The 112,354-nt window shown below is 44.1% G+C and overlaps 1 protein-coding gene across 1 annotated transcript; it reads right to left on the bottom strand.

Annotated features, from left to right (window-relative positions):
- Positions 1-38,251: 38,251 nt before the first annotated feature.
- NT5C1A (5'-nucleotidase, cytosolic IA) lies at positions 38,252-109,301 on the bottom strand. The gene is made up of 6 exons (XM_088481030.1): positions 108,720-109,301; positions 79,679-79,846; positions 66,436-66,565; positions 62,167-62,289; positions 56,679-56,863; positions 38,252-39,701 (listed from the first exon to the last, which is right to left on the bottom strand). Exons 1-6 carry the CDS (start codon positions 108,858-108,860, stop codon positions 39,348-39,350), a joined length of 1,101 nt encoding a protein of 366 aa, XP_088337156.1. The 5' UTR covers positions 108,861-109,301; the 3' UTR covers positions 38,252-39,347.
- Between the last annotated feature and the right edge of the window lie 3,053 nt (positions 109,302-112,354).

The following is a 112,354-nucleotide window of genomic DNA, read 5'->3' as shown; positions in this document are numbered from 1 at the left end:
CCGGGGTCTGCTAGGGCTTTTGTGAGTGCATCCTGGTTTCTGGGGTGCTGGGCATGGGTGCAGCCATTCTGGTCCACATCACCTGACTAGTCTCTCCCAATGGTAGTCCTGTGGTTATTCAGCTAATCCTCTGATCCAATGACCAGCTACCTTGGGGTATTTTAGTGTTGACTCCAGGAACAGGAAACTGCTGTTCAACTTCGCTGTTCCAGTGACTGTGACTCTCACCAGTGTTGCTCTGTGTTATTCCCTGCAGAGTGTTGCTTCAGCCTATTCACAGTTTTCCAGGGTTACCTGTATTAGCTTCCATTCTAATTCTTAGTCTGAGACTTTAGTTCTCTCTCAGAAACTCCAGTGTTTTATGTTATTTTTCCTGTGTGTCTTAAACTCCAGTGTTTTATGTTATTTTTCCTGTGTGTCTTGTAGTGTGCTGCTAGCTCTGCTGCAGCTTCCCTGTGTTACTGAGGTGTCAGGTTTCCTGCTAATTTCTAGTTAGCTCTCAGGTGGATGTATAGCAATCCCTAGTACATGCCTGTGTCCACTTCTCACTGTGTCTCTCTGTGCAAATCAGCACCTGAATCTGTTGCAGTTCCCAGTACATTTCCCTGTGTTCTCAAGCAAGCCTACTACTAGGATCTCTACATTCTCAAGTTAATTTCCAGTGTTCAAGTATTCCGTTCATCACCAGTGTTCAAGTATTCCTTCATCACCAGTGTTCAAGTATTCCATTCATTACCATTGTTCAAGTATTTAGTTCATCACCAGTGTTCAAGTATTTAGTTCATCACCAGTGTTCAAGTATTTAGTTCATATCCAGTGTTCAAGTGTTCAGCACATCTCCAGTGTCCCAGTATTTAGTTCATCTCCAATATTCAAGTATCCAGCTCATCTTCAATATTCCAGAATTAGTTTATATAGTATTCATTTAATCTATTTATGGTCTTTCTGCCATTCCCAGGTACCTGGCTAGAGGGCCACGACCTGCCCACTTGGTGCAGCGAAACCCAAATCCTGATTGGAGGGGTCACTGGTGAAGACCACCAAGTGGGCAGGTCTAGCCAAACCTGGGTTTTGCCCCAATAGGGAGACCTAGCTGTTACTCACCTTCTTGTTCCCTAGTCACCCTACCCCCTGGCTTCTTCTCTACGGTTCATGATAGTCTGAAGCCACAGCGAATGTACTTAGTACATCATCCAAGTACAATCTTCTAGTGCCATTCTCCTGTGTCAGCCTTGCATCTGGATCAACAGAGTGTGTACTCATTACATTACCACAGTACAAACTTCCAGTATCTGTTTCCTTTGCTTTCCCTTTGATAAGTGTTCTTCCATCTGCGACTTGTGCTGGACCAAAGGGCTGCAACCTGCTTGCTGGGTGCAGCTTAAGCTCAAATCCCGCTTGGAGGGGTCACTGGTGAAGAACTCTCTGTAAGTTAGACTCTGCGCATTTGGTCAGGTCTAGCCAATATTTGGTACTAGTGGATGAGGAAGTAATTGATCCAGGCACCTCACCTCCTGATCCTTCCCCAACCTGGGTCCACATCTTCCAATACTTTGGCAAGGGTCAGCATAGCCTGAGCGTGACAGAGAGGGATGCTGGGTTTAAGGTGGAGCAAGCAGCACTGCTAGGGGGCACCAGTCAAAATCTTGCCTAGGGCATCAAATTGGTTAGGGCCAGCTCTGGCCACACACAGTAGAGTATTGCGATGAGGAAAGTGGGCATGCAATGGGCCTGTGCGTAGTGGGTGCATACTACAAGTCCAGACTGTGGGCTTTTCATGGGTAGAACATGGACATGTGCACGGGGCAATGCTTCACTGCATGTGGCACACACACTGTCACATCCCAGCATCTGAGGTAATTCACTGTACCTATGTGAGGGCTGGTGCAAAGCATAATACTAATGATGATGGATTGTACAATCCTTTGATAATCGGATTTCAGCAAACTCCATCTGTGTTAGGTGAAATTATTCCTAATGCTATTATTAGCTTACAGGTTTTCAAACTCGGTCCTCAGTGCATGTTTTCCATTTCTCCTCACAGAATCACAAATTAAATAATTAGCTCCACTTGTGGATCTTATAAAATGTGTCAGTGAGTAATAAATACACCTCTGCATCTGCTGGGTAACCAGGAAAACATGAACTGAGTGGGGTCCTGAGGACCGGGTTTGAGAACCACTGTATTAGCTCATTTATATGTTAGCCCAGAGGTTTCCAAACTCCACCCCTAAAGTCCAGGTTTTAAGACTATCCATGCTTGAGAAGAGGTGACTTAAATAGTACCTCAGTCAATTTGATTTAACCATCTGGGTTGAAGCATGAATATCCTTAAGCCTGGACTGTAAAGGCGGAGCCTCTGTGTTAGCCTGATATATTGCATTTCTAACCTACCCCCTGGCATGGTGCTATCGGTCCCTCATCTTCTACTTCAGCCTGTGCTTGAAATCTTCCCACCTGAAATGTAACAAATATGGATAATTAAAGTTTAATGATCAAGGTTATTAGTTAAAAAAAAACAACTAATTTTCATACTTTTTTAACTTTAAAAATACAGCAGTTATCCTTACCTAAACAAATATTTTTTGGTTATATGGATTTTGACATGTACTTTTTAAATTGTATTTATATTCATATGTTAAATTAAATTAAACAGTGTTGTTGTTTTTTTTAAAACATGGCAGTACAGGTTGAGTCTCCCATATCCAAATATTCCGAAACACAGAATATTCCAAAATACAGAATTTTTTTAAAATGACTGAGATAGTGAAACCTTTGCTTTCTGATGGTTCGATATACACAAACTTTGTTTAAAGCACAAAATTATTAAAGATATTGTATAGAATTACCTGCAGGCTGTGTGTATAAGGTGTATATAAAATGTAAATGCATTCTGTATTTAGATTTGGGTCCCATTCCCAATATATTTAATTATGGTACAGTGGCGTAACTATAAAGTTTGCTCCCCCCTGCCAAAAATGTTTCTGTCGCCCCCCCTCCCACGGCATTTTGGTAAAATTAATACAGGGCCATTTATACGTAACTTGGCTCCCAGTGCAAAAGTAAAAAATGTGCTCCCACCCCCCCTAAACAGTTTACAGTATTGTTCCTCCTTGTAGTAATGCCCCTTACACATTATGCCACACACCGTAATGCCCCTTACACATTATTCCACACACCATAATGCCCATTACACATTATGCCATACACTGTAATGCCTATTACCAAAGTGCTACTTACATATTTGCCCCCTGAAACCATTTTATGCCCCACAGTAATTACTTTTAAATTATCTGCTCGTCAGGGGTCTCATGCTTATTGTCAGGGGGTTTATGCTCATTACCAAGTTTTTCATGCTAGATGCACGGGGTCTCTGGCTTTCATGCTTGTTGCCAGGGGTTTCATGCTTGTTGTTAGGTGTTCCATACCCATTGGCTGGGGCTCCATGCTCATTGCCAGGGGTATAATATATATATGTATATATATATGTATATGGGAGTGTATGTAAATGGGGGCACTGGTGCTACTTTGAATTCACAGTGCATCCCTGCTAGTCACAGAGCACCGCTCCTAGTCACAGGGCATCCCTTCTAATTCACAGCACATCCCTGCTAGTCACAGGGCATCCCTCCCAGTCGTACAAAGTATCCTATACTGCCAGCATCCCTCATACTGCATTTATATGTACAGTACACCATGTATCACAGAGCACCAATCATCATCACCATAACAAGCATCCTGCACAGATCATCACTCCCGTACACAGACAGAGCACAAAAGCAGAGCATTGCTCCAGTACACAGAGACAGAGCATTGCAGCCTGCACACAGCAGCATCTGGTACAAATCCAGCATCCTGAGTGGCCTGGGTGTGGGGGGCATCAGGTTGTGGCCACTGCAGACCCATCGGCTCCTCTCACCAGTGTCTGATAGCCCTGAGGAAGAGGAGAGAGAGCCAGTATAAGTACCTGTCAGACAGCAGGAAGCGTCTATACTCCTCCATCTCTTCGGCACAGTACAGCACGTGCGGGAGCCCCTGGGTGCAGGGAGCGGTGCAAGGTTTCTTGGCACCCTAGGCATTTCTTCAACCTTGCACCCCCCCCCTCGGATAGATACACAAGCCCTTATGCAGTGCTCCTTATACAGTGCCCCCAGTAGTGGTCCCCCTATGCAATGCCCCTTATATAATGTCCCCAGTAGTAGTCCCCTTTATGTAGTGATCCCAGTACTAACCCCCCAGCAGTGCCCCCAGTAATAGTCCCATCAGCAGTGCCTCCAGTAGTAGTCTTCCCCCAGCAATGCCCCCAGTAGTAGTCCCCCATCTATGCAGTGCCACCAGCAGTAATCCCCACCTATGCAGTCCCCCCATTAGTGGTCCCTCCAGTGCCTCCAGAAAGTAGTTCTCCCAGCAGTGCTCCCAGTAGTATTCCTCCCCCACCAATGCCCACAGTAGTAGTCCCCCACCTATTCAGTGCCCTCAGTAGTGGTCCCACCAGTGCAGTGCCTCCAGTAGTAGTCCCCCCAGCAGTTCCCCCAGTAGTAGTCCTCCCAGCAATGCCCTCGGTAGTAATCCCCCCCAGCAGTGCCCCCAGTAGTAGTCCCCCCAGCAGTACCCCCAAAAGTAGTCCCCCCCAGCAGTGCCCCCAGTAGTAGTCCCCCCAGCAATGCCCCCAGTAGTAGCCACCCCCCAGCAGTGCCCCCAGTAGTAGTCTCCCCAGCAGTACCCCCAGTAGTAGTCCCCCCAGCAGTGCCCCCCAGTGGTAGTCCACCTCCAGCAGTGCCCCCAGTAGTAGTCCTCCCAGCAGTGCCCCCCAGTAGTAGTCTCCCCAGCAGTGCCCCCAGTGGTAGTACCCCCCCAGCAGTGCCCCCAGTGGTACTCCCCCCCCAGCAGTGCCCCCAGTAGTAGTCCCCTCAGCAATCCCCCAGTAGTAGGCTCCAGTAGTAGTGTCCCCCCCGCGCCAGACAGACACACACACACAAAAAAAAATCCACCTACCTTGATCCACGCTCCGGCATCTGCTCCTCCGTCTGGCGTCCTCCCGGGCTGGCCCGCTCTGCATGATGGGAGAGACGTCATGATGTCTATCCCATCACCCACTGCGGAAGCCGGAAGAGCCCGACTCCGGCAGTGGGCGCAAGGCAAGCAGCCAATGAGAGTCTATCTGACTCTCATCGGCTGCTAAAACAAACACACAGCTGCCGGCGCCGGCAGCTGTGTGTTTGTTATACCAGTAGAGTAGTGCGGACTGCACTTGTGTGCAGTCCACACTACCGCCCTGCCTGGATGCTAAAGGATCTCTAGCATATGTCTCCTCCTAAGCAGCGGCCATTTTTGGAAAGCCGCTTTAAGCAGATTTCATGCGGACGGCTTGTCCGCATGGAATCTGCAGCCCCCCGCCACCACGCCCCACAAGCCTCCATGCCCCCAAGCCACTGCAGGGGCGGTAGTTACGCCACTGTTATGGTATGCAAATATTCCAAAATACGGTAAAATCCAAAATACCCTTGGTCCCAAGCATTTTGGAAATGGGAGACTCAGCCTGTATAACCATTCCAGCAGTCTAGTGTGGTAATTTATTGCTTATAGTTTGGGTAGTATTAGAAGACGCTCCTTAGCATAATTAGGCTGTAGCAAGTGTACATCTACAATAATATTCACATTTGTGTTCTTATAGGTATGTTAAATATGTCGGTGACTGTTGATTACTTGAGTGCCGCATCATTGGACAAATATATATATATATATATATATATATATATATATATAAATAAATATATATATATATATATACATACTGTATACATAAATATATATATATATATATATATGCAGAAAAACATCACCCCTGAATAGATTCAAACACCAGAGTGTTTATTAAAAATCTATACAATGTACACCGTACAGCTACGTTTCGGGCAGCTGTGTGACCGAAACGTCGCTGTACACTGTATAGATTTTTAATAAACACTCTGGTGTTCGAATCTATCCAGGAGTGACGTTTTTCTGCATTTATATTTTTGTATCCTGGCACCCTAATCTAAATGGTGGTCCTTGGAGTGCCCATTTCTCTCAATATATATATATCTATATATATATAGATATATATATATATGAAAATGGACAAGAGGGTAATAAAACGTTTTAATTTATAAAAAGGTATTCATCATACATAAAATACAATATATTACTGCTCGTACCTAAATAAAAACAGTGTGGGCTGGTTACCCCATGGCTTAGTCAGACCCCATTAGGCATACACCGCTGCCACTCTACTCCTCTGCCGGATTCAAGCCCTCGCCATCTGCCGCCAATGGAAGCTTTCTTGAGTAGAACCAGCCACGGATGCAACGCCGGTAACACCAGGGGATACACACTTTACGAAGCCCCGCTCTAACGCATTTCGTCAGAGACTTAGTCAGAGGGCTGGCTCTCGTGATGTGCAGGTGATTATAAAGGTTTCATCCACCAATCATATTTAAAACATAAAAAATGGTTTTGCTCCAATCGCTGTCATTACTGCATAATCATTAAACACACATTTTACAAAGTATTCTGTCTATTGTTTAATTTAGACCGCTACTGCAGTAAATTATACATAATCATTACCTGCCCAAGCGATTACACACATCTATAGTCCATTATTGAAGACAGCTCTACATTTCTCAGATTGGAAACATTTGTATCCAGCCTGCTTCTACTTCCAGACTTCGTTACTTACAGTCTCTTTATACAATTCTCTTTTGCTATTTCAACTCACATGTACCCCAGTTAGTATTCATTAAATTTACTTGAACTGTCCTCAAATGCTATCCTTCCATAATCGAAAAAACTGATAAACTCTACAAAACTTCAATATGGGTTTTGATCGCAAATAACGTTGGACAGCAGAATTACATATGATAATGCTATATATTCAGACCATTATACCATTTCATATCTTGATTGACCTGGCTTGCTCGCAGGTACAGTTCTATTTTTATTGAAATATACAGTAATACAACTCACAATATTTTTACATTGTCTATTAGTTAAGTATTATTACAGTAGCCTTTTACAAACTAGGGCATATTTATTCAGAATAATACTTAATAATGTTCCCGATAGCAATTCTTACAGTATCATGAAAGTGAGTACATATTACTATTCACAATGGCAATTTTTAAAAGTTTTATCACAGAGGAGATGTTATCAGTACATAATATTCCTCCATTTATCACATTCCCCTATAGAACTAGTTGCCTTCTACTGTTTATTATAACTACAATGTATCCAACATGAATATCTTCAGACCTATAAAAGCCCATAGATTATTATCTAGACACTACCGTTCATTTTAAAAAGGTGTAATTTCAACTCCTTCATTTAACCCATCAGGGGTTAATGTTCGCAAACTAAGAATCCAGAATGTCTCTCTTATTTATCCCTATCTCCCCCTCTGCTGTTTATATCTACTTTAATGCACATACCTGTTGGATTACTATTGTGACATTCACTAAAATGTCTTGGCAGGCTATAATTAATAACTCTATTTTTCACATTTCTCATATGCCCCCCGTTTGGTGGTGGCCCCGCTGATAGTGGGTGAGCTTCCAGCTCTATTAGAGCCAAAAGCTCACTGGGGCTTGCGGGAACGAGACCCTACCACAAGGGTCTCGTCGCAAGCCCTGATGGTCGCGATGGTTGTGACCATCGCGACCATCACCTGGCCACTCGCTAAAGCTGTGGGTGGTCACCCACAGCTTAGCGAGCGGCCAGGAGGCTGTCATTAAAATAAAAACAGGGATGCCCTTATTCAGAGCGAGCCCTCTCAAAGAGCGTCCAGCTCTGAATCAGGCCCTTAGTACATTCATCAAGTACTACCTTGTGATACCTTTCTCCTGTGCCAGCGCTGCGTCTGGGTCCACAGCGTGTGTACTTCATATACCATCTTCTAAGTACTACTTCAAAGTGCTATTCTACTGTGCCAGTGCTGTACCCTCGAGTGGGAATCCAGGATATTTCTCCAGAGCTATTACCAAGTTACATTCTCCTGGGCCTCACCTGTGATTGTGTTCCTCCATTTCCCACTTGTATCGGATAACTGACTAAAGGGCCACGACCTGCTTGCTGGGTGCAGCTAAAACCCAAATCTCAATTGGAGGGGTCACTGGTGAACACCTTCCGCCAAGTTAGACTCCGCACCTTTGGTCAGGGCTCACCAACATCTGGTACCTGTGGATGAGGAGGACATATATCCAGGCCCCTCGCCTCTGGTTCTTTCCCCAACCTGGGACCTTGACTTCCAGCTCCTCAGAGATCTCCCGAACACAAACATGGCAGTTTGTACAGGCCCCATGAAAGCCACAGGATCTCAGGGTGCAGGGGTGTTGCAAGATCTCGCCTCTCGCATGAAGAAACAGGAGGCAGCAAAACCTCAGATGGCTCAATACCTCCAGGAACTCTCCGGTCAATTACTTTCCATCCAGTCGACCCTGGCCACTCTCCTTCCTCCCCCCACTGTGTCTGTTCCTGGCGATCCTTCAGGAACAGTAAATCAGAAGCCTTGATATAAACCCTAGATGCTGCTGGGGTTTCATCAATCAGTGCGAGATTCAATTTGAGCGTCTGCCACAGAACTTCCCCTCATCTAGGTCGAAGGTGGCTTACATCATTTCGTTAATGGCTGGAAAAGCCTTGGATTTGGTCTCCCCATTATGGTAACGAGCAGATCCTCTAGTTTCTAATTATTAAAATGTTATTTGTTCCTTCAAAAGGATTTTGATGAGCCGGGCCGGACTGCTTTGGCCTCCTCTGATCTCCTTCGAGTCCGACAAGGGACATGTACTGTGGGCCAGTACGTGGCCCAATTCCAAACGATTGCTTCTGAGTTAAAATGGAATGAGGAGGCACTCAAGGCCACCTTTTTACATGGATTATCTGAAGGGATGAAAGATGAGTTAACCTCTTTGGATGTGCCGGAATCTTTTTGCGAAGTAATCTCTTTTTGTATTAAAATTGACATACGCCACAGAGAGCGACTGGCTAGTAGAGTGCGAGAGGATTATTTCAAGGATCGTTTTTTGCCAAGTACATGCTCTTCCTCTCCGGCAAAAAATAAGTCGAACCTATGCAGGTCAATAAATCTCATTTAACTCCGGCTGAGTGAACCCGCCGGTTTCAGAACAAGCTCTGCCTTTACTGTGCAGCCCCTGACCATATTCTTAAAAGCTGTCCTCTTCTCTCGGGAAACGATAGACCCTAACTGGTTCTGGGAGCGTCTGGTTGGGGGTGTTCATCAAGCCTTCCCATTTAACGGATAGTCTTCTACCGGTGTCTATTCTTTACAAGACTAGAACCAAAAATTTTAAAGCCTTGACACTTGAACTCGGAATACAGGTTACTCCTTTCCTAAGCAAGCTGGCTCTTTCGGGAGTAGATGGCAATGTCATCCTAGGAGAAGCTATTTCTTCAGTTACTCACCCTGTTATGCTCCGAGTAGGATGCCTTCATAAAGAGGAGTTAGAAGTCTTAGTTCTACCTAAAACTTCCTATGATCTAGTCTTGGGTCTGCCTTGGCTTAAAAAACACAACCACACATTGAATTGGTCTACATTGCATATCCTAACTTGGGGTTGTAACTGTTTTCATCGATGTCTGCCCCATGTGCTTCCTATACAAACCCAAGAAGTCTCAACCGGATCCTCTCTTAAGTCTCTTACATATGATCAATTGAAAGTTAAACCAGACCCCCGTTTGCCAAACCATATCAAGATTTGGCTGATGTCTTTAATGAACAGTATGGATTCCTACCTATCTATACACTCTAAAATTGTCGCTGTTTAGCGTTATGAGTCGCACAAGAAATAATTGCTTTCAGACTTTGATTGGTGTTCCAAAGCACAAAAAGTTATTATTCACCATAAAAACAGATAGTTACACGATGTGATCTAAATAAAATTAGCGCAAACAAATTATACAGACACAAGGTACAGTCGTTGCATACGCACGCACTCTGGGTCCAGATCCCGGCATCAAAGATGAAACCTCCGTCAACAGCAAAGCAAGAAGACTAGCATCTAGTTTCAGAGAGCCTGCATATATACTCTTACAGGGATAGGCAATACAATAGAACAGTTTGGCATGGTTCCATTGGTGGTTCTTCCTGGTTCTTCTGTTACAGTACAGTTCATAGGTCAATTCGTATGGTCACATTCCAGCCTCCAACAGCTCTTTGTGTCCATTTTCCCGCTGCATAACAAATTAGACTGGCTGCATTACAGGATACATTTCAATGCCTAACTCTATGATCCATAACTTGCAGACACATGTTGCGATTTCTTCCCTGATGGAACTGGAAATCTGCAAAGACACAGTAGTTTAGAATGACACCAAACACGGTCTGCTTATCATGCACTAAACCTTAGATATCAAATAACATGTATTTCACAACATTACTGATAATGAATAAAACCTTAAATATTAACCTTAATGCTAGGGAACCTTTTTATGTAAGTGTGCAGTGTGTAAGTATTGGGGTATTGAGAAAAGACGCTAGTTAGCGTTGTGCGACTACGTGTTTTGAGGAGTACACCGTGGTATGTGTTTTTCAGGGTTGTTCATATTATATGTTTTAGTAACTGTCTGCATTTATATAATGAGGACTTTTAACATCTTTCTATTGCATGGGAATCGAACGATGCTACATAATAGCATCGCCATATGTACTTATAATGTGTGAGATTCGCTAAAATGGCGCTGGGTGACCAGTCGTAAAATGGCGTTTTGTTGCCTTTCACAAAATGGCGTTGTGCAGATTTAATTTTAAACAGATTCTGTCTCAGCCAATTATCTGGCTTCGACAGTCCACCCTTTGATAGCAAACAATATGCTATCACACTCTGATTTTAAAATTAATTTAGGCTTACACTATGACATATTATCTAATGTTATATTATGGGATGGCACAAGGTAGTTCTTAAACCATCAATAATGTGTCTCTGGGAAGGACATAAAACTACCCTTATACGCACACCGCGGATCTTGGGAGATCATGGGAAAGATGTGGGGATGCACCAATCCAATAAAGGAAGTCTTGAAGGGGAATAGGGACTTGGCTAAATGTGTACATCATCTGATGGTACACTCTATTTCAGGGTTGTAATGCAGTCCTACATTTACCTCAGTATTCACATTGCTACTTCTAACCACCATCAAAATTTCATTCTTTCGGTTTACCTTATCTTTACATTTTCCATATTTCAGCACAGTAGGGACCCACCTGACACACAAGCCAATTACTATGATGATAACCAATATGAGGATCAGGAGGTTACCTATACTAGCAACCATTTCTTGAACCCACTCTCCTAGACCGGAGAACCATTTCACTGGGTTCAACCATGAAACCCATTCCTCTACCTTCTTCTCTACTTCAGCCACTGAAGCATTATGGTTCTTCCGGAATTCCCATTTCAGCTGCAGAATTTCCGGTCTATCACCTCCTTGGGGTCACTAGTGTTATTTGTAATATATGTGCAATACTTTACACCAAATTGGGTGGCCAAAGTTACGCAATACCCTCCAGTGACAGCTGTTAAATAATTTAACACTAGTCTATGTTGCACGAGTTCTTTCTTGTAAGCTTGCAACTCCCGTGTCATCATACATCTCGGTGATATTATCTATTAATTTAGCAAGATCTTGGATATATCTAAAATTTAGTGTACCCCGAGCGATCCTGGTGGGATCCGATGCTACCAAAACTTGAAAGCCAGTTGTTTCACTAAGTAACTGTGTGGCTTTATGTACGTCACCAGGTATCATATTTCTTTTGTCTCTGTTCATACTGTGTGTGAAGATTTGGTGATGGTGTGTTTTTATGAATACCAAGCATTTCACCATGTGTAAGAGTCATAACCTCTGGGACTACTCTTCCCAGATAACACAAACCTTCGGAACTCGGAGAGAGCCACTTATACTCTTTTCTACCACATATAAAATATCATCGGGGAGAACATAAGGAATAGTAAACATCATTATCGTCACACACATTTCCCTAGCAAGTGATCCTATTTTAGGTTCTCCCATTTGACTCATGCAAGTTTCTGGTTGTAATATCTTGGCACAATACCCTTCTGATACCCTACCAACCATTTCTTTGGTGGAACTTAGTGTATATTTATACTGGAAGTGTCTTCCACCCAACCTAATTGTGTGTAACAGTCCATAATTCATAGGTTTATGATCAGATCTTAGTGAAAAGGTCATCGTCTGGTTATTCCCCGTCACCTCCCAACTTCCTGGGTCATTGGAGTTGGTGATGTTTAAACATAAAAGTGATTTATCTACTTGGTACTGGTGGAGTTTAAAATGAGGTGGTTTGGACTTAAGGAATTTTCCATCCAGTGCATGCCCTCTTTGTAATTCTAAAATCTCAGATACATTTAATGGAAATGGCACTAACCCTATATTATGCTGTCTTTGAGGCATGTGAGAGCACACCCAACAGTTGGTTTGGTTTAAAACTTTGCCCACCATAGTATGATAATCCTCTAAAGGATACCCACCCCAATACTGGTTATACTTAGGTTGGCACTGTTGGATGCATCTCTCATCGACTACGGACCCACAGAACTCACACATACAATAATCCTCAGACGATAGACCTTCACACTGTCTCCGAGTGTCCAGAATAGCAGATCTCTTAACAATTACTGTACTGGGTTTGGTCAGATACTCCCCCGGTTGGTTTAGCACTCCTTCTCCCGACTCTATTCCATTGATATCACCATCAGCTCCCCTCTCCGTCCTCTGTCCTCCATCACAGAAACCAGAGATCCCGAAACAACCCAAGATAAAGATAACCACAGCAGACCAATCCATTGCTGAAAACAAGGATCTACAAATTTATTTAGCTCAGGTATCTCACTGTAACCTTTAACCCTCCTGGAACAGGCTTGCAATTGACAGGTCTACTTTATCTGCCTCGATTCCGCCTTGTCTCTCCACCGGTTGGTTGACCTTCTTACAGTGAGTGGAATGGACCCAAGTATCTCTCTCCGCCACCTTCAATGACGTTGTACCCGTCAGTAACACCTGATATGGACCTTCCCACCGATCTGTCAAACAACCTGAATCCAAGAAATTTCTGATCATAACAAATTCTCCAGGTTCAACATCATGACAGTTTGTTTCAGGCATATCATGTGACAACAATTTCAGATTCTGCTGTTGCCGTTTTAACTGTTTACTCATTGGTATAAGATACCTTACAGTTACCTTGTTGTTACTTTTCAAATCTTCCTTACTTTTCAAATCTTCCCAAATGAGGTTGTCTACCAAACAGTATTTCAAAGGGGGACAGATTGAGAGGGGGTCTAGGAGTTGTCCTGATACTATGAAGTGGTAGTGCTTCTGGCCAACACAGTCCAGTTTCCGCCATGATTTTACTTAATTTATTTTTAATAGTACTGTTCATCCTCTCCCCCTTTGCACTGGCTTGCGGTCGGTAGGGGGTGTGAAGTCTACTATTAATACCCATCAACTTACACATGTTTTGGAAGACATCACCTGTGAAATGAGTACCCCTATCACTTTCAATAATTCTAGGGATATTGTATCTGCATACAAACTCCTGAACAATTTTCTTAGCAGTAAACGCAGCAGTATTTAGTGGCAGCTGGGTATGTCTCAATCCAATTAGAAAACACATCAGTGCACACTAATACATACTTGAGATTCCTGCAGGGTACAAATTGATTTCATCCAATTAATATTACCTGAAAAGGTCCGTCAGTCGGAGGAATGTGGGATGGTTCGGTAGGGATCGTTTTCCCAATGTTTTTCCTCAAGCAGGTCAGACAGGACATTGCTCTCTTTTCCACTTGAGAAGAAAAACACTGTGCACACCAGTATGCTCTCAGAAACTCTGTCGCTCCGGAGCTCGTTACCAAAGGGGCAGCTGTCGATGTTGATCGACAGCTGCCCCCGTTTGGTAGGCAGGCTGGGGGGGTGGCTTCCAAAATGGAGGCGTTCCTTTACGAATGCTTGCCGTTTTGTGGGCGGCCGCACTAACATCATCAGTGATGTCAGTGGGGAGCTTCCTGCTCCATCAGAGCAGAAAGCTCCCTGGGGCTTACGAGTGCCCCAATGGTCGCGATGGTGATCACCATCGTGACCATCAACCTGGTCGGTCATTAAGCTGTGGGTGGTAACCCACAGCTTAATGATCGACAAGGAGGCGGCCATTCAGGATGCAAGCGGCCGCCCTGATTTTGTGCGACCGCTTGCATCTAACGACCGCCTCTGAATGAGGTCCTAAGTCCTGTAATGGCAAGGCCAAAATAGAAAAACCTGGGATCCACATTCTGCAGTATCCACATATTCCCAAGAAGGTATGGATTTGCTGCTGGGTCTGTGGCAGTGTCATGGTCTGTATGGCTTGGATTCTGTCATTTGTCACATGTAGTAACTACTGGGTTAGGCAATGTCCCAAGTATTTAACCCTGGACTGGCATGGCTGTAGTTTGTCCTTAGCAACCTTGTGTCCTGTTTGCGAGAGATGAAGCAATAAAAGTTTAGTATCATTTAAACATGACATAAACGAATCAGAACATAACAATAAATCGTCCACATATTGTATTAGAACAGATCCATTGGCAGGTTGAAAAGATTGTAAACAGTCGTGTAAGGCCTGGGAGAAAATACTGGGGCTGTCTATGAAGCCCTGGGGCAATCGTGTGCATGTGTATTGTACACCCCTGTATGTAAAAGCGAATAGGTACTGACAGTCAGAATGAAGAGGTACAGAGAAGAAAGCAGAACAGAGGTCAATGACAGTGAAATGGGTTGCATTTGGTGGGATCTGCATAAGAATGACAGCTGGATTTGGCACTATGGGAAATTGGCTCTCTACTACCTTATTAACCCCTCTAAGGTCTTGTACCAGCCTATAACCCCTCCCATCACTCTTTTTCACAGGAAAGATGGGACTGTTGGCTACACTTGCTGTACGGACTAAAATTCCCTGTTGTAATAACCGCTCAATTATGGGATAAACCCCTATCTCTACCTCCTGTTTTAATGGGTACTGGGGAATTTTTGGAGCTTGCCTACCGCTTTTTAGATTTATCATTACGGGAGCTAAAATTTGCCATTAATCCAGTGTCCTGTCCATCCTTGGTCCAAAGTGAATCTGGTATTTGGGATAACATTTGATCTACCTGGGATGGATTTTTACCCGAACCGGTAGAGTGATACATTAACCTTTGGGGAGTGTCCAACATATCTCTCACCTCATGCGCAACTCTCTCTGGGATATCTAGAAATATACCATCAGGGGTACAATATATGACACATCCCATCTTACATAACAAATCCCTTCCCAGTAGGTTAGTAGGAGCTGCTGCTGCCAGGAGAAAAGAACTTCTGTGGATTTGGTTAGAGGATAATGTTGCACTTTACCCGTTACACCCATTGCTGGTACTGTCTCGCTGGTCACCTGTAAATTCGCTGGAGATTTTATCACTGATCTGGTTGCCCCTGTGTCTACAAGAAAAGGATATTTAGTACCAGCTACATCAACCATCACCACCAGTTCTTCCCTAGTACTTCCCGTTAACCTGACTATCTGTAGACTACAGGTATGACCTGACCCCTAGCGTTGACTCTCACTCTCCAATACAGCATTTAAGGCCACAATTGGAGCTGGTGACTGTTGGAAATTTCCTGCACTCTGTGTATATCCCTTATGTGGATATCCAGGTACTCCCTGGTTAGGGGGTCCTACCTTTTTCACCTTACAGTTCCTACCTGGTCCCACTTGGTTGCAGTTAAAGCACCTTCGTGAGTGGAGTGGGTGAAAAGGTTGCTGTGTGGGTTGAGTGGTAGAGAAAGATTGTGGATGTGGATAAGGATTTTGAGGGTAATATGGTGGCTGTGGATAGTATGGGTTTTGTGGCTGTGTGTGATAAGTGGGGTAGGGCTGTGTTTGTGGCGGTGCAGGATTGGTGAGGGCGTGTAGCTGTGCATGTGTGTCTGGTGGCTGTGTTGTTAGCATTCAAGCTCTAGAAGGAATGAATGTAACAGCCATTAGCTTCTCGCTCTGGGTCTCTCTCTTCTTTATCATGCTCAATAGCGGACTCCCTAAGTGTGTCTACAGTAACTCCTCTCCAGCCAGGTAGCGAGGTCTGGACTTGGGTTTTTAGATTGTCTTTAAGACCATCCATAAGCACAGTGATGACCCTATGGTGAGTGCTATCTTTAATATCTTCTATCCCAGTGTACTGGGTGATAGCCTGCAGAGCTCGGGTACAGTAATCCTCTGCAGATTCACTCTCCTTTTGTTTTATGGTAAAAATTTTACTCCAGTTAACTACTACTGGAAAATATACACCCAATTGAGTTATTATGCGGGTAATGTTACCTTGGTTACCCTCGTCTGTTAAGGGACCATCTCAATCCAATACGCAATCCATGATAAACTTTTTCACGTCGGTATTGTGTGGAAGACAAGCCCTTAACACCACTCGCCAATCCTTATTGGTTGGCTCGTGAGCATCACCCAAATTTTTCAAAAATTTTGCTAATTCCCTTTTAGGGTCATGGAAGTCATTCATTATGGAATGTAGCTCCACACTTGTCCAAGGACAATGCATTGCTACCTCTCTTGTGAGCACTACACCAGTCGCATCCGGATTCCCATTGGGAACAGTTATTGTCCGGATGGGATGGAGACCACCCACACTGTTACCTTTGAACTTGTTACCTGGCTGGGGATTTAGTCTATTACTGCTACATATAGGGTTAACAAATTCCTCTATGGGTGCAGTGGATGTTAACACTTCCTGTACTACCACTGATGAAGATGGGGCCACCACTCGTGCTTGTTGTGATGGAGCATCTAACATGTGTACAGCATGGGAAATGGCAGACATAACAACAGGTTCATCATCCGCATCTTAAACATTTTCCTTGTGATTACTCAAGAGAGGGTACAAGTTACCTGTTACATTTTTATGAGTTTTTACATTGACTGTACCTCCACCCCCATCTGCATAGGGCAGTGGTGGTGCATGTGAACCACTGGCAATACCTTCCACAACGCTACCTTGCTGTGCGTGCGCGCTATTTTGTGGCACGCATGCACCGCTGTTTAGCGCTGCGTGCGTACTCCCCTGCATCATGCACGCGATGCTGGTTTGCGTTGCATGCACACCCTTAAGCCACATATCCCCCTCCTGCTGCCATAGTTTTAAACAATCGTTATACTTTATCTTTTTCATTCGAGAGTGCACCATACAGATGCTATCTCGGACTTTGTTCAATACCTCCTTATCAAAGCTGCCAATTCTGGGAAACGGTTTTACACTCTCCCTCATCTTTTAAACCATACATCACAGTACCTAGTTGCTAAGCACCGTACCTAGTATGCATAATATGCCGTGCCGACCCAAGCGGTGCTTCCAACAGCAGCACATCATCTAACATCTCTACCGTTTGTTTGGCTCCCATCTTTGGGAAAGTAACGCCAAACTTTTCAATAGAGATTTAGACCGGTGAAAGAACGTCAAGGCTACTTTCACTTACCTGTGGACGATATTAACAGGATGCGCCCACACACCTATGGAAGAATAACCAGGCTGCTTCCACGCACCTAATCCCTTTTTGACTACCTTTCACTGCTAGCATTTAGGCATTCCAATAACACCTACCCTTTTCAGTGATTTTGCCCACCCTCTGCTCAGTTCACAATCACAATTTGCCACAACTGTGCGGTTCAATTACAATGCTCAAATAACCCTAACTGATCACTGAATGCTGCAATCACACTGAGAGCCGAAACCTACAACAAAGAGAACAACTACACCTGCTTATGTGTATAGACTGCGTTATCTACTACCGAGCCACTAGGCCGACACCAGGCACCTAGCACTTAAGGGTCCTACGATGTTACCCCTACCAACACACATTCACTGTTACACACTCTTTTCCTGCGCAGAAAAATAAACGTTTTCTCAGATTATGGCAACACTGACTAAGATATGTAACCCCCCTTCAGTGTGCGGTGTGGTACATAGGTGCATTTGGAGTGATACACCTCCTATTGCCTCAGGCTAGCTCTCCAGGGTGTGGGCAATACCTGAGAAGGGGGTCCCTGGCCATGCAGGCTTTATAACAGTCACACATATAGATACAGGTATAGATAGACACATGCAGCAACAGTTCTTTTGAATAACTTGGGCGCCAGACCTTCTCTTATAAAAATAAACCATTTTATTTCTCTCCTCCTGCACATGACTTTACAGGACAAGAATATGGTTACAGCAGCTTCTCCTCTCCCTCCAGCTCAGATACTTGGCATGTCAGATGGTGTATGACAATCTTATGGATATGGTTACATTACATCACACTCTTCTTCACCAGCACAGTCTTTAAGCACAGTCACAATGAATGTTTTGCATTTTACACACAGGTCCACCTGGCCCTTTGCTGGCTGGTGCCTGTAGTTCTCCACTTCATACATGCAGGTCCACCTGGCCCTATGCTGGCTGGTGCCTGTAGTTCTCCACTTCATACATGCAGGTCCACCTAGCCCTTCACTGGTTGGTGCCTGTAGTTCTCCACTTCATACATGCAGGTCCACCTGGCCCTATGCTGGCTGGTGCCTGTAGTTCTCCACTTCATACATGCAGGTCCACTTAGCCCTTCGCTGGCTGGGGCCTGTAGTTCTCCACTTTATACGTGCAGGTCCACCTAGCCCTATGCTGGCTGGTGCCTGTAGTTCTCCACTTTATACGTGCAGGTCCACCTAGCCCTATGCTGGCTGGTGCCTGTAGTTCCACAGCTTCACACACATCTCACATAACTTCTTTTGCACTCTGCCTCTCCTTTGTCTCTTCTAAGACAATATACAGAGTGTCTCATACCCAGTCTGCCTCTCTCTGCTCCCCTTCTCTTTCACATGGGACAGCAATCTACAGACTTTTCTATTGCAACTATCAGACTCTCAGCTGCCGCCCATCCCTATCCTACAGGAATGGCTCCTATAGCCACACTGCTACCACAGTGACCCCCCCCTTTAATGGCTGCTGGGGGGCTTTTATGCATAAGGGACTCCTCTGGTACCTTAACAGTAAAAGCTCCTGGGAAATTCATCTTCCCCATCTCTTCAACACATACTTGTGTCTCTTACCCCTCTCATAGGTGCTGAATACTTCACTGAGCGGCTCACACTGCAACCTTCCAGCTCATTCTCTGGTCTCTCACAGACTTTATCTCAGTGGTCTCACTCCAGACCTATTTCTCCTTTGGCGTTAGATGGGCATCGTGGCAGTCACCACGGCCCCGCCAATCTCCCCCTGCCAGGGGAGCACAAGGGCTACATTTCTGCTTCCAGCTCTGAAGCTTCCCAAAGATGTCTGCGCTCTCCCAAATTCTTCTTCCCAACCCCCTTTGTTCTCTCCCCCTCCTCCCTCTGCTCTGCCAGCTACACACCCAGTCTTCCCACCCATGCGTGTCTATCTCTCCAGCCCCTCCTTTACCTGAAAACTGATCCCAGGGTCTCAGGCATGTAATATCTACAACAGGAAGCAAGCTCTAACACTGAGAGGGGTGTATTTACAAATACCATCCCTTAGAGGGTGTTACAGATATTTACAACAATGCTATCACTCTATCAATATCACAATGCAATCTCAACGGCTTTGTTTAAAACACGTGGCAGCAATACAGGAAATACGCATACGCTATTGTGCGACTAGTTGCATACACAATAATGCGACTGCTACACAAAACGTATTATTACCCTTACGCTATTGTGCGACTTCCCCTTTTATCATGAAATTCTATCAACAAAGGAAACAAACTTTTTTCCTCCCTTGTCCCTGAATTCTAATCAGTGCTCCTTGAACTCACACAATATACAGATAGCGGTCTCTCAGCAACAAAGTGGTAGCAGGTTTTCGAAGGCAAAGCGTTCTTTCCTGCTTATGGTGCCTTTCCACCCTTTTGGTGAGAGATCGCTAACCGCGTGTCTATCGTGTAAGTAGTAGCGTGATCTCACTCGACAAAGCCCCCAACTATGGATTCCTACCTATCTGTACACTCTAAAATTGTCGCTGTTTAGTGTTATGAGTCGCACAAGAAATAATTGCTTTCAGACTTTGATTGTGGTTCCAAAGCACAAAAAGTTATTATTCACCATAAAAACAGATAGTTACACGATGTGATCTAAATACAATTAGTGCATACAAATTATACAGACACAAGGTACAGTCGTTACATGTGCCCGCGCTCTGGGTCCAGATCCCGGCATCAAAGATGAAACCTCCGTCAACAGCAAAGCAAGAAGACTAGCATTTAGATTCAGAGATCCTGCATATATACTCTTACAGGGATAGGCAATACAATAGAACAGTTTGGCATGGTTCCATTGGTTCTTCTTCCTGGTTCTTCTGTTACAGTACAGTTCATAGGTCAATTCGTATGGTCACATTCCAGCCTCCAACAGCTCTTTGTGTCCATTTTCCCACTGCATAACAAATTAGACTGGCTGCATTACAGGATACCTTACATTACATTACAGGATTTCAATGCCTAACTCTCTATGATCCATAACTTGCAGACATGTTGCGATTTCTTCCCCGATGGAACCGGAAATCTGCAAAGACACAGTAGTTTAGAATGACACCAAACATGGTCTGCTTATCATGCACTAAACCTTAGATATCAAATAACTGTTATGGAAAAGTGTCTCACCAGATAAGGCAGGAAAACTTGGTTTGTAGAGTAGCCTGCGAGGAGGGCAGGATAACTTGGTTAGATGAGTTGCCTGCCAGGAGGGCAGGATTTCTTGGCTAGATGAGTTGCCTGCCAGGAGTGCAGGATTTCTTGGTTAGATGAGTTGCCTGCCAGGAGGGCAGGATTTCTTGGCTAGATGAGTTGCCTGCCAGGAGGGCAGGATTTCTTGGCTAGATGAGTTGCCTGCCAGGAGGGCAGGATTTCTTGGTTAGATGAGTTGCCTGCCAGGAGGGCAGGATTTCTTGGCTAGATGAGTTGCCTGCCAGGAGGGCAGGATTTCTTGGCTAGATGAGTTGCCTGCCAGGAGGGCAGGATTTCTTGGCTAGATGAGTTGCCTGCCCGGAGGGCAGGATTTCTTGGCTAGATGAGTTGCCTGCCAGAAGGGCAGGATTTCTTGGCTAGATGAGTTGCCTGCCCGGAGGGCAGGATTTCTTGGCTAGATGAGTTGCCTGCCAGGAGGGCAGGATTTCTTGGCTAGATGAGTTGCCTGCCCAAAGGCTTGGTCCTGCATACACTGAGCACAGCATGTGGATGGTGAATAGTTCAGGTGTAAATGTACAGTTTGATTATACACAGTAGGGCTGAGAAAGCTGTAGCTGCTGATTATACAGAGGAAGCACGGACCCAAAGGCTTGGGCCTGCATACACTGAGCACAGTATGTGGATGGTGAAAACAGACAGCAAGCTAACAGCATTCAGAGCAGAGTGGAACAACAGTCTTGAATAATTAAGCTACCTGCTGAAGCCTGGAAGGCAGCGTGGAGGGAGACGCAGAGTGGTAAATAGAAGCAGCGGCTGAAGTGTAGACAATCACGGAGGATAGCTGGAACAACCAGACCGAGCTGTAGGAGGAAACTCTATAACCGGCGAGGGGGAATGAATCTGGAAGCTACAAATAGGAGGAGCAGCCAATCAGCAGCATATGGAGTATGAGTCACTCTCTGCAGCATCCCTGGTGCTTGGTAATCAGCGGAACCGGATTCTGAGTCAGTGTAGGTCCCGAGCCGGTGGGAAACAAGCCGTTGCCATGGCTTGTGACAATAACATGTATTTCACAACATTATTGATAATGAATAAAACCTTAAATATTAACCTTAATGCTAGGGAACCTTTTTATGTAAGTGTGCAGTGTGTAAGTATTGGGGTTTTGAGAAAAGACGCTAGTTAGCGTTGTGCGACTACGTGTTTTGTGGAGTACACCGTGGTATGTGTTTTGCAGGGTTGTTCATATTATATGTTTTAGTAACTGTTTGTATTTATATAATGAGGACTTTTAACATCTTTCTATTGCGTGGGAATCGCACGACGCTAAAAAATAGCATCGCCGTATGTACTTATAATGTGTGAGATTCGCTAAAATGGCGCTGGGCGGCCAGTCGCAAAATGGCGTTTTGTTGCCATTCGCAAAATGGCGTCGTGCAGATTTAATTTTAAACAGATTCTGTCTCAGCCAATTATCAGGCTTCGACAACAGGTTGCCGACAAATTGCCTTCCCTTCGACCTTGGGACTGTAGCATCGATCTCATTCCCAGAAAAATGCCACCCCGTGGCCGTATTTACTCTCTTTTGGTTCATGAAACAGCTGATATGTCTGATTACATAAAAGAGAATCTGGCCAAGGAATTTATAAGACCATCTTCTTCTCCTGCAGGGGACAGATTCTTTTTTGTCTAGAAAAATATGGGGGTCTTAGACCTTGTATAGATTATCGTGGACTCAATCAAATAACCATTAAAAACAGATATCCCCTGCCACTTATCTCAGAACTCTTTAACAAGGTTTGTGGGGCATTCTTTTTCACAAAATTAGACCTCCGTGCGGCCTACAATTTGATCCGTATCAAGGCGGGGGATGAGTGGAAAACTGCGTTCAACACTCAGGACGGCCATTATGAGTATTTGGTGATGCCTTTTGGGTTATGTAATGCGCCAGCTGTGTTCCAGGGTTATATCAACGAGATTTTCAGAGATGTCCTCTACAAATATGTTGTGGTCTATCTATATGACATTTTAATTTTATCCGAGAACTTACAGTCCCATCGACTTCATGTCAGAGAGGTCCTGTCCCATCTTTGTGACCACTGTCTGGGCCTGATTCAGACCCGGTCGCAAGCGCTGAGCGCTCGCATCCGGGTCGATGGTGGCCCACAGCTAATGCGTGCGATGGACCCGGCTAGCGACGGGCACTCCGTCGCTCCGGGTCTCGCACCAAAGGGGGCGAGCTGTCGATGTTGAGTGACAGCTCGCCCCGTTTGGTGGGCGGGCCGGGGGGGTGGCTGCCCAAACAGAGGCGTTCCCATGAGAACGCCTGCCGTTTGGGGGTGGTCCCACTAACATCACAAGTGATGTCAGTGGAGAGCTTCCGGCTCTGTTAGAGCAGAAAGCTCTCTGGGGCTTGCGATGGGCGAGACCCTACCACAAGGGTCTCGTCGCAAGCCCGATGGTCGCGATGGTCTTGACCATCGCGACCATCATCCTGGCCACTCGCAATAGCGGTGGGTGGTCACCCACAGCTATGCAAGTGGCCAAGAGGCCGCTCCAAAAAAAGAAAAAAACCCGGCCCTGATTCAGAGCGAGCGCTCTGTCAGAGCGAGCGGCTCTGAATCAGGCCCTCTGTACGGGAAAATCTCCAAATGTCTTTTTGAACATTACTCCATGCCATTCCTGGGACACATCATTTCAGGAAATTCTCTGCAGATGGACCCGGACAAATTGAGTGCCACCTGGGACTGGCCCCAACCAAACTCCTTGAAGGCCATCCAATGATTTTCTGGGCTTCTCCAATTATTATCGAAGATTTATTGAGAATTTCTCTACACTGGTTGCCCCTATCACAGCTCACAAAAAAAGGAACTAACCTATCTTGTTGGCCTCCTGCAGTGGTAGCTGCTTTTCAAAATCTCAAAGCAGCATTCTCCACAGCTCCAATCCTTCACCAACCACTGATTGAGAAACCTTTTATTTTAGAAGTTGATGCCTCTTTGGTAGGAGTGGTAACTGTACTATCTCCTTTTCTCGCAAATTTTCTCCGGCCGAGAAGAATTATGTCATTAGGGACCAAGATTTGTTGGCTTTGCGATTGGCACTAGAAGAGTGGAGACAACTTTTTGGAAGGCACTAAATTCCCTGTCACTATCATCACGGATCATAAGAATTTTGTATACCCCTAAACAGCTCATCGGTTAAATACCAGACAAGCTCGCTGGTCCCTTTTCTTTTCCAGGTTTGACTTCAAGCTTCAATTTTGTCCTGTAGCCCAGAAAAAAAGCTGATGCTCTTTCCCATTCCTTTCTGCCTCCACAGGAAGAGGAAGGTCAACCTCAAGTTCACCCAATTCTGGATCCTCTCATCTTTGCTCCCACTCAACTCCTGTGTCCTCCCCCTGGCAGAATTTTTGTGGCACCTCAGCTGTTTAAAACTTATTGACATGGGCCCATGCCTCTATATTTGCTGGCCATTCGGGCATTCTCAAAACTCTAAAATTTGTACAGCGATCCTACTGGTGGCCCCCTATGAAGGAAGATGTTCGATTTCTTTGTGTCTTGTGCCAAGTGTGCCCAACATAAAAACACCCATAATAAAGTTGTTGGCCCGTTGCATCCTCTGCCTGTTCCAGGTGCACCTAGGACCCATCTGTCAATGGATTTTATTTCTGAAGTACCACCTTCTAAGGGACATAGGGCCCGAATCAGACCTGCTCGCTAGGCTGTGTTCGCATGCAGCCAGCCAATTTTTCATTCTGCACATGTGTACGTATTGCAGTGCGCATGCGCGAACCAGTGCGAGCGATCAGGAAGCATTCGCTCGCTGCGCTTAGACAGCCTGGCTGATTGAGTGACAGGAGAAGCTGTTTGTGGGTGGTGACAGGGGTTGACTGCTAGAAGCGGGGGAGTGGAGGTGCGAATGCAGGTGTGCCTGAGCATTCTAACGCCATTTCAGAGGTGTGCATAATGAAGAGGCAGCATCATAGTACTCGTCACATGGTTGAAAATCACACTGAATCACTCGCAGTGCTTGCGGTAGGGTATGGTCAGCCACAAGCGCTGCGATCGCTTCCGATGGTACTCGATGTTACCGATGCTTGCATACACTTCCTGGAGATGACATCTTAAGACAAGCTGGTGGGTGTCTGCATACACAGAGCAATCGCACGCTAAGACATAGTGGGCATGCTAATGCCTTGTCGTGCGATCGCCTGCCTTTGCCAGATTTGCATACGCTGGGTGCAGGGGCATTTCTAGAGAGGAGGGGGCCCGTGTGCAGTCTCTTACATGGGCCCCCTCCACTCAGCCTGGTGGCCGGCAACGCACTGAGGTGTGCGCGGCCAGCACCGGAGTTATAGACTCTGGGCACTAGAGTGTGCCCAGAGTCTATAATGTATGCCCAGGTCACCGGGAAAATTGCCGTGGCGGGCATTTTCCCTGTACTGCGCATGCGCGCACGATGGAAAAATGGCTGCCGCCATTTTCCAGCAGTTTTACAGCGCCGGACACCCATGCCGACGTGGGTCTCCGGAGAGGTAAGTAATATTATAGGTGCAGGGTGTGCGGTGTGAGACCCCCTGGACCCAGCGGCCCATGTTCCCCGCACACCCTGCACCCATTATAGATACGCCCCTGGCTGCGTGAGTGCGAACGCATCTTGTGGGCAGGTCTGAATCGAGCCCATAGTACCATCTGGGTGGCAGTAGATCAATTTTCGAAGATGGTCCACTTTATTCCCCTAGTTGGTCTCCCTTCTGCACCACAATTGGCCAAAGTATTCATCCGTGACATCTTCCGACTTCATATTTTGCCCAAGGAGATAGTGTCTGATCGGGGTGTACAATTTGTGGCAAAGTTTTGGAGGACTCTGCGTGCCTTTTGCAGAATTAATTTAAAATTTTCATCCACCTATTACCCTCAAACTAATGGCCAAACCGAAAGGGTGAATCAGGAGCTGGAGATGTTTATCAGACTCTTCGTGTCCTCGTCTCAAGATGACTGAATCGATTTACTGCCCACAATTACAGATATCATTCTTCTTCGAATTCTACTCAATTTCTTGCAGTGTATAGTAAACATCCACGGGTCCCGGATTTTCAAGAATTATCTGCCATTGAAGTTCCTGCTATTACTAATCTTTTAGGTTCATTATCAGAAATATGGAAAAATATTCACTGCTCTCTGAAAAAAGCTTCCAGTAACTACAAAAGAAAACTTTGGTCCATACCGCATTCTTAAAGTTATTAATCTGGTGGTATATAAATTGGAACTCCCTCCTCAGTCAAAAATCTCCAAGACATTTCATGTTTCTTTGTTATGACCATTAATTCTTAATCAAGTTCAAACTCAACTAGGGGTTGATTTGAGTTTGAGAAAATCCATGACTCTCGGCATCAGTTGAATCATCTTCAATATATTATTGATTGGAAGGGGAACGGACCTAAAGAACGGGCATTATTATTATTATTATTATTATTATTATTATTATTATTATCATCATTTATTTATATGGTGCCACAAGTGTTCTGCAGCGCCTTACAAAGTACATAAACAAATTGTTGACCAGTGACTTACAGAACAATACAATACAGGACCAGGACATGGATATTATACATTGCTACATTAGCGACCATAACACCCATATAAGCAACAGAGCATAAGCAACCGTGTTAGGTGCCCTAGTGGTGAGTAAGAAGTAGATTAAACTAAAGTAGGGAGAAGCACAAGAGAGTACAGGGCCCTGCTTGTAAGAGCTTACATTCTAAAAGGGAGGGGCAGATAAACAGGTTTGACACAGATGGGGTAGACGGGGAGAAAGGAGCATGTAGCAGCGAGTTAGGATGATAGCTGGAAGGTTTTGATGAAGTAGTGGGTCTTGAGAGCCCGTTTGAAGGATTGCAAAGTGGTAGAGAGTCTGATGGAGAGTGGGAGAGAGTTCCAAAGGTGGGGAGCAGTGCAGGCAAAATCTTGGAGGCGGGAGTGGGAGGAAGTAATCAAGTTGGCATGAAAGGAGGCGTGCATTAGTTGAACGAAGAGAGCGGACAGGAGAGTGAAGAGAGATGATATCAGAGATGTAAATGGGAGAAGATTGGGTGAGGGCTTTGTAAGCGAGCGTGAGAACCTTAATTTGGGATCTGAAAGGGAAGGAGAGTCAGTGGAGGGCTTGTAGGAGAGGAGAGGCAGATGTAGAGCGTTTGGAGAGGAAGATAAGCCATGCAACAGCATTAAGGACAGACTGGACAGGAGAGAGATGGGATTTGGGGAGGCCAGATAGGAGGAGGTTACAGTAGTCCAATCTGGAGATGACCAGTGAGTGTATGAGGATTTTAATAGCATCCTAGGTGAGATAGGGTCTGATCTTGGAAATATTTTTGAGATAGAGATGACAGGACTGCGAAAGGTTCTGTATATGTGGTTTGAAGGAGAGGGTTGAGTCCAGGATAACTCAAAGACAGCGCACTTTGGAGCTAGATGAGATAGTTATGCCATCAATTGATAAAGAAATAGAGGGAAGTGAGGTTATGTGGGAGGGTGGGAAGACGATTAGCTCTGTCTTAGACATATTAAGTTTAAGAAATCGCTGGGACATCCAGGAAGAGATAGCAGAGAGACAGTTGGAGATATGAGTCAGAAGAGAGGGGGAGAGATCAGGGGAGGAAATGTAGATTTGAGTATCATCAGCATAGAGATGATAATAGAGGTCAAAAGAGCTGATGAGTTCACCTAGAGAGGAAGTATAGAGGGAGAATAGGAGAGGTCCAAGAACAGAACCTTGGGAAACACCTACTGTAAGAGGCTGTGGGGGAGGAGAGGAGTCATGAGAGGAAACCGAGAAAGATCGGTCAGAGAGGTAGGAGGACTGCCAGGAGAGGGCAGTGTCACGTAGACCAAGGGAGTGAAGGATATGCAGCAATAGAGGGTGGTCCACAGTGTCAAAAGCAGCAGAGAGATCAAGGAGAATGAGCAGAGAGTAGTGGCCTTTGGATTTGGTAGCAAGGATGTCGCTGCTGACTTTCGTGAGGGCAGTTTCAGTGGAGTGGAGAGAATGGAAGCCAGACTGAAAAGGGTCAAGGAGGGAGTGGGAGGAAAGAAAAGTGGTAAGGCGGTTGTAGACAATCCGCTCAAGGAGTTTGAAGGCAAAAGGGAGGAGAGAGATGGGTCGGTAGTTAGAGAGAAGGTTAGGCTCAAGGGTAGGTTTTTTAAGAATGGGGGAGACAAGGGCATGCTGGAATGCAGAAGGATTTGTGCCTGATGAGAGGGAGAGGTTAATGAGGTGGGCAAGATAGGAGCAGGCAGAAGGAGAGAGGTAGCGGAGGAGGCGGGAGGGGATAGGATCAAGGGGGGAGGTGAAATTGGGGAGGACCGGATGAGGGCCATGACTTCCTCTCCAGATACAGGGGAGAAGGATGTTTGTTGGTAAAGTTGATGGGTGGGGTGATCTGGGAAAGGAGGAGGTGGAGAGCTGGGGGACTGTTGGATATGATGTCCTGACGTATGGAATCAATTTTAAATGTAAAGTAGGTAGCAAAGTCAAGGGTAGAGAGCAAGGAGGGGAGACAAGGAGGGGGTGGGCGAAGGAGGGAGATCAAGCATGGATCAAGGCCTCTGATGTCCATGCTCAAATTTCATAATAAGCCTTGTGGGTGTCCAGAGTCCACCCTGAATGGGGGGGTACTGTCAGGTTGTGGCCTAGGATCGGCCGTTACTCACCCCAGCTCCGGCTTCCGTTGACTTCTCAAGCGGACAGATGCCAGGTGCGACGACGAGTGACGCGCTGAGGATTATGCCTAGGGACTGCGTGGAATTCCATGCGTTGCTCTGTGACTTGTTTCCTGTGGGTGCCATCATGGGCACAGCCATGACAGTCTTCATCACCTGACATGCCCTTTACCCAATGGTAGCTTGGTTGTTGTTAGCTGACACTGTCCTCCAATGGACCACTACTTTAGGGTATTTAGCTGGGCTCTGGACAACAGGAAGTTGCCTGTACAACATCGTTACTTCCAGTGTATACTTGCCATTACAACGTTCCAGGTTCCTTGCACCTCTCTTTTCAAGAGTTATATCTAGTGTTCATCCAAAGTGTGTGTACTCCATACACTATCTGAGTACAAATCCGAATGCCAATCTTCTGTGACAGTGCTGTGTCTAAAGCCACAGCGTGCGTACTTAGTACATTCATCAAGTACCATCTCGTGATATCATTCTTCCGAGGCAGTGCTGCGTCTAAAGCCACAGCGTGTGTACTTTGTACATTCATCAAGTACTACCTTGTGATACCTTTCTCCTGTGACAGCGCTGCATCTGGGTCCCCAGCGTGTGTACTCCATATACCATCTAAGTACTACTTGAAAGTGCTATTCTACTGTGCCAGTGCTGTACCCTCGAGTGTGAATCCAAGATATCTTCCCTGAGCCATTCCCAAGTTACATTCTCCTGGGCCTCACCTGTGATTGTGTTCCTCTATTTCACACTTGTACCGGATACCTGACCAAAGGGCCGTGACCTGCTTGCTGGGTGCAGCTAAAACCCAAATCCCAATTGGAGGGGTCCCTGGTGAACACCTCCCAGCAAGTTAGACTCCGCATCCTTGGTCAGGTCTCGCCAACATCCGGTACCTGTGGATGAGGAGGACATATATCCAGACCCCTCGCCTCAGGTTCTTTCCCCAACCTGGGACCTTGACTTCCAGCTTCTCAGTCGGAGATCTCCCGAACACAAACGTGACAATAACCTTTAATAATATACCTTTAATATCTGCTATGAATTATTGATTTGTCACAGCAGGTTACTGAGTTCATACAGGAGATCATTCTTATACGTATTTAAATTTTAGGTTTGCGTGTTGTATGTCCAACCATTTAAAGGTATATTATTAAAGAATATATTTTAATACTTTAAATAATTCCAATTAAGAAGTGCCCCGAAAAAAAGAGTCTTCTTTTTCTTTCAAATTCATATAAAGGGACATAACGGGTGTTAGGGGTAGGAATTAGGAGGACAATACTCACTGGAACGCCGCTCAGTCACATGTCTGAACCGGAACTTTTGGTCACATGACCACCGGGACCCAGACGATGCTGCTGGAGACTCCACTGGTGCCGAGACCAGGTAAGTGACAGGGACATTAGGTCAACATTCTATCATGTCGACATGCCATTCTTGGGGACATGATGAATGTTGACATGGTCACTGTCATGCTGCATGACAACATTTTGACCATATCATCATTCTCATGTTGACATTATGCACGTCGACACAAAAACTGTCAGTCTAAAATACCACACCTGTTCTTGGGCGGTGACTGGGAGGTGGCGAAACAGACGCAAGGAAAGGGTCCATCTTATGGGCGTGTTATGGGAGTATCGCAGACATATCACTGAAGTGTTTGCCATACTCAAATGGAAAATCTGCACCTGCCATAGGGCTGCTGCAAATTTCAATGGTGAGACTGTTGGTGGCGTCTGAGGACACACCAGGCAGATTACAGCATCTATAAACGCTGAAGAGGGCATCCCTTGAAGTCCTTGCACATTCATGTGCACGGATATACACCAGGGAATGTAGCACCATCTGCATAAATTGTTGCAGACAGACGATCGCCAAAATACACAGCCGCAGCTGCATTCATCTCTGAATCAGCCCCATATATGTGCAAGTATGATAAGGCGCAACGGAAATGACTTGAGCACTCCGTTTTATATCTGTTGCCAAATTGCACAGCCCTGCTCATTACACACTCTTGTCAAATCATCAGATTCTATTAATGCAGTTAACCAAAGACAGCGCATATGGAACATGCACTTACCTATGTCCTTATCAGATGTTATACTAATACTCAGTGCTGTCACATAATCATTTACTTGTGACCCTAGTACAGTCTAAGCATTTTTTATGTGTGTCCTAAATGACAAACACCTTTACATTGACTTTAATGTTTATGTAATAGAGACTGAAGCAAATGAAAAAAACTAAAAGACATGTGTGTTAACAGGTGAATTTCTCAATAAGGGGCCTATGTATCATAGCTTGATGAGAGAGAAAATTGTGAGATATAAATCACCAACCAATCAGCTTCTAACTTACATTTTATAGGCTGTGTTTGAAAAATGACTGGAGCTGATTGGTTCATTCTTTTTCTCTCATAATTTTATCTCTCATCAAGCTTTGATACATAGGCCCCTTAGTGAGATCTCTTTAACTGTTTTATATGGTACTAGCTGTTTCCCGCAGCTTCGCCCACGATGAAATTGCTTCTGCCAACATTTTTTTTTATTTGAGGTGTTATAGTTGTATTGCTTTGCATAGGGGCCCTGTCACGGGACTTGCCCACGTGACCAGCAGCGCTTTACAGACTGGTGGCAGCAGCGCCTTCACCCACCACTCACTCCAATGTGCCCTGTGCACAGACTTCTATGTAGCCTATCCTATTCAAGTGAAAGCGGGCCCAAAGACCCTCTCCCCCAACCCTTAATGCCCGCGCAAGTGGTGCCAATAAATTTTGTTTTTGTTATTGCTCAGCTTTAACTTGACGGATCCAGATGAAACAGAGTGCAGGTTATTTCTAGGAGTTCCCACTACAAAATGATGAAAATCAATTCAGAAGTTTTTGTGGCAACTTGGAACAGACAGACACAACGTTCTTATAATATTAGTATAGATAATATGAATTGTGTGCACTACTCTGTGGTATAATATGAAATGGGGGTATTAGATTACATATAATGTAACACATTGATTATAATAATTTATTATACTTGTATTTAACAGCTTTAGGGATGTGTGACTTACAAAATTTTGCCCTTCAAAATGAAAATGTTCCTTCCACAAAAATAAGCACCCTGCCTAAACAAATCCTAGGGTGAACACTAAGCTACTGTGCTGGCAATCATGCTAAAGTTTCATCTAACACAATATTATAGTACTGCAGCGCTGGGCATTAGTTTACTTACTGCACTGCGGCTATTACTTGTGGTTTGTCTACTTCTACCTGCTGTGCAATCTTCACAAGTAACTCCTCCACACTGCTAATATTGCTGGACAAATGCAGGTACTACAACCTACATCTTATAAGTAGAGATGAGCGGGTTCGGATCTCTGAGATCCGAACCCACCCGAATTTAGCAGATCCGAGTCGGATCCAAGCAGGCTCGATTTTTCCAGCCTGACTCGGATCTCAAACCGAGGCAAAACTATAGAGTCTGAAATCTCGCGGTTCGCGAGCTTTCGTCTCTATAATCAATGTAGTATATAAGGGACCACGCGACGGATGCCATTTCACTCCAGCTGTGGAGACTGAACAGGGGGGGTGGGTAGTGTAGGGCTGGGAGGTGTGCTGGTACTGTGTCCTGGGCTGGTGCTGATCCATTCTGGGCTGGTGTTGTGCTGTGTGCTGTGTCCGTCTGGGCTGTTGCTGATTCATCTGGGCTGTCTGCTGGGTCCTGGGCTGGGGCTGCTGGTCCATTCTGGGCTGGTGCTGTCTGCTGTGTCCATCTGGGCTGGTGCAGATACATCTGGGCTGGTGCTGTGTCCATCTGGGCCCAAGTTTTGGACTAAAAAAAAAAATATATATAGTAAAAAAAAAAATCAAAGTGTCTTTTATATTTTTCTGTGTGTGTGTGTGTTGTTGTGCGTGTTAGACTTAACCGCAGTACCGCACAAGATCCAGCCAGCAACGCAAGTTGCAACCTATTGCTGCCCAACTCGTGCTAAAAAAAAAAAAATCAATAAAAGTGTATTATATATTTTTCTGTGTGTGTGTGTGCGTGCATGTTAGGCTTAACTGCAGTACCGCACAAGATCCAGCCAGCAACGGAAGTTGCAACCTAGTGCTGCCTGACTCCAGTCATGGTCAATCGCTGCTCTGGGCCCTGGGCCCAAGTTCTTGATTATACAAACAAATAAAAATCAATAGTTTTTTTTTTGGATCTATTACTGTCTGTGTGTGTGCATGTATCCAGCCAGCAACGCAAGTTAAGTTGCAACCTAGTGCTTCCCCACTCCAGTCGTGATCAATCGCTGCTCTGGGCCCAAGTTCTTGATTATAAAAAAAATTAAAATCAATTGTTTTTTTGGATCTTTTACTGTCTGTGTGTGGGCATGTATCCAGCCAGCAATGCAAGTTAAGTGGCAACCTAGTGCTGCACCACTCCAGTCGTGATCAATCGCTGCTCTGGGCCCAAGTTCTGGAGCTGAAATTTTTTTTTCAAATAAATTATCTTTTTTTGGTCTAATATTTTAGTGTGTGCGCACGACTGCACGTGTGTGAATTTTGTAACCGCACCTTGGCTACTCTATTGGTGCTTGTAACACTGCTTCACGACCGCAGAAAATATGGAGGGCTGTCACATGACAGGAGAGCAAGGCCATGAACCACATGTTGTAGCTGCCGCCAGCAGTGCAAGGCCGTCACTTCCTCATCCTCTATGAAGGCCCATGCCCCAGGGCTTAAGTCACGCCATCGATATGGTAAAGCTACTTTTACCGAAATTAAGGAAAAACAATTGAAAGGAATTTTGCCTTTAGATAAACAAAAAATTGGCAATATGCCATTCACTTCACACAAAGTGGAAAGGATAAGGCCTTGGCCTTTCTTTATGAAGACTGCTGATTCTGATAGCCCTTCAGATAGCCCTTCTGCTTTTAGTAGTAGTAGTGGTGGTGGTACCATTAAAACATTTAAAGTTGTTAAAATGAGTAAGCCAGCTCCGGAAAAACCAACTGTTTGGGGGAGGATATTTTGGTAGTTTAAGGTGCTAAGGATGATGAGGATGTTGATGATGAAGATGTTGGTGATTTGGTGATGAGGATGTTGATGCCGAGAATGTCCTTTGTTTAAGTAAGGCAACAGCTGTTGCCCATGGATTGAAAAGACAAAACCCATTGTTGTCATGCCGGGGTAAAAGACAAAAAAAATCCACTTCTCACATGTGGAATTATTTCAGCCCCAATCCGGACAACAGTTGTCAAGCCATATGTAACCATTGCAAAGCTAGGAACCTCCTCCTTGTTACGTCACTTGGAGCGCATTCATCAAATATCAAAGTGTATGTCGCCAAGTTCCAAAACTCAAAATGTAACAAGTCCAGTGTCACCTACCTGCTCCCTCTCTGTGGGATCCAAGCGCCTTCGATCTCCAACACCAACACCTGCATCATCATCAACATCCTCATACGTGATCGGAAGTAATTTGAAAAAACAATTGACTATTAAACAGTCCTTTGATAGAGGAAGTAAGTATTACAGCTGTCACCCAGTTTCACAGCGGATCACTGACGCCATGACGGCTGTGCTAGTATTAGATGGTGAAATAATAAAAAATGAGGATGATAGTGTGGAGGAAGTGCAAAAGGAGGATGAGGGGAAAATTTGTGTCTTGACGCTAATGTGGATGTTGATGATAAGGATGTGGTTTGCGTAAATCAGCCACCAGTGGCAGCAGTTCTCGCTGATAAAAAAAAAAGCCAGAAAAGCAACGTCTTGGGTGTGGAATTATTTTAATTAAAAGTTTGACAACAGTTGTGAAGGCATCTATTTGAGCAGGCAACTCACTGGGGCTTGCGGCAGATGAGACCCTACCACAAGGGTCTCGTCGCAAGCCCGATGGTCGCGACCATCACCTGGCCGCTCGCAAAAGCTGTGGGTGGTCACCCACAGCTTAGTTAAGCTTGCGAGCGGGTCTGAATGAGGGCCTGAGTCTGCGTCCCCACAGGTTACTCTCTATACTGCCAATAGGAGGTCGGACTCAGGTACTACATCTGATCCTGCATATTCAGAGACTCTGTGCGTCTGATTCTGAGTCGGACGCAGCCGTGTCCGTATCTTTTGTTGCACAAATGTGCAAGGACTGAATCATCCCCTCTCAGCGTCCATAGATACAGAAATACGATTGGTGCATTTTTAGATGCACCATCAGTCACACCTTGGAAGCTCACACCAGCCCAGTGGCAGATGCAGTTTCTCCGTCTGAATATAGCCTCCTCAGCGTCTGTGTACACAACCACTACCGTGACACTCCCATAGCACGCCAATTAGACCGACCATCTCCATACATAAGATGCAGATAACTTAACAAGTGGGGAGGTGCAACATGTGAAACTACATTGGGTTCTCCTTCCCCTTAAATTAATTACTTTATGTGAATAGTATAGTTTAATCACAGACACTTTGCTCATTTTTATTTATTATTTATTTGAAATTGCTTACAGGATGTATCAGTGCATTCCAGATGTCACATTCACAGGAATATAATACATTCTATTGTACAATCCAGGTCATATGTAGGAAACAAAACACTTACCTAGATATGAAACTAACATTTAACAAAGATGAAGACTATGCAAAATGCCATTCACATTGCTAGTTCCCTTTATAGCTATATGCTCTATTTAATGTACCCCAGTCCTGCTGTGAATACAGGGAGTCAGGTAGTGTTGGGCTAGGTCATGAAGGGCCTACCAGGGGAAGGAAATGGCAGGGGCCTGCTGAAAAACTGCCAGCCCCCAGCAGTACAAATTTTATTGCCTCCTCAAGGAGACTTCTAAGTACCAGCTGCATGCAGGGGGACTCGGGGAATGTAGTTAAGTATAGCGCACAGGGGCTTGGAGAACAATCCCTGGCATGACTGCCTACTTTTAAAAATTGTTAGTGAAGAGCATGTGCCACATGCTCCGCCCAAATATGGGCATAGCTTCCATAGGTGCAAGGGGTGCAGCTGCAATGGGGCCCAGGGCTTGGGGGGGCCCATCTTTCTTGTGAAAGTTACATTTGTTATATATATTTTTCACCATTGGGCGGTACATATGGTCCTTACATACTTTTGCTATGGGGCCTTCAAATACCTAGTTACGCCCCTGCACCCAAGGGCAGTGTCTATCTCCACCCATGGGGCACATATGTTGCTGACAAGTGTCCAGCACCACTCAGATCTCCCTACTAATCTCCTACACCATGCCACATGCCCCCACCCAAACAGCAATTTACTACATTATAATTACTTATTTCTGTTTACATAAACACATTTGGAGCAACATGAAAAACTACTGAAGGATCCTGTTGTCACAGAGAGATATGCCATTGCACTGTCATTGGAACCAGAGATGTCACCGGGTCTGGTGACACCTGGTGTGCACTCTGACTATCCCTGTGCGGGGGAGTGGGGCATGACCTCATGGAGGATCCCGATGACTTAACTCTGGGGGCAGCCCTGCATCGCCGGAGATGCTGGGCTGCCCCCGGAGACTGGGCTGTCAGCACTGTCGGCTACTCTTCTATAACAGGAGCCAGGTGCTGCAGGCGAATGTTACATTACAGCACCTGGCTCCTGTCACTGCAGAGGAGCCGGCATTTTGGTGCCCCTCCGAGGATGAAACCTGGGTGCGGCCCGCACCCCCCTCATGACGCCACTGATTGGAACTCAGGGCTCGATTCAGACCCGCTCGCTAAGATGCATTCACACACAGCCTGCCGATGTTTGCAATGTGCGCATGCGTATGCATCGCAGGGCGCATGTGTGAACCAGTCCATGTGATCTTTGCAATCGCCTCTTTTGCATAGACACCTTGTTAGCTTGACTGACAGGATGAGGCGTTTGTAGTTGGTGACAGGGGTTGGTTGATGGAAACGGGGGAGTGGTGCGAACGCAGGCATGTCTGAGCATGTTAACGCCGTTTCATAGGCGTGCATAATTAAGACACAGCGTCCTAGTACACGTCACATGGCTGAATTTTACACTGAACCACTCGCAGTGCTTGCGGTAGAGTATGGTCTGCAACAAGTGCTGCGTATGCATCTGAGGGTTCTCGATGTTACCAATTATTGCATACACTTCCTGGAGATGACGTGTATTGCTAAGGGAAAGTGGGCGACTTAAGACAGGCTGGTGGGCATCTACATACACACCGCGATCACACGCCAAGACATAGTGGGTGTGCTAATGCCTTGCTGTGCGATCACGGTATTTGCATACTTTGGCAGCGTGCAAACGCATCTAGCGAGTGGGTCTGAATCGGGTCCTCAGACCATAGGCAGCACTTATACAGATATTGCTCTCCCACAGACATACAAACAACTTCTAATTAACAGCACAAAACTTTGGCAGGATTGAAAAAGAGTGAATAGAAGAAATGCCATCTCTACCGGTAACCTCTGTCTGTTCAGCTTCCACAGAAAACACACAACTCAACCATTTGATCGATTAGGTGGATAACTTGAACCTACTCTTGGTGTAGAGTCGGGTGAGCCAGCAGAGTGTCCTTGGCACTGGTGTCACAAGGGGGGTGCGGGCCGCACCCGGGTGTCACCAACCGAGGGGTGACACCAAAGTGCTGGCTCCCCCTCAGGGACAGGAGTACATGCAGCACTCGGCTCCTAGAACAGTAAGGTAGCCGGAACTTCACACAAGCTGGTCCCTGGGGGAAGCCTGCACCTCCGCTACCCCGTGTGACAAAAAACAGGGGTTCGGGCCATGAGGCCACACCCCCACCTGCGAGGCCATGTCCCCTTATTTGCCCGCACCGGGTGACAAGAAAGGTAGGGACGCCACTGGTCCTCGGCAATTCTGCACAATAGCCAGCTTACATTGCATTATGTGTGATATCATCAATCCCGTCATTGGACTTGCACATGTGCAGTCCTGAATTCGCCAAGTCTATATGCTCTCTGGGATCTATGCCTACACCCTCTCGGGAAGCATTATTCTGGATGTCTCATGGACATTCTCGGAGGGTAGACAAGTATAGGTCAGGTTGTCTTTTACATAGGACTGGCATGTCCTTTGACAAGTAAACAGGCAGAACAGGCAAATGCCTAGATAAAATCAAAAGACACTAAAGATATGGAACACAGGCAGGGCAAGCAGACACCTAGGATATGCAACACTGACAGCACAGGAAGAAACTAAGGATATGGAACATGGGCAGGACAGGTAGACATCTAGGATATGAACCAGACAGGATAGACAGACACTAAGGATATGGGAAACAAACAGGACAGGCAGACACTTAGGATATGGAGCACATACAGGACAGGCAGACACTGAGGATATGGAACACAGACAAGATAGGAATCTAACACCTGACCAATTAGCACTTACATTTGGGACCAGAAGGTCAAAGGTCCTCCGCTCCCTGCCTTTCACGCAACAGCAAGGGGTCATGATACCTTACCTTAAGGTTTGGGTCAGGATTCTCGGACAGTGTGACTGAAATGGGAATCTCCCCTGTTTCCTAATGGGCCAGTGTGACACCTCCCCAAAAATGACAGTGGGGGAACACGTGTCCCTCTTGTGCTCACATTCCCCCTGAATCCATCATGCTCTGAATGCCTGGAAGGATAGGGATCAGGTCTGGGTGGGTTGGACTCTGACTGGATCAGAGGAAAGTGGTTAGGGGGGCAGGCTGAAACAGCCAGAACATGCAGCTTGCTCCCCCCTTACTGATCATGGCCCAATAAGCCCCCCCCCTTCCCCCCCTCCCACAGAAAGAGGCAGAACCTTGGAGCAGTGTGGGCCATTGGGTAATTACCCAGCCCCCAGCAGGGCCAGTCCAACCCTGGAGTCAGGCTTAGTCTTTTATTAACCATTGTTATGATTTCACTGTAAATCTATGGGTAATAGATGACCTTGTAAAACATAATGGGACTGATGCAGAATTGGTAGTAAAGAAGAGTCCACAGAGAAAATACATACATTTGCCCACATGCAGGGTTTTACGCATCTCAAGATGCGACCACTCGAATGTGAATGTATTGCTTGCCTATTAGTCATTATGATCAGTGTGCATCTGCACCTACCTTATACTAGGTGCAAAACAGTATTTCTGCTTACATCAATTTTGTATAGCCTGCAGTTCTGCGGAAGCCTTTACCGAACTGTACCCACGTGAGAACGTGCTATTACAGTTTCGCCTCTTCGACTGTAAATATAGATGCGATCTAAATGCGTAGACTGTGCATCGCCTGTATTTGTGTTTGCTGAGTTCTGGAGCATGCACAGTGTGAAATCATGCATGATACACTCAGCAAACAGGTGAATGTTCCATTCCACATCAGCCCCAATGTGACTTTTGTTTTTGGTATCATTCTAAGGTCTTATGAAGATGGGATAAATAATATAGAAGGAATTGAGAATATAATAGTTATTACAATCAGTAGTGCAAATCAACACCTCCGCAAAGTATTACACTAAAGGGCAAAACACACCAACCCTGTTCTGACCTTATAGAAGGGTAAGATAAATAAAAACACATGCACAAATGCCAGCACGCATCATGGAAGCACAAACAATAACACACTGATGCAAGGTTACAGCCTCACACTCCTGTCAGCTGAAAGACCACTGGTCAGGAGACACAATAAAACCCAAAGGCATCTGCAGTTTGCTATGACAAGTGATACCGTTAGTTACATTGACAGATATAAATAACTTAAATTTTCATTTATTACATTCTTAAAATGAATTCAGATAGCAATGGAAGATGTGAGAGTCCTGTCCTTTACTTCTAAGTTGGCATGTGACTTTTGAACTGAAACTTAGAAATAATGATATTCCAGGTAGACAGGCTAACAAAACAGTATTGTATGTCAGTCTCACTTGGTGTTTTTAGGAGATATATGCTTGTGTTTTTGTGCCACACCATATGGAACATGTGCTGCAATTGTTCCCATCTCCTGAGCGCCTTCCACGTGGAACATCTGATCATCAAAGAATATATGAGGTCGGATTTTCTCCAATAGAGGTCCCTTTGGTGCTCCAGCCAAGAAAAGAGCCTCATCAGTTTCAAGGCCCCAGCTACGCAAGGTTTTTAATGCTCGTGCTCCTGAACTGGCTGCACTGCGAGCAGTAACCAAATATGTGCGTATTGGACAATTCATTCTCATTCCCTTATTGTAGAATTTCTTCTGTAATTTCCCTAGTGCTTCCAAGAAACATTTCAGAGGTCCCTGAAAGTAGAGAACAAAAAGAGATAAATGTTGGGATGACAATGTGAGTATATATAAGAAAATGATGTGGATATCTAAATGATAATGTTGTGAGAAATATTAGGGATTATTTCTTACAGGCAGAATTTGGAACGACAAGTATTTGTGAGTCTACCTTTAGAAAAATTTTTATAATGCAAAACGCGTGCAGGGGGGAGGACATGTCATCTGCAATTGTGACTCCATTAATATAATCCAGTTGAATGTAACACATGAATAATAATGGATCTTTGGAAATATAAAGCTAAGGGGTCTATTTACTAAGTAGTGTTAGGAGACAGAGTGAAAAGTGATAAGAAAGTGATAAGGTGCCAGCCAATCAGCTCCCAACTGGCATTTTTCAAACACAGCCTGTGAGATAACAGTTGGGAGCTGATTGGCTGGCACCTTATCACTTTCTTATCACTTTTCACTCTGTCTCCTAACACTGCTTAGTAAATAGACCCCTAAGTCTTCATGAGGGTTTTAGATATATAGATTAAGTGCTAATCGTCGTAATAGACACAGTGTAAATCTGATATTAGAGGGGAATGAATGGATGGAAAATCTGCTAAGAAGGATTTTGTAAGCATATGGGAATAGCCATAATATTTTAAACCACACTGAAAGAATGTATTAATGACAGAGAAAGTCTGTCATCCAAGTGGAGTAGTAGAATGAAGTGTGTGTGAAAATCTGCCACATTTGTATTAAGCAACAATTCGTACGGTGTTAATTGTATAGCAGAAACCCCTTAAAACTGTGTACTTACAACAAGAGGCCCAATTTAATGCTTTACTTATGCAGACTGCTGTAAAACATATAGTCCATAATAACTACAGGTTCTACCGACTGGGGAACAAGTCTGGTAGATTGCTTTCTTCCCTTTTCTGAGGGGATAGAAGGAAAAACCGTCATAGAGGCTACTGTTAATTAGGAAACACATATGAGCTTACATACAATGTTTGATAAATCCTGTGGAATTGCTCACTTCAGCGCACACCAGGGCCGTAACTAGGGTGGTGCGACCAGTGCCATGGCACAGGGCACCGCAGGGCCGGGGGTGCTATTTGGACCTGTTAATTTTCCTGTTTATTATCACTCTCACTTGTAGCTTCCTCTTCTTTTATCCCCAGCATCTCCTGGCCTCCCCTATCTCTTCCCTGACCCCATGAGACCATGGCCCTTTTTCAGGTACTCTATCTTATGCCCCTATTTACAAAATGGGAGGGGGGGGTGCCAATGTTCTCTCTGGCACAGGGCACCAAAAAGTCTAGTTATGGCTCTGGCGCACACTATGAGGCCTCAGCCTGCGTATGGTATCGCTGTGGATAATTTATGCACACCCCTGCAACGCCGTCCCAACGCACTGGCACGCCTGCGTTCACGAGCGGCTCTGAATCAGGCCCTAAGTGAACAGGTTGCGGCCCCCAGAGTAGGTATCTGAGAGAAGCGAGAAGACAGGGAACAGAACTAGGAATGTACTGGAGGAACAACTGGAGAGTATGAGTATCAGCTGATTAACGATAGGGACAACTCCGAAGATCCAGATACTGTTTCGTCATGAGTAGCTGTACTGGGAATCTAGACGATGAATAGCGATGGGTGACAGCTCCAGTCAAAATGAGGCATTCCCTGATGTCAGTGGTGAACTTCTATTAGAGCCGGAAGCTCACTTGGGTTTGCGGCAGACGAGACCCTACCATAAGGGTCTCATCGCAAGCCACGATGGTCGCAACCATCGCGAGCGGGTCTGAATCAGGGCCCAGGTGCGCTAATTAATAGAGTGGAAGACTCTTATAAATCCACAGTTGCTGACCCGAAAAAAACAGGAGATTTCTGCCTACATCCCCCAAAAAGATTACACAGAAAAAAAAAATGTTTAAAGAGTTTGCGCTGGGATTAAAACATATATCTTGATAAATATTTGAAACAGTACCAATGTGCTGATATAATTAGTTTAGTAATTTGCTAATATATATTGACAATTGACTGCAGTCAATAGATTAATACATCAATAAAATATGTGCACCATAGAAATTTGTTCACGAAGGAAGCTGGTCATAGGATGCAAGGATCAGCTGAGTGACCTTAAGACTACCATTGGAGGGAACCAGATCAGGTGACACAGACTAACATGGCTGCGCTCATGAACGCGATCGTGACATGGAGACGCAGTATGGACGTCCTAGCAGACCCTGGGGAAAATACTTAGTCCACCACTCACCCACCTGAGAGATCGAAGACGCCAATACATAGGTGAGAAGCAGCCAATTTCAGGCCGCAACCTGACAGTACTTCCTTCTTTTATGGTGGACCCCGGACACCTAGACAGCTTTTTAAGATATTTCCTATGGAAGGCACAAATGAGTTGTGGAGCATGGACATCAGAGGCCCTAATCCAAGAACGCTCCTCTGGACTGTAGCCTTTCCAGTCTATTAAGTACTGAAGGTGCCCTAGGTAAAGACGAGAATCTAAAATTTGCTTCACTTCATATTCGATTCCACGATGAGTATGAACTTGAGGAGTTTTAGGTGGAGAACGTTGGAATTGATTAAGAACCAAGGGACGAAGCAGTGAAACATGAAAAGAATTTGGAATTTTTAAATGAGAAGGAAGTTTCAATTTATAGGCTACAGGATTGATGACTCGCTAAACAGGATAAGGACCAATGAACCGAGGAGCTAGTTTCATACTGGGTATCTTCATCCTGAGATTTTTGGTAGAGAGCCAAACTTAAAAATATAAGCAGCCAAACGTTTCTGATCCGCGGATTTTTTATAACTGCTAGAAGCTTTCTTTAAAGAGGAGTGCACCTTTTTCCAAATACTAGAATAGGACTCTAGGAGACTTGAAACTGCGGGAACTTCGAGAGGTGGTAGCTCTTGAAGCTCTGGAATTTTAGGATGCCTACTGTACACTGTAAAAATTGTGTGGTATTTTGGCAATTTCCTGTTCCTGAAGCCGGACTTAACTACCCTTAGGTAGCTGATCATAGGATGCAAGGATCAGCTGAGTGATCATAAGACTACCATTGGAGGGAACCAGATCAGGTGACATAGACTAACATTGCTGCGCCCATGAACGTGATCGCGAGATTGAGATGCAGTATAGAAGTCCTAGCAGACCCTGGGGAAAATACCCTACCGCATGAGAGATCAAAGACGCCGTTGCATAAGTGAGAAGTGGCCGTTCCCAGGCCGCAACCTGACATTTTGGAATAGGGGGATTTACATATATAGGTTGCTTGAACGGGCCCTCTTTCACCCATACTCACCTGCTGAACTTTTGCATCTCCCGCAATCTGGCGTATCGTTAGCGATACTGTATAATGTTATGTTTTGTGATACATATCTTTCCTGGTTGGTGATTACTAAGTGTGACAACACAGAATTATGTGGATGGACATGTCTCTTCAGCAATTCACGAATATATGCATGCTTATGTTACTTTCTTTTTTACACTGCAATTTAGAGTATATAGAAATAATAAGGAGTATATAAAATTAGTTGTGTGAGTTGCAGAAGGCCGCATTTGTAGAATGGCCTCAGGCCTAGAGAGGATAAGGCCTACCCTTTTCTTTCTAAAGTAAACAAGTGTATGTCTGATGCAGCAGCCATCTTGTTTAATATTTTAGTTAAAGGTATGTTAAATGATGTATTAATAAGTATATAGAGATTAGTGTTTATTTCTATGCAGGTGTGATTAACTGTGGAGATATGTATAGGTTAAAACTGCTATAACCGTTGTTCTAGCAGTAAGAATTATGGGTTTAAAATGTATCAGTTTTTGATACGTGCAGAACAGATGACAGCCAGGGGTAAATTTACTAAGAATCGAGATAGGTCGAGATGACCATCTCGGGTGATTTATTGATTTTTTTCCTGCTTGCAAATTTACTAAAGGTAAAGTCGGGTGAGTTAGAGAAAGATTTCTCTCATCTCAATTGTAATACTCGGGTGAGATAGCAATCTCGAATCAAATCACAATCGGGCCAAATCGTATGTACTTTTCACCTAAAACATACATCTCTCAAATTTACCAAAAATCGGGATGACAAGCTAGGGTGAGATATGAGCAAACTCTCTGTCAAAATCACTTTTCAAACTCTCAACCCCCTGAGCTGCGAGATGGTTAGAAACATACAGAAATCATTGTGAGTTGTGTGTTTCTTTCTGTAAATGGTGAAAATAGGGATAATATGTTAAAAAAATGACGTGAGGTTCCCCCCCACGTGGAGGAGCCGCTCATTGGCTAAGCCCACGTAGGTTACAGCCAATGAGCAGCCGCTAATGTTAGCCGCCGCTGATTGGCCGACAGCCCGGGACTGAAGTGAACTCTTTCCCACGTGCTGACATAAGCGCAGTGTAACACCATGCAGAAGCATGTTGTTACACTGTATCCGGTGCACGTATTGGATTTCTGCGGAGAACATCGAGGGATATAAAGGTGAGTATTGGATCTTTTTTTACAGGTAATTCGATGGGATACTTTACGTTGACAAGGGGACATGAACATCTGGAAACAGGTGAGTACGTGTAAGTGTATTTAAGGATGCAATAAAGCTTTATTTTCGCTGTGTGTTTTGTGTTTTATTAACCATTTCTTTACAGGTGAACTACAGGTACCAGTAGGCCCTTAATGCCCCGCATGCTAGTACTTGTTGTTCTAAAAGTACCAACATGCGGGGGAGGCTTGCTGGGACCTGTAGTTCCACTGTAAAGACAATGATGAAAAATCTAATTTTTACACTACACCTTACACTATCAACCCGCCACCCATCACCAAGGGGTGGCGGGGATAGCCCCAGGCTAGCAGCCTAGGCCAGTGGTGCCCTGGAGTGGGTCACCCCTTTATTGGGGGGGGGGTCACCAACTCCCAGGGATCCCTGGCTTGGGCTGGCTAACAGTCAGGGCTGATGCTGCGGCTGGGGTGCCCGGTGAAAGGGCACCCCTGGCTGTGGCATCAGTCCCCCCATTAGAAAGGGTCCAGGGCTGGTTTTAAATATACAGGGGACCTCACGTCATTTTTTTTCTCCGTATATTTAAAACCAGCTCTGTCCCTGCTGCCTTGTGCTGGTTCTTACATTACAGTGGATACCTACACATTTTTTCCCTGTAATGTTAAGATCCAGGACAGGCTGGCAAGCCCAAGGCTGGTTAGTGTTTTGGGGGGGACCTCACGTCATTATTTAAAAAAATATATATATTTATCTATTTTTTACAAGGCTTAACACACAAGAAGCAAGCACATATCTCACTGATATGTGCTGGCTGCTAGCTCAGGAGCGATTTGCAGAAAGAAAACACCGCAATCTTGGGTGAGTAATCTCCTGCCTGTTTGTGGCTCTGGAAGCCGACCCCGGTGAGAGAATAGACTGACCTCCGGCGGTGGAATGCAGGGGTCGGCGATGGTGTCGGGGGAAAGGGGTGCATGGCCAGCTGATGTGGGCCACACCCCCCTAGTGATGCCACTGGGGAGGAGATGGGAGGGGGGCCCGCGGGACATGAGTACGCTCAGCCAGCAGCCCAGCAGAATCGCTGGCAGCAGCAGCGATGCGTGAGTCATCGCTGGCACTGCAGGCTTGCAGCAGACAGGGACAGTATAAGCAGACGGGGCTTCGGGCTTTCTGTACGGGGGTCGATCGCCCTTATCGCCCCCCCCCCCCTAGATCCACCACTAGCTGTAGGAGCTTCTGTAAGCCTATCGGAACAGCAACAATAATTAAAATCACACAGTAAGAACATTATTATGACAGGAAGAGCCTGTCAGAGAGTGTATAATGAGACAAGGCAACCAGTCCACGGGTCAGTATGAAGTACAATTTAGAACTCTTGCCTTCGAGCTAGGGTGGAATAATGAAACCCTGGTAGCTTCATTCATGCAGGGGCTTTCGGAGCAAATTAAAGATGTGTTGGCATCCAGAAAGCTACCAACGCCCTTGGACGAACCTTATGTATCTGGGTAGACCTCATAGAAAAAAAACACGAGAGAGGGAACAGTCATGGTGCTCCAGTTTCAAGCTTGCTCCTCGTTTCACGGCTCCTGAAGAGCCCATGCAGATCAGGAAGTCACATCTTCCTGCCGCAGAGCGGGAACGAGGGTTCAAGAACAAGCTGTGCCTGTAATGTGGCAAACCGGGTCACCTTCTAACTGATCGGGGGGTGGTCAGGTTAAGTGCATTTCAACACACCCCAAAAGTTGATGTGGCTCTACTTTTAGAAAAGGTCTCTGAACCTATTAAGGCCTTTTTAGATTCAGGTGACGACGGTAATTTCATCACAGACAAAAAAGTCCAGGAGTTGGCAATTACCTCTTCAGACTCCATTCTGTATCATCGGAGTGGTTGGGAATAAACTTCCAACAGCTACTATCGGCTCTAGGACTTCTGAAATTATCATGCAGATTGGTGCTCTTCACAGGGAATTAATTTCCTTCTTTATCCTCCCATCAGTCGAGAGTCTGGTCATCCTGGGGCTTCCATGGTTATGCAAGCACACTCCCACATTAGACTAGAAAGAACCCCAAATTTTGTCATGGGGGTCTCAGAGTCATCAGAGGTACTTGTCGACAATCCGACCATCACATCGTATCATCCAAAGTTCGACCATCTCCCCAGTTGTTTCTCTGCCTGCTCCATATCAATCCTTTCGGGATGTGTTCAGCAAGAAAGCCACTGAGACTCTGCCTCATCATCGGGAGTGGGACTGCGCTATAGATCTATTACTTTGGAAAATGCCTCCTCATGGAAGATTCTTCCCTCTCTTGCTTCCAGAAACCCAGGCTGTAGCTGAATACATCAAGGAGAATTTGGAATGCAGGTTTATAAGGGAATCTAAGTCTACTGCAGGAGCTGGTCTTTTCTTCATCAAAAAAGAAGGATGGAGGATTAAGACCTTTCATCGATTATTGGGGGTTGAACACTATCATCATCAAGGACTGCTATCCCCTATCTCTGATCTCAGAACTGTTCAATCGATTAAAATGGGCAAATATATTTTCCAAGCTAGATCTTCGTGGGGCCTATGATCTAATTAGAAAATGGTCAGGGGATGAGGGGAAGATGGCCTTTAACACTCGTGATGGCTACTACAAGTACCTGACCATGCCTTTTGGATTAAGCAATGCCCCTGCTGTTTTCCAAAGTACATGAATAACATCTTTCGGGACCTATTATATATGTATGTGATAGTGTATTTGGATGACATCCTGATATTTTCAGAGGATCTAGCAAATCATCACAAGCATGTATGTGAGGTGCTGTCTCAAATCCGGGATAACAAACTTCTGTAAGTTGGAGAAATGTTCCTTTGAGCAAAAAGAACTGTCATTCCTGGGATACATCATTTCAGGCTCTAGGCTTCAGATGGATTCCGAGAAGCTCACCGCCATTGTCAATTGGCCTCGTCCCATTGGGTCAGTTACCTGGTGGAGCAGAACCACCGATAAACATGGGTGCTTGGTTCACTTCTATATAAACTGCTTTAAAATTTGCCCTCCTGTCAATCAAAGTGTTTGGTCACGACACACCCCTGTCCGATCCTCTTGTTGGCTGTAGGCTTTAACATAATGACTACAGTTCCTGACACTTAATGGAATGGCATTGTAGCTCTGCATTCATTCCCTAACCTACAATTAAGTCATCTCAGTGGTAAGAATATAGAGTATTTTTTTACATTTGCCGCATTTCACTTTTACTAGACCTAATGCAATTAGGTCTGTGGTCTAGGGAGATATATTAATTTAAATGATTCAATATACTCTCTTAAATACAGGTGGTATGTTTTTGTACTGCTGAGCAGACACAAGTCTGTTCTACTGATGGATCTTGTGTGTTCTCGCACATAGATGAGTGCTCATGTCAAGGATAATGCAGTGTGCTACACTGAGTTGCATATCCACTGTTAGCTGAAGGGACATAAAAGGGTCATAACGTGGCTTTCATACATAGGCTAATTTTAGCTTGGAGTGTTGAAGGAATTACGGGCTACGCATAGTTGTGTATACACAGAGGTCCATCTGTTTTCACACGGAGGTCTTGCACCAGGAATAAATAGGACTTGTCCAAGTGCACAATGATAATAATGTCTGAGGAAACCAGATGTAAGTATAGGGCTGTTATACATACAAATGCCTCCATTTATTTCCCTATACTCAATCTGAAAGCAATTACAGCCAACTTGTGTGTAATTAATTATGCATCAGCCCCAAGGTGCACATTCACATGACTGATTTTCATGGGCCTTTTGGCTGCACTGGTGTGAAAGGGGTACAGAAATGATGCAGCTATTAACTCTCTTATGGTCCTATATGTGCATGCTCCTACACTAGGGTGCACAAGCATAGATATTGACAATAGCTTTTAAAACACCAATTTGTTGAACCAAATATTCATATTGGGCAATAGGTGTAAAAGCAGGGGCATATCTATAATGGGATAAGGGGGTGCAGTGCACATGGGCCCCTGGGTCCAGGGGGGGTCCACATCGCACACCCTGCACCCATACATTTCAATACTTACCTCTCCGAAGTCCCACGTCGGCTAAAGAGGAGCTACATTCCCGGTGATCTGTGCATGTGGAGTCTGCTTAGTGCCCGGAGTCTACGTAGGCTGTCAGTGTGCGGTGGCCGCAGGAGAGGGAGGAGGGTAACCCGGACAGGGAAGTGAACACCAGCCCCCTCCTCTCTTAATACGCCCCTGTGTAAAAGACAAGTAAACTAATATGACTGTAAAAGGATTCAGGTTGGCAGGTATGAATCAGCACCTCAGTGCTTAGCATTAGAACTTGCATATTCTTTTATTAAATGCACTTAAAATTTTAAAAATGCAGTTGCACTGACACAGACAGCCATGTTCAAATGGATAATCTGGACAACCGTTCAATGGTGCGACAGATGTTGCCTCTTAATATGCGCATCGGTGCATTAGCGCCACAGCCGGAAGGCGTCTCAGTAGGAAGACCATCTGCTGCGTCATTAGCATAAAGACACAGTTACGTGCACCTTTGTATAAGGCCCTATACATTTACTTATGCTTTGCTTGTAAGAGAGTTTACTAGTACATTTCTGCTCCTATGTTCTACCCTTAATCACCTTTCCAACCAAAGGACGCACAACCATTACCAGTTCTGGTACTTGTTGCAATATAATATTGATCAATTCAGTCACTCTTTGGCTCACGATATACTCCCTAATACATCCCTACCATGCAAGTTTAGCTTGGGACAAATGGGCAGTGTAATATACCCAAGATACAGGATCAGGAAAGGAAACGCACTCCACTGTCATTAGGCTCCCACTTATTAATGATCGCTATTGTAATGAGATCTGAGCATGACATTACCAACCATGATCGCATTGCAATATGCGATCATAGCGTCCGAATGTATTATCCGGCACATGCAGGGACATGGGCTCCGAGAGCTGCACATGCACGACTGCCATTGCCTCCACCGGCTAATTATGCATGGTGTAGCCCATAGGCTACAGAGGCTAATGCCATCTATAGATGCATCACATTCCGGATGTTGGTAAATTTGGCAGCAACGCATTGGGGGGACGGCTGCCTGCGGGAATGGAGGGATCACAGTAGGTATCGGAGATACCTGCTGCGCTCCCTATTTCATACATCCTGGGGATACTAAATACTTGTGGTTAACCCCCGAAAATGGGTGTTTTCAGGGATTATACCTCAAATATACATTGATAAATGGGCCCCTAGGACTTGAACACTTCTGAAGAAGTAGCCAGGACAGAGAAAGAAAAAGGAAGGGCTAAAAGGCGCCTCAATCCAGATATTGAGGTGGTTCTGTGTTTCACAAACGCAGTTTGGGAATGAAGAAAAGTTTGGCACACTAGTAAAGGTCTAAAAATGTATTAAAAATGAATTAAACTAGCATGGTAGTAACAACAGTATTATTTCATTATAGATGATACGGAACATATAAATAAAAATAAGAAAACACATAAAATACAGCCAAAGAAAATCCTGTTTAACTTTCCTGAGAACACTGGACTGCCTCTGCTCTCTTTTTCTGCTGGCTGCCTCGCCGTGTGATAGGGCTCTTCTGACCACCCGACCGGTCCTGCCTGCTGTTCTGCACTGTGGGCCTGATTCAGAGCCGGACGCTATTTGCGGACGGATATTTAAATTAAGCGCACGCTCTTTGCGGTCTGTTGACGCCTCTATGTCTGAACGAGCGAACTAAACATGCGCTCACTATTTTGTAAAGACGCCCCCTGGCCGGTCGCATCATACGTAATCTCCGCTATTTATTAGATTAATCGAGTACATCGAAAGGCGTATGAACTGCTCGCTATTCTTGCGGTAGCATTTTCCTACCGCAATCATGCGAGAAGTTCAGGCTAAAAGACAACCAAGTGACGTGGTCGATGACGCCGCTTTGTTAATTATGCACACCCTTAAAACGCCCGTTTTGACCGTTTGGCACGCCTGCGTTCGGATCTCCACTCCACGTTTTCAAGCACCTTCCCCTGTTACCACCCACAAACGCCTCATCCTGTCACTCATATTAGCAGGCATTCGCTATTTTGCGAGCACACGATTTCTGACCACACTGACTGGTTGGCGCATGCGCATTACAACCCATACGCATGCGCAGATGTGCGAACATCGCTCAGAACGAACGAATGGCCGCTTACGAGCAGCTCTGAATCAGGCCCTGTGGACTGCTCCTGCTCGCTGAGTGCTCTTCCATTACTAGACTCTGGCTTTGGATCCCTGCTTTGGTCTCCTGCCCGTCGTCATCTTAACTGCCCGGGGACACAGAGGCACCATCTTGGGTGTATTTTGCCTGCTATCCCGCTGGCTGTTTGAGCTGTTGACTGTTGTTGTCCTGGGGCTGTCTCCCCGCAGGTCCAGTGACACAATCACATTTTGGAAGCTGCTGTGTGGCTTGTTATTTTTCTGGCACTGCTACTTCTCCTATCTTCCCCCTCTGAACCTGGTTTTGCTGGACTCTCCTGGTTTTAATAGTGATAATGTACATGACTGCTACCTTCCTTGATGCTCTAGTCTCCTGTTCAGTGCTACTCTTTGGACTATTGCTTTCTTTCTAGGCTTTGGTTCTGTTGGATTGTACTGGACCAGTTTGAGGACATAAGATATTGTGCTTGTCCCTCCTGCTGTTTACCATGTAGCCCCAATCTCCTGTTCATGACACGGATTGTTTTTTTCGTGAATCCGGACCCTATGCATTTGACAGGGACCCTGGACGTGACAGAGACTCTGTGGATTCTGTGGTAAAAGTTGCTGAGCGGATGTAACTCCTGCTCATGTGTGGGACTGGGTACTAAAACTAGTACTGAGTATTGGCGGAGACTCAGACCAGAGGATATCGGTTGGGGACCGATGGTCTGTGGTTAGCGGTAGGAATTGATGGTCTGTGGTTATCGGTAGGGGCCGATGGTTTGTGCTTATCGGTAGGGACTGATGGTCTGTGGTTATCGGTATATGGTCTGTGGTTATCTGTAAGGACCGATGAGTTGTGATTATCGGAAAGGGCCGATGAGTTGTATTTATCAGTGAGGACTGATGAGTTGTGGCTATCGGTATGGACTGATGAGCGGTGGTTATCAGTATAGACCGATGAGCTGTGGTTATCTTTAAGGACCGATGAGCGATAGTTGTTGACAAGGACAGATGTGCTGTGATTATCAGTAAGGACCGATGAGCTGTGGTTATCGGTAAGGACCGATGAGCTGTGGTTATCGGTAAGGACCGATGAGCTGTCGTTATCGGTAAGGACCGATGAGCTGTCATTATCGGTAAGGACCAATGAGCTTTGGTTATTGGCCGGTACCAATGCACTATGGATATCGGCTGGAACCGATGAACTGCGGACATCAACTGGAACTGATGGACTGTAGGTATTGGCAGCACCGATGGAGCCAGAGGAGCAAGGTGAAATAGCACAGGAATCACTCTGAGGAATAAACACAGGAGCGCTCTCTGCTCACTCAGTTAGGCTGTGAATACAGTGGCACTGGCAACTTGAGACTTCCAGGGATGCTTCAGTGTCAGCTCCAGATTGGCGCCCAGTCTCCCGCATACATGAAGAACGTCGGACACGGAGCTTCAGAGAAGGTCCTACTTCCTATGGCAATGCAGCATACTGACCCCCATGCTGAGCCACCAGCCTGCGAGAGATCGCAGGCCAGTTAAAGAGACAGAGGCGAAGTGCACGGAGCGGTGAGTAGCGCAGACCCTGATTGGTCCGACCGCGGTTTGTGACAGTTCAGTGCTACCCTCTTGTTTTTTATTTTATTGCTGATACCTCTTGTTCCGGAGTTTTATTTTCTTACTGATACCTATCTACTGTTCCGGTTTCCTTCTGTTATGGCCAACCCTTCTCTGGGCACCATGGAATAAATTATCGCCTTGTGACGGCAGATCCCAGTGGCAAACGCAGGATTTCTAGAGGGGGTTTCCAAATTCTTAATTTTAAAGCAAGTGTGGCCAGTCCATGAAGAGGGCATAATTAGCACATAACCAGTTAAAGTATATGTCATACGAAGTATAGTGTATGAAATAATTCTGACACATACAGGACTAGCATGAGCTTAATGTTTTTATTTCAGATGTGGGCTACATTTCAAAACATTTGAGCAAGTTTGGGAGTGAGGGGGAGCAGCAAAAGAACCTAGCAGTGCCCTGGATAGTGTTATATTATACAGTATTAATAACTGACCCTATAGATGGTCTATATCAGTACACCCCTAACAGTGCATGTTTTCCATATCTCCTAGTTGGTGCACAGGTGTATTCATTACTGGCTCACACATTTTAAAAGATCAACAGGTAGTGCTAATTATTTCATCTGCGACACTGAGGGGATCGTAACAACATGCAACTTCTATATTATATGCTATTTCTATTGTGGCCATCATGGTGTGGGCTGGGGCGGGGGGTTTCCGGGCAACCGGAACCCCCCCTGCGTTTGCCTATGGATCCAGTGGTGGCCGTATATGCTGGCTTGTCTCTTATACGTCAAGATATGCGACTTACATGGGTTCGAATTGCTGAGTCTGAGCATTGTATTTCCATTCTTGTGACCCCCTTGGATTATCAGAGGATGGCACAGCAGCACAAACGAGTACGGAGACATCTGCTTGACAGCCGCTTTCATGTTTCCTGCTGTCTCATAATCATCTACGAATGGTTCTGAGGGACCGTAATTGATCCCTTGACTATTCCCGGGGGGTTGCATCCTGGCTTTGGCAGTGGGCCACGGACTGGATTGATCCCACTTGATTGCACTCGGTTCTCCTGGGTTATTACCTATATTTGATGTTGTCTGTCTGTCTTAATAATGCTTAAATATCCATGTATTTGATTATTGTTATCTTCTGTATTCGTCTTTTTCTTATCCATTAATATTTAAAAAGCTTTAGGGTTTATTTCTACTATTGAATTCTGTTTCAATGTTTCCACACTGTCATCTCCTAAATAAGAATGTATTTGTCCTCCGTTAGTACTTATTTGCCTCCAGGGCTTGCTCCGTTATACTATTACTTTAGTTTTTCTGCTTATTCTATGATTGTTTAGGCTTTATATTTGGTTAGGTAATTCTGTTTATTATTTTTAGGAGTCTCTTTGTTGCCTCTTAGATCCTGGGCTGGATACACCATGGCGTTAGGGTACAAGGGAATAGTTGCCTCTATGTTTTCTGTGTTGGGGGATGGAGTGGGGGATTCGGTAGTGTAGTTAGGGGGGTTCTTGCTTTGTTTAGCGATCCTGGTATGCCATGGGAGTATGCTCATGCAGGGTGAAAGGGGACTCTTAGAGGGTGGTTGTTCTTGTTATGTGTCAATGTCCATGTTTCAGAGATCATGACTGATACTTTGTTCATTTTATTTATATTACTTTGATATTTGTTTGTTACACGCCTGCTTTGAGTAGACCTGTTGGTATAAGAGTAACCTGGTTTGATGTTGAATCCGGGGTGTCCCCTATTTGGGCGATATATATTTTATACAGAGCACTAGTCTCCTAGTTCTGTGGGCCTAGATGGCGCCTCCAGGTTCCAGTTTGACTACTATTATGCCCTAAGGGGTGTTTTGTGCACTCGGACTCTATGGGGTATACTTACTACAGTGTGAGTTTTTAGAAGTGGAGTTGTTGCCCTTAGCAACCAATCACATTCTGCTTATCATTAAGATATTATCTAGAAGATATTAGCTAGAATCTGATTGGTTGCTATGGGCAAAAACTCCACTTCTAAAAACCCGCACTTTTGTAAATTTACCCCAATGTCTTATGTTGGCTACTACTTCTCTGCTTTTGTTTATTTGTAAATTAGTTTCCCTGGTATAATTTTTTCCTTACTGTTCCTTCATATTTGGTAATTGAAAGCCAGGCCAGATATCAAGTCCCTGTTAATAGCCTTGCCACTAACTTGTGTTGTGTTTAATATCCTATATATTGGATTTCTCACATTTATTTCCTTTTTATTTTGCTGTCTTTACAGATATAGTAATGTTCAAAATGAATTTGAGCAGATGAATGCGCTGTCTTGTAATATAGCTATAATTAATGGATCTGAAGTGTGCAACCATTACAAAGAGATTATTAATTAATTGTATTGTGTCTGCAGAACAAGTTGAAAGTTAACTCCTGTGCAGAAAAGGTAAGTACCATAACTATAGGTATATTAGTAGGCTCCTTGGAGCATTGGTATCTCCGATACGTAGTGTTAGTGCAGCCTTGGTGTGCATATGCAGCATATGTAATGTAGAGCTCAACACAAGTGCAAATCAAAATCTGTGCAGTGTTTGGTGGTATAACTCAGAGTTGATGTCACTAGGAAAACTCAGACAGCATCTGCTCTTGAGGTGTGAGCAAATGGTACAGGGTAGAGTGTGTTAATTGTATTAGTCTGATACAATATTATTATACGGCCTGAAAACTCATCTTAATGCGAACTCTACTTAACCGCTATCACTCTTTACTTATCTTATAGTCTTTCCATTCTATAGGGTAGTCAGTCTGTATTTGAGACTCTCTTATCCACCATCCACTACTATATTAACACATGGTGGATAGCAGAAGCCACAATACACACACTACAATCCTTTCCTAAATCTTTTTATGTACAATAGTTTCTCATCCCGTTCAATGCCCCAGAGGCAAAGCAGAAACTAAAGGGCACAAATTCACATTTCATAGCTACCTTTAATTCATGCCAACATGCCATAGGTGCCACATGACTGACATTACCTTTTAAAGCTTCAGTATTGGAGTTGTTGACGTATACAATTATTGTACAATTCTTAAAGTGTACAATTTACACAGTATACTTTTATGTGCAACTTTGTAATTGTGGTGTGCTATTTTAACTATAAATGTTGTGTCACTGTCATTTTGTATGTTCATTTCTCTTGTTTATATTTCACCACTCCCCACTATGTAGGGGAGTGATACAATTGAACACCACCCTATATGTCTATGTTCCTCGCACTAATGTGTTAATTGTATGTATATGATAAGTTATTATACAGCCTGATACATTTTTAAGACATATCTAATAAAAGTTATATTTTACTTACTATTCTCATTAATAAATACCCAAACAGTGATCTCAACCCCCTCAACTTTTATATGAAAAGCAGAGATCAACATAAAAATTCATCTATGTCTGAAATGCGCTGTTATGGGGTACAACAGGAACACATGATTGAGTTATGTCTTCTGGGTGTTGATTTTTGGACAAATGTATGTTCTTTTATAGCAGAAGTACTGCTGCCTCCCCCTTGTCTTTTGTGACTAATAGAGGATATGGTTCCAAATAAAAAGGATTATGGTTCTGATTCACTACGGAACGCAACAGCAAATACAATAGCGATTACGCACGCAGTTCAACTGCGATAGTATGCTAAACCATTGCGATCGCAATGGCGCCGCAGCACTACATAATGGCTGGTTTGCGATGCATACACATGCGCAGTACTCAACAATCGGCCGATTGTTCCATGCTGAATCAGGCCCTATATCTTTATTAATCTATTATTATAAATTATTGGTAAGAAATTAAGTAACAGAGAAGTAACTATCCTATAATCTTAAAGCAATTTCAAAGATTGCTTAATGAGACACTTTTAATGAATAAATCCCCATATTCTGTAGAAATTCACCAAAATGCGGTCTGGCTGGATAAATAAACCAAGAATTAGAGCTCCTGACCTGTAAAATGTAATGGATTTTTAACAACCTGGTCATGAGTTGAGGATATGTCAAAGGATGGTCCATGGTGGGAGCAACAAAGTGAACAATTTTATTCCTATTTTTTCTTCTTCCTTTCTTTAGATTTGCCTCTCTCTATCTAGTATGATTGGCTATTATTTGCTTTATACTACACCTTTATCTTGCTTGATATTCACCGAAACAGAACAATTACTTATTATCCCCATTTATTCCCCAATAATGCACTTTTAATGGTGATTTCAGATAACTTGCATTGTTGAGGTTAATTTAGAAAGTGCATGAATTATAGGTACCTTAAAAAATCTACACTGGGTCTATTTTGATTATCTTTATTTTTTACTATAGAAATAATTGTCACACATTGCAGCCATCTAAGTAACTACTTACCTATTATTTTAGCTTTTTTTATTCTTGTACAAATAGTCAGAGCTGTGTAAATATTTAGGATTTACTGTTCATCACAAACAAAACTCTGGAATGTATAGTAAACGGTGAAGTGAAATCGACATAATAATTGTGTATGGCTGTCCTGTCTCCTCAATGGGAAAGGGTCAGGATGGAGACACGACAGGGCAAAGAGGACATCAGGGAGCGGGCAGGGCCTGTCAGAAAGGGGGAGGAGCCTAGCACAGGGGTGGGACAGACACTGAGGTGACCCCACATATGCCGGGTGCGGTAAACTAGTATATTTATATAAATAAGAACCAGAAGCAGGTGGACATACAGCATCGCATACCTGTGCCAGTGGCTTGTTCTCATAAGCCTTCTCATGCTCAAAGAACATGTCCAAGCCATGCTCCTTCACTATTTGTTCTGACTCATCAGAGAACAGAACTGCATCTCCATCAAAAGCCACTCGCAGCTTATCCTCATTAATGGACACATTATGGCTTGGGTTGAAAATCGTGGCAGCAGCAATTCCTGAGTGAAAATACATAATAAGTTTAATATATGTTACATTGTTCTAGAAAACATGCATATTGTCAATCATATAATAATGTGACCGAATAATTACCTATTATCAGATATGGGGAAATATGAGAACATTAGTGACTTCTTTATATCAAGTTTTATATTCACTGAGTTAGTCATTTGGTGGTGGTGCCGGGGCAGGATGGAGATAATAAAATAATATTTCAATATACAGTAAAACTCAGAATCTGTTCACACAGTAGTCTTCTAAGCAGTGTAATGACAGTGTGACTGGATGGGCAATTTATAATTGTCTTAAGCCATGTAGAGTTTTAATTATGATCTAACTCAGTGGTTCCCAAACTCGGTCCACAAGACACCCTAATAGTCCAGGTTTTCAGGATATCCATGGTGGTGAGGCTGAGGTCACGGTATGGGACCAAAGGGGCAAGAACGGGTTCCTTACTAGGGAGGAGAAGAGTGAGTGGGAGCACTGTCCGGGCTATTTCCATCCCCCGCATCTGATTACACATGGACACACTCTCTTTCATCTGGTAGGAATCCTTTGCAGCCGGTTGTGGCTATTTGTTGTATTTTATTGTTTTAATGTTTTTTTTATGCCTGTCATAAATACTGAATTACACTATTGAGCGTTGTATGTTTTCTGGGTCCGCATTCTGGTCTGAGGATATTAATATAGAAGAACATAACTGTGCAGTTAAGACTGGGTCCAATGTATTAAAGATACCATTAAGGGCTTTCTATTACTTCATATTGATGTAAGTGCAACCACCTGGGTGTATATTATCTACGCACTTTATGGTGATAGATTCCTCTCTACATCATCCCGTAATAATATCTTATTTGGAGCACCAGGGATAGAAGTTATCTGTTCCTGAGACTTTATTATGCTATGTTTTATTATTTGTCTTTTGCATGACTGTGGACCTTTGATGCAAGCCAAGAATATCCATATTTGAAAGACCGTACAGCGTTTAAGAAATGTATAATTGTGCATAAGGTTTATATCTCTAGCGCCTGTTTCTGGAAACTTTTTTTGTATTACATTGTTGTTATGTATTTTTAGGTGACATATTTTGGTGACTTAAGTGCCTATGTATCAAGTATTTTTTATTTTCATAAAGTTATGTAGAAACTGCAGTTTCAGTTTCTGCATAATTTTAAGAATTGTTGCTATTTACTAATAGCGCAATGCAGGAGATTTCCGACATTTCCGACAGAGTGCTAATTAGCACGCATTCTGTATGACTTACAGAGGAAGAAATCCTGATCGTCCTAAAGGTAAGTATAACTAACCTAATTTCCCCCCTTAACCCTAACCCTCCTTTAGGGTGCCTAACCCTAACCTCCCCCCTGTGCCTAACCCTAATCCCCACTCTAAGTGCCTAAACCTAACCCCTCCCTTCCCCGCCGCCTAAACCTAAGTCCCCCCGGGGGAGGTGCCTAACCCTAACCTCCCCCCGGGGGTGCCTAACGCTAACCCCCCCTTCCCCTAGCCGGTCTCCCGGCGTCGGTAAAATGACAGGTGTCTAGATTTAGATGCCTGGATTTAGTAGTCTGGAAGCCGGCGGTCAGCATTGCGTCCGCCAGCTTTCCGTACGTATACGATTAGCACTGCAGATCACAGTCCCCATTATTATCAATGGGGACTACGATCATAGGCAAAACTGAGGGGTGGTCTGGGGGTGCACTGAAGGCCACCCATTAGCCTTCAGCCGCCCATTCACCGCTGCTGTAAACCCGTGTCTGCCAGCCAGGAAAGATCTTTCTGAGTAGCAGGGGCTAACAGAAAATGGCTGCCCCATAGAAGACTACTTAAGGTTTGCCACCGTCAACCAATGGGGAGTCAGGGTTTCTTTTCCCAGGAACCCAAGGGTCTGGAGAGAGGAAAAATGGGACGGGGCTTATCGGAGGAAAGAAGATGAATAGGTGAGTAAGGGGTTATACTAGGGGTGGACATCGGAAGCCCGACATCGAATGGTTCCTGAGCTTCCGACATCAAATCAAGCAATGCGATGGTAACTAGCCATCGCATCCCAACCATGCAATAGTATAACCATCGCAATGGTTATACTTGCGCATGGAAAGGGGTGGAGCCTGTGGGAAAGGAGTGGAGCCTCATGGTTCTCCCCTCCCATGTCACTGTGTGGGGGCATGCCCAGCACTCTCCCCGAGATGCTGGGCTGCCCCCGGGCTCACCCTACACTGAGAATAGATTCTATTCTCTTGCTGCTCAGGCGCTGCTCTGCATAGCAGAGTAGCAGTATGTGCTCACCCCCTACAGCCAACCATCGGATGGGCATCGGAAAGCTGCATCCAATGGCTGGCAACCATGACATTTTTTGTATTCGATGGAAAAAGTACTTCCGTCGAATTGAAAACATCGATGGTTGCTAATCATCGGCCTCTGATGTCCATCGCAAGGCTATACTGTGGCTGGCATAATGTGAATAAGGGGCATTACTGTGTCATAATGTGGATGAGGCACTACTGTGTGACAAACTAAATAAGGGGTACTACTGTGTGGCATAGCATAGCTACGCCTATTTTTTGGGTGCGCGAAGGTGAAATAAGTTCTGGTGAGGAGTTGAAACTGGGACCACCAATTACCAAATGTCTACTTTCGCCTATGACTGCGATCTTACCCCTATGTACCAAACTGCAGAACGCAATGCTTTTGAAGTTTGGTCCCATTAATTTAAAACCATCTTTAGATGGTGTAAACCGCTTTAAGCCTATAGAGGCTTACGAACAGGAGAGAAATCTTCTGACCTCAGCCTCCAGCCGACAGGGCAGAAACTGACACTGTGCGCATGCGCAGTGTCAGCTTCTCCTGTAGGGATGTCTTTCAGAAATGTGAAATAACTCTACATAATGCTACGGATGAGATGGGTACGGGATGCCGGCGCTCCGGATCCCGGCGGTCAGAATCCCGACGCCGGCACCCCGACAGGGTTAGGATACCCACACCTGTTAGTATGTGTCCTAACCCTCCCTGTCTCCCTACCCAAACTCTAACCCTCCCTCCTCGATGCCTGAACCTAACCTCACCCCTAGTGCCTGAACATATCCTCCCCCTCCCCACACCCTAAACCTAACCCACCCCCCTTAGTGCCTAACCCTAACGCTAACCCTCCTCCTAACCCCACTACCTACCTTCGGGATTCCGGCAGTCAGGATGCCGGCTCCGGGATTCTGACAAGTGTCGGGATTCCGGCGCCGACATTCTACATATAAAACTTGCAGGGACAGCTGTTACCGCAACCGCTGTCCCTGCGAGTTTCCCTTGATACATAGCGGGGATATTTTCAATAAAAATGTTAATATTTGCGGGGATACGGTACCTTAATAATCATGGCAGTTCCGCGATTATCAGTACATAGTCCCCTAATATATATACATGTTTGATTTTTAGGCTCTTATACAGTATGTCCTTCAAAGGATTTTTGACAGTCATTCTTGAGATAGTTAGGAAAAATGCTCATTTATTTCCTTCTAAAAAGCAATTTTGCTCGGTGTTGTCTACTAACAGCAGAGATCAGTGTCATGTTCAATGATATACACATGCACCCTTACAGCTTGCTGATTTTGGACTTCATTCTTGGCAAGATGTCAACAACAACGGCAAGAGGTCAAAATACTACATAAGTAACACTATACTTAGCATTTACTTTCACACTAGGATGTCCTTTCATTATGTTTGTAATAGAACCAGCTGTTGGATTGAAAGATATGAGTTAATTAATTAATGTTTATGAGAGTAATTACAGTATATTTACAAATATATAGTCTTGGTTGTGTTAGTTAAGTTTAGTCTAAGGGAAAGCAGAGGACTTTTTTTGCCCAGGAATGACAAAATCTTGACTGCATGAGAGAAAGCTCCTTAAGTAAACTTTGAATTTCCGATGAATCAGTTATTACTGTTTAGCTCTTAGTATGAAAACCAATATGGCTTATAAGCTGCCTCAATTTGACAAACCAAGAACACTAATCACATGATTTCAGGGAAAAACATGCTGTGACTGACATTTGTTGGTTGTAATTTAATGACTGGGAACCATTTCATCAGTGTTTCCACATTCAGAGGAAACCCCACAAATGACTTGCCATGTTCCCCTGTCTGTTCGCAGTTTGAGCTCTTGGATCTGTACAGAACCAGGTAAGCTGTCCTACAGTACTTTAAGTGTAAGGGCAAGCATTATGCTGTAATATGAGCGTAGATTTCACAAACATATTAATTATATCTAAGCTAACATTGCTGCATATTCAAGACATCTGGCTTTTATAAAAGAAATAAAACATTGTGGCTTTGCTGGTAAAAATAAATAAATAAATAAATAAATAACAATAAGAAACAAACCCACATATAAACATTAGTTTAGAACACAACCCTATAAATATTAATTGTTGCAGACTATGGGCCATATTCAATTAGGGAGCGAAAAGTCTGTGCTGGACTTTTCGCTCCACATCGGAGCTTTTCTGCGGATAAAGTATCGGGCACGTGCCCGCTTTATCCCCGTATTCAATTTGGAGCTGGCGAAAACAGGAGCCTACGGAAAGGTAAGTATTGGGAAAAATAGGGGAATTTTCGAGAATTCATCCTGGGACCCCCCTAATGATGTCCTGACATGGGGAATCACTGTGGATAACCCCGTTTTTCCCTCCTGAAGGTAATTAGGGTTTTTAAATAGCCTCGGCAGGTGTTTTTTTGCAGCTATGAAGAAGTGATGAAGAATAGCACTTCGATTTTTTTTGTAAAAATTAGTTATTCCTATCAAATTTGCCTAACCCTAACCCTCTCCCCTAGGGGTGCCTAACCCTAACCTCCCCCCAAAACCTAACTCTAACCCTGCTATGCTCCCCCGCTATGCGCCTCGGACTTACCTAGTTCGGCCTGGCGTCCTTCGGCGTTACGGAGTCGGGATTAAGATAGGCATTGGTACAATCACTTGTTCCGTCCTTCATTAATCTTAATCCATATTTCATTAAATCTTCTAGTGTGTACCGGCAATCTTGCATGGTCCGGGGCGAAGGGTAATCGCCACGACCAATGGCAAGATTGTTGGGTCTTTTAATGTTTACCTGGCCTTAGAATTACTCTTAAATGCCTTTGTGCTTTTTCTATAAGAAAAGATTTAGAGAGTTATACCTGTAAATCGTGCACCAGATCAAAATCAAGGAGATGGGATACTGAACCTTCTAGTGTGATCATTGTAAGTCATACATGTATTACTTTGGGTATTAGCTTTATGAAATAGAAGTTTCTTACATTGCATCCGCTCACTCACCCTCTTCTATGGCTTCCTGTACTTTCTGACCATCAGATGAGAGGTAAAGGTTGGTATGATAAGCTTTTAAGTAGTCAATGGGGCTGTTGCCTCCAGTCATACAGAATCGCTCAATAAAAAGGTCTAAGGCAAAAGAGAAAATAAGTCATTGCTATTTACATGTTAAAACATTATTATTTAAACTGACGTACCTTTTAATGTTTAGTGTTCACCACTGATTTTGCGGTTACTAGTGATATTACTCCGTAACACTAATCAAGACCTGAATGGCAACAAGTGACATGTAGGAAATTATATGTGTTTTAAACAGTGCTTCCCGGACTGATCAATGCTAGCCATGGCTACAGCCGGCAGCCCAGCAGTGGATATTCAATTGTGTGGCCTGCAGAGCTCTTAATTTCATTAGATGAGGTCATTCTTAACTCATGAGACCAACAGATCACAATTTCTGCTCATTCTGTTGGGTCCCAGTACTAGGAGCGCATGGCCAAACATGGGACCTCTGTAGTAGCTACATTCGCGGTGCTTTGTACCTGCCCCCCCTCGGCATATCTGAATACAAATACAGAGGGGCATGACATGTGGCCATATACATTCTGGGCTAAACCCATGATATGAGACTGCATTAATGGGGTGCATGAAATGTGGTTAATACACAAAGAGGGCCATCCTAGGATGGTAAATCATTAAAGGCTACAATATCAGGGGGCCAAATGTAATAGGGTGAGAGCTTAGAAAATGTGCGAGTTTAGCAGTAAACTCTCACACTATTACATTGGTCGAGTTGTATCTTCAAAATGGGAAAACATCTGGATGAGTTTAAATCGTTACAGTTTTTTGAGTCTGAAAACATGAATTTCTATATTCTCGGACTCTATTACATTGGCCGAGTTTAAAAAGTGTGAGAAAACTCTCACATTTTCTAAACTCTCACCCTATTACATTTGGCCCATGGGCTGCAAACTCTGGGGACAATCCATAAAGGGGTGGTCTTGGTATCAGAGTAAATAAATATAGTACAGACAAGATACTGTATGTGTAGAATCACATCAATACAGGGCGTCACACTGCAGGGCTTTTCCGAGTCGGCCAGCTGGTGTCCCCCTCGGTAGTTAGATCATTTTTGGAAATTTAAGATAAATGGGCTATACCTCATACCGAGTTCTGTAAGTACCTATAAAATAGACAGTTCCCTTTGTGTATATCACCCCAATCCCCCTCACACACAATTTCTGCTTTATACAACTTGCTACTGAACAATCTCTCTGCAAAGCTCCCACCTTATTCTCAGGCCTTGGAAAGGGACCTAGGTTTGTCTCTAGCCAACTTGGATTGGAAGAATATCTTTTTTATGGCAAATTCTAGTTCCATTTGTGTAACAGTGAAGGAGACACAATATAAAATCTTATTGCATTGGCATAGGCATCCCGTCCTCCACTTCTGGTACATGCTAAAGATGCTCTAGAGCTTTAGATACTCTACTAAACATTTGGCAGGAATGCCCTCAGCTATCAAATTTTTGTCACAATGCTATAAGTATTTCTCAACAAATGCAGCCTTTTGGTTGTTGAGCAAAATACAAAAAGTCACGCCTACGCCACTTAAGCAATGCTGCTTGCTCTGTTATCCCCACACTGTTGAATCTCTCATGGAATCCTATACGTGAATAATGGTTTTAGAAGCAAGATTATTTTATGTCCATGGAAGACATCTTGTCTTCTTCAGTTGATAAACTTTCTCAATTTAGCGGGATGTGGTTCCCATGTATCTATATGTCCGCTACTGTATCTGACACACAACCATCTACGCCAGGTTCAGGGATCATGCTACCACTGTAAACTCCTTGCATTTTACCAAGACTCATCATGATATACTTACTAAGATTTCCTCCCTCTACTCTCTATCACCCCCCATCCTTCTGCTGCCCCCAACTTCCACCTCTGTAATATTTGTTGTAGTAACAAACTGGCTTTGTCTTGGAATTTTTCTTGTTTGAAATGTGTTTTCACTATTTCTTCTTTATGATCTTATGCTTGTTAACAAATATGTATATGAGTTGTCAGCATATTTTATTATATGATATAATAAAAGCAGATTATTCAACAAAAATACAGGGTGTCACACGCACACTGTATGACAAGAAAGGGTTTGGGGACAGAATGTCTAACATGGAGAGGATTCCCACACAACCTGTATTGTCTCGCAGACACTAGAATGCTCTCTGTATGGCAGTCACTGGGATGCTTTCTGTATGGTGATCACTTGGATGCTCTCTGCTTTGTATATGTGTTATTAGAATTCTCTCTGTGTTATTTGGTGTTCACAAGAATTTAACAATTATCATGCAAAACAGTACAATATCTGCTTTTCTTGCAGTACATATTGCATGGCGAATTCATGGGAGCGATTCTGTTTATATTTTGAGTTGTTGTTGTTAGCGTTACAAGTAATTACAGTTATAGTTTAAGCCATCCCTGCTCTCAACAATAGGTACAGTTGGCACTTGGAGGATGGAACCTCTTCTTGGAGTTAAGGGCAAATGCCTCACCCCAAAGTTTTGTGTGCATGAAGCTTGAGGCACTGTTTTTTTTATTTTAAACTGCCAGGGAGATAGACAGTGGATGAGACCCCAGTTAGGATTATCTATGTGATGGTGGCCCAGACTCCATGCAATAGAAAGGACTTCCCAGATCCAACTACTAACCCTGGGAACTTCCTGCTGCTGGATTAAGATTCACCTCTCACGTACTTGATACGGATGCTCCACGTACTGGCTGGCTGACTGTGCTTACTTGTTGTTTGCTCTGCTTACCAGCACAGTGCTTTGCCTACTTGTGGGTTAGCTCCAGATACTGTGACAGGCTCTACCTGCTGTTGCTGTGACTACATATACTATTACATGTTGCATATAGTTTATTTGGTCTCTTACTTTAAGTTCCCAATTTCCATAGCAGTGCAGAAACAAGGTTTCCTTTATGCAGAGCAAAGGGAATGAAATGAGATAGAGGGGAGGACAGGATGCATTTTTAGGGACTTTACTTACTACTTGGAGGGGAGTATTGCCATTTTCATTTGCCATGTGACTGACATACTGTATTGCTCCAGCACAGATGGTGGTCTTTAGGACTCATACCTTTAATGCATCTAGTTTTGCTCCTCCATGTTGCCTTTGTCAGAGAAGCAATTGTCCAGGCGGAATAGTTTGATTAATTTAAGTCATATATGAGGCTAAACTGAGCAACAAATGGAAAAGCTAAACCCATTGAAAGTGCTAGTACTTCAGGGTTAGAAGGTAGGACTGATAGTAGGAGAATGTGACATTTACACTATTGTACAGCCGTTCGGCACAGCTAGGTTATGGAATGGAAGGTAGGTGTGCACCTAATATGTGCTGGGCTGATCAACTAGACCAGTGTTTAGCAAATCCACACCTCACGCACCTCCAACAGTTCATGTCTTCAGGCTTCCTTAATCATGCAAATAGGACTATGGGCCTGATTCAGAGATGGAAGCAATGTCGTTACTGGATGCAGTGGAGCAATTTTTTGCCACTGCGTATGCGTCACAGCCGCACTGCAAATGCGAGACGCAATGGATTAGTGATTGTGGTTGTTTCTATGTCTGTGATGTGCCTACACTGAATGTTCAGACATTCTCTGTAGGCACATCCATCATCCCCATACATCCTGGGACTGAAGTGATTGTCAGGTTGACCAGTATGTACGGGAGATGATAGATGTCAAAAACAACCAACGGGCACGCGCATGGCTGGTCGTTTCCGACCTAAATGTGCCCGATACATGAGCGATTTGCAAGTGATTGCACGATAACAACGTCGTTATCGTGCAATCGCCTGCAAATATCGCTAAATGGATAACCCCCTTTGTAGTCTACCCGGCTGAGTCAGTAATTATCCTGCCTGTTTCCACAGACAGAAATCCTCAAAACTTGAGCTGTCAGGAGTGCTAGAGGAATAGATTTAGGACACTGCTTTAGACACACCAGTGACTGTAAACCAAGGAGTTTTGCTATGTGCAATGTGTACTTCATAAATCTATTTTGTAATATGACTGCCAATCCTACAGAGTACTGCAGCTGAGAATTGTAAGAAACTACCTGCAATATTGTATCAGTGGTGTCACTGACTGCTGACTACTAGAGAGGAGATACACAATGCAACCGTATCGTAGCAGTAAACCTATGCTAAATGCATAAGAGGTACTCTATGGCCTAATATGCGTTTACTAAAAGTTGTATATAAATACTTACTGTAATGGTTTATGGTATTAATCAGTCTCACTCCAACTTGTGCGTGGTTATTGGTCATGAGGACTATGTCAAACAGATCCTCACTGTCTGGGTATAGCTCACGTAGCTGACCATTCACTGCTTCCAGGGCCTGATATGGAATAATAACACATATATTAAGGACTACAAATAAGACAGGCATTACAGAAACAGAATTTTGCACCTTCCAAGTATATTTTATGTACTCTCATATTGCATGTAAGATCATGGGCACTGTTACAAGTCACAAAAGCGGCAATCTTCATTCACAGCCATATCAATGCTCGTGTGTCAGGAATCCTGAGCATAAACTACCTATTATGGGCAGGCAAAGAGAGTTGATGAGAGCTTTGTCCCTTGGCGTGCAAAGCACCCGTGTCACATTCCTTTTCATTTGTTTTTTCAGCCTATAGAATTTATCATTTTAAACCACTGTTGGATATGAGGACTAAATCTGAGTCGGATGCAGACATGGCCCTGTCTTTTGCCACAGTCCCATCTGCGTCTTTTCTGCACTGTGTCTCTGAGCGGTGACATTCAGGACGCATGCGCTGTGTGACTCAGATGTATGTGCAGACTATAACAGCTGCCAACTGCCTGCAGTATCCACACTGTGTCCACCCCTGAACCCGGCCCATATTGTGTAAGGGTGAGTGCAATACGTGTCTTTCATCTACCAGTGAGATCCGTTTTTTACCCATGGGGAGAAGGTGGAGGAAGAGTGATTGCAATAGATAATCTAATGCATGACAGAACATGGATGGGACTATGAATGTTTCCTCATAAATATCAATTATACAACCTCAGTTTTAAATCTTTTATTACCTATTTATTTAATACAAAGTTTTAGGCATGTATTATGTGTATATAATATGCAACTGGGGGAATGGATTGTGTTGGTGAAATGCTAATTATTTCAGTAGGCACAGTAATTAGCATTGCTGCCACTCAGAACTGGGTCCATGGGACTGTCGAAGCTGTGTTAGTGGCTGAGACGGAATCAGCGTAAAAATTAACGTGCGCGACGCCATCTTGCGAATGGCAGCTAGACTCCATTTTAGAAACAAGAATCTGCAAGACGCCATTTTGCGACCATATGTGGCATATGTGTCAAGTGTGTTCCTAATGTGCTGAAGTGTGGAAAGTTTAAAAATAAGGTAAATCGGAAGAGCGAAATTATGATGGTGGTTAGTAGTACCCATATGAATACTGAGGTAAATGTAGAACTGCATTACAACCCTGAACTAGAAATTTCATCATATAATGTATTACATTTAGATGTGCATAAAAAGTATTATCAAAATGTTATTTTAAAAACACCTCAAATAATGTAAGTCCCTAATTCCCCATCAAAACTTCCTTTATAGGACTGGTGCATCCCCACATCTTTCACATGATCTCCCAAGGTCCGCGGTGTGCGTATAATGGTAGTTTTATGTCCCCTCCTAGAGACACATTATTGATGGATTAAGAACCACCTTGTGCCATCCCCTAATAACATTAAGTAATATATAAATGCATGCCTAATTTAATTTTAAATCAGAGTGTGATAGCATGTTGTTCGCTATCAAAGGGTGGACTGTCGAAGCTGGATTAGTGGCTGAGACGGAATCAGCGTAAAAATTGCCATCTTGCGAATGGCAGCTAGACTCCATTTTAGAAACAAGAATCTGCAAGACGCCATTTTGCGACCAGCGCCATTTCAAGATACAACTCATGAGCTAAGTACAGATGGCAATGTTTTTGATAATCTTTTTAGAAGCCATGACAGGCCCATTCTGGGGACAACCTTGCATAGAGAAATACCAAAAACAACTAGAAAAACAGCCTCCAGAGAAAAGTAAATAGAATAGACAATACACCAGAATACTGTGAGTGTTTTACATACAAATTGGGAATCTCTGTATATAGACAAGTATAGTTGTGGCAATTGTAATATAACCCAGACATTGATCTACACACTTGAATTTGTCTGAATCCTAAACAGGTTTTAGTCTCACTCCCAGACAGAATGGCCCCAGCTTCACAGCTGGGGGTCTCCACCTTGTTTGAGAAGTGAAGCTCACTGCCCGTAACACATTTGCATTGCAGTTTGAAACTGTCAGTAAGGAATGAGATATGTGTGTGTATATGTATATATATATAAGTCCATCATAGATAGAATCTCATGCATAAACACAGCACATTACACACAGTTGCGCTGCTAACATGACACTCAGTAGCGAATGCACAATATCCTGCATGCGAATGCTGTTAGCTGCATATGCGTGCACATCTGCCCCAAGTCAGATAAACCTAACTAGCATCTTTTCTCATATACCTAATACTTACATAATGCACACTTACACAAAAGGTTCCATAGCTATAAAGTAAAAGATCCAAGTTTTATTCATTTATTACAAATGTGGTGAAATAAAGACTATTTTGGTATCTAAGGTTTAATACGTGATAAGTAAGCCGTGTTTGATATTATACTGATCCGCACTTTATCCACAGCTTTCCGGTATCATCGGTGTGAAGATCAGAACATGCGTTCGCAACTTATGGACCGTAAAGACATAAAGAACCAAAATGTACTTTGTAAAACCAACAGTCTAGATTTGCATGAGGTGGGAAAACGAAGGCAACCAGCTGTTGGAGGCTGGACTGTGGCCATTTGAATCAACCTGTTAAATGCCCTGTAACAAATGCACCCGCACTGGGAACCAATGGGATCAGCAACAAACTCCTCTATTGTGTTGTCTATTTCTGGGGGGGTATAAATATGTGTGCTCTGACCCTGGGTTTCTAGTCTTCTTGCTGATTGCTGATTGACGGAGGTTTCTTGCTGATGCCGGTATCTGGTCCAGAGCACGTGCATATGTATGACTGTATCTTGGGTCTGTATAATTCTTTGCGCTAAATTGTACTTAGATCACAGCGTGTAACTGACTGTACTTTGCATGAATAATACTTTGTGCTTTGTAACACATGTTCAAGGTCTAAAGTCTTTATTTTACTGTATGACTGCGTGCGCAAATAGCGTAAATTTTAGAGGTTTGTAGGCAGGGTTTAGAAGGTATAGGTAGGTGCGAAAAGAGGTTGAAATCCAGTATCTTTAGTTGGGGGCTCATAGTGAAGTCACGTACCTAATCACACGATATATACACGAATATCTATATCTCAGCAAAGAGTGGATAGTGGCCACAAGCAGTCTTACCTGCAACCATTCGATGCTGAGAGATCGCTACCCGTTATCGTGTGACCAAGAGATGCTGACTAGAATCCAGGGACAAGAGAGGAAGAAGTTTGTTTTCCTTTGTTGATAGTATTTTGCGTTTAAAAGGGGTGTCGCAGTACTGCGCACGCGGCTAAGTCGCATTTTTGCGGGCAATACGGATGCACTTTTGCGTATGCAGCTAAGGGTACGTCATACGGTTGTGTGGTGGTCGCATCATTGTGTATGCGACTAGTCGCACAATAGCGTATACGCATTTCCGGTTGTGCTGCCACGTGTTTAAACAAAGCCATTGAGTTTACATTATCAATTGTTGCTAATATCTGGGTTACCGTGTATTTTTCTGCGCAGGAAAAAAGTGTGTATCAGTGAGTATTTGTTTAGGGTGTAACACGGGACCTAAATGTTAAGGGTATCGTAGGACCCTTAAATGCTAGGCGCAGGAGTTGGCCTAGTGACTCGGTACCAGCTTACTGTTTACTTTACACAAAGCAGGTGTATCTGTTGATATTTTTGTTAGGGTTCGGCCCCCAGCGTAATTATAGCATTCAGTAATCAATGTGTGATCTGTTATGCTTATTTGAACACTATAATTGAACCGCATAATTTTGGTTAGATTATGATTGTGAGCTGGTGGGAGGGTGGACGAAATCAACTGGAACACAAAGGGTACTTTGCTGCCCCCTAGCAGTTGAAAGGTAGTCAAAAAGGGATTGCTGAGCGGAAGCGACCTTTACTTCCATAGGTGAGTGGAAGCGTCTAGAAGTCTTCCATAGGATTTGCGGATACACCCTTTTTAAAAGGCGTCCGCAGGTAAGTGAAAGTATCTTAATTGTCTTTCACCAGTTTAAATTTTTATTGAAAAACGTAGGAGTTGTCCGAAGATGGGAGCCACGCAAACAATAGAAATGTTAGACAATGATGTACTGCTAATGGAGGCACCGCTTGGATTGGCCCGTCGTATTATGCATACTAAGTACGGTACTTATGCAATAAGGTATTGTGACGTATGGTTTAAAATAACGATGAAGAGTGTTAGACCGTTTCCCAGGATTGGTAGTTTTGCTAAAGATGTATTGGATAATGTCCGGGATCACATCAGTCTGATGCATTCTTGAGAGAAAAAAGTAAAATATTACGAATGTTTAAAATTGTGGCAGCATGAAGGGGATGCGTGGCTTAAAAATGTGCAAGCGACACAAACTAGCGTTGCTAGCGCATTGCCAGCAAATACACCCGTGGCGCTGGATTGCAATGCGCGCGAGCCGTAAAATGGCGCGCACGTGCGGCGATGTATCGTTGCGGAAGGTATTGCCAGTAGTTCACGCACACCACCGCCACCTTATGTGGATGGGGGTGCAGATACAGTCATGGAAAAAAACTCATAAAAATGTAACAAGCAACTTGTACCCTCTCTTAAGTAAACATAAAGAAAATGTTTATGATGTGGATGATGAGCCTATTATTATGTCTGCCGTTTCCCATGCTGTACACATGTTAGATGCGACACCACGACAAGCTCAAGTGGTGCCACCATCTCCATCTGTAACAGCACGGGAAGTGTTAAATTCCTCTGCGCCCATGGAGGAAGTTGTTAATACTTTACGTTGCAGCAACAGATTAAACCCCCAGCCAGGTAATAAGGTCAAAGGTAGCACTGCGGCCGGTCTGCATCCCATTCGGACAATCACTGTTCCGAATGGGAATGCGGATGTGAACGGAGTTGTACCTACAAGGGATGTGGTAATGCATTGCCCTTGGACAAGAGCAGAGCTAAATTCCATCATAAATGATTTCCCAGATCCCAAAAAGGAATTAGCCAAATGTCAAAGATTTTTGAGAAATTTGGGCAGTTCTCATGAGCCCACCAATAAAGATTGGCGGGTGGTGTTAAGGGTCTGTCTAGCATGCAATATCGACGTGACAAAATGTATCACGGATTGTGTATTGAAAGGTGACGTTCTCTTAACAGACCAAGTAAACCAAGGTAACATAACCCGTATTATAACTCAATTGGGTGTATATTTTCCAGTAGTAGTTAACTGGAACAAAATTTTCACCATAAAGCAAAAGGAGAGTGAATCTGCAGAAGATTATTGCGACCGGGTTGTGCAGGCTATCACCCAGTACACTGGGTTAGAGGATATTAAAGATAGCATTCACCACAGGGGAATGATTGTCACCATACTCATGGATGGCCTTAAAAGAGAACCTAAAAACCCGGGTTCAGATCTCACAGTCTGGCTGGAGGGGAGTCACAATAGATACCCTCAGTAGCGAATGCACAATAACCTGCATGCGAACGCTGTTTATTAGCTGCATGTGTGCACATCTGCCCCAAATCAGATAAACCTAACTAGCGTCTTTTCTCATATCCCTAATACTTACATAATGCACACTTACACAAAAGGTTCCATAGCTATAAAGTAAAAGATCCGAGTTTTATCCATTTATTACAAATGCTGTGAAATAAAGACTATTTTGGTATCTAAGGTTTAATACGTGATAAGTAAGCCGTGTTTGATATTATACTGATCCGCACTTTATCCACAGCTTTCCGGTATCATCGGTGTGAAGATCTCGCAACTTATGGACCGTTAAGACATAAAGAACTGGGGGGGTATAAATATGTGTGCTCTGACCCTGGGTTTCTAGTCTTCTTGCTGTTTGCTGATTGACGGAGGTTTCTTGCTGATGCCGGTATCTGGTCCAGAGCGCATGCGAATGTATGACTGTATCTTGGGTCTGTATAATTCTTTGCGCTAAATTGCACTTAGATCACAGTGTGTAACTTACTGTACTTTACTTGAATAATACTTTGTGCTTTGGAACACATGTTCAAGGTCTAAAGTCTTTATTTAACTGTATGACTGCGTATGCAAATAGCGTAATTTTAGAGGTTTATAGGCAGGGTTTAGAAGGTATAGGTAGGTGCGAATATAGGTTGAAATCCAGTATCCTTAGCTCCTACAGTATTTGTGATATTTTCATGCTATACTGTGTCTGCATTGGCCTCCTCGGGTGCTCTCTTTTTCTTCCCACAGTCCAAAAACTGGGGGAATGGATTGTGTTGTTGAAAAAGTGAAATGCTAATTATTTCAGTAAGCACAGTAATTAGCATTGCTGCCACTCAGAGCTGGGTCCATGGGTCCTACAGTATTTGTGATATTTTCATGCTATACTGTGTCTGCATTGGCCTCCTCGGGTGCTCTCTTTTTCTTCCCACAGTCCAAAAACTCCTAACCCTTGAGTCACAGGTGGACGTAAGTATAATTAATGATAATAATAATCATTTTATTTATATAGCGCTTTTCTTTAATTGAACTTCAGACGCTTAACAGATAGTATTTATATAATACAGAGGTTTAGATTTAATAAAATACAGACACCATGAACATAATACAGATCTATAGATATGCATGAAACACAGAAACCACGAACCTAACACAGAGGTGAGGCATAGCTTTTGGGTCATCAGTTCCCAGTATCATTCATCCTACCCACAAAGTATCCAGGTGAGGCAGTCATTTAAGGCACACTACATAGGATTATACTGGGCAGAATATGCAATGCCTGGAATTGACCACACTTATTGGGGGAGATAAAAATACTGGATGAAATCCATGCAAAATTATCAGAACTATGCATTGTTCATGCTACACAATAGATTACCAGACAAAGCAGCCATGTTGGCAGGGCCGGTGCAAGGATTCTCAGCACCCTAGGCAAAATGTCAGCCTACTGCCCCCCACAACCCCCCACACACACTTTAATACCCACTTTCCAGCCCCTCTGGTGAAAGTGTGGAGGCGCCGTTTTAAAAGTTCCACAGCCACCACCTACATTAAGTACAAGAAGGATGCCTCTTTCAAAGACATCCTTCATTTTGTCATAGGCAGACTCAGTGGTGCCCCCCAGATCCCGGCGCCATAGGCAGCTGCCTAAAGCTGCCTAATGGTAGAACCGGCCCTGCATGTTGGGCCACTACATTGGTTACAAAATCGTCCCGATTCAGATCCACACGCGGTTGCGATCTCACGGAACAAAATTGCAAAAATATACTAATGGCCCACTCCCCATCCCAGGCTAAGAGACGCTCACTCACACTCACAGCATCTCACATCTGCCGCTCACACACAAAACCGGAAACATTGAACGAAGATCCAGTGGTCATCAGCTTTCTGAGTTAGTCTAAGGTGCCGCAGACACAGCGGGTCTGCAGACACACAGAGGGCTCTAGTGCTGCAAGCAAGGATGCAGTGGCTAATTTATGCACACCCTGAAAACAGTGTATAGCAGCCAGTATTTACCCTGAATGCAATAACAAATGTATTTGCACCCCTTCTATTGCAACATGTGCAAAGTTACTTGCTTTTTTGCTTTGCCCCCTTTCTCAGAATGAAACGCTAAGGGGTAAATTTACTAAAGTGAGAGTTTTTAGAAGTGTAGATGTTGCCCATAGCAACCAATCAGATTCTAGCTATTATCTTCTAGAAGGTGCCAATTAAATGTTAAGTTGAATGATTGGTTGCCATGGGGCAACATCTCCTCTTCTAAAAACTGTCACTTTAGTAAATTTACCCCTAAGGGCCGTATTCAATTAGACGTGAAAAGCCAAGATCCGCGAAAAAGTATCTCCGTTTGCGACTTTTCGCCTGCTGGAAAATTATCGCCGCATTCAATTCCATCCGCTTTTCGTGTACGTGGAAAGTCAATGCAATGTAAATAGCAGGAGAAAAGAAGCACAACATTTTTAGTTTGGGGGTGCAAAGGTGGGGAAACCACTCAGAACCCTTGGGATAGCCCCCCATGGACAACTGCGTCAAAAAATTCCAGAAAAAAACTTAAGAACACTCCAAAAAAGTACTTTGAATTTGGGGGTGAAAAAGCACAAAGTGGGGGGACAAGTTCGCAAACTAGTGAAATAAGGTTCTGGGGGTGCTCTAAGAAGGGGTCAAGTGTTTTGGGGATTGCACGTGCTTTTATGGAGGTGTAATTTCACTTTTTTTTTAAACGTCACTTTAGAGACATTAAAATATGCTTGCACCTATTTTCAGGTACCCCAAATTTGCCAGGGCTACTTATTTTCTCAAAAAAATACCTCTTTATGCCATTCTTCACCACTTGTGCAAAGACGCTAATTATGGGCAATTGTACCAACTTAAGTACCCCAACAGTTTAATTAGTGCTAATCAGGCACTACTACATTGCTCCCCAATGTTTTTGCATCTTTTTTGGGGGGTACAGGCTGATTTCCCTGATTCTGACACCACTTTCTGCTTGTTCTGACTTCGTGTGTCGCCGTTTTCACGTCTTTTGGAATTGAATACTGCAAATAGCGGGGGGCGCACATGATAAGTTTCCGCTGCTAAAATACGGCATGCAAAACTTTACCGTGAGTGCAAAATGAATTGAATATGGCCCTAAGTGGCATAAACTAATTATCGGAGATATAGTTACTTTCAAGTGCATAACTTATAACTAATGCTGGACATTCACTGGACCAGAGGTTCCCAAACGCGGTCATCAAGGCTCCCCAACAGTTCAGGTTTTAGAGATATCCATGGTTGAGCATAGGTGACTTAAATAGTCCCTCAGTCAATTTGATTTAACCACCTGTGCACAACCATGGATATCTTTAAAACCTGAACTGTTGGGGAGCCTTGAGGACCGCGTTTGGGAACCTCTGCACTAGACAATTATCTGGCCGATCAGCCATATATTGCCCAGATATTTGTACAGTGTATTGCTGCGACTGACCTCTAAATATGAGTCTGTCGGACATTAGATAGATAGAATCTTTCAGACTTAAATTGTCCAGCATGCCAGAAAGATTCTACAGTTAGTCATCCGCATCTGTTAGTGTACGTGCTGCCGCAACCGCCTGCCCAACATTTCCTCTGTTCCTTCACAGGGGACGAACATGGAGAGGATTGTGGCCTCACATTGTGAAATATCTCACAGTGGGGCCTATTTACCATTTAATATTTGCTGCACATTCCCCCAAAACACCCGTTTTTGGAGGATATGCACAAATATTATCTCCTAAATGTACCATGGAGGGATATCTGCTGCTCTATTTCTGACAGCAGCCACAACCCCCATAGGCTTCTATGGGGGTTGCAAAGCTGTCAGATTTACCAAGTTACCAATCTGAAGATGGCGTTGTGTTGCCGTAGCCTATAGGCTACACTTTGCAAAATTTACCTTCAAGTGGGTTCCTCCAAAACCCTCCCCGGCAATGGTCGCTGCATATGTGTGGTCTGTAGACTGCACATGTGCAGTAGTTCCAATAGCAGAGTGAAGAGACCACTGATGCTGTCACTTCACTCCGAGAACATCGCAGGGACGGGCTCTTTTCTGTGGCCCTGTTCCCACATGTGCTATTTTATATTGCATACTGCAATGTGATCATGGGCGCTAATATCGTGCCTAGATCACATTGAAGTATATGATTATTGATAAATGGGCCACTATATCTGATGGTTTTAGCTTATCAGAAAAAATATCTGTCAGTCTGACAGAGATCTAATCTACAAATCTTCAAATCTACACACAGGTGACTCATCCGATCACACACGGAGCACCAAGCTACAGGCTCTCAGCCCGCCAGCACCTACGCTCCTGCTGACGAGCAGTTAGAGCATCACTTCTCTCCATAGATTGCCTCTGCAGCACCCCTATGTTGTGGGTTACCAGACATTAGAGACATACAAGGGTATTCAATATGGGTGCGATAACATAGTTTTTTGCGTTAATATTGCACTTTTTAACGTTTTTGCATTAATATCACTTGTTTTAGTTTTACACCGTATTCAATTTCAAAGACTTATCGCAGTTTTGAAAAGTCTTTGATAAAAAACGGTGATAACTTTTCACCATTGAATAGGTGTCGAAAAAAAGTGCAGAATTGGGGTTTAGGGGTGCAGGCTTAAAAAAAATAGCCTGCACCCCTGGGAATGCCATTTAAAAAAGAACTGTGTCAAAAAAAGTTTAAAAAAAAAATAGGGACACCCCAAAAAATTAATTAAAAAATTGGGGTGCAAAAAAAAAAAAAGGGAACAAATTGTTAAACAATAGGCAAATAGGTTCAGGGCTATTCTGCAAGTATGCGGCAGGTGTTTTCTAGAATAGAATTATAGCGGCAGGTGCACAAATGCAGAATTTTTAAAAACTTACTTTAGGGACATCAAAATATGCTATTACCCATTTTCATGTACCCCAAATTTGATTGGACCACTTAAAAAAAACGAAAAAAATAACCTAAGTGCTCTTCTGCATCACTTCTTCAATGTCGGGAAAAAAACACCTGCTGCGGCTATTTAAAGCCCCGACTTTCAATTAAAGGCTAAAACGGGGGTACCCATAGTGTTCCCCCATGTTTTTACAACTTTAGGGGGGTCTTACAATTTTAAGGAAATTTACGCAAATCCAACTTCGGAGTTTCCCGTTTTCGTTAATTTGATATTGAATACGGGGATAAGCAGGAGCGCGCACCATACCTTTACGCAGAAAAAAACTCCGATATGAAACGTTAACTTCGCCAGGGAAGTTAACCTTTCATATTGAATACCCCTCAGTAATGGTAACTATCACACACAGTTGCAAGGTATACTCCCGCTAAAATAGTGGTAGAGTCATTACTTCTGCACATCATTTGTATACAGGATTTGCAGGGCAGTCCATATACCTCCTTTTTAGCGGCTCCATCTAGCAGTTACTCTTTTATTGTTGGTGTATATTCCATTGAGACAATCTAGTCCATAAGAAGACGCATTGTATTAATATATACTCCAGGATTGTTTTTTTGCATTTCTACAAACATTGTTTCCACATGAAACGGACTCATACATTTCTGGTTACAATAGTGTCCAATTAGGTTGGTCTGAATACTGCACAGAGCTATGTGCTCATTTCTCATTCTTGAAATTGTTGTTTGACAGTGCTGATTGTTATTGTCATTTATTGTTATTAAATCCTTATTTATTTTTCACATTATTGTTCATTTTTATACAAACAAGCGCTCCTACACATTCCTTTTTGTTCTCCATTTTTCAGCAGGTAGCAGATCCTGCTGGTTAGGAGCAGCCATTGAGTTATTTGTTGATAGGCGCACCTCATTATCTCTTCATGAGATTATAAACTGAGTAAGCCAGGACTGTGTTGTAGAGAAATGAGTTGTTACTTTTTCAATATTTCAATACCTTTTTTTTAAAACTCATGCAAATTGTGACCATATCAGTGTATAGTGAAGCCATCATTAATTTAACAATTAGAAATATGTTGTAACAAATAGAAATATGCTGAAAGCATATTTATTTTAAAATGGGAGAAACGTCCACCCAGGGGTGTAACGTGTAGCCATGGCGCCAGGAGCATGTGTGTGCTACTGCACCCCCACCTCCCAAGTGTGCCAGGTAGGGGGCATGTCAAGCATGTAGGGGCAAATTAAAGGGAAATAAAATAAACATTAGGGGCAGTATCAAATTGGTGGTAGTGGTAGATGGGACCCACCTCAGAGGTGGAAAAGAGCAGAAGCCAGGGGGTGATGATGGGAAGGGACCACCTCCTACTCCCTCTTTGGTATTGCCCGTGGCTTCAACGTTCCCCCCTTCCATTCAGTCCCACAGCCGAATAAGGGTCCAACGCAAAATACCACCTCAGTGCTACATATTAATGTATATATAAATACATACAGTGTATACATTTTTCACACAGCTCTCCACACTCACTCAGATCATCCCCCTTCTCATGAGATTACAAATTGGGTAAACCAGGACTGTGTTGTAGAGAACTGAGGGCTCGATTCAGACCTGCTCGTTAGATGCATAAGCTCGCACCCAGCGTATGCAAATCCAGCGTATGCAAATCCAGCGTATGCAAATCCAGCAAACCCAGCAGAGGCATGCGATCACACGCCCACTATGTCTTGGTGTGCGTTCGCGTTGTGTATGCAGACCCCCACCAGCCTGTCTTAAGACACCCTCTAATGCATGTCATGTCCAGGAAGTGTATGCAGCCATCGGTACCATTGAGTACCATCGGATGCGATTGCAGCGCTTGTGGTTGACCATACCCTGCTGCAAACACTGCGAGTGCTTCAGTGTAAAAACCAACCAAGTGACGTGTACTATGACGCTCTATGTTAATTATGCACACCTATTAAACGGCGTTGAGACACTCAGACACGCCTGCGTTTGCACCTCCACTCCCCCATTTCCTTCGGTCAACCCCTGTTACCACCCACAAACGGCTTGCCAGCGAGCAGTCTATGCGCAGCAAGTGAATGCTTTCCGATCGCCTGGACTAGTTCATGCACGCGCACTGAGATGCGTACTCACGCGCAGATTGCGAACCATCGGCAGCTACAAGCGAACACACCCTAGCGAACGGGTCTGAATCGGGCCCTGAGTTGCTACTTTTTTAAATAAATTAACAATTAGAAATATGTTGTAACAATTACAAATCAGTTGAAAGCATATTTATTTTACAGTGGGAGATATGTCCACCCAGGGGTGTAGCGTGTGGCCATGGTGCCCGGAGCATGTGTGTGCTACTGCACCCCCACCTACCTCCTTACTGTTGCAGGTCACCGAGATCAGTCATTAGACTGGAGGGGAGGGGGGAGGGAATCGCCTACTGATAAGCTGAGCCTGAAGCATATAAAGAGATCAGTGCGTCCATACGGGGCGTGGTGAGGGTGGATCCACAATCATCGCTCCACCCACACCATGCCCTCTGCCTGGAGGCACTGATCTCTATATGTGTTTTAGGCTCTGCTCAGCAGGTGCTTTGTCCTTTGTCAGATGGTTGACCTCCAGGGCCCTGGCCGAAGCAGGCACCTGGAGCATGTGCTCCACTGGAACCACACTGGCTACGCCCCTATATCCACCACCTATTTTTAATCTCAAATAAACTAGGTGTTAACACTCATAGTTTTACCATCAATTAGGAATCAATAAGATTATATACATCTTCAGTAGTTACAGTAGTTGCTGTGATAGTCACCTTAACAAAAGGAAATGCTGCTCCTGGTTTCAATGGTTCATTCTCATGCTCCAACTGGTAGCAGACATATGCCTCCAGCCCTTGCTCTTTGTACACTTTCTGTTCTTCCTCCATAAGGAACAGTGCCCGAGAAGAGACTGCAATGGTGATTGCATTTTGTGGTTTAGGCTGCAAACAGGAAAACAAATACCGGTTTACAAATGTGCATAATATGGTTTAATTCAGATTTATCTGAACCCAATATCAATCACATCTGAAGTAATCTGGAAGACATTGACAGTTATCAGGGTGGTAAATTAGCAATAACTGTAAGTGCACTACTTTCACATTCACAGTCACTGTGGCAGGCTATAAGTAATATATTGATACTTAAAATTTCTCCTTGGTTTGCTCTTTAGGCTGCTAGTAATGATTTATAACTCTCATGGTACACCATGGCAATCACAGGCACATGATACATGGGGCCAGATCCAGACATGGATGTTGCTGCGTTCACTGGATGCTGATGAGCCACCATCGGTGCACCATCACGTGCACCATTGACACTGCACCAACCCTATGGCAAGTGCAGTTTCTCTGTCTGGATATGGCCTATGTGGTTGAGGTTGTGCATCTGAGAATGCAGCCGCTTTCACTGATGCGTCTGCAACATTCACATAACATGCCCAGACTGACTTTTTTTGCATTCACTTCAGGCCACTTGCCAGGAACACCCATCGCTCCCGTCTGTACTGAACATAACAGCTTCCCTGCGTGTACACTCTGTGTAACACATGTCGTAGAGATTTTCATGATTTTTTGTGCAATTGCATTGTGTTCGAATTACGTACACCACTGAATCAGGCCCATGATGTTTTCAGCAGAGAGACTTTGGAATACTCCTCTGAGCTCTATCTGCATTATAATATCTTGGAGGATGAGGAAAAATGAATCAGATGCATGTGTAAAAGGTATGTAACCTGCTATTTAAAGAAAGAAAAACGATGTGGAATTGCTGCTCTAATAATATTTGAGCTTGATTTTTGAAATAATTTTTTTAGCTGTTGTTGTGGTATTAGGTTAAGAGTATAGCTAGTCCCAAACCCCAAATAATCCAAATTTACTGGGAACTAACCTAATTTTGGGGCTGTTTGAGAGTTGCATGCTGCTACTACCGCTTTAGCATCTTTTGCCATAATCACTTCTATTAAATTAGCGGCAATATCAGCTGATTTTATCGCACCCGTGATAATTTACCACACTTTTGTAGTGAGAAACATGAGAAAAGTTTTCTCCATCTCAGACCTGGAGAAAAAAAATGCAAAATCCCTATTTTTGCCTAAAAATGTGGCGATAATCGGCCAATATTATCGCTGGCGATATTATAAACGCTAATTGAATACGGACCTATGGGGTTGTATGGTCTACTCAGTGACAGTTCTAGGTGCGGGCTAACAGGGCCGTTGCCGGAGCGCCGACACCTAGAGGGCGCCACTGAGTCTACCCCCCTGAAAAAAAACCTAGAAGGAAGAAAAAAATAAAATAAAATTACGCCGGTTCCCCCCCCCCCAGCCGCCGCAGGGAGGCTGCATTTGCGGGGCGCCCGCTGATATTTGTTATCAGCAGGCATCCGGCTCCCTCCCTGCAGCGGCAGCCGAAAGCCGGAGCTCACTCCTGAGCTCCGGCTTCCGGCAGAGAGAGTACTATGGGAGGGACGTCATGATGTCATGACGTATCTCCCATAGATTCTAGGAACCGCTTTTGGACCGGATGGCAACGGCAGCGGAAGCAGGAGTGGGGTTAAAGGTAAGTATTGTGTTGTTTTTTTTTCAGTCGGAAGCACCAGCACTGGGGGCATGATTATAGGGGCATTACTACTGGGGGACAACTATAGGGGGCATTACTACTAGTGGGCACAACTACAGGGGGCATTATTTCTGGGGGCATTACTAATGGGGGCAGTACTACTGGGGAGCATTACTAATGGGGGCACTACAATAGGGGGGATTACTACTGGGGAGCATTACTAATGGGGGCTCTACTAATGGGGGTCCTACTATAGGGGGCATTACTAATGGGGGCAGTACTACTGGGGAGCATTACTAATGGGGGCACTACAATAGGGGGGATTACTACTGGGGAGCATTACTAATGGGGGCTCTACTATAGGGGGCATTACTAATGGGGGGATTACTACTGGGGAGCATTACTAATAGGGGGCATTACCACTGGGGGAACTACAATAAGGGACATTACTACTGTGGGCATTACTACTGTGGGCACTACTAATGGGGGCATTACTACTGGGGAGCATTACTAATTGGGGGATTACTACTGTGGAGCTTTACTACTGGGGGAACTACTATAGGGGGCATTACCACTGGGGGTACTACTAATGCGGGCACTGCGGGGAGCACCACTACTGGGGCCATTGTGTAAGGGGCACCACTGCTGTGGGCATTGTATAAGGGGCACTACTACTTTGGGCATTGTATTAGGGGCACTACTACTGTGGGCCTTGTGTATAAGGGACACTAATTTGGGCATTATGTAAAAGGGGCACCACTGTGTGTCATAACATAAAGGACTACTGTGTGGTGTAATTTGAATTGGGGATAATGTATTATAAAGGTAATTACTGTGTGTGGCACAATGTATTATACAGGGCATTACTGCATGTGGCATAATGTGTTATAAAGAGCATTACTGCGTGTGGCATAATGTGTTATTACTGCGTGTGGTATAATGTGTTATAAAGGGCATTACTGCGTGTGGCATAGTGTGTTATAAAGGGCATTACTGCATGTGGCATAATGTGTTATAAAGACCATTACTGCGTGTAGCATAATGTTATCTTATCTAAAAAAATTATTATTTTTTTTTTGGGGGGGGGGGGGGGGGCGCAACTGGGAACTTTCGCCCTGAGCTCCACAATGTCTAGAACCGGCCCTGGGTCTACTAGCATGCGTCTCATTTTGCAAGGACAGAGGTGCCCATTTTAAGCGGCTGCAGTCGCAACATCTTTTAGACGTAACCATTGGTCGCACCATTGAAACCTGCACCAGCCTCATACTAGGTGCAGATTCTCTGTCAGACACCCAACTCCAATGTTAGCAATTAAGCGTCTGAGTTCACAACCAGTTATGCAACATGCATGTGACACTCCTATAACACGTCCATAAGCTGGTACGTCTCTGCACATCTGAATATCCATCTCCCAGCCACCGCCCAATACATTTCCAATACATTTCAGAAACCATACATCTCAATTGCTACTGCGACTATGAAATACTGCTAAAGTTATTGTTTTTACGCAAATAATTGCTGATTCCACTGACTCCTAAACACGTTACAATGGTTGTGACATCCCACACTTTTTGTCTATATGTAACAGTCTTGCTTCTCTTATACCATCCCTCTAACATTAAGATCTGTCAGACTCAATAGGAGTTATGTGTTAACAAAGTACAGATGTGCAGGGGATGTAGCCAGGAAGCCGACGGTCTAATCCCGGCAAGGTACTAGTGACAGGCGTCAAAATCCCGCTGCCTGTCATTAGACCTACACCGGGAGCACGACGCCCGACATTCCAAACGAAAATAAGCCGGGCGTGGACAACCGCGGGGGGGAGGGTTAAGTTAGGGGCTCCTGGGGGGGGCTTAGGCACCCCCCCGGGAGGGTTAGGTTCAGGCTAGGGGAAGGGGGGTTAGGATTAGGCACCTCGGGGGGGGGAGGTTAGAGTTAGGCACTGCCCCTGGAGACTTAGGGTTAGGCTGCGGGGAAGGGGGGGTTAGGTTTAGGCACTTAGAGGGGGGTTAAGGGTTAGGCACTTGGGGGGGAGCTTAGGGTTAGGCACCCCTAAGGGAGGGCTAGGGTTAGGGGAGAAAATAGGGTTAGTTATACTTACCTTATTAGTGATCGGGATCTTCGCCTCCACCGGGCTTCTGCTGTCGGGATTTGAACCGCCGGCCACGCGACCGGCGGTAATACTTACTACACCCATGTGCAGTATCCTATAACAACCAATAACGATCTGGTGCAAATTAGACAGTAACAGTAAATGTCTAATTGATTGCTATGAGGTTATTGCAGTTTGCTATTAAGAAAAGGCTCCCATACATCTGCGATGGATCGTCGCGATGTAGCGATGGGAACGGAAATGCCGGTCGGAAATGTCCGTTGCAGGATCGGGGAAATTGTACATGTTAAATTTCACCAATCTGCCAATCACGATAATTTTTTGATCGTGATCGCATATCTGTGAAATCCAACATGCGATCCTGTGATGCCGGGTTGCAGGATCGCTACATGGCGATAATCCGTCGCAGATGTATGAGGGCCTTAACTCACAGCATTTATTGATGATCTGACTATTTTGTGTAGACTTATCTGCCGAATGACAATTAGTTACTATGGGGCTGTGCTGAGTTGAACATACGTCTGTTTGCAGAGCATATCTTGCATGTTATTGCACTGCATGCGCTGCTGAGCCATACACATTTGGATTGCACTTATACTTCCCGCCAAAGAGGCAGAGCTGAGTTGTAACAGCATCGTTCTCACGTAGGCAAAATTCAGTGATTGTGTGTAGACAATCTGAATTTAGCCTACGTGAGAACGATGCTGTTACAAGTCCTGTTTCCAGGTCTACCTTTTGAGCCTTGTGTAGGACTGATGTGAGTGACCACTGAACATGGTGACTTGTAGGAAACCAAGTGCAAGAGGCATACAATTCTACATATGGGCAAATATACACAACTTTTTTCCTGTGCATATGGAGACCAGCTTATTTTGTTCCATTTGAAACTTGCTTTCTCCTGCAGGTACTGAAAGAATATGGGATCATGTTCATCATTGATGAGTTTATGTTCCAGATGGACTTCAAATAGACAATGAAAGTAGGGCTCATCCTTCAATAATGAAACTGGATGTTAATGTGGGTACACACTGGGCCTGATTCAGAGACGGGCGCAATGGCGATATTTTCCCAGAACAAGCGATTGTTTCTATGGCACATGTGTGAAAAGCTGCACTACACACTCGCAGCAATTGCATTGAGATTACTCTCGTACACTAGAACCACTAAAAATGTGAGTGACAGGCAGTCAGCATTTGGGCGTAGTAACAAGGGGGGGGTTTATAAAGACGCAAGCGTGTCTGACCATGTAAATGCTGTTTCATGGTCGTGCATAAATTAGCCATTGCAATCGTCTTCCGAGTATGAGAGCTCTCTGTATATCATTAGAGCTGCAGTGTTTGCAGTTGGTTAAACTTGGTTTGCATGCTGCGTGACTTGCGATTTACGTCACTAGTACCGATGTTTACACTGTTGTACGTCATCGGACAGATATGAGAAGACAGCAGTGGGCGTCACTATGCTCGGCTATGCTTTGGAAGTCATTAGAATATTTTAGCGACTGTGACCTGTGAGAGAGGTAACACCTCTGAGAAGCGTACACTTCTGAATCAGGCTCACAATATGATATATCGGCCAAGCTTGCGATCTGCAATGGATAGCAACGACTATCCTATAATGCGTATACGTCTTTGAAAGGTGGACTGATAAAAATATACCATCATGGTTAGCAGGTTACTCATACAGCAAAGTATTCTCATATACCCAGCCATTGGGGTGTGTGTATATTTGAATTGCATTCACATGAGCTTTTCTAACACTCCTACTTGACATGATAATTCTCTTTTGGTTTCTTGAAGATGTCAGGTCATTATAGTCAGAGCTCCTCCATCATTAGACCTGTTTAGACAATTTGGACCATAGATTTGCTTCTTTAGTTTTATGAGTAGTTTTTTCATCATGATTTTATGATTAGTTTTATAATACAGTAATACAAAAGATGATTTAATGTGATAGTGATTCATTACTTTAATCTTATGCAGTATTACTGTATATATTGTGGTAGTATGTTTTGCACATTTATTGCTATAAACAAACTAGCGCCCAGTGTAAATATTTTTTGATAAGAAAATAAAAATGGTTGTCATGCTTAGAAGCATATAGGAGCCATGCTTAGAAGCGTATAGGAGCCATGCTTAGAAGCATATAGGAACCATGCTTAGAAGCTTATAGGAACCATGCTTAGAAGCATATAGGTACCATGCTTAGAAGCGTATAGGAGCCATGCTTATTAGCGTATAGGAGCCATGCTTATTAGCGTATAGGAGCCATGCTTAGAAGCGTATTGGAACCATGCTTAGAAGCGTATAGGAACCATGCTTAGTAGTGTATAGGAACCATGCTTAAAAGCGTATAGGAACCATGCTTAGAAGCGTATAGGAACCATGCTTAGAAGCGTATAGGAACCATGCTTAGTAGTGTATAGGAACCATGCTTAGAAGCGTATAGGAACCATGCTTAGAAGCGTATAGGAACCATGCTTAGTAGTGTATAGGAACCATGCTTAGAAGCGTATAAGAAGATATCAATCTGTAGCTGTGACTGGCATCCAGAATGTGTAACAAGTTGTTAGTAAATATATATATATATATATATATATATCTGAAAGTGGAATTGGGAAAAAGCATGCGCCTAATAGTGTAGTATTTGAAAACAGTGATGTAAATAAAATGTGCGTACCAAATAATAAATCTTTAAAGCTTATCTGTGATTTCTTTACTGGGGTTCCATATGGTGGGGTGTGTATGGTCCTCCAACAAATCAGGAAAACCTTAATAGGAAAGGCTCACCCAGAGCCAGATAGAACACAAATATAGTGTAGTATTTTTGTTTATATATAGCACATATAATTAAATATATATTGCGTACCAGAAAGATACTTGGACATCTGCATGTAATACTCTGATATTCCTCTAGGATCCCATGGACAACCTCATGGTCTGCGCACTGGTGGATAAGGTTTAGCCTCAAATAAGCAAAAAATTACCCTTATCACAGGTGTGCTTTTCCACAGAAAGGGGGGTTTTAATCACATTTACAGGGATACAGAGTAAACAGGGGTTAACACAACATAAGTAATAGGAATAATAAAAATGCTTATCTGAAATAAATTCAGCAGAGTGGAGAGATGCTGGAGCAAGGGTTGCAGACCTCAAAGAAAGTCACAGATTGTTGGGCAGCAAAATTAAAAAAATATTGGTAAACCAGTGCATTATGAGAGGGCAGTGTCAAAGAGCTATTTCTAAAGTGAGCCTTGGAAATGCTGTTTTTGTTCCAGAAATCCAAAAAGTTCACTGTTACAGGCCTAGGAGTATTGTCATTACCCAGTCCATGAGGACAAAAGCAAACCACCTTGTCAAATTGGGGAACTTGTCTGTCAGCTACCAAATCCAGGGCAAAGAAAAAATCTGCTCCAATACATTGAGGTAGATATAACCCTGTCGGAGATCTCTGGGACCTCATTAGGTTAAAGGTATTCTGACTTTGCAGAAACTGGGAACATCATTCCCAGCATAAGGGGATAGTGGGAGCTGATTTTGCTTAGTACAAAATTGTTGAAGAAGAGCGGCCTGGTCCCCCAGACTGCCGGAACCAACAGCAACCGTGGTTTCACAGTTAGCTGGAGATTCCACTTTAGTGAGGAGAGCATTTACTTTCAATTCTATTTTCTCCACCCACCTATCAAGTGAACAGGGAGCATTTTTAGTACGGGTTGGGTATGAAATGGCGATGACGGGGAAACCGTCTGACTAAATCCCGACGCCGCAAGCCCGAACGCTGAAGATCCCGACTGGGGCTGGTAAGTACCCTATCCCTACCCCTCTCCCCCCCTAATCCAAACCCTCCCTTAGAGGTGCCTAACCCTAACCTCCCCCCGGTGGTGCCTAAGCATAACCTCTCCCCGGGGCTGCCTAAACCTAACTCCCACTCCCCACACCCTAAACCTAACCGTTCCGGGGTGGTACCTAACCCTAACATCCCCCCAGGGATTCCTAAACCTAACCCGCTCCCCTGTACCCTAAACCTAACCCTCCCGGGGTGGTGCCTAACCCTAAGTCCCCCCGGGAGTCTCTAAACCTAACCCTTTCCTCCCCTGCAGCTAAGCGCTAACACTGTCCGACTTACCTTCGCTAGGGTAGTCGTCTAGATTCCGGCGTCGGGATTTCGATGCCTGTCTTTAGTCCCGCGTCGGTATTTAGATGCAGGGATTTAGTCAGACGGCTTCCCGGCCATCAGCATTTTGACTGTATCCCCTTAATACTGACACAATAAAAGTATGATTTGAATCCTAGATACCAGGTGGAGGAGAATAAGGCAAAAAAGCATGACTTGTAAATGAAGTGTAAGGGGATGAGGAGATCAAATAGTCAACAAAAGACAGAAAACAAGTCTACAGTACAACGTTATATAAAGCATGAAGCAATATACTAATTGCTAAGATAAGCTACATGTGATATGTCCCAATTAACACAAGATGTCACCTAGAAATATAACTGCTTGTAAATACCCCTCTCTAAAGTTAGGGGGGCTATCTAATGTTGAGCTGGAGCAAGAGAGTAGGTGCAGAAATAAATTACAGAGTTACATTTATCAAATACAACCACTAATAACAGTGAACAGGCACAGTTATAGGAAGCATTCTTAGTACTGACACAAAAAAAGTATGTGTTGAATCCTAGACACCAGGTGGAGGAGAGTAAGGCTTACCAAATACGACCACTAATAACAGTGAACAGGCACAGTTATAGAGACAATTCAAGGCAAGAAAAATGAACAAAAAAAAAAATGTATTGTACAAGCCTGCTGTAAGTCAGTAGCTGATGACAAGTCCCTGGAGCAGGTGAGAAGTAGTCCTTGGGAAAGAAATGTCCCAAATGGAATCCCCTGCAGCTGACTCATTTACTGGAGAGGAAAACAGAGCTCCCTGCCAGGGATCCGATATCTGAGTGCCGGTGAGGCAAATCCAGCAGGGGTAGCAGGAACACCGGCGATTAGCCTCCAGGTGGGTGGCCACACTGAGGGAAACAGACAACACCATGGAGGAGGACAGGCTACTCCAGAGGAGAATCCCAGCCCAGCGGAGCAGCAAATGAAAGCAGGACAGCATAGAAGGAGCAGACACTCAATGCAAGGTTGATGCAGAAGTATCAAGGTTCAGCCTAGGATCGGCTATCTCTCACCTCTGTGCTGGCTTCCCCTGACTTTCTTGTGGACAGACATTTGGTGCAGTGAGGGGTGAGATGCTGAGTATTCTGCTTTGGGTATTTTTGCGGACTTCCATGGTCGGCTGTGTGTTTTGGGGATCGGAGTTCCCATCATGGGTGCCGCCATGACAGTTCCTCTCATGTGACAGTCCTCCTAACCAATGGTAGCATGATCTCAGTCAGCTGATGCTGTGCGCTAATAATCTGCTACCCCTGGGTATAAATCTGCCCCCAGAACTTCAAGTAACTGCTGTTGAACTTCGTTGCTCCAGTGCCTGTGATACCAGTGATGCTCTGTGCTATTTTTTTTAAAGAGTTGCTTCAGCCTGCTCTCAGTTCTCTAAAGTCTCCAGCATTAGCTTCCTTGCTATTCTCAGTCTGAGAGTTAGTTCTCTCCTAGTAACCATGTTTTTCTATGTCTGTGTGTCTTTGTATATGTGCTACTGAGGTGTCAGATTACCTGCTAGTACTAATTAGCTTCCAGCTGCCTCTTTAAGCATTCCCAGCCAGTCTACAGCTCTGTGTATATCTGCACCTGCATATATAACAATTCCCAGTACATGTGCCTGTGTCCACTTCTCTCTGTGTCTCACTGTGCTAATCACTAGTTAGCTCACAGCTGGACCTCCCAGCACTCTCCCAGTATATGCCTGTCTTTTCTCTATGTCTTGTCTGTGCAATCTGCACCTGCATATGTAATTATTCCCAGTATATGCATGTGTCCAGTCTGCTCTGTGTTTGCCTGTGTAGCAAGCACGATCAGTACCAGCATTTCTAGCTTTCCCAGTATTAGCCTTTGTCCATGCTACTCTGTTTTTCTGCACTAATCAGCACCTGGATATTTAACTGTTTCCAGTCCATGCCTGTGTTCTAGCATCCAGATTCTTCCCGTTTTCTAGCATTCAGATCCATCTCCAGAGTTCATTCATTCCGTTCACCTCCAGTGTTATAGCTTTCATTATAGTCTCGGTCTTCTGCCATTCCCAGGCACCTGTCCAGAGGGCCGTGACCTGCTCACTTGGTGCAGCAGAAACCAAATCCCAATTGGAGGGGTCACTGGAGAAAACCACCAAGTTAGACTCCGCGCCTCTGGGCAGGTCTCGCCAAACCTGGGTTTGGCCGCAACTAGGAGACCTAGTCCAGTCACTCCCCTAGTCACCCGAACCTCCCGGCTCACCGTCCTCCACAGAGGAACACTTGCACCGGATCATGACAAGAAGGTCCAGGGGAGATGACCAGAGTCACGGACCCCGGAGCTCGCGTCCAGGAGGTCTGACGTCTGCGGCAGTGTGGCGCTGCACTCCTCAGCCTCCCTCTCTAGCATGGCGACAATCTTTTCAGTGTCAGGGCGATAATCCTCCCGGTGTCTGGGCATGGAGCCAAGTAAGCCAGCTCTCCAGGGGGGATCACAGGAAAACTGCCCTCAGGGTGGTCGAGCAGATGATCAGCCGTAACACTCCCACGGGCAGACACAGGGGAAGTAACCTATGTGGCCTTTTCAGCTCCCACATCTCTCCTCGTTTTTTTTGCCCAAAGGTGGCCTCAGGCGGTCATAAACGATGTGACTATGCAGGCTTGACTTCGGTGTAAGACGGGGGTTTCAAGACCTGAGACAGGAACAAAATCCCTATTGAGGCTTCAGTGTTGCTATAACCAGCAGTAGCAGGTACTTCTCAAAGGAAAAACCTTGATAAAGCGCTGTTTGATAGTCAAGGTCCGGAGCCCATGTAAAATGCGGCCACTCTAGGTGCCCACCCACCGAAGATTTTAATTTTAACTTTTAGTTTCTTTTACACTGGGGAAGAGCACCCCTGTATTGACAGAGCACCCCTGGATGACACAGCACCCCTTTATGAACTGCAGCCCTAGCCCATTGATAGACTGGACAACACAGCAGCACCCATTTATGTACTGCAGCCCCTGCCCCTTGATTGACAGGACAACAGTGAGTGACACAGCAGCACTCCCCCACTTTACGTACTGCAGCCCCAGCCTGACAACACTGCACCCTTGAACAAATAGTGAGAAGCCACTGACAACAACACACAACACTGACTGTACCCTAGAAGAACAGAGCACATCTGCTCTGTACACTCAGAGTGAAAATAGCGACGATCACCGGAACCTTTATAAAATCCAAAACCCGCGATAATCTGACAGCGGGAGGATGAAGTTTTGCCTTGTGTTCAGATCCGAGTCAAGCGGGAAACCCAGAGCCGGACTCGGATCTCACCTCATATCACGAAGTTCGGGTGGGTGTATATATATATATATATATATACATATATATATATTTTATATATATATAAAATATAAGATCTTATTACCATACTTGGGGAGGATATATGTCTGTTCAAAAAAATGCATGTAAATGTTCGCATACAGATCCAAAAGGATACCTAGGGGATTCCGTATTGCTAACACCCCCACCATCGGCCGCAATAACTCTGCCTTTTGTAGCCGTTGGTGTGGGGTGTTAAATAAATGCTCTCTGGACAGGGAATTGGCACTTAAACGGCGTGAAGCGAAATGGATATATGAACTGGACACAGTAGCACCTCGTGGCCTGAAAGAACAAATCCTATTTAATGTGTTTCTCAAATTTTTTAGGGATTGCTGATATATAAGATGAATGTTTTATTTTTTGTATTTTTGTCTTTATACGATTATGTATGTTTTTGTGCATTTTGCTTATCTATAGGGAGTGCCATATTGATTATGTGAGTTTTTTTACACTTCACAATAGAGTGGCATTATTATGGTCCATTTAAAATTTATGACACGCATTGTGGATGTTTTACACCACGCATTGCGTGGTGTTGCCTAGCAACTTATTGTTGTGGTTTAACTAAGACAACATTGAGATATGTGTGCTGATGCTGCAGAATACAGCCCTACCCCATGTGACTTTGTTGTATGATGTCACAGATGTTTATTGCCATACTATTGGTTCTCCAACATGAGGCTTGGAGTTAGCTTGTGCTAGTGGGCGTGGCCATGTGGGCGTGCGTGTCAGTGCAGCATGTGCAGTCTCACACTGATCGATTGGCCTCCCACCTGGTAAGCATTATGTGTGTTACATATGTGGTGTACTGTGGTGACTGTTGTTACACTTTCCTTATGGCTTGATTAATATATGGCTATGGATACACCTTGACAAAGGTCTCATTTGGGGACCGAAACGTCGGACTATACAGCTATATGATACTGGTGTTATGTGAATAAACAGGATTTTATTGTGCAAATAATGGTGAGTGCCCTCGCTACTTCTTTTTTCTACATATATATATATATATATATATATGTATATATATATGGTGTATATAGTATATTAGGTATACATATTACTGTATATAGATATCTATATATAGAAAGATATATTATACATATAGTGTATGTATGTATATATATATATATATATATATACAGTATGTGTATAGATAGATATGTATATATTATATATATAATGTGTATATATATTATACATTTTGCCACAGCGCAGCCACGATCCTAACATGCTGTAGCCAAGCCCCCTTTGGGGGTGGCCCTGGGAAGTTGCTGTACCGGGGCCCAAGATTTCTCTTGGCAGCCCCGAATACAGTAAAACACCATAGTACTAAAAAGGGGCTCATATGGATATGACAGTTGCCCCATACTGTTAATGGTAGCATCTCCTGCTCCTTTTAAACTATTGTGCAAACACTGCAGCAGTTGTGGGAGATGGAACTGTCAGCGCACGGGCGGCAGTTGGAAGCTGCATGCGCTGGGACCCTGAGTGTCTTTTTCCTGAGGTTACCAGCAGGAGAGGCTATGTCTGGCGTGTCGCTCCTGTTCCAATAGAGGTGTGAGAGCGGGAGTTGAGGTGGAGCCAGTGAGTGACAGGTTTTGGATGGAGATATCTGGCTAGTGTGATCCAACTGAGGAGGCGGAGCTGGAAGATACACTGGGCCCTATCAACGCTGATGAGCAGTCAGAAAGAAGGCGACGGCCTCTGGCTCTGAGACGCACCTCGGGTACAGTGCCCAGACTCCGTAACTTTGTAACTGCAACTTCTCCTCCATTTATAAACCATTAGCTACAGTAACATTACACTGACTTACAATAGCAATTTCTTCTAACGTGATTCAAGCTTACTGTACCCTGGCTATATTTACAATCGTCAGTCAAACATTATCCTGTGTATATTAAAAGAGGAAGCAAATAAATAGTGTACACCACCGAGCTCATTATCTATGTCAAACGTAAAGACATTTTGTTTAAACCCAGGTTACTTATATTGCAGTATAACATGAATTTATTGGTAAAGGTAAATTGTTATATATTGTAACATGTTGTGAAGAGAACGCAATAGTTAATTTAGCGCTACAGGTATTTTGTAACCTAAGAGTAATTTGTTGACATTGAATTGTATAATTGTATTGATATGTGCATTGTACTACAGGTTGAGTCTCCCATATCCAAAATGTTTGGGACCAGGGGTATTTTGGATATCAGATTTTCTGTATTTTGGAATAATTGCATACCATAATGAGATATCTTGGGAATGGGACCCAAATCTAAACACAGAATGCATTTATTATTCATATACACCTTATACACACAGCCTGAAGGTAGTTTTATACAATAGTAATTTTGTGCCTTAAACAAAGTTTGTATACATTGAACCATCAGAAAGCAAAGGTTTCACTATCTAAGTCATGCTAAAAAATTCCGTATTTTAGAACATTCTGTATTTCGGAATATTTGGATATGGGAGACTCAACCTGTATATGAACTCATCTTTTACTTTCCCAAAAAATAAACCTAAACCTAAGTAGAGGAACTTGCGTCCCTGAAAGGCTGGGGTAATTTGGGAAGGGGTACCACATATATGTGATAAATATTTTTGATCCATTGTCGAAGCCGCATAATTGGCTGAGACAGGATTGGTTTAAAAATCAGATCTGCGTGACACCATTTTGCGAATGGCAATGAGACGCCATTTTGCGACTGGCCGCCCAGCGCCATTTTAGTTAAACTTGCCATTATAAGTACATACGGCGATGCTATTATTTAGCGTCGTGCGATTCCCACGCAATAGAAAGAAGTTAATAGTCCTCACCACATAAATACAGACAGACGCTAAAATATATAAACTAATTATCCCTGCAAAACACGTACCATAACGTACTCCACAAAACACATAGTCGCACAATGCAAACTAGTGTCTTTTCCCAATTCCCCAATACTTACACACTGCACACTTACATGAAAGGTTCCCTAGTATTAAAGTGTAATATTCAAGGTTTATTCAGTGATTATTAATGTTGTGTAATAAAGATTATTTGTTATCTAAGGTTTAGTACATGGTAAGCAGACCGTGTCTGGTGTTGTACTGATCCACTGTGTCTCCACAGATTTCCGGTACCATCTGTGAGAACATCGGAACCTGCATCTGCAAACTATGGACTATAGAGAGTTAAAACATTAAAATGTACTCTGTAATGTTAGCAGCTTAGATTAGCATGCAGCAGGAAAATGGATACAAAGGGCGGTTGGAGGCTGTTTGTGTCCATTTGAAATTGTCCAATAAACTATCCTGTAACAGAAACACCTTTAAGAAGAACCAATGGAATCATGCCAAACTTGTCTATTGTATTGCCTATCCCTGCAAGAGTATATATATGCGCTCTCTGACCCCAGTCTGGAGTCTTCTTGCTGTGCTGTTGACGGAGGTTTCTAATGCTGATGCCGGTATCTGGGCCCAGAGCGCGTGTGTATATAACAACTGTACCTTGGGTCTGTATGATTTATTTGCGCTAATTGTCTTTAGATCACAGCGTGTAACCATCTGTTTTTATGTTGAATAATAACTTTTTGTGCTTTGGAACCACATTCAAAGTCTGAAGGCATTAATTTACTGTACGACTCATTACGCTAAATTGCGACAATTTTAGAAGGTATAGGCAGGATTTTAGAAGGTATAGGTAGGATTGTATAGAGGTTTAAATCAGGTATCAATACCATATATATTATATATACACTACCGTTCAAAAGTTTGGGGTCACTTGGAAATGTCCTTATTTTTTAAAGAAAGCAGTTTTTTTCAATGAAGATAACATTAAATTAATCAGAAATACACTCTATACATTGTTAATGTGGTAAATGACTACACTAGCTGCAAATGTCTGGTTTTTAAAGGAATATCTACACAGGTGTATAGAGACCCATTTCCAGAAACCATCACTCCAGTGTTCTAATGGTACATTGTGTTTGTTAAGTGTGTTAGAAGACTAATGGATGATTAGAAAACCCTTGAAAACTCTTGTGCAATTATGTTATCACAGCTGAAAACGGGTTTGCTCGTTAGAGAAGCTATAAAACTGGCCTTCCTTTGAGCTAGTTGAGTATCTGGAGCATCACATGTGTGGGTTTGATTATACTCTCCAAATAGCCAGAAAAAGAGAACTTTCATGTGAAACTCGACAGTCTATTCTTGTTCTTAGAAATTAAGGCTATTCCATGCGAGAACTTGCCAAGAAACTGAACATTTCCTACAATGGTGTGTACTACTCCCTTCAGAGAACAGCACAAACAGGCTCTAACCAGAGTAGAAAGAGAAGTGGGAGGCCCCGGTGCACAACTGTGCAAGAAGACAAGTACATTAGAGTCTCTAGTTTGAGAAATAGGCGGCTCTCAAGTCCTCAACTGCCAGCTTCATTAAATGGTACCCGCAAAACGCCAGTGTCAACGTCTACAGTGAAGAGGCAACTCCGGGATGCTGGCCTTCTAGGCAGAGTGGCAAAGAAAAAGCCATATATGAGACTGACCAATAAAAGGAAAAGATTAATATGGGCAAAAGAACACAGACATTGGACAGAGGAAGATTGGATAAAAAGTGTAATGGACAGACGAATCGAAGTTTGAGGTGTTTGGATCACACAGAGGAACATTTGTGAGATGCAGAAAAAGTGAAAAGATGTGGGACGAGTGCCTGACGCCATCTGTCAAGCATGGTGGAGGTAATGTGATGGTCTGGGGTTGCTTTGGTGCTGGTAAAGTGTGAGATTTGTACAAGGTAAAAGGGATTTTGAAGGCTATCACTCCATTTAGCAACGCCATGCCATACCCTGTGGACAGCGCTTGTTTGGAGCCAATTTCCTCCTCCAACAGGATAATGACCCAATGCACACCTCCAAATTATGCAAGAACCATTTAGGGAAGAAGCAGGCAGCTGGTATTCTGTATGTAATGGAGTGGCCAGCGCAGTCACCAGATCTCACCCCATTGAGCTGTTGTGGGAGCAGCTTGTCCGTATGGTACGCAAGAAGTGCCCATCAAGCCAATCCAACTTGTGGGAGGTGCTTCAGGAAGTGTGGGGTGAAAATTCTTCAGATTACCTCAACAAATTAACAGCTAGAATGCCAAAGGTATACAATGCTGTAATTGCTGCAAAAGGAGAATTCTTTGACGAAAGCAAAGTTTGAAGGACAAAATTATTATTTCAAATAAAAATCATTAATTCTAACCTTGCCAATGTCTTGACTATATGTTCTATTCATTTTGCAACTCATTTGATAAGTAAAAGTCAGTTTTCATATAAAACACGAAATTGTCTGGGTGACCCCAAACTTTTGAACGGTAGTGTGTATATATATATATATATATATATATATATGTGTTCAGGATTGGTGCTAGGTTGTTCTCTGCACTTTCCCTCCCCACCCATGGCTGTCACTGCTGCGTTGGAGAGGGGGCAGCCAGCACTAGCAGAGTTAAGTAGTACAGGTCAACAGGACTGGGGTGGCGGGGTGGACTAAGGGAACACAGCATATGCAGAAAACATAGGGCCGTATTCAAGTAGCAACGAAAATGGATGTTTTTTTTCGCCATTGGCGAAAACGGAAGTTTTTTGGCACAAAAAGAGAAACACTTTCGCCAAAAAACAGGCAAAAACGGCAAACAGACGAAAATGGACAAAAAACTGTAAAAAAGTTTTTCCATCCCAGACCAGGAGAAAAAAAAATGCACAATTCCTATTTTTGCCAAAAAGTGTGGGGATTTCTTTCAGAACCCTTTGGACACTCCCTCTAATGAATGGTAATAATGTCTACTTATTAAATAAAGCTATAGAGAAGTGCTGAGAACTCCTAATTGCAGTAATGTACAGGTTGTAATGTCCACAGAATAAATGCAGCTATGTTGAAGTGCTGAGAACATCTAAAAGCAAAAAGAATTATAATAATGTCTACTTAATAAATGCTGCAATAAAAAAGTGCTGAGAACACCTGGTAAAAGTAAACTACAGGTAGTGATGTCCATAGGACAAATGCAGCTTTGGTGAAAAGCTGAAAACACCTAAAAGCAGCAATTAATGTTAATCATGTCAACTTAATAAATGTTTCAATGGTGAAGTGCTCAGGACACCTGGTACTAGTAAAATACAGGTAATAATATCCATAGAACAAATGCAGATATGGTGAAGTGCTAAGAACACCTAAAAACAGCAATGAATGGTAGCAATGTCTACTTAATAAATACAGCTATGGCGAAGTGCTCAGAACACTTGGAAGTAGTAAAACACCGGTAGTAATATCCATAGAACAAATTCAGCTAATGTGAAGTGCTGAGAACACCTAAAAGCAGCAATGAACTGTAGAAATGTCTATTTAATACATGCTGCAATGGTGAAGTGCTCAGTATTTCTGGTAGTGGTAAAACACAGGTAGTAATGTCCACAGAGAAATGCAGATATGGTGAAGTGCTGAGAACATCTAAAAAAGCATCAATGAATGGTAGTAATGTCTACTTAATAAATCCAGCTATGGTGAAGTGCTAAAAACACCTGGTAGTAGCAAAATACAGGTTGTAATGTCTATGGAACAAATGCAGCTATGGTGAAGTGCTGAGAACACCTAAAAGAAGCAATGAATGGTAGTAATGTCTACTTAACAAATAGAGATATGGTGAAGTGCTAAGAACATCTAATTGCATTAATATACAAGTTGTGATGTCCACAGAATAAATGATGCTATGGTGAATTGTTGAGAACATCAAAAAGCAGCAATGGATGGTAGTGATATCTACTTAACAAATAGAGCTATGGTGAAGTGCTAAGAACATCTAATTGCATTAATATACAAGTTGTGATGTCCACAGAAGAAATGATGCTATGGTGAATTGTCGAGAACATCAAAAAGCAGCAATGGATGGTAGTGTTGTCTACTTAATAAATGCTGCAATGGAGAAGAGCTAAGAACACCTAGTAGTAGTAAAATATAGGTAGTGATGCCCATAGAACAAATGCAGCTACGGTGAAGGTCTGAGAACACCTAAAAGAAGCAATAAATGATAGTAATGTATACTTAATAAATGCAGCTATGGTGAAGTGCTGAGAACATCTAAAAGCAGCAATGAATGGTAGTAATGTCTACTTCATAAATGCAGCTATGGTGAAGTGCAGAGCACACCTAATTGCATTAATGTACAGGTTATAATGTCCACAGAATAAATGCAGCTATGGTGAAGTGCTGAGAACACCTAAAAGCAGCAATGAATGGTAGTAATGTCTAATTAATAAATGCTGCAATGGTAAAGTGCTCAGAACTCCCGGTAGTAGTAAAATACAGGTAGTAATGTCCATAGAACAAATGTCTACTTAATAAATGCAGCTATGGTGAAGTGCGCAAAAAATCTAAAAGCAGCAATGATTGGTAGTAATGTCTACTTAATAAATACAGCTATGGTGAAGTGCTGAGAACACCTAAAAGAAGCAATTAATGGTATAATGTCTTATTAATAAATGCAGCTATGGTGAAGTGCTCAGAACTCTTGCTAGTAGTAAGATATGGTAAGAACTTACCTTTGTTATCTGTTTCTACGAAGTCCATAGGGTCCACAGGGTTGACCTTGGGGTATAGGTTGGGAACCAAATCCGGGCACCACACAGTTAAAGCTTTTAGCTCCCAGGATGCACTTGGGTCCACTCTCCCTATAACCCCACCCCCCAGCCAGAGGCACCTCAGTTTGTAAGTAGCCAAAGGCCGGAGGAGGAGAGAAAAAGAGAGAGAAAACTGGAACACTCTAGAACCATACTCACAGAAAAGGAGACGGGAAACCGGTGACCAGTAACACAGCCCATATGAAGCCAGGTGCGTCAGGGCGGGCACCCTGTGGACCCTATGGACTTCGTAGAAACAGAGATAACAAAGGTAAGTTCTTACCATATCTCTTGTTTTCTACTTCAGGGTCCATAGGGGGTCCACAGGGTTGACCTTGGGGATGTCCCAAAGCAGTTCAACCAAGGGTGGGGACGCTCCTGTGCTGAGAGGAGAATCCGTCGCCAAAAAGGAAGCATCCTGAGAGGCAAAGGAAACCAATGCCTAGAACCTTAAAAAGGTATGGACAGAAGACCACATGGACACCTAGTAAGGCAAAACAGCCGAGGCGCCACAACGAGCCGCCCACGAGGGTTACATGGCCCGAGAAAAAACAAGCCTCAACGACAGAAATGCCCACCCATGGGTAGGCCTCTGAGGAAGACATACGAGGCCATCCAGCCAACATTTCATTATAGGCCGGCCATCGTTTCCTGTGAAAACCAGAAACCGCAGACCACCAATACGGAGTCCGATTACCATAAGGAACTTGAACGGATCACATAAAGCCAAAGAGGCCGGACCACAGTCAATGAGGCCACACCAGCCGAGAGAACTGGGGACTGAATGGCCGTACCATAAGTTCCAGAATAATATGGAACCTAAAAACCACTCTAAGAAGAAACACAGGGCGAGAGCAACTCACACCCTGACATGATGCCCTCCAGAAGAGGGAGCCACATGAGAACGCTCCCAATTCAGACACTCTCCTGGTTGATATAAACACCCTGAGAGAGAGAGAGAGAGCTTAAACAATAGACCATGTAATGGCTATCACAACCAGCGGTTCCATTGACTGTCCCTGGAGGGAACAAAGAACCACTACTAACTCCCCAGGAGTCCCTAGGGAGGACAAGTGGAGGCATAATCCAGAAAACACTCCAAAGGATGAACTGGATACCAGAGTGGAGCAATTCCATATCTTAACCATACCGGCAGTGTAGAGATCCGCACTGTCAGGAAGGCCAGGCCAAGGGTGAAACCCAAGCCAGCCGGAAGGCATGCCAGAATATCTGGAAATCCTGGACACCGGAGGATCGTATCGACAGGTACGATACCATAAGAATTATGTATGCCACAGTCCGTGGCCGATCCCAGCAAAGTCTGGCCTATCTGCTCTAAACATCTCAATGAAGACAGAGCCAGGGAAGCCCTAGGACCACAGTAGGGGCGCAGTCAAAGACAAACGATCCAGGTCCAGGGAAAAACAAGGACCCTGAGACAACAGGTCCAGAAAGTGAAGCAGTAGGAACGGAGCATCGATGAGGAGACTCCGAAAATCTTAGTACCAGTGATGTTTGGGACGAACTGGAGCCCCCAGAAGGAAAGCCCCTCCGTCTCGAATTAAACTTCCGAAGACCTCGAGGAAGAAGGGAGACCGGAGGACACAGGTACACAAAGTGGAAGGACCACTTCACTGACAAAGAGTCACTGAAGGTAGCTTCAGTACTCCTAGAGCTGGACTGTAACACCGGTAATGTGTGATAGAGTCAGAAGGCCATGAAGATCAATCCCCTCAGGGAGGCCCCCTCTGCTCACCAGGAGTTGAAACCTCTCTTGGAGAAGAGACTAGTCCCCGGGATGCACGTCGTGACGGCTGAGGAAGCTCGCTTCCCAATGGAGAGCTCCGGGAATAAACACTGCAGAGTTGGCCAGGAGAAGACCCTTGGACTATGTCAGAATGTATGACATTCCTGACATTGCCACCCAACTACCAGTGTTGCCTAGATGGAAGCCACTGTTGTGACACTGTCGGACTGAACCTATTCAGGTTTACCGTGACATATGGGTTAGGCCAGAGTGAAGGGCCAAGACAGCCTAAAGTATCAACAAGTTAAGTGGCAGGGCAGAAGCGACAGACGTCCAACTGCCTCGAAACGAATGCGGACCAGACACTGTCTGTAGCAAAGAATACCCTGGACGAGATGGCCATAGCCACCCGGAGAGAGACCAACTCGCCTCCGGAGAAAGTATCATCGTTCGAACAGCGATCCGATGGAAAAAACTCGATCCATCTGGAGAGGAGTCAATTATGGCAAGGCCTGGAATGGAACTGAGCACATTCCAACCTACCAAAAGGTAGACACTCTGGTAGACCGCGCATCACAAAGAGTAATGACATATGTCGACTGCGTAGATATCTGCACACTCCAAGAGTGGAGATCTTGTCTTACGCCAGAAAAATTCTCAGATTCTGAGAATCCAGCAGTGCTCCCAGATGAAGAAAACCCTGTGAGGGATGCAGGGAGGACTTTTTCTCCGTTGACTAATTATCTGTGCCGAGAAGAAGCCACGGTTATCCTGACCTGGCGGGAAACTACCTTGGTGATCCTGCTAAAAGCAGGAGACCGTCCAGAGAAAGGAGCATTCGGATACACTGAACAGGTGAACTGTCAGAAAATCCATAAAGCTGGTAAACCCCAGTGGAGTTGAGGACAGTCCCAAAAGGCAGAGCCCGAAACTTACAAGTGTTGCTGTGGCACAGCAAACCTGAACCCATGCTGATGAGAGGGCTCTGTATGTACCCGTAGGTACGTATCCTGAATACTCAGATATACCATAAAATCCCCAGGTTCCAAACGTCGGATGATGGAGCATGGACGATTCCACCTGAGACCAGGCACCCTTGGAATCTGATTCATGGATTTGAGACAGAGTATAGGCAAATGAGGACCAGTCGGTCACTGCCCCAGAAAGAAAGTAGAACAACCAGTCCCTCACTGAGATAGTGAGGTTGGCCGAAATAGCTCTGCTTACCGCCAAGACTGTATAGCTTTCTGGGATTGTAAGGCCCTGATCGGGTCTGAAGAAGGGCCCATGTAATAATGCCTGTGAGGAGGCCGCCTGAGCAATGAGAGGCCGTTGAGAATCAGTACCTCACTCTGGAATTCCCCAGATGTAGACCTGTCCCGTCAGGCTGAAGGTATATCCTCAGGTGTAGATACAGGGTCGTCCGGAAGTCCAGGACTGCTCGGCACTGGATATGGTAGCCCCCATGGAGGCCGACAGCCTAGGAAAAAACAGGCCTTTAGGCTGACCCTGAGGACAAAAAGACTTAACAGAGTTAGTCCGAATGTAGTGGGAGTAGCTAAAGACGGTATCTCCCCATTAGTGATACTGCCAATGATGCAACGATCTTGTCAAGGTCAGGACCAAACAAGATCTTCCCCATGGAAGGAGTCTGCACCTCTGCTTTCCCATAACGCAGCCATAGGGTATTGCGGCGGATACAGTCGCTGCCGAAACCCTGAAGGTTAGAAGACCGGCATCCAATGTAGGTAATCCCACATATGACCACTGCATATTTTATGTGAGCGGCAAAAGATATTTGAACTCCAAACGTGATGGAGGGGAAAAACGTCACAAAAGCATCACCATGCGATGGCCATGGTAGGACGGGCAACAGGCCCTGAAAACGAGTACATTGATTTCAGGCAAAGTTACCACCTACGGATCCGTAAAATCCTTCCAGGCCGGGATGGGAGGCGTATTAATGCCTGTAACCCGACGATTAACATACAAATCCATCCCAGAAGGGGATTTCCATTACTTGTGAGGACCCTCAGGGAATGGGAAACAGGAGGCCTTTGTGACTCCTCATATCTGGCGACAGCCAGACTCCCGTTATGAGATCCACCCGCTGGGCAGAAAACGGGAGATGTATGATACAGGTGCAGGATCGACATTCTCTATATCCAGAATGAACCTGGCTACCAGCCCCAAAGCAGGGATAATAATACTTGAAATCGGCTCCCCTCATGTGAGAGGGAAAGGACCGAATACACAATCCAGTTCACGGCAGAGCCACTGGGAAGTAACCACAGGGCGTATATCACGCCAATTAGTATTTCGTAGAAAACGATATCCACCAGGGTGGCCGTTGTGGTAATCCCTGCAAGGGGAATGACAGACCGATGTGGTATCGGAGGTAATTCATGTACTGTGAAAAACCCTGGCGTGGAGCGATAGTCTGTTGCACAGGGGTAAATTGCAAAAAATTGCGAGATACCCCGAGTTCAAAAGGGCAGTATGGTGAAGTAACTCCAAGCGAGTGACGACAATGGGGCCCGCCCGGCGATCCTCAAAGGAGAGGATCCTGAGAAATAAACCGCCCTTTAAGGGGGTCGTGCAAGGGGCCCGGCACCAGATGGTGCTGCATACATAAACCTTTCTGAGTTAAAATCCTCCGCACTACTACCTGCAGGCTATGACTTGCAGGATAGCAATAATGGGTGCAGTATCGTGTGCAATCTCCTGGTCAGATATATCTGACTATCTTGACGGAAATATTAAGCAGCGCCATACCGGTCCTGACTGACGCTAAGATTAGCTGCAGGGACCCATTATCAGCGTATGCAACTCACAGTTCCATCTAAAATATGGCAACGTGCAGCACGCAACAGTATGTGACAAACCTCACAAATATTAACAAGTATATATATGTGAGGTCTCAGAACCACCCCAGGTACACCTGTATTAGGGCAGATAAAGAAAAGGGATAGATATACACTGACAGGTGAGAGAATAAAGTACAGACAGTCAGCACTAGCATAAGTCACATACAATGCAGAAAAATATATATACATACATTTGCATGACATATAATATACTGCACAATGTCGCTACATTCAACTGCCCAGATTCAGTGTCTGGGAAGGCTATAGCGCTGTGTACACTCACCCAAAATGGCCAGGTACGCAGGGAGACTGGGCTCACTGACATCCTAGGAGTTCTGCAGCACCACAGAGAGAAAATAGCCACTGGAGACCTCAGAAGAAGCGTGGCCCGCGGAGGAAGCAGCTCAGCGACGCCAGACTGTAGTATTGAAAGGCGCGCTGAGCTGAGGGGAGGAGCCGCTAGACAGGGAAGGCTTCCTTCCCTGGCTAGCAATTAACCCCCCGGGATGCCGGCTCCCGCTATAATCCCTGGTGGGCTGTGGACACGCGGGGTATGCCTCCATGGAGGGGGAGCCCGCCGCCACCGCTAGCGCCTCCGGTCTGTCCCCAGAGACCGGAGGCATAAGGCTGCATGTACACGCGGGTCACCGCAAGCGGTAACCATGCAACTTACCTGTCCCCATCGATCCGGCAGCAGCCCAGGGATTCCTCCAGAGCCCGGCTAGTACAGACTCTGGGGTCCCGCTGCGATCCCCAGATCTGTACTGGCGTCGCAGCGCCGGCGGGGTGTAGGAGCAGCAGCTTAGACGTCCATTGGACAGTCTGATGCTGCCGCTCTGAAGAGTAGTAAAAAATAATAAAATAAAACTCTTTCAAATAAATTTTAAGCTTAGGGGCTGCTAAGCAGCCCCCCTGCAGTAACGGTGAACCGACTCCGGCCGGGCACCAACTTAAACTGAGGTGCCTCTGGCTGGGGGGCGGGGTTATAGGGAGAGTGGACCCAAGTGCATCCTGGGAGCTAAAAGCTTTAACTGCATGGTGCCCGGATTTGGTTCCCAACCTATACCCCAAGGTCAACCCTGTGGACCCCCTATGGACCCTGAAGTAGAAACAGGTAATAATGTCCATAGAAGAAATGTCTACTTAATAAACAAAGCTTTGAAAGAAGAGCTGAAATCACCTATTTGCATTAATATATAGGTTGTAATGTCCACAGAATAAATGCAGCTATGGTGAAGTCCTAAGAAAATCTAGAGGAGCAATGAATGGTAGTAATGTCTACTTAATAAATACAGCTATGGTAAAGTGCTGAGAACACGTAAAATAAGCAATTAATGGTAGTAATGTCTACACTGGTGAAGTGCTGAGAACTCCTAATTGCAATAATGTACATGTTGTACTTTCAACAGAATAAATGCAGCTATGGTGAAGTGTTGAGAACATCTAAAACAGCAATGAATGGTAGTTATGTCTACATAATAAATGCAGCTATGGTGAAGTGCTGAGAACACCTAAGAGAAGCAATTAATGTTAGTAATGTCTACTTAATAAATACAGCTATGGTGAAGTGCTGAGAACACCTGGTAGTAGTAAAATACAGGTAATAATATCCATAAACCAAATTCAGCTATGGTCAAGTGCTGAGAACACCTAAAAGCAGCAATGAATGATAGTAATGTCTACTTAATAAATACAGCTACTGTATGGTGAAATCCTGAGAACATCTAAAACAGCAATGAATGGTAGTAATGTCTACATAATAAATGCAGCTATGGTGAAGTGCTGAGAACACCTAGAAGCAGCAATGAATGGTAGTAATGTCTACTTACTAAGTGCAGCTATGGTGAAGTGCTGAGAACACCTAAATGCCTTAATGTAGAGGTTGTAATGTCCACAGTATAATTGCTGCAACCGTGAAGTGCTGAGAACATCTGGTAAAAATAAAATACAGGTAGTAATGTCCATAGAAAAAATACAGCCAAAGTGCTGAGAACACCTAAAAGCAGCAATGAATGGTAGTAATGTCAACGTAATAAATGTTGCAATGGTGAAGTGCTGAGAACACCTGGTAGTAGTCAAATACAGGTAGTAATGTCCTTAGAACAAATGCAGCCATATTGAAGTGCTGAGAACACCTAAAAGCAGCAATGAATGGTAGTAATGTCAACTTAATAAATGCAGCTATGGTGAAGAGCTGAGAGCACCTAATTGCATTATTGTACAGTTTGTTTTGACTAGCATCTTTTATCACAACACATGTAAATGGGTAGAAACAATAAAAAAAAAACCAGCTTTTACTGCCCCCTCCCACACAGACATTATTACTAGCGTCCAGGTGCATTGCATTTGTGTATATCTTTCCAAATGCACGTTTGCCGCAAGTGAACACATTGAGGAAGCCAAATTGACCCCCATTGAAAAAAACACTAGTAAAAATGCTAACACATGCACACAGATATACGTTTGACATATGTTTGTATATGCATTGAACTTTCTAAAAACACTGATATTATTTAGCCATACCTCTCAACTGTCCTAAACTTGACAGGACACTCCAGAATTGAGATTTACTTCAGTTTAGGACATTTGGGAGGTGAGCCCCGTCAATGCGGCGTGTACCAGTGGTAGGTATGCAGAGATGTAGGATTGAAGGGACAAGGGGGTGGCCATGCTCTAGTTTGACAGTACCATGTTCTTGTGTACACGTGCCGCTGGTTGGTGATGCAGGCTCATTGTCTAAGTTGGGGACTTGTATCTGTTGGGAGGCATGATTTGCTAACATTTAATATTTGCAGTAAACCATACCTCACAACTGGATCATGATAGGGACCGTGCCATGATGTTGAAGGGTTGGGTCCATATCACAAAGGATGCATGGGCAAAAATCTGAGGGTATTCCCTTACTCTCTTTCTGATGTCCAGGGGTGAAAGAGGGGGGGGTACTGATAACCCCAGGCCCAGGTTTGTTTGAGTGGCCTGGTGGGGGCCTGACAGATGCTGAGGGGGACAAATGTGACATAGTGTATAGTATTTATTTTTTTCCCTGATTTATCCATGCCCCTTAGTACCTGGGCCCATACAGCCTTTTGCGTCCCTACCGATCCCTCAAAATCACTTTTTAATGCATGCAGCACCCATTCACTGGTTGGGTACGGGATGCCGGCGCTCGGGACCCCGACGGTCAGAATCCCAATGCTGGCATCCCAACAGGGTTAGGATACTGTCACCTGTCAGGTAAGAATCCTAATCCTACCTCTCCCTCTTCGCACCCTAAACCTAACCTCCCCCCTAGTGCCTAAACCTAACCCTCCCCCCCTAGCGCTTAACCCTAAACCTTCCCCCTAGTGCATAACCCTAAACCTCCCCCCTAGTGCCTAGCCCTCCCCCTAACCCCACTACTTACCATAAGGATGGCAGTGGTCAGGATGCTGGCACCAGGATTCTGACTGGTGGTGAGATTATGGCTCCGGCATTCTGGGCACTAGCACCTCGCACGCCGATATTTCAACTGCATCCCCCCATTCACCACTACTCTGCTATACAGAGCAGATAAATGGGTCATACCTTCAACTGATGGGCAGATCGGGACAATGCAGTCCTGATTGTGATGGAAAGAATCCTCAAATCATAACTGTCTGACCAAAACTAGAATGATTGAGGGATATGACTAAATCATAGCAAACATCAGTAGTTTTATTTTATCTGTCTATCAAAATGGATTAGTGCAGTGGTTCCCAAACTGTACACAGTGGCACCCTAGGGTGCCTTGGAACACCTTGCAGGGGTGCCTCAGGTTGGTGGTCCAAGTCCAAATCAAATTATTTATGATCAATGTAATGTAAATATGTGGACAAACAGAAGCGCAAACCTGTCCCCACCACATAACTGTACCTAAGGATGACAGGTAAGACCAATTTACTTCACTATACTACTTTACTACATTTTTTTCTGAATTTCTCAATAACAAACTTTTGGCTTAGGGCTGCCGTGACAACAATGCTGATACTCTAGGGCGCCCTGATTCAAAAAAGTTTGGGAACCACTGGATTAGTGCAAATGTCTTTCTAAATGCTAAATTACTAATTTAATTCGTTTTGCATAATTTAATCACTTTAAAGAGGTGGAGAGGGTACATTTACTTGGCATCTGCTGAGCATTTTGTTCCCCACTAAAATTACTTATTTTTTAGTTATTTGGAGGTGGTAGAAATCAGACCTTGGCCTGATTTTGTATTTTGTGACATGATCTATTATTCAATACTGCAATCCATGTATCTAGCAGCTGCACATTAGAGAGCTGCAGGAAAGCTCTGCCCCCGCTCTCCCTTCACAGCTCTCACTGGCTGCTTGCTAGACACAACCTCACTTCTCACCCAGCCCCCACAAATCTGCCCTCACCCCGTAATTCCACCAAACCCGGGCAGGGGGACAGAGATGTGAGAGATGTGGTTGGGGAGTGGGGCAGATGAAAGAGCAAGAAGAAACTGGGGGAGGGGAGGAGATGAAAGAGAGATGGGGGAAGAGAGGTGCAGGGATTAAAGAGCAGGGTAGAAATGAGAGACACAGAAGGGGGCAGGGATAAGAGAGGCAGACTTAGAACTATCAGACCTCCGCCATTGTTGACCATCCCTAGTAATATCTTCTAAAGCTAGATTATTTGTGAAATTGGCCAAGTGCAGATGTTAAAATTATGATCAGGTTAGTTTGAGATATATCATCTCCAACATGTTTTAACTAGCTGTGTTGGGGATGGGTTGGCTCACTGCCAATCTTAGGGCTATTGAAGATAAGTATGGGGTTTTGTCCTCCGATCTGCATATAGAAAGAGGCTTAACAAAACTATTAAATAATAGGTAGAACAAGATGCAATACAAATGATCAACAGTTGACAGGAGATGGCAGAGAAATTGGTATCAAGCAAAGTGTACTGGCTATTACTGGCACTATATAGACATGTTTATATACATGCGGAGTCATGTACACAGGCTATAGTCTATGTATATATGGCTTCATGCCTTTTATTTTTGTGGAAGTGTCAAAGGTCAATGACCTTGGCTGTTGGCCCATTCCACATAAGTTGCTGATAGTACTACAGCTAAAGGTCACACAGCCTTATACCAATACAATCGTGTTCATGAGCACTAGAAATAGCAGCTTCTGTCACTGTCCTCTGTCTCACTGTACAGACATATACAGCCATCCACACAGATCTTTCCTAGTAGAGTTTAACCCCTCACTGAGTAATGTACATCAAAATACAACATGAAGAGGAAAAGGCAGTAAGATAAAAAGGTCCATGATATACAGTGACTGTACTTTTCAGTTGTCACTGTATTGCAATTAGTGATTTCATGAGGGGTATGGGTTGGAAAGAAAACATCTAATAATTATGGCCATTCTTAGTACATACCGATTTTGGCTTCTTGGTAGGTGTAAGATTATCATAGAATACTTTGGCTTCTTCCCATTTCTTTTTCTCTGCAGGGTTTTGTTCAGGGACATGGCTGCTCTTCGATCCTCCCTCATCTGTGCCCTGGGAGCCAGGAAACATGTTTGCAGTGCAGATTGATGAGCTGATAGGCTTGGGTACTGCTAAATCCTGTAGTGATGGAGATGTCAGCCTAACACTACCTCCTCTGCCTTCCCTTTCTAAATATCACCCTCAGATATTTGTATCTCTCCCTCTCATCTCTCTCTGACTGCTTACTGCTTCTCTATTTGTATAAAATTACACCTCCCTTTTCCTCCTTTCTGATATCAGACACATTCTTGTTTTGCTTCTCTCTCTCTAGGTTTGCCCAATCCCCCTTTGCCTCACCTCGCTCACACCAGTGACAGGTCTTTATAAGGCATCCCATAAGCCCCTGTGTTCCCAGCTCCTGATTCCATGAAATGGAGAAGGGAGGGATAAATATATACTGACTGAGTGTAACTCCCTAAATCAGCTGAACATTTCCTCCTCTCCCTAGACTTCAGCAGCACAGCCTCTCATATGCTGGTCAGGAAGACTGAGAAACCAAGATGAAAGAAAAGAAGATTAATCCAACAGTGTATGTGTGTATGTGAGTGTGTGTTTGTGTATCTATTGGGTCTCCTGAGAGGAAAAAGATCCACCCATAGCTTAGCAACAACATGTTTGCAACAGTTTGTCACTGAACTGGCAATGAACAACCGCCGTGCGTGTGTGATCGGGTGCGTACACACTATACCATCTGCGCAATATATCGCTCTGATCCACGCCAGAATGATATACCGTAGGATATATTTTATAGTGTGTACCCAGCTTTACTTTTGTGGATGCTGCTTACTGTAAGAGTGAAAACTGAACATTATGTATAAGTGATAGTACATATTCAGTGCTAAGAATTCATAACTTGAATATATCCATGTTTCCAATGGCTTCTCCTCTATCGCTTGTTCTCTAAGGGTCTGATTCAGAGATGGACGCAGTAGTGATGTCAGACGCAAGTGACCGATGTTTTCAGTCTGCGCATGCATCGGAGTCAGACAGATTAGCGCCACGGCTGGTGGGTGTCTCACTAGGAACTATCGTCCACGGAATTAGCATAAAGACGCAGCCGATTCTGCACCAAAAGAAGCAATCATGGCTGCAATAGCGTGTCCCTCTGAATCAGGCAAGAAGTGCCTACTGCAGAGCTGAATGCAAGTCTTCTTTACATGCGGATCTCGTGTATAGACATCTTTGAGCAAATACTGGTGATTCTGAGTTGTACACATCTCATCTCAGCAGCATCACCACTTGTGACTGAGTGGCTGTAATTAGCTGGCAATGAGGCGTTCACACATAGGATGTGTTCCATGTAAACAGAATTACAGGGTATTCATTAGGTGAGCACACACAGATATCCATCAGATGGATCTTGCACCAAGGACAGGTCAGGTACTTAGCGATGATAGATATTTTCACAAGTAGATATAGGGGCATAGATGCGGTCAATTCTTAATACAGGCGGAGATGTGCATTTTTTCTCTGGAACGCAATGCGGCTACATTACGTGCGACTGAATCAGGTCCTAATTTTCCATCTGCTTTGCATTTATGTAGAGAAAGCTGTACAAGATTCTGCAATGTAACTTTGCATCTACAAATTCGCAAATTGTATTCTAATAAAGTATTTGTTACAGTTTGGTTGCCAGTTTTTAAATGTATGAAACTGCTACTGCCGCAGTATGATAAAGCTGATTGGTCACAGGTTGCTGTTTGTCATACTTGGATCAATGAATATGCTGCTGACCCCATAAATAGTGCTGATATCATCAGTACAGATGCAGTTCAGTTTTAAGATGAAAAAACATTAACCACTACATGTCAGCTAATCCTCTGGTCTGCTTACTACAACAAAAAAAGACGAGCTATTAAAGCATTCATGTTTGTTTAAGACAGTATATGGTTCACATAGCACCTGGGCCTTTAATATGGACCAGTTGCCCAAAGACACATCCATTGTCTGTCTGCCAAGTGCAATTATTGTCCTATATTCTACAAACATTGAAAATTGGTTTGTCAAATGCAAAGAAGGCACACAATCACAATATATGTGGGGTGTTGCTGAGAGCGTAAAACACTAGTCAGAAGGGCTGCACTGATTACCCATAATAAGTACAGAACAATCACATTTGTGATACCAATAGAAGTCCTTGGACTAGGTTCTGGACTTATTATGAATTGATCATTGTGTAAGTATTTGTAATTTATTTTATTTATCACTATCTGAAGTTCCCCCTCGTTGCCCGGGTTTAAATCTTCAAGGTATTAAGTTTTATTATGTGATATTATGTGATGTCGTCCAAATCCATCCAGTGGAAGGCCCAGAACAGGTTCCCCAGGTCAAAGTTCTGCCACCAACGGAGGTCCGAACAGGACCCTAGTATGTCTTCTGGGATCCAGTGTTAACACTCTGTGAAGTTTTCATTCAAATCCATCCAGTGGAAGGCTCAACACAGGCTCCCTGGGTCAAAGTTCTGCCCAGCACACTCCACAGTGAGGTCCTACCGGGACCCCAACCACTCCATTAGGCATCCCAGACCAATTGCCACTCCTAGTGCACGCATGTGTGGACCAATGGAGGTGGACTCAATGATCGGTTACTGCTACTTCATGCTGCTTATAGATGACACTACAAGAATGATGCGTGTATACTGAAAGCCAGGAGTGAAGTAACCAGTAAAACTGCAGAAAACAAGAGTCTAGTGGAAACTCAAACCGGCCTAAAAATTAAAGTGCTAAGGTCCGAAAATGGTGGAGAATATGATATAAAATATCTAGCTATCTTTCTAAAGAGGAATGGCATGCAACACCAACTAATGATTGCCTACACCCCTGAACAGAATGGTGTGAGTGAAAGGGCAAACAGAACAACTGTTGAGAAAACACGGACTATGCTAAGTGATGAGTGTCTGGACATGAGATTCTGGGCAGAGGCAGACCCTGGGACTCCGTACCTCTGATGGAGCTGTGGTGATGTCACAAAATGACCTCTGACCCAAATGTGCTACTGCACATGTGCAGACTATCAGCGCAACCTTCATCTTTGCTCTCCATTGAAACAGGACGTGCCCCTGAGTGTCTCACTATAACGGAAACTATTTGCCTACATAAGTGGAACTATACTACCACCGCTGGGTGATATATCCATATGATGCAACTACCACTAGTTAGACTGAATATCCACTAACCCTGTATGTACCCTATATGTTCCTGGCTACATCCGTATATCCCTGCTGTATACATCTGTTTTATACTTTCATTAACCCTGTGTTATCCTGCAACCATTTCTGGCAGTTAATAAACCAATTTAAACCTGGTTAAGTTATCTGCCATGCAGACTGACCTCCATCGCATACCACTGACACTTATCAACACCATAGGTTCTGCCTACAAGCCACTGGTGCGTTAGACTCCACTCCTCTGATTTTGGTTACACTTATACTAGCTGATAGTAAGTTACTACAGACCTGAACACCCACTGAAACATGACAGGTAATATACAGATGATACTGTAGCTGCTCAGCACTGTGCCACATT

Source organism: Taudactylus pleione, unplaced genomic scaffold, assembly GCF_031769625.1.
Source record: "Taudactylus pleione unplaced genomic scaffold, aTauple2 ptg000260l, whole genome shotgun sequence".
Lineage (NCBI taxonomy): Eukaryota > Metazoa > Chordata > Amphibia > Anura > Myobatrachidae > Taudactylus > Taudactylus pleione.
Note: the sequence above shows the minus strand (reverse complement) of the source record. Positions and strands in the feature narration are given on the sequence as shown.

What these genes read in the sequence shown, in the direction of transcription:
- NT5C1A (XM_088481030.1), bottom strand. Translation starts at nt 108,860, where the DNA reads ATGTTTCCTGGCTCCCAGGGCACAGATGAGGGAGGATCGAAGAGCAGC. An exon ending in CAGCATTTCCTTTTGTTAAG is followed by an intron (nt 66,566 to 79,678) that starts GTGACTATCACA and finishes ATTCCATATCAG; the next exon opens with GCCCTGGAAGCAGTGAATGG. An exon ending in ACAGGAAGCCATAGAAGAGG is followed by an intron (nt 56,864 to 62,166) that starts GTGAGTGAGCGG and finishes ATTTTCACTCAG; the next exon opens with GAATTGCTGCTGCCACGATT.